The 115,698-nt window shown below is 39.6% G+C and overlaps 2 protein-coding genes and 1 long non-coding RNA gene across 7 annotated transcripts; 1 reads left to right on the top strand and 2 right to left on the bottom strand.

The window, feature by feature from the left end:
- Window positions 1-9,805: 9,805 nt before the first annotated feature.
- EPRS1 (glutamyl-prolyl-tRNA synthetase 1) lies at window positions 9,806-71,100 on the bottom strand. Of its 2 annotated transcripts, XM_070474498.1 has the most exons (33): window positions 70,920-71,100; window positions 66,861-66,945; window positions 63,549-63,648; window positions 62,556-62,712; window positions 60,453-60,592; window positions 59,117-59,211; window positions 55,344-55,470; window positions 54,433-54,625; window positions 52,836-53,007; window positions 52,206-52,439; window positions 51,228-51,312; window positions 50,763-50,822; window positions 50,442-50,462; window positions 45,953-46,063; window positions 42,656-42,792; window positions 41,451-41,658; window positions 40,882-40,994; window positions 39,706-39,823; window positions 38,315-38,671; window positions 31,623-31,856; window positions 27,016-27,278; window positions 25,052-25,103; window positions 24,371-24,580; window positions 23,854-23,926; window positions 22,539-22,618; window positions 22,176-22,277; window positions 20,982-21,137; window positions 20,261-20,458; window positions 19,620-19,793; window positions 16,968-17,128; window positions 14,271-14,349; window positions 10,959-11,023; window positions 9,806-10,168 (listed from the first exon to the last, which is right to left on the bottom strand). In XM_070474498.1, the coding sequence occupies exons 1-33, from the start codon at window positions 70,963-70,965 to the stop codon at window positions 10,018-10,020; spliced, it is 4,557 nt and encodes a 1,518-aa protein (XP_070330599.1). In that variant the 5' UTR covers window positions 70,966-71,100; the 3' UTR covers window positions 9,806-10,017. The 2 variants fall into 2 exon arrangements, with proteins under 2 accessions (XP_070330599.1, XP_020768270.2); XM_020912611.2 differs by lacking the exon at window positions 50,442-50,462.
- A 50-nt stretch (window positions 71,101-71,150) lies between these two features.
- On the top strand, window positions 71,151-72,027 carry LOC110149898 (uncharacterized). The gene is made up of 2 exons (XR_002317566.2): window positions 71,151-71,494; window positions 71,787-72,027. It is a non-coding gene; the product is annotated as an uncharacterized lncRNA (long non-coding RNA).
- A 20,067-nt stretch (window positions 72,028-92,094) lies between these two features.
- Window positions 92,095-115,309, bottom strand: BPNT1 (3'(2'), 5'-bisphosphate nucleotidase 1). 4 transcript variants are annotated; one of them, XM_070474497.1, is made up of 11 exons: window positions 115,150-115,309; window positions 110,994-111,084; window positions 109,263-109,390; window positions 105,976-106,080; window positions 105,167-105,274; window positions 103,712-103,760; window positions 102,087-102,178; window positions 101,042-101,086; window positions 97,609-97,806; window positions 94,785-94,890; window positions 92,095-92,986 (listed from the first exon to the last, which is right to left on the bottom strand). In XM_070474497.1, the coding sequence occupies exons 3-11, from the start codon at window positions 109,380-109,382 to the stop codon at window positions 92,838-92,840; spliced, it is 972 nt and encodes a 323-aa protein (XP_070330598.1). In that variant the 5' UTR covers window positions 109,383-109,390; window positions 110,994-111,084; window positions 115,150-115,309; the 3' UTR covers window positions 92,095-92,837. The 4 variants fall into 4 exon arrangements, with proteins under 4 accessions (XP_070330598.1, XP_020762506.1, XP_070330597.1 ...); XM_020906847.2 differs by lacking the exon at window positions 110,994-111,084 and having other exon boundaries at window positions 115,150-115,308; XM_070474496.1 differs by lacking the exons at window positions 110,994-111,084; window positions 115,150-115,309 and adding an exon at window positions 112,602-112,700.
- Between the last annotated feature and the right edge of the window lie 389 nt (window positions 115,310-115,698).

The following is a 115,698-nucleotide window of genomic DNA, read 5'->3' as shown; positions in this document are numbered from 1 at the left end:
TCAAATTACAATGTCTTGATTTAACTGAGGTAAGAAGACATTTTTTACTTTTAATCTTATCTTCTGTCACTTATAAGCCTTAAAGGTTTACCAGTTCCCAAATATCTAAAAGAACAGTAGCTGCTATTGTTTTGAGTAAACTGCCTGCAGTCAATCCTTTAAAGAAATACAGGTTGAAATGACTATACCCAATCCTAACTGAATTTTAAGTCTGACTGTGATGGCTAATTTTATGTGTCAACTTGACTGGGTTTGCAGGTGCCCACACATTTGTTCAGACGTTATTGTGAGTGTTTCCATGAAGGTGTTTTGGGGTGGGACTAGCAGTTGAATCAGTAGACAAAGTAAAACAAATTGTCATCCTTAATGAGGGTGGGCCTCATCCAATCAGTTGAAGGCTTGAAAAGACCAAATTGGCTGACTCTCCTGCAAGTAAGGGAAGATCCCTCTGACTGACTGCCTTCAAATTGGGGCACTGGATTTTTTCCAGCTTTCAGGTTCAGACTGAAAGTTTGACTCTTCCTGGGTCTAGAGCCTGTGGGCCTTTAGGCTGAAACTACACCATAATTCTCCTGGGTCTCCGCTTGCCATGTTGACATTGGGACTTTCTCAGCATTCATAATGGCAGGAAACAATTCCTTTAGTAAGTCTCTATGTATATACATATCCTACTGGTTCTATTTATCTGGAGAACTTAAGACTAATACACTGATTTTGACTAAAACATGACTACTTAAAAGTAGCCCTAATAATTTCCTTGGCCTCTCATAAATCTTTGCCAATTCAGTTGCTATTCTAACAGTGAGACTTCTAGACAACCAGATTGTGATAATTACTGCAGTCAAGGTGACATTAAGGTTTTTGGCCCAAAAGAATGACGCTGCAAAGTGAGATGAAGGTAAAACAAAGATGACAGCTCTAGAAACAGTGTGGGAGCAAGAGGTGGAAATGTTGTCATTTGGTGAATCTATTAGACGTCCAAGGTGAAACGCTAAGTAGAGAACTGAATAAGGGAGTCTGGAGTTCAGAGGAGATGGGGATAGCCTGGGAATACATGAACTTGAGAGTTGACAATACGGATTTAGAAGTCAAAAGACGCCCAGAGATAACCAAGGAAATGAGAGGAAATACAAAATGAAGATACAAGTAGATAAGAGAGAAGGGCCAGAAGGATGAAAGGGAAGCCAGGAGAGTACAGTATTCAGGACTACTGTATTCAAGAAAGAATGTGTATCAAAAAGGAGAGAACTAGCTGAGTCAAATGTTGAGAGGACTGGAAATGATGACTGGATTGAGTTTTATGGAGGCCCCTGGTGACCTCAGCTAGAGAGCAAACATGAAGTGGAAACAGTGACAGATTTTATTTTCCTGGGCTCCAAAATCACTGCAGATGATGACTGCAACAGTGGAATTAAAAGATGCTTCTTGAAAGAAAAGCTATGACAAAAAAAAAAAAAAGAAAAGCTATGACAAACAAACAGTGTGTTAAAATGCAGAGACATTACTTTGCCAACAAAGGTCCATCTAGTCAAAGCCATGGCTTTTCCAGTAGTGATGTACAGATATGAGAGTTGGATCATAAAGAACACTGAGCCCCAAAGAGTTGATGCTCTTGAATTGTGGTGCTGGAGAGGAGTCTTGAGAGTCCCTTGGACTACCAGATCAAACCAGTCAATCCTAAAGGAAATCAACCCAGAATTGGAAGGGCTGATGCTGAAGCTGAAGCTCCAACACTTTGGCCACCTGATGCAAAAAGCAGACTCATTGGGAAAGACCCTGATGCTGGGAAAGATTGAAAAGGAGAAGGAGCAGCAGAGGCTGAGATGGTTAGATAGCATCACTGAACTCAATGGATGTGAATTTGAGCAAACTCTGAGAGATAGTGAAGGACAGGGGAACCTGGCGTGCTGCAGTCCATGGGGTCGCAAAGAGTTGGACATGACTTGGTGACTGAACAACAGCATGAGAAGAAACAACAGAGAGAAGAAACTGGAGATGGCAAGTACAGATCATCCTTTCGAGGAGTTTTATTTCAAAGCAAAAGGAATATGGAGACAAGAAAGGGTATTTTTAGGTTGGGGAAGGTAACAGCACATTTTTAAGCTGATGGAAAGATCCAGTAGAGAAAGAAGATGTGATGATACATGGACAGAGGTGCTGAAACATCACCATCAAGGCGGCCAGAGGGGAGGGGTTTTAGGGCACATGCGGAGGGGCTGCCCCCTGCTATGAGAAGAATGTTCATCTGCCTAAATAGACATTTAACCAAAGACATCCAGATGGCCAACAGGCACATGAAAAGATGCTCAATATTGCTAATTATTAGAGAAATGTAAATCAAAACTACAATGAGATACCACCTCATACTAGTTCAGAATGGCCATCATTTAAAAAACTATAAATAATAAATGCTGAAGGGGGTGTAACTATTGGTGGGAATATAATCTGTTTGCAGCCACTATGGAACAGAGTGTGGAGGTTCCTCAAAAAGCTAAAAATAGAATTGCCATATGATCTAGCAATCCCATTCCTGGGCATATATCTGGACAAAACTATAATTCAAAAAGATACATATACCCCTATGTTCACAGCAGCATTATTTACTATAGCCAAGACATAGAAACATCCTAAATGTCCACTGACAGATGAATGGATAAAGAAAATGTAGTATATATTATACATACCATGGAATATTAGCCATAAAAAGGATGAAATGCCATTTGCACCAACATAGATGGATGTAGAGATTATCATATTAAGTGAAGTAAGTCAGAAAGAGAAAACCAGATACCAGGTATCACTTATATGTAGAATATAAGAAAATGACACAAATAAACTTATTTACAAAACAGAAACAGACTCACAGACATAGAGAACAGACTTGTGGTGCCAAGGTGGAGAGAGGAGGGGAAGGAAGGATTGGGAGTTTGGGATGAGCAGATGTAAAAACACATAGGATGGATAAAAACAAGGTCCTACCGCATAGCACTGTATGGGCTACCCTGGTAACTCAGCTGGTGAAGAATCTTCCTGCAATGCAGGAGACCCCAGTTCAATTCCTGGGTTGGGAAGATCCCCTGGAGAAGGGCTAGACTAGGCTACCCACTCCAGTATTCTTGGGCTTCCTTGGTGGCTCACAGTAAAGAATCTGCCTGCAATGTGGGAGACCTAGGTTTGATCCCTGGGTTGGGAAGATCCCCTAGAAGAGGGCATGACAACCCGCTCCAGTATCCTTGCCACAGAGAATCCCCACTGACTGAGGAGCCTGGCAGGCTACAGTCCATGAGGTCACAAAGAGTCAGACCTGACTGACTATGCACAGCATTTTATAGCACAAGGAACTATATTCCATATCCTGTAATAAACCATAATGGAAAAGAATATGAAGAAATATATATAACTGTCACTTTGCTATTAACATATAGTAGATATTAATGCAATGTGCATGTTAGTCGCTCAGTCATGTCCAACTCTTTGTGATCCCATGGACTGTATGTAACCCGCTACGCTCCTCTGTCCATGGAATTCTCCAGGAAGAATACTGAAGTGGGTTGCCATTTCCTTCTCCAACATAATATTATAAATCAACTATACTTTAATAAAACAAATGATAAAATAAATTTTTTAAAAAGACAATGGTTCATCTGAAATAGCAGAGAAGGTGGAAATGTGGACACTTGAGTGGGGAAGATATGGTGGAGGTTCTTGTGGGTCTCTTTGTATTATCTCTATCTTCTTAGTGAAACAGACAACATGATCAATCAAAAGTCAGAAAGGGGAAGTACTGAAAATCCAAAGGGAAAAAAGCTCTGAAATAATTGTTCAGAAGAGTGAGAAAATGAATGAAGGAAGGCAACACAGTACAGTTACATATTTGTGTGCATGCAAGGTCGTCCAACTCTTTGTGACCCCATGGACTATAGCTCACCAGGCTCCTCTATCCATGAAAATTTCCAGGCAAGAATACTTGAATACATTGCCATTTTCTACTCCAGGGGATCTTCTTGACCCAAGGATCGAAACTGCATCTCCCCTGTCTCCTGAACTGGCAGGTGGATTTTTTACTATTCTGCCACCTGAGAAGCCAGTTACATATTTAGCACACGTAAAGTAACGTCAGTGTTAACATTGTCACCAGTCTGTTAAACCCCAAGCTCCTCACTCATTCAACAGGTGTTTCTTCACCACAGAATTTGGTTTTGGTGACCCTATTACGTGAGACTGTGTTGTTGTTCAGTTGCTAAGTTGTGTCCAACTCTTTGCAACCCCGTGGGCTGCAGCATGCCAGGTTTCCTTGTCCTTCACTATATCCTAGAGTTTGCTCAAACCCATGTCCATTGAGTCAGTGATGCCATCCAACCATCTCATCCTCTGTCATCCCCTTCTCCTGCCCTCAGTCTTTCCCAGCATCAGGGTCTTTTCCAATGAGCTTGCTCTTTGCATCAGGTGGCTGAAGTATTAGAGCTTCAGCAGCATCAGTCCTTTCAATGAATATTCAGGGTTGACTTCCTTTACGATTGACTGGTTTGATCTTTGCTGACCAAAGGATCTCAAGTCTTCTTCAGCACCACAATTCGAAAGCATCAACTCTTTGGTGCTCAGCCTTCTTTATGGTCCAACTCTCAAATCCGTACGTGACTACTGGAAAAACCACAGCTTTGACTATACAGACCTTTATCAGCAAAATGATGTCTTACACTGTCTAGGTTTATCATAGCTTTTCTTTCAAGGAGCATCTTTTAATTCCATGGCTGTAGTCACCGTCTGCAGTGATTTTGGAGCCCAAGAAAATAAAATCTGTCACTGTTTCCACTTGTTCCCCATCTATTTCCCATGAAGTGACGGGACCAGATGCCATCGTCTCAGTTTTTTGCATATAGAGTTTTAAGTCAGCTTTCTCACTCTCTTTTTTCACCCTGATTAAGAGGCTGTTCAGTTCCTCTTTACTTTCTGCCAAAAGAGTTGTATCATCTGAGACTTCTTTAATAGAATCTTTTTATATCATTTCAGTACTATTGATGTTCCAAGCTCTTCAATTTTTCAGTCAGGTTGAACAAAGCCACTTTTTAGCATCACCGACTGAGCCCCAGACATGTGTTTGTGCCTGTTACTCTAAGCCCGATGGGATGGCACAATGGGATGGACTTCATTCTCCAGCTGTTGTCATCTCAACGACAGGGTTGTTCTCTGTGCTACTGTTGGCAGGGATCATCTCATGACGTGTCTGTGTCACTGTCAGTAGGCGGTGGCCTCCCACCGTCAGTCCATCTCCTTGTCCACTTGATAGCCTGATTTTCCATCTAAAATAGAACAGTTTTGAGATGAAGCCAAGAAGAGGAGAAGGCATGTTTTATTTCACTCTCCACTGTCTGCTCTAACACTTTGTACATTGCAGGCACTCAATTTATTAAAGAAATAAATGGCTAGCGCTTTGTAGACATAGTAAAAGTGACAAAGAGCCAAAGGTATGTTTGAAAGTAACAGGGTAGGGGTAGCTGTCTCCCCAAATTCTTGCTGCTCCTGACAGCCTCTGAACACGACAGTTACATGTTTTGGTTGTTTAGTTGCTCCGTCGAGTCTGACTCTTTGGCAACCCCATGGACTGCAGACCTCCAGCGGATCTTCCCGACACAGGGATCGAACCTACATCTTCTGCATTGACAACCAGATTCTTTACCACTGAGCCACCAGGGAAGCCCTTCAGTGTAGGGAGAAAAAGATTTCTCCTTTTATTTACAGGGCAGCAATGGAGACAGACATAGAGAATACACTTATGGACATGGGGAGAGGGGAGGAGAGGGTGAGACGTATGGAAAGAGTAACATGGGAACTTACATCGAGTAACATGGAAACTTACATTACCATATGTAAAATAGAAAGCTGTGTGGCTCAGCAAACTCAAACAGGAGCTCTGTATCAACCTAGAGGGGTGGAAACGGGGTGGGGGAGATGGGAGGGAGGTTCAAAAGGGAGGGGATGTATGTATACCTATGGCTGATTCATGTTGAGGTTTGACAGAAAACAGCAAAAATCTGTAAAGCAATTATCCTTCAATAAAAAATGTTTTTGCTTTCCGCAAACATAGAAGACAATGACTGCAACTTAAATACAAAAGAACTCTACAGTTAAAATCCACAGCTTTATACATTTATCTCATTCATGTATCAGTGAAAAATCACCAACTATCAAAAAAATAGGAGAAGTTATATAGTTATATAACAGATGACTAATATTTATAACGAAAACCAGATATAAGTAGGGTGGTATATCTGGACTCTCAAATCATAATGCCTCTTTGCTTGTCTTACAGAGTGTTCCAATGCTGCTGACCTCGCCACTAACAGCCAAATGAGTTGCTGTTATTGTCCAATTTTCATGAAGGCTTCATGTGATTTACTGACATAATTAGGAACTATTCTAAACACACTATCATGGATGAACTAGAGTTTACTAATATGGGATCTACACCAGAAATCACAGCGAGCAGTGCCTGCAGTAAATATACCTTGACCTCTTTATTTTCTTTTTGAAAACCATGAATATTAGCCACATGATCACTTTCCTGTGTCATGTATCTAGCTAGTGACTGCAGTCTGCCAGTAAAAAATAGTGATCGTTTCTAAAAGGATATTGTTTGTAGACAGGTTGACACATCTTCTTGAAAAGCACCACTGAGCTTAAGATACTTGGATGAGTTTTGATATTTTAGCTGAGCCTCAATTTAAGAAAACAGCCAATTTATCACACATAGATTTGGGGTTAAGGATTCCTTTCCTAACATAACTGCTTACTGGAGAGTTCCTTTAAATAGAAAGAATTTCTTTTAAAACAGCAAAGGTCAAGCTTTTCTGTGATTGGTTTTGTGCATCTGAAGCTTGAAACAATAGCATGGGATCTATCTGTCTGTGTGTCAGAGATGCCCACCGCCTCCAAAATAGCCAGGGGCCACAGAAGAAAATGTGGTTCCAGTCTTTGATCTACTTTTCAGGCTTTTGTCAGGGACTGGCAAAAACAAACAAAAAAAGTACCTTGCCCTTCAAAGCAAGGGTCCCCAGCCTCCCAGATCTAATGCTTGGTGATTTGAGATGGAGCTGATGATGCAATAACGAAAAGTGCACAATAAGTATAATGCGCTTGAATCATCCAGAAACCATCCCCCATTCCCTGGTCCATGGAAGAATTGTCTTCCATCAGTCTCTGGTGCCAAAAAGGTTGAGGACTGCTGCTTTAAAGCATTTATTAATTTGCAGACAAAAAACAAACTCCTAGGCACCAAGGTAATTACTGTTAACCAAAGTTATATATCCCAGGAGCAACTTCCAAGTGACGCTGCCTCACTGTCGTAACTAACACTAGCTATTATTATGTGCCCAGTGTTGTTCTGAGCACTTTATGAGGTAGAGTAACTCTGATATAAAGATTTCTCTCCTTCATCTGAAGGAATAGAAAGTTTACACAGCTACTAACAGTAGAAAACCAAGATAAAACATCCTGAACTGCCATATATCAATAATAATTCTGAGTACAAAAGTATGGCTCAGACACCTATCTCAGTAAGCAAGGCATCTGAAAGCATGTTCTATGTAATCTGCTTTTCTCTGGTAATTTCTTACTTCAGGATAGCTTTGCTGTGTTCTCATGCACAGTAGATACTTTGAAAGGACTGGCATATGTTTTTCCTTCTGCCTAGCATGTCCTTCCTCTTCTGCTTATTAAAATTCTACTCACCCTTCAAAGCACAGCTCAAACTTCAAGTACTTTTTGGAAACTTTTCCCTTTACATTTATCACCACTAAGTGGGATAACATATTGGGTGGAGCAAGGCTCTGAAATAAGGAGATAAACCAAGAAGACGAGAAATGGGGAATGAAAGGCATTGCAGGCAAAGGGACAGAAGAGAGAAATAGCGTGGTTTATAGGGAATCCCAAATGGTTAGGTTGCAAAGGACTCTACTAGACTGGTTGAAAAGGAGACTAGACAGGTGGGCTGAACAGAAAGAGACTACATTTTATTATCCTGTTAGTGATGGTGAGCTACGGAAGGATTTTAAGGGGAAAAAAATGTCTCAACATACTGTAGTTTAGGGGGAAAAAAAAACACCTGTGGGAATGTGGAAGTCTGGCCTGGAGGTAAAACTGGAGGCCAGCAGAGTGATCAGTGTTAAGAGGTAACAGGTAAAAAGGTGACCTTGATCTGCTAAAAGAGGGACCCAAGAGACATCAGAGGTAACAGGAGTAGGTTTCACAGCCAACTGAGTGTGGCTGATGGGGTGCTGGAGAAGCCAACTAGGGGGACTCTGGGGTTCTAGTTTAAGTGACTAGGTCCATTTTCGTGATGCTAATCTTTCAGGCAGGAAATACTGTATGTAGGAGGAACAGGTCTGGGAGTAGAGTGAAATGAGGTTTTTGCGACAGGTTGACCTGAAATGTTGATCCAACACTCAATAACACCCAACATGCAGTTGGGATGGAGGGCTAAAGTTCAGTCTGGGAGAGAAAACTATTGGGAGTCATTATCCTATTAATGCTATTTGAAACCACAGGATGAGATGAGGCTGATTAAGGAACAGGTTAGTACCCAGGGACTTCCCTGGCAATCCAGTGGTTAAGACTCCACCTTCCAATGCAGGGGATACAAGACAGATCCCTGGTAGGGGGGTGAAGATCCTGCATGCCTCTCAGCCAAAAAAAATCAAAACACAAAACCGAAACAATATTGCAATAAGTTCAGTAAAGACTAAAAATGGTCCACATTAAAAAAAAAAATTCTTAAAAGAAAAAAAGGGCCAAGTATGGACACAGCACACTGATGTCTTAACAAGCAGGCCAAGGAAAGGAAGCCAGTGGAAGACACATGACTGAGAAAAAGACGGACTTTCCTGGTGGCAGTGGATAGGAATCCGCCTGCCAATGCAGGGGACACGGGTTCTATCCCTGGTCCGGGAGGCTCCCACGTGCTGCAGGGCAGCTAAGCCAGTGCACCACAACTTCTGAGCCAGTGTTCTACAGCCCACGAGCCGCGACTACTGAGCCTGTGTGCCCCAACTGCTGAAGCCTGCACACCGCAGAGCCACACACCACAACTACTAAAGCCCACGCCCCACAACAAGAATAGCCTCCGCAGCGAGAAGCCTGAGCAAGGCAACCAAGATCAGCCTCCGCTCACTGCATCGAGAGAAGGCGTGAGCACAGCAACGAAGACCCAGCACAACCAAAAAATAATAACATACATTTTTAAAAGAAAAGAAAGAAAGAAGAGCCAAAAGCAAGAGGGCAAATCGTGAGAGTGATTTTAGTGCGGAAAAAAGAAAAGAGCAACGCTTTCTAACAGCAGAGCTAAAGCAGTGAGCCTGGCAAGACAAGGAACTAAGAAGTCAGCTTCGGGCAGAGGCGGCAGTGTGACCTCTCTGAGAAGAGAAGCGTGTGGGGGCGGTGCGCAGGCGCAGAAGCAGGGTGAGCGAGTAAAAGCCCAAAGCTGGAAGTAAGAGGTCAGGAGGCCTTATCACTATTAAGTCACGACTGGTGTTTTAAAGACCCCACAGTAACCAGGAAGAACAAGAGGAGACAGAAGTTCATGAGAAATCTCTTTTGGGACATCTGTGATTGTAGTTTACTTTTTAAACAGAAAGATTAAGGGTAATTTTACATTCCAAGGAGTTACGAAAAGGAAGCACTCCAACATGGAAGAAACGGAAAATCGGCGCTGCAAGGTGTGAAACAAGAGGGCTACATGGAGCAGAACAGTTAGAATAACTGTGGCACAGAATTAAGGTATTTTAGAAACAAATGAATACATGAAACAATATTAGTTCGTGATATTTATTACTGGGGCTGGTTACAGAAAAATCTTTTTTCCACTGTTGATTTAGGCATAAGAATAGGTATTTGTCTCGTGTGGCTTCCTTTTAGAACTTCTATTTTTAAAAAACTCATAAAACTGTCTCTATCTGGGAAGATTAGTATCAATTCTTTTTTTAAAAAGTGAGGAGGGTAGGAGCTGGGGTTTTGTTTTATGCCTCAGTAACTACGACCAAACAAGGTGTAGTACTTGGCAAGGTTCTTTCCACACAAGCACTTGGCTCCCGGCGGCAGCTCACAGAGTGGTTTGAAGGGGATGCACAAGCTTTTAGCTCCCATCGACGGAGCACCAGGCTCAAGATCTTGATCCCTGAATTAAAAACAGATAAAAAATCCATTCGTTTATGCCATACATTTCTTTTTGTTTTCCATTTATTTTTATTAGTTGGAGGCTAATTACTTTACAATATTGTAGTGGTTTTTGTCATACACTGACATGAATCAGTCATGGATTTACATGTATTCCCCATCCCGATCCCCCCTCCCACCTCCCTCCCCACCCCATCCCTCTGGGTCTTCCCAGTGCACCAGCCCCAAGCACTTGTCTCATGCATCCAACCTGGGCTGGTGATCTGTTTCACCCTTGATAATATACATGTTTCGATGCTGTTCTCTCAAAACATCCCACCCTCGCCTTCTCCCACAGAGTCCAAAAGTCTGTTCATCTGTGTCTCTTTTTCTGTTTTGCATATAGGGTTATCATTACCATCTTTCTAAATTCCATATATATGCATTAGTATACTGTATTGGTCTTTATCTTTCTGGCTTACTTCACTCTGTATAATGGGCTCCAGGTTCATCCATCTCATTAGAACTGATTCAAATGAATTCTTTTTAATGGCTGAGTAATATTCCATGGTGTATATGTACCATAGCTTTCTTATCCATTCGTCTGCTGATGGGCATCTAGGTTGCTTCCATGTCCTGGCTATGATAAACAGTGCTGCGATGAACATTGGGGTGCACGTGTCTCTTTCAGATCTGGCTTCCTCGGTGTGTATGCCCAGAAGTGGGATTGCTGGGTCATATATGCCATACATTTCTATTCTTTTTCATTGCAATACCTTATAGGTTTTATCTGTTAAACATAATTATCTTACCTAGCAGTGGTCTTTTTGATCCAATCTTCACAGTCCATTTCCCCACAGAATGGAATCTGAACAATCTAATAAGAAAAAAAGGTTCAGTATTTACAACTCCTTCTATTCTATAAAAGGAACATTTGAGCTCTGTATTAAACCTGCAAGCAAAAAGGACAGGCCTCCCAGGCCTTTTCAGGCCATGACACCTTGCAAACCTGCTAAGAACTTTGCTCAGAGATGCCGGAGATAGGAAAGAAATGTTTTCCACTATCCCAAATCCACACTTCATGTAACATCTGCACATAACAAAGACATCTTTGTAATATACTTAAATGACCAAATAAACTGGCTGCAATATAGTGCTAAAGAGAAGGAACAAAAAGTGAATTTCAAATCATCCTCATCTCAAATCTGCACTGCCGCCTGCTCTACCTGGCTCCATGGTTATCAGAAGGATGGAGAGGACAAAAAGTAAACTGATTTTCAGAGAAAGAAAGCGTCAGTCACTCAGTCCTATCCGACTCTTTGTGACCCCATAGACTGCAGCCCACCAAGCTCCTCTGTCTATGGGATTCTCCAGGCAAGACTACAGGAGTGGGTTGCCATTTTCTCCATGGGATCTTCCTGACCCAGGGACGGAAAGCCAGGTCTTCTGCATTGCAGGCAGATTCTTTACTGTCTGAGCCACCAAGAGAGTTCACATAATTAAGTATATAATTTTAATTTTATATACAAATAATTTAAACGAATTAATCATGTAAAATCTAAATGTAGAAACTGTGCAATGAAAACAGAAGAAAAAACAAACCTACAGATATAAGAGCTGAACTAACAAAGTGAATTCCCTGTATTGAAACTTACTAAATCATTAGCATTTACACAGACGTAAAGCATGGAAAAACCGTACATTCTTAAAAGTATTATTTAAAATTTATTCTAAAAGACAGAATGGGGGAGAACTTTAATCAGTCTCTATGCAATGATATAAATAATAACCCAATTACAAAGACTGCAATAATAAATTTAAATTTAGTTTCTTAGAAATTTTACTTTTGTTAATGTACAACACAAAGCTATATTTTTTATAATATTAACAAATTTTACAGTAGTCTTATTTCTTTGTACCAAGGGAAAAAAAAAATCACCAAGACTTGAAAAGGTATTTCTAAAAAAAATTTTTTTAATTTAAAATGGTTAAGCATGTAAACAAATTCAACCAAAGTTGTCATTAGATGTATTTGGACTCATCAATGATAATTTTGTGAAAAACCAAAAGATTCAATTCTTTTTATGCTCAAAGCTTTTGATAAGATCTGAAATTTCTTATTATTTATGCACATAATTCATTAATGTGAAAGGAGAATACACATTTTTAGGCGATTTATTCAGCCATAGAAAGGTTTCTACCTTTTTATCTTTCATTTTTTTCTACATCTATATTTTAAAAAGACAAAATCTTTTGCAATATATAGTGTCTGGAACTCTTCAGCAGAAATGTTACTGATGAGAAATAGTAATGTAATAAAAGAAATAATGATCAACAGATTAATGATATATTTATGTCAACAGTAACAAGTATATGTTACATATAAATGACATCTATTTTTCATTCAATTCAGATCACCTCCTTGGAAAAATTTACTAAAATCAAATCCTACAAATCAGATATATTAGAAAAAATTTTTTTCATTTATACCAACAAGGAAGGGTAGAAAATCAAACTCTCACTTACATTCAAGTTCCAAAGATCCCCTCCTCCTTCTCCCCTCCCAGTAAATCCAATTTGATTTACCACATCATCAAAGCTTGCTTGACAGTCAGTCAGCATAGCTAAGCTGACCAACAAGAGGTGAGATGGGAGATGAAACTGACTACTGAATACCAGAAACAACAGTTGTTTTGGTCTCTGTGTGATCTTTGGACACACAACCAAAATACTGTATTCTGGTTCAGGACAGATGTTGAAATCTCTCCAACAGCTTATCTAATATTAGAATATGATTCCACTAATATCTGCTGAGATTCATTTCTTTGAAAACAACGGATTAACTGATAAGTTACTCTATTGATTTATTAACTCTTACGCAATGTCTTTAATAGACTTTACTGTAAGAATACCATATTTCTATAATAAAGGAAATCATAAAATTCAATACTTTATGGAACAAAAAAATTATGAAAAAGTAAATAAATCACAGTGGAAGAAAAAACATACACAGTGTCCATTCTTAGGCAAAAAGTCTAGAAGAAATAGAAATCTGAAATATGTAGTTTGAAGTGAAGTGACAAATGATGGAAATGAGAATGGTGGAAGATTACCAAGGCAATAAACCAAGAATAACAGAAGGCTAAATACTGCAGAATTACAGATCAGAAGGGGATTTTGATACTATTTTGTACTTATTTTTCAGAGTAGTAAACTGACAGACATATTAAGAGGACAATGATCACAACCAAAATCCTGTCTTAAACCCTCAGGATGAATTTTTTTAAAAGATACAGAGAAAAAGTACATTAAGCTGAATCAGAAGAGAGACCCAAATTCTAATACTAGGCCTGCTGTTGTATGGCTTGGGGTAATTCATTTAGACTCTGGCCCGTGACTTTCTCATTTATAATCTGGGGACACAGAACAGGCTGTATAAGTAAACATGTATACCAGAATACTAAAGTTCATAAGTGATTCATTCCAGTAATTAATAATTTTACAAACTGAAACTTCTTCTTTATGAAAACTAAGTTTTGGCTGGGAACATCTGCATATACAGAGCACACAAAACTGATAAAATCTTCAAGAGTCATTAGGAAAACCCATTCAGTTTTATGGAATCCAGTAGTACCCACTCATTCTCAAAAACAGGCTTAGAAATGAGTAATATTTTTTCACTTATTATTCAGAAAGATCAATCAATTAAGATCTGGGTAAGTATATAGGGTGAGAGATCAGAAACAGGCATTCCTTATTTTAGGAATCTGGCCATTACATTTCTGAAACTAAAACAATGCTTACTTTAGGAACTTAAGCTGAGAACACAAAATGAAATTTTTCAAAAATGAAAATATTAGGGGTCATACAGAATGAAACTCATTCAATGAGCCTAATGAACATGAGAGAAAGCTTTTATAAAATCAGTTCACAGTGTTGTCCAAAAATGACAGAATATTTTTTTGCTGCAGGAAAGTCAATGGAAAACAGAGGCTGAATAATATATAAACCTTTTGTGTGACAGGCTTTGAAAAAGGGATTAACATGATACATAAATTCAATGAGTCTTAAAATACCACTCACTGAAATATATTTATATTAAAAAATTTTCAGAATTCTCTTACCTTCCCAGAATCAAGCTCTTTCTGGAAGTCCTCCATTGTATTGGCCACAACCATGTGAGTCTTAAGGTCTTCAGAAGCCCTATCAAGTAATTAGAATACACATTTTTTCTTACTAATAAATTCAAGCACGCATTAGTTCAGCTGTGTCCCACTCTCTGCAACCCCATGGATGGTAGCCCACCAGGCTCCTCTGTCCATGGGATTTCCCAGGCAAGATACTGGAGTGGGTTGCCATTTCTTCCCCCAGGGGATCTTCCCGACCCAGGAATCAAACCCGCATCTCCTGCGTCTCCTGCACTGTCAGGCAGATTCTTCACCACTGAGCCACAGGCTACCCAGAATTAGAAGTGAACACGTATTTTTTCTTGCTAATATGACAAAGTTTTTTTTAATGACCTAATTTAATGTAAGAATAACAACTTGGAATTGAGAAGAATTCAACATGAACCTCAACTTTGTCTCCAGCAGTGACATTCAGTGAACTTCATCACTAGTTATTAGTTAGCTCATCACTGCATTATTGGAAGCATTAACAAATTTGCCAAGCACACACAGGTAACAATTACTTTTGTCATAGTCATTAAATATCTACTGATCAATATTGTAACTCCTGGCTTTACCACTTATTACCTACCAGAGTCTAGGTTATCATTTAAACTTCTCTGGTCTTAGTTTTCCCTTCTACAAAACTGGAAAAATACTCATCTAACTACCATATCAAATTGTTGTGAGAATCAAGCACAAAGGCATGAAAATGTTTAAAAAAGGAAAAAACAAATAAATATACATTATTCAAGCTATTTTCACATACTCGGTAAGTCTTTTGTAAGAACCTCAGGTTCCAGAAATGAAATAAATATTATTCTCTTCCACACTCAAAGTCACACATCACATGAGGAGCACTCACAGGTGGGGACCAATGAAGAGAAGGCATATTTTTCTTTTCTGAACCTCAGGGTTAGACTGTGGGAACCCTGACCATGACTGTTCACTGTCCACCAAATCTGTTTCCCTTTCTTCTGACTTTTTTGCAGTGAGGTGGGTGGGCCCAAGTGACTAAGCTACAGCCAATGAGATACAGAAAGGAGCATGCCACTTCCAAGGCTGAAGCCTTAAGGAGGGGAAAAATGCACTATTAATGCAAGCAACTTGCATTAATAAATTTACTGAATTAAAATGTCAATACACAGATATAAAGAACAGACTGTTGGACTCTGTGGGAGAAGGCGAGGGTGGGATGACTTGAGAGAATAGCACTGAAATATGTACACTATCATATGTGAAACAGATCGCCCGTCCAGGCTGGATGCATGAGGCAGGGTGCTCAGGGCTGGTGCACTGACTGGGATGACCCTGAGGGATGGGATGGGGAGGGAGGGGGGTCAGGATGGGGAACACGTGTACACCCATGGCTGATTCATGTGAATGTACGGCAAAAATCACCACAATATTATAAAGTAATTAGCCTCCAATTAAAAATTTTTTTAAAGTCAATAAAGTCCTGTTTTTTGAGCCATTAAAGCAGTGTTTTTCCCTACCAGGGGTGTACATCTGGGTCACACAGAGCATTTTAACAACACAGGTGACCAGAATCTATCTGAAAACTAATGAATCAGAGTCCTCGAGTATAAGGCCCAGGTATTTTTCTGTTCCCAAAGCTCCCAGGCGACTCTGAAGAGACTCTCTGGAGAAGAGTCACTGTGCTGAGAGCACTATTCAGGCGACAGCAACGAGGACAGGCAGCTTTCTAATCTTGCATCTCTGACAGTATCTCCTGCTCTGAGTGCAGATGAACTTCACAAGAATTATGCATTTGTTGGCCAAAAAATCCATGAAAGTCATCCTCAAGAGACGTATTATCATTCGCATTTTAAGGCAAGCCAGCCAACAAAAGCAAGTTCATTTGCCTACTAGCATCACATAAAAGCACCAAAGTCAAGGCTAAAACTAGTTCACTCCTTATGTGCAATATTTACTGAAGATGAACATAAATCAGACACAGGTATTAGAAGATAAATGAGGAAGGTGCAGGCATGATCCCCCCCACCCCCAACAAACTGAGCCTCTATCCCCAGTGGCCACAGGTCCACCTTCAGGTGGACAGAAAAGAAAATAAGGTGCCACCCAGAGGCTACCCATCTTCTAGTGCCTCTGCCTTGAGATCTGTGATTCTAAAAGTCCCCTCTCCAGAGGTCAGGGCAGCCTTAAGCCTTCCCATCACCCCCAACCCCCTTCAGGAGGTTCTAAGCCTTGGTGACATATCACCACCACCAGGGGGTGTTTACTACTCAAGGTGCCAGGCGCCCTAGGCCAGTTAAATTAACACCACTCCAGCAGGGTCCCAGGCACAGGTAGTTTGAAAAGCTCCCCAGGTGCTGCTAATGTGTACCCAACAAGTGAGAATCAGTGCCTCTGTCCCTCAAATCTGATGTATCATAAAAGCCTGGGTCTAAAATGAACCCAAATCAGTCAAAGGGACAGACAGTCCATCACTCCAAACCCAACAGGGAGCAGAATGCATACATAAAATAATCACAATACAAGTCAAAAAACCAAAGAGAAAGGCCAATTAAGAACCACGGGAGTTCGGAGGGGAAGATGACTTCCCATGGGGGCAATCAAGGATTCCGTGGTAGAGATCGCAAAGGCTGAGCACAATGAGAAGACAAGAGACACAAGCAACTTTAAGGAACTGACCGGGTAAAGAGGTTAACGTGGATGTCTTCCAAAATAGCATGAAGCTTCGTCTCAGCCTCATTTTCAGCAATTGTCAGCTTTTCTCCAGTGTCTCGTCTGACAGCTACAAACTGACAGTTCTTCATATCACGTGGCCCAACCTCAAGTCTAATCGGGACTCCCTAGAAAACAAAAAAGCAGTGAAAATGACACATGCACATCTCCAATTGAATAAACAGACTGATATCATGGCTTTACCTACTTTAGATCATAAATACCTGAAACACAAAGACAGATGCAAGCCATTTTAAAGAGAAGGTAATATTCCTGATATATTTCAGAAACCTATTCCAATGAGAAGGCATAAACCTAACGAAAGAAGGTACTGCCCAAGTGGCTCTGAGCTGGGAAAGAGTTTAACGGGGAAACACGTGGGCAGCTGTCCAGCTCGCGGTTCCTACCTTCTTTCACATAACAGCGCACATGGAAAACCACACTTGCATGGCACACGGGGGTAACACAGTAGGCTCCCTGGAACACCCTCGACTCATTCATGGCACACGGCATGCTCTGGGGGGCAGACCCTGGCTCTGGCTGCTCTACCTTGAGCACCAGAATTACTGAAGGACTTGTCAAAGCACACACTGCTGGGCTCCGCCACCCGAGTTTCTGATCACCATAGGTCCAGCAATGGGGCCCAAGAATTTGTAATCCTATCAAGTTCTAAGATGGTAAAGAATCCATCTACAATGCGGGAGACGTGGGTTCTATCCCTGGGTTGGGAAGACCCCCTGGAGAAGGGAATTGGCTACCCACTTCAGTATTCTTGCCTGGAGAATTCTATGGACAGAGGCGCAAACATGGGATCACTGACAGGCTACAGTACACGGATCACAGAGTCGGACATGACTAAGTGACTTTTCACTTCACTTTCACCAAGTTCTCCCATGATGCTGAGCTGCTGGTCCTGGGACTGCACTCTGAGAACCAATCCCCAGGAGCCCAGGGTTTTTACAAAGAAGCTTAAGGAGCATATGCAAGTTTAAGCCTTGTGGATGTTCAATCCTTGTGAATCCACATAATAAGTTTGCTCTGAGTGGATTAAGGCTTAAGAGAGATTCCACTTTTAGGGGCTAGAAACTTCCTGACAAAACTTTAACACACTTTTCTTTTTTGAGTGAAGGATCCTCTATAATAGTTTTGAATTTAAGTTAGGAGCCTCTCTACACAGTTCGACTGATCAGTCATCCCCCAAACCAAAGCCAAAGGAAAAAATGTAAATGTTACTCTAGAAAAAAATGATTTACCCCCTAGAGAAGACTTACTTTATAAAATAACAGCACTCTGGAACAAAATACTGTATCCTTTCACATTATTTTATTGTTTCCCTTTCACCCAATGTATACATGTGTTAAGAAACAGTGCTAAATGCAATGAGATTTAAAAAGATGAATAGGAGAGATCCTATCCTCAAGAAGCTTCATGTTTTGCAGGGTAACTAAGAATTGCACACAAATAATAAAAATCAGTGCAGAAAACCAGAAAATCAAAAGGGGGAGCCTACCCTCAGCAGGAAGAGAGAAGAAAAGTCACTGGAGAAGGCAAAAATTAATGAGTAATCATCAAAACAGAAGAACATTCTAAATGTAAATACCATGGATGACAATGAAAAGCTGAGGAACTACTCCTGATTAAAAGAAACTAAAAACATATGAAAATAAAAATGCACTAGGACTACATCCTATCCTGAGCAAGGGAGAGCCGGGACAGCTCAGAGGAATGCAGAGGAGAGGCCCACAAGTGTGGACGACTATTTTTTACCTTTCAGTCCAGTTAGTAGCAAGGGATAGGTTTCTTTTTGGTACCATGGGCAAGTACAAATGGGTTTAAACAAGCTATTACTGCAATCACACACTTGCTATTTCCAAGTAAATAAAAAAGACTGCAATTAAAGGGAAATTTACACAACTTTAAAGTCTTTATTAAAGGCAGGAGAGTATGTAAAGGAAAAAATATATCACAAAAGGAAAGCAACATCAATATAACTACTATCTTTCAGCACAGATTTATCTGAGGGGCCATTTAAAACAAAGAACTAAAAGATGAGCAACTCTGAGGACATGCATTGTTAATACTGAATAATCCCAGCATGGCTAAACTTGCATATTTGAAAACTTGAACCTGCAACCTCACTACCTCTTCCCATCCACTGCCTGTAATGAGAGTTTATAAATTCTTGACTCCTAACTGCTAGTTCTAACAAGATTTCCTGTTTCATCATTAAGAAAAAAATCCCAGAAGTTTGAAAAATGGAATAAAGAATACAGATCACCTATTAATCACTGTGCAATAAATAAAAGTTAAATAAAAAACATTAAATCAGAATTTATACTAGACTTGAATATACAAAGTAAAAATTAACAAACCACTGTGAAACAACGTGGTGTGAAACTACTCTCTGATTAGCTGCACCAATGACAGCTGTTAACAGCTGACGTCCATGCACCACGATTCTGATAGTCTTACTATTGAAATAATTCTTGATATAAATGTTTTAGTAACAACTATAGGGGGGTTGTTAACCATAAACAAGGTCTTCAAGATCATTTTTATTCAAAACACAAAAATGCAAATTGGGAGAGTGGGAGTAAAATATGCTACTTAGGACTTTACCTTGAGTTCCCAGTGATTGAATTTCCAACCTGGTGAGTAATTATCTCGCAAATCAACTCGAACTCGAATACTGACACTGAGTAACCGCCTTCGATAATCATTGCATTTTGCAATTAGAGCATCTCTGTCTTCTTCAGAAAGTGCATTTGTGATGCCACAGGGAATAACCATCACCTAGAATCCAGCACATCACAAATTTATACAAAGCAGCATCATACAGAAGTAATGAAGTCACAATCACTACTTAGTACTCACAAATCAAAACCTCCTAGTGACTATCAATCTTCACAGAAATCAACTTCTGCGGTTTCTAATCTACACAGAATATCTAGCAACGAGCTGCATATTATTTGTCCATAATAAATGTGTTTTTGTTTCTCATTTAACCTATTATAAATCATTTCAAAAAATAATTTCTAGAAGTTTTATAAAGTAGGTAGAAAATTTTAAAGGGTAGAAAACAATAACATGAATAATACACATAGTTGAACAACACCGAAATCTAGATTGTATTCTGTGTTGTTTCAGTATTAGCAAAACCTACCTGAATGACATTCAGAAAAGCACACTTTAAAATTTTTTTTTACTAAATAAGGCTTGAATTTTATGAAAGAAATAATGAACAGGAATACTTCCCTTACCTGAACACAGGCTACACGGGGTGGTAACACTAACCCCACGTTGTCCCCATGAACCATGGTCATCACACCGATAGTTCGTGTGGTCAGGCCCCAGGAGTTCTGATAGGCAAACTGCTTCTCTCCTGCTGTCTTTGGATCTTCAAAAACGATTTCAAACATTTTAGAGAAATTCTGTCCTAAATGATGTGATGTTGCTGCCTAAAATAGAGAAATATATCTTTTAACAACCTATTTCGCCTTTGAAAATTACTATTAAGACCACACACCTTAGCCTGGCACTAGATCTGTTTCATCTTCCCTGATCTTTTATGTTAAATGAGTTTTTAAAGCATAACTGATACAAAAAAAAACTAAGATTAGTAAAAAAAAAAAAAAAAAAAGAAAAAAGAAAAGAAAGAATTCTACAGAAATAATGCAGAAGACAACTATTATACCTCTTCTGCTGTGGGCAGACCCTTTCATAGGAATAACTTTAATTACAAAGGTTTAAAAAAATATATCCATGCTCTGGTAATTCAGGATACAAGCTTGACTTAACCGACATCGGAGATTCGGGGGAATGGGACAGATTGGCCTGAAATTATAATACGATCTAGAAGCACGTGATATACTGATTTTTTTTTTTTTAAGAGTCTACTTCTCTGATGGCAGAAGAAACTCATCAGATCGGCCCACGGCTATGCTTTCAGTCACCTAGGAGTCCTTTGTGGCAGTCTGATACCTGGATAGCTCTTCCACTGGCAGATATAAATGCTTCCAAGGTAGTGGTGTAATCTCCTCCTGCAAATTTCTCCTTTTCTGTCTTTCTTCCCTTTACAACAGGAATTGCCAGGAGTTCTTCATATACCTGAGCATATAAGTCAAGTATCTGCAAAACCTGTAACATGTTAAATGTAAAAATGTTTAAATTTATGCTAGTTTATTGGTTATAGATCAATAAAAACTGTACTATTTAAAACTAACTGTGGTGGGGAAAGCACTTCACACAACAAAAATCTTTTTTCTTGGAAGGGTTAAAGCAGCCAGTGTGAATTCATTAAGAGAGACAAAGCAGAACTCAGAGAAACGGAGGATTTTTCTAAATTAATTTTTATTGCAGTATAACTGCTTTTCAATGTTGCATTAGCTTCTACTGTAGAGCAAAGAGGATCAGCTGTACTAGTCCCTCTTTCTCCTTCCCATTTAGAGCACCACAGAGCACTGAATGAGGTCCCCTGAGATATACAGTAGGTTCTCACTAGCTATCTGTTTTAGAGTAATTTTTAATGTACATAAACTTAGAATATAAGAGAAAAATGAATGCTTATGGAAGATACACAGTAACCTGGGTGAAGACATCCTGAAGAATATTTAACTTCACCCATGATATTATAATAATTTCTTCTATACACTGAAGTCCAAAACTGTTTTCATCTGAAAATTTAAAGCAGTACATTTTCTAATAAAATTTCAATAAGCAGTTCCTTAAGTTCATGCTCAGACAGTAAAGAATCTGCCTGCAGTGCAGAAGATCCAGGTTCAGTCCCTAGATTGGGAAGATTCCTCTGGACAAGGGAACGGCAACCCACTCCAATATTCTTGCCACGAGAATACCATGGACAGAAAAGCCTGGTGAGCTAGTCCAAGGGGTCGCATAGAGTCAGACGTGACTGAGCAACTAATATTAACACATCTGAATTAACCTGTTTTTAATTTTAAGAGGTGATATGTAAATCTTAAGGAACAAAACAATTTATACCAGAAAGCTGTCTTACAATGTCACTTTGAGATCAGACCAAATTTCAACTTCGTTATTTACTGAATGATTACTACTATGTAGATAGCACTGCATTACTTACAGCTGGGGTGGGGGTAGGAATGTATAGTCTGGACAAAAAAATCAGAACAGAATTAATATGGAACACAACTTTTCTACCTCTTCTGCTGCCTCTTCAAATGTAGCAAAGGCACTGTGCCCTTCCTGCCAGAGGAATTCACGAGTACGTAAGAAAGGCTGAGGGTGCTTGAACTCCCAACGCTGGAAAAGGCAAGAACACAGTTTGATAGTTAGAGCTTTTCAATTTTTAGTGAAAACTTTATGTGGTAAGTCATGAGAAATCCCAATTGTGATCCAAAATATCAGTATTTCAAAAATGCTTTCATATTCCCAATCCTTTGAATATAAAAGTAAGAAAAAAAAATGTGTGTGTGTGTGTGTGTGTTTCGGCTAAGAAAAAGAATGACTAAGAAGAATGGCTAAGAAGAAAAATGACGAATTGCAAGATGGGTGTGCACCTACCACCACGCTGCACCACTGGTTGAGCTTTATGGGCAGGTCTCTGTGGGACTGCACCCACTTCGCATACGCAGGATACATTACTGAAAAGACACAGGGAAGCATGAGCAGTTAGTCATTCCCCTTGAAGGCTGGTACTATTAAACCAGCAACATAACAGGAACTAAAGCACTGTATCTGTGCAGGTGAGTGAATGGTACTGTATTTCATAAAATGGATTAGTCAAGGAAAAACTTGACTGTATTTTATGTTCTTCACAATGAGATTTACATTTAATTTGACAACTTCTCAGTGTTTTGTTTCTAAAGACTAAGGGAAGATCTTACAGTATATACTATCTTCTATATTAAGTTCTTTGCATTCATCACCCTGTTCAATCCTCACATTCAACCCACAAAATAAATATCATCTCAATACTGAAAATGTGAGCTTAGAGAAGTTAAATAACCTGCTAAATGCAGCAGCTACCAGACTTTACATTAAATCTATCTGATGTGCCTACCCAGAGTCTGAAAGCTCTTGCCATCAACTGCTAATTTAAGTGAAGACACTTGTCTTATCATAGCCTATTAAGGATTATCTACAATTAGTAAAACAAAAAGAAAACTTTGCCAATCTGCCATGTGAAAAAAAAAAGTTGCTGTCATAATTTTAATAATGCATCATAATTAAGAGCATCACTAAAGTATCAAATAAAGAGCAAACAATCCCTAGCTCTAAAGATGGATAACCACTTTGGAAGACACTGACAGGCCAAAAGGCTTGAACTTTCCAAGTGGTATTCCCATTTGTTGCGTGTAGTTTTAGGAAAAACATTTAACCCATCAGAGAGCTTTTTTCTTTAATCTGCAAAATGGAGATAACAGTAGCTGTCTCTACTTTCCTAACTACACCATTGTGAGAATAATACAAAGTATAAATGAAATCACTTATTAACCTATAAAAACCCTATATAAAAGTAACACGAAAATGACTAAGTTAAGTCAATACGGCATAAAACACTAGTGTCTGCAATTTTATAATCAATTCCAAGAATAAAACTCCATGGGAAGTCCTAAAAAATTATAGCATGAAATTAAAAATGATACAAGTGGTTTAAAAAAAAAAAATGTATCTGGATGATAAAGAGCTCCACAAAGCATACTGTCAGAGAACAAAATTCTATGCCACTCAAATCTGCACTCATCTTTATCAACATTCATTAAACTTTGTATCATCAACAGGAATTATAAATATCACAAAATAAAAGGTGAAACTCAACTCTAATGTCTCTAATGTTCAATGAGCTTTTCTCCTGTGTTCCAAGGCCCACCCTCACCTGTTTCACTGGTAGGACGAATGGCAATTGGTTCTGCCAACTCTGTTTTGCCAGATCTTGTCACCCAAGCAACCTAGCAACATAAAATCATTTTTCATACATTTTTTAAAACAGCACTTTAGAAAAAGAACCCACAGATGTAGGCAAATTTCTATTTCAAGTTTTGCTATATCAATTAAGCAAGTTAAAATAACCACTTCTATTCACTGTGAGAAAAGGTAGATATTTACTGTCTTTATAATTTTTTATATTTATAAGATAATATTTTATATCTATAAAATATAATTTATACTGTATTTATAATTTTTACTGAAAGGTAAAAGCCAGTTAATTAATGTAACAAAAAGAATCATGATTTACACTGATGAAAGAAATATAATTTTTAAAAATGGTTTTACATTTCTCTAAGTTGACTGCTATAACCTGTCTTTTAAATTACTATTCAAGTGTGAATTGAAAATATACTTCTGACTTTATAAGAGAAAGATGCAAAAATAGAGAAAGTGGGCTAATTTACCTCAGGGGCAAAGTCAGCAATATGATTCTTCTCTGTCTCTAATGCACCTTGAGACACAAACATGGGGAAATAGCAGTTTTCAACACCGAGTTTCTTGATCTCAGCATCAAAAAAGTCCTTGATGGATTCCCAAATGGAATGTGCCCAGGGACGAAGGATATAGCAGCCACTTACATCATAGTATTCAATCATTTCTGACTTTGTGATGACCTTTTTAAAAGAAAAATACAGTCTATGAAGCCTAAACTGAACTAAAATTACAGTGTAAGTGCCACAAGTATGACAGGCAAGCTTCAAGTCTGGAGGGTTTCCCTGCTGGTGCATCCTCTTCATGTACATGTAAGATGGATCTTTCTAGATCCTTCTAAGAAACACGAGTGCTCTAAATTCGTAAGACTTGAATTCTAATCTTGCTTCTGCTGTTTTACTGTTTTGTTACTTTGGACTAATACTTTCACCTCACCAAAAAACAAAACAAAAATAAAGTAATGACTATCTCATAGATCCACTTCTCGGTTCAATACTTTCTGTGGGCATGCTTTGAAAACTGACATGTTTCATGACTATACTATGGATTACTAAAGGCATTATACATTATGACTCTGTATCTGGATTTCAGAATCTAAATGTAAGTAGCCTTTGAGAAATTTAAAAGAAGTAACCAACTGAGCCCATACTCACTTGAGAATACCAATCTGCAAGATTGTCTTCTTTTCTGGCCTCAAGACCCAACCTGTAGATATAAAAAATAAAATATAAATCTCTTCATCCAGCAACTGCTTTGAGGCTGAATAGAAATAAACCCCAAAACTTCAAAATGGCTTGTTTTTCTTCAGTATGAGTTATTTCTATGTTTGTATCTCTTCTGTATTCATCCCTGTATTTTTATCCTAGAAAACAGTTCAGAGTAGTGTGATACTGTCCACAAAAATTAGGAAAGCTAAGCCTAACAAAAAGCTATGATTTTAATGCAGACGCTCCTTTTACAAAGTTCTTTATAAGTTACCTTATAAGTTCTTTATAAATTACTACTAATTTGTAGTAAAGACGGGACTTATTCTCACTAAAAAATAAAAAGAAATTTTTGCCAATCTCAATGCAGATAAATTAGAGTAACATCAGTGTCTCACTGTAAATAACCTGTAAATAGTAAAAAACAATGGCTACATGTATATACCTATGTCAATACGTAAATGTGTATATGTGTGTGTGTGTGTGTCCTTACATGTGCTATAAGTTTTTCTTTTAACATCAGTCAATAAAAGTCACAGAGATAGATGCTTCCAAAATAAATTAAGTCTACAATAAAAAACTATTCTAGGCAATAATCTTTTTATTGAAACACTGACAACTATTCAGCAAACTGCAGTCTTAAAATTCACACAGAAAGTCTACCCAGGAGTTATGTCTTATAAAAGGTCCACCTTTTTAGAGTTTGTTGGCTTACTGGCTTAAAAGCTGAATGTATTTACATTTGAATTCTCCATTTTTCACTTTGACACATTCAGCAAAATGTCTACATGAAGTCTGGCCCTTTCACAAGCAGTCAGAAGGTAAAAGGTGAAATATTCTGTTCTCGCCTCTACTATTCTATAATTCTGATCACCCAGTCGATGGGCAAGAAAAGTCACAGTTGTATTCTCTTGTTTAAAGAGACCTTTTGTGTATGCCATGAGAGACGAGAGGCAGGAATTGAAATTCAGCTAAAAAAATCTTACCACCAAAGTATCTCTAAGTAGTAGCTGCTAACACCAGCTTAGCTCAGGTTTAGCTTCGAGAGAACCTCACATAGAGTTCACTCTAATTTGGGGATGGGGATAATGGAGGAATCTTACTGTTCACACAGATTGGAAATATAGAAACACCGTCTATTCCCCAGTGGGTGTCATCTTTAAACCAGGTTTGTTTCATATTTAACCAACCATTTTAAAACCTATTTCAAATGAAGTTCTCATTTAGTCCTCACAAAAGATTTTCATTTGAAAAATCTGCTGAAATACAAAACAGTATGTATAGTTAGGTTAACAATTGTGTTAAAGGGAGGAAAAAGAGGAAAAAATAACATGTTTGCTGTTCAGTCGCTGAGTTACGGATAGGCAACTCTGCAATTCCGTAGACCACAGTATACCAGGCTTCCCTGTCCTCCACTGTCTCCCGGAGCTTGCTCAAACTCATATTCATTGAGTCTGCGACGTTACCCAACCATCTCATCTGTCGCCCCCTTCTCCTTTGGCCTTCAATCTTTCCCAGCATCAGGGTCTTTTCCCAAAATACATACATATATATGTATTTGTTTTCACTTGTGTAAGCAAATGAAAATCTCTTGATGGATAGAGAAGAAACTAGTGACAGTGGTGACCAGTTCATTATGGTGGTAGGAGGAACTGGGAAAAAGGAAAAAGCACAGGAGTGAGACTTCACTGAACTTTTTATACTCTAAGATTCTTGAACCAAGCAAATGAATGTGTTACCATTTAAACACACAGAAAATGATCAGAAGCTCTCTGCTGACATTATACATTTAGCATTCTCCAGTTTAAGGAGATAGTCAAACTAACCAAAAAAGAAGTTTTTTTCAATAATTAATAAGAGTTGAATCTGTCTAAAACCCTGCTTCCCTTCAACTGAAGCTTCCGTTTCATTACCTGGTCTGCTTCTTCGGCCCCTGTCCTTCACCTGCTCCATCTGGTGACTGCCCGCTTGCCTGGTTTTTAGAGGGGTCTTTCTTTTGGCTGTCATTTTGCTTCTGGGGCTTATTCTGCTTTTCAGATTTATTTTCTTTTTCTTTCTTTTTCTTATCTTTCTCCTCAGTCCCAGTGGCAGAGACAGGCTTATAGTCTACTCCTGTCAGAGACCTGTACTGTGCTTTCAGCTGAAGGAGTTCTTGTACGGCTGTATCTACGTGATCCTTTAACAGAAGAGGAAACAGAGAAGAGAGCATTTAATTCCGATCGCTATCTAAGCACCGATGTGCAACGCTTTACAAGCAGATCTGAAAACACAAAGGCAGAGGGGTATGGGCTGGAGGTGGAGGATGTTAAATATACTAACTACTGAAATGAGTAAGAGAACATGATAAGAAGGGACAGAACTGGAAAACAGTTACTAAAAAACTGTACTATAATTGCTCTGTTTAAAGAATATATAGTCGCTAGCCACATGCAGCTACTTAAATTTAAATTTAAGCAAATAAAACTTAAAATTCAGTCCCTCAGTCACAACAGCCCCATTTCAACTGCTCAACAGTTGCAGAGGCTAGTGACTAGGGTACTGGACAGAATTGTTAGAGGACATTTCTATCATCTCAGAAAGTTCTACTGGAAAGCACTAGGTATAAAATGTATTCTGCAATTTAATAAGAGTTTTTAAATGACATAAGTTGAACATTTCACAATTATAAAAATGATAGTAATCAAGCTTCTATATTACTGGTTAAACTTTAAAACCTGTAACAACTGTTTTCCACTCATGTGAATTTGTACCAAGAAATCCTCCTCCTATAGTATAATACGACGAGCACAAACTACACCAGAAGTTCAAAGTAAAAGTTGCCATCTGAGACTGACAGAGCTTTAGGAGCGTGAGTCACACACAAAGTGCCCATCAAGGGTCTCCACTGCGCCAGGCACTGATAGATACAGGTCTCTAGTCTTACAGCCAAGAGAGACAATAATTAAAATATAGAGTATTTAAGTTGTGGATGTGATGGGTGATGAAAGTGAAGTCCAATACTGCAAAGGAACCTGGAATGTTAGGTCCGTGAATCAAGGTAAATTGGAAGTGGTCAAACAGGAGATGGGAAGAGTGAACATGGACACTTTAGGAATCAGTGAACTAAGATGGACTGGAATGGGTGAATTTAACTCGGGTGACAATTATATATACTACTGTGGGCGAGAATCTCTTAAAGAAATGGAGTAGCCATCATAGTCAACAAAAGGGTACAAAATGCAGTACTTGGATACAATCTCAAAAATGACAGAAGGATCTCTGTTCATTTCCAAGGCAAACCAATCAATATCAAAGAAATCCAAGTCTACGCCTCGACCAGTAATGCTGAAGTAGCTGAGGATGAACAGTTCTATGAAGACCTATAAGACTTTCTAGAACTAACACCCAAAAAAGATGTCCTCTTCATTATAAGGGACTGGAATGCAAAAGTAGGAAGTCAAGAGGTACCTGGAATAACAGGCTAATGTGGCCTGGGAACAAAATGAAGCAGGTCAAGGGCTAACACAGTTTTGCCAAGAGAACACACTGGTCATGGCAAGTACCCTCTTCCAACAACACAAGAGAAAACTCTACACATGGACATCACCAGATGATCAATACTGAAATCAGACTGATTATTTTCTTTGCAGCCAAAGATGGAGAGAGTCTATACAGTCAGCAAAAGCAAGACCAGGAAATGACTGTGGCTCAGATCACGAACTCCTTAGAGCCAAATTCGGACTTAAATTGAAGAAAGTAGGGGAAACCACTAGACCATTCAGGTATGACCTAAATCAAATCCCTTACGATTATACAGTGGAAGTGACAAATAGATTCAAGGGATTAGATCTGAGAGAGTGCCTGAAGACTATGGATGGAGGTTCGTGACACTGTACAGAAGGCAGTGATCAAGATCATTCCCAAGAAAAAGAAATGCAAAAAGGCAAAATGGTTGTCTGACAAGGCCTTACAAATAGCTGAGAAAAGAAGAGAAGCTAAAGACAAAGGAGAAAAGGAAAAATATACCCATTTGAATGCAGAGTTCCAAAGAATAGCCAGGAGAGATAAGAAAGGCTTCCTCAGCAATCAATGCAAAGAAATAGAGGAAAACAATAGAATGGGAAAGACTAGAGATCTCTTCAAGAAAATTAGAGATACCAAGGGATCATTTCACGCAAAGATGGGTTCGATAAAGGAGAGAAATGGTATGGACCTAACAGAAGCAGAAGATATTAAGAAGAGGTGGCAAGAATACACAGAAGAACTATACAAAAAAGATCTTCATGACCCAGATAATCACAATGGTACGATCACTCACCTAGAGCCAGATATCCTGGAATGCGAAGTCAAGTGGACCTTAGGAAGCATCGCTCTGAACAAAGCTAGTGGAGGTGATGGAATTCCAGTTGAGCTATTTCAAATCCTAAAAGATGATGCTGTGGAAGTGCTGCACTCAATACGCCAGCAAATCTGGAAAACTGAGCAGTGGCCACAGGACTGGAAAAGATCAGTTTTCATTCTAATCCCAAAGAATGTTCAAACTACCGTACAACTGCATTCATCTCAGACACTAGCAAAGTAATGCTCAAAATTCTCCAAATCAGGCTTCAACAGTATGTGAACCATGAAGTTCCAGATGTTCAAGCTGGATTTTGAAAAGGCAGAGGAACCAGAGATCAAATTGTCAACATCCACTGGATCATCAAAAAAACAAAAAAGTTCCAGAAAAACATCTACTTTTGCTTTATTGACAATGACAAAGCCTTTGACTGTGTGGATCATAACAAACTATGGAAAATTCTTAAAGAGATGGGAATACCAAACCACCTGACCTGCCTCCTGAGAAACCTGTATGCAGGTCAAGAAGCAAAAGTTAGAAATGGAAATGGAACAACATACTTCTTCCAAATCGGGAAAGGAGGACATCAAGGCTGCACATTGTCACCCTGCTTATTTAACTTCTATGCAGAGTACATCATGCGAAATGCCCGACTGGATGAAGTACAAGCTGGAATCAAGATTGCCGGGAGAAACAGCAATAACGTCAGATATGCAGATGACACGACCCTTATGGCAGAAAGTGAAGAGGAACTAAAGAGCCTCCTGATGAAAGTGAAAGAGGAGAGGAAAAAGTTGGCTTAAAGCTCAACATTCAGAAAACTAAGATCATGGCATCTAGTCCCATCACTTCATGGCAAATAGATGGGGAAACAGTGGAAACAGTGAGAGAGTTTATTTGGGGGGGCTCCAAAGTCACTGCAAATGGTGACTGCAGCCATGAAATTAAAAAACGCTTGCTCCTTGGAAGAAAAGCTATGACCAACCTAGACAGCATTTTAAGAAGAGACGCAACTTTGTCAACAAAGGTCCCTCTAGTCAAGGCTATGGTTTTTCCAGTACTCGTGTATGGATGTGAGAGTTGGACTATAAAGAAAGCTGAGGGCCGAAGAATTGATGCTTTTGAACTGTGGTGTTAGAGAAGACTCTTGAGAGTCCCTTGGATGGCAAGGAGATCCAACTAGTCTATTCTAAAGGAGATCAGTCCTGGTGTTCATTGGAAGGACCGATGCTGAAGCTGAAACTCCAATATTTTGGCCAACTGATGTGAAGAGCTGACTCACTGGAAAAGACCCTGATGCTGGGAAAGATTGAGGGTAGAAGGAGAAGGGGACGACAGAGGATGAGATGGTTGGATGCCATCACCGACTCAATGGATATGAGTTTGGGTCAACTCCAGGAGTTGGTGATGGACAGGGAGGCCTGGTGTGCTGCAGTCCATGGAGTCTTAAAGAGTTGGACACGACTGAGAGACTGAACTGAACCTAGACAGCATATTAGAAAGCAGAGGCAGTACTTTACCAACAAAGTTCCATTTAGTCAAAGCTAGACCGTTTTTCCAGTAGTCATTGTATGGATGTGAGAGTTGGATTATAAAGAAAGTTGAGTGCCGAAGAACTGATGCTTTTGAACTATGGTGTTGGAGAAGACTCTTGAGAGTCCCTTCGAATGCAAGGAGATCAAACCAGTCCATCCTAAAGGAAATCAGTCCTGAATATTCACTGGAAGGACTGATGCTGAAGCTGAAACTCCAATCCTTTAGCCACCTGATGCAAAGAACTGACTCACTGATGTTAGGAAAGATTGAAGGTGGGAAAAGAAGGGGACGACGGAAGATGAGATATTGGATGGCATCACCGACACGATGGACATGAGTTTGAGCAGGCTCCGGGAGTTAGTGATGGACAGGGAAGCCTGGTGTGCTGTAGTCAATGGGGTCACAAAGAATCAAGACACTACTGAGCGACTGAACTGAACTGAAGTGTTATGTCAGAGAACAGCAGAGTTCCACGAGCACGTCCAGTCAACCCTAGTTGGTGGGAAAAGGATCAACAAACGACTCCCTAAAAGGTAAGATAAAAAAGTTGAAAACTGACATTAAGAGTAGAGGTTAACCGAATTTGATGAGCAGAAAGCATTCTAGACAAAGAAAGTAGCCTGTAATGAACAAAACAAAACACACAAACGTTAATACCACACCAACCTTAGAAGCTTTGTCAGCTTTAAGTTTTCGAACTACTTCTCCTTGAGAAGCTACTTTGTCAAAAAGTAGTTTGGCTTCTGGTGTTTCTGGACCACTAGGCTCAGAGCTTCTGGGTGGACTTGAATCTGAACTTTGAGATGATGGGGGCTGACCAGGCACGTACTCCTTCCCAGTTTTTTCTTTATACTGAGCTTTTAGGGACAGTAAGCATTCTACAGCTTCATTTACTTTAGCCTGTGAGAAAAGAGGAAAAAAAGATAAATATTTAATGCTTTCTGAAATTTCTGAAAATTTCAAATAGTATTAAAAATCATTAATTACTGCCAAAATATCCCTGTAAATAGTCATCATGAAGAAACTCAAGCACAAAGGAGTCAAATAAATCAGCCTAAAATAACATATCAAAGCTAAACAAAAGTTAAAAATATAAGTAACATAAATCTATATACAAATCATAAAAATAAGCATAAACGTACATACACAGATAATACTGTAACTTTTTACTTCATATATGTAAATAGACAAAGTATAGAACATCCAAGCAAACTGTCAGTTTCCAAGTCCTGGGACTGTAAATAGTGGAGTCAGAATTTACAAAATCAGAATTTACCTGTACAAATTCTTATTTTCTTCAGCCCATTAAACAGACACAAAATATACCATTAGAAAAAACCCACAGTATGAGCTCACCTAAAGAATAACTACATCACTCTTACAAATGTACAATGAAATGAGAGTGTATGTTGAGGTTTTAGATATTCACTTCATATATATATCGGCCTCTGATACTTCAACTTAATTATGATGAAAAAGAATGAAACACTCAGCCAAAATGAAGATTCCTGTGACTTCAGCAGAGGACACCAACACGGGCCAAGCTGGACACCTCACTTGAGCAGAGACACCATCTAACCACGGACTACACCTCACACTTACGCTGTATGCTCTACGCTGGAAAGCCGAAGCGTCAATCACAACAGAGGAAAAGTGCCTCCCAATAAGCTTATGCAAGTTTTACTGCTGCATTCTAACAATGCTCCAAATGGCTAAGGAGAACCCTAGAGAAACAGAAAGAATGCTAAGATGGGGTCAAAGGGATGCAGGAAGAACCCATATATCTTCAAAGAATTTGCATCAGCAAAATAGCAAATGACATTTCCTTGTCCAGCTATTTATAATAAAATTTTGCTGCCTGTTACAGCACCAGGCATCACAGAGGAGGATAAAAGGAGAAAATGCAAAGAGCAGGTTGTCTGATTTGTATTTCTGACCTGTCTCTTGTTTATACTGTCCTTAGAACTGAAAGTGTTTTCAAAGCAAAGTCTACCTGTCCTAAGAAAAAAGACAGAGTTAACAAGACACACAAGAATCGAGAAAAAAAAAGAATCTTCCATCAGCTAAATGAAAGAATATAGACAAAAAGTTAAGGGACTTCCGTGCAACCATTTCTACAAAAACGCCTATTTGAAAGAAGTTCCATTTTACACTATACGCAGCTGTTGACTACAGTTTGAAGTCAGATGGCACACATTTCACAAAGGAAAAAACCCTTGTGTGGCAAAGGAGAAAATCAGTATGGGTAAACCACTTCATTACTGAAGGAAATATTCTATAAGAGCAAAATTATATATACCTAGATCCTCTCTAATTGGGAAACAGAACATTCTAGATATCTAAATAATCTATTCAGGTTATTTTTCAAAACAGGGTGAAATCATACTACTTGCTATGCAGTCTTTTCTGATGATTTAGAAGATAACCAAAGATTCTTAAGAGAAATAGAATTAGTAGCATAAAACATAAGTCACCATCATTTTATGGCCTATTTACTCTGTGCCAGATAATGATGCTAAGCACTTTTCATGGACCATCTTATTAATTCTCCAAATAATCCTTATCCATTTTATGGAAAAAAAAAAAGCTTATTAGAAAGATGAGGGACCATACCCAAAGTTACACAATAAATGGTAGAGTGAGAATTTTAATCTAGGGTTTATTCTAGACACAGGGATCCCGAAACTCCAGAATCTAATACCTGATGTTTTGAGGTGGAACTGATGTAATAAAGTGCACAATAAATGTAATGTGCTTGAATCATCCTGAAACCATCCCCTCCACCCCCTAGTTCAAGGAAAAACTGTCTTCCATGAAACCAATCCCGGGTGCCAAAAAGGTTGGGGACGGCTGTTCCAGAGTCTTGACCTTAAGCACTATAGTACACATCACATTACAGAAAATATGAGACAGTGATCTAAATTTAAAAGGCAATTTTAATCCTGCTAACATGCCACAAAAACTGCTTTTCTAAAAGAGATCCATGATTGTTACTTGAATATGTCTCACAGAATGAGAAAAAAATAATTTCTTTTAATATTTTAGTTTTCTGCATTAAAAGACATTTATAAAGCAAACTTGGATGATACTACTCAGTACACGACTACACAACAGCAGAATGTAATAAGCACTTGTTAATAGATTTTAAGTCTTTAATGAACAAAGACTGTTCTAAACTTACCTAATGTGCCAATACAGACAAAAAAAAGTTTTCAATAAACAACTGCTGGTGGGAATAAATGAGAATGAAAACAGCATACTGAAAAACCTTCAGTAAAGGTTTAAGATGGGAATTTGAGGAAGTAAAAATGACCCTGAGAGTAGGATATTAAAATATGACTGAAAATGGACAAAGTGGATGAGAACACAGCTGGCTGGAACATATGAGAAATAGACAAACTGATTTTGCAGCAACCACTAGATGGAAACATACCCCCATGGGAAAAGGGGGGAACTTTAATGAAAAGCTAACCAATTTTAAAATAGTAAGAACAACAAAAATTAGCAAGAACAGAACCTTTCAAAATGGCCTTAGCACCTCAATGATCAGTGGGAAAAAAGGTTTAAAAAATACTTTTTAAATACAAGGTACTAAAAAAAATAAATAAATACAAGATACTGTGAATCAAAATGCTGCAACTGCAGAAGTGAAAGGTGGCCAGCACCTCCACCACACAGGCGAGGTTTGACAAGACTGGACAACTATGAATTACTTTTAAGAATTCTTTTTTATGAGAACCATTTTTTAGGTCTGTATTGAATCTGTTACAATTTGCTTCTGTTTTTTATGCTCTGTTTTTTTGACCCCGAAGCATATGAGATCTCAGTTCCCTGACTGGGGATCAAACCCACAAACTCTGCACTAGAAGGTCAAGTCTTCTAACCACTGGACTGTCACAGAAGTCCTGTGAATCATCATTTATATTTAATGTAGTAATCATCTGATTTTGCTGCATTTATTACTCCCGTTTTAAAAATCCTCAACTATAAAGGTTCTGAAAACTTCTAAGGCATAGATCAGAAAACTTTTTCAGTAAAGGGCATGGGCCAGACAGTAAATATTTTAGGCTCTGCAAACCTGTTGCAACTCTTCAAATCTGGAATTATAGCACAAAAACGGCCGAAGACAAAATATGTAAACTAGTAAGTGTGGTTGTGTTCCAGTGACATTTCACTCACAAAACACAGGTGTAGGTCAGTGTGGCAAGCCCTGTCCTCAAGTGTCACAAGCATTCCATAAAAACTTTGATTTACCAGTTCATGACTCCCATTTCAAAAAATATTGGGTTGGCCAAAAGATTTGTTCAAAATTTTCCATAAGATGTTGTTTAATGTTCAAAACATTTCACTCAGATTTCAGACCAGAGATATCTGTTCAAAATCAAAACTTTATTTTTTGGACCTGCAGCTTTAAAACATTTAAAAGTTAATATGTAAAATGTGAAAAGTGACCTAACTATTAAAGGAACTCAGCAGTCAGAGCTATGAAATCTTGGGTGTATTCGTGAATTTCACTTCACACGCTATCTGCTTGACCCACCACTTTAACACAGACGCCTACTGGGCAGGAAGAAGAGCAAAGAGGAGCACAGGGTGGACTGGAAGGGGCACCGAGGGTGAACGTGAAGGTGTCTATTCTTCCCCCGCGTTATGCTAATATTCTGCCTCCATGCCTAAAGGTTCTTCTACAGAATCACCAATCTGGTCGTGAAGCAGAAAGGGGGGTGGGAGAAACAGAGAAACTCTCATGGAAACCTGTAACTGTAAAACCTCAGCCGACCACATTCCTTACTTTGGTGGTAACATGACACGGTTAAAAAACTACTTCTGCAGGAAGTGGAATGACTAAGAGGCTTAGGCTAATCAATGTAAGACCAGCACAGACTTGTTTAATGAATAGTAACAAACTAGTAAAACCATGATCCCCCTCCCATGTGTAGAAGCCTCTAACTAGAAATAACTTGGAATCTAGGCTTTGCCAACTTCACAAAGTTACTTTAAGGTTCACAGTCACCGCAGGAAGCAGTTTCTCATTGGCTACTAAAACCAACAAATAAAAAAAAAGAGTATTATTTGAATATTATTGGACAAAGTTGTTGTGAGGATTAAACGCAAAAATAGCATCGACACAGAGTGCACTGTGCCAGATGGAGTCTATACAACATTTCCATTCCCAGTAACTGAACTAGTTCTCTAGGAAAAAGAGCAATTTACTACTTCCAGCATTTAGCAAAAAATATATACATATATAAGTAACATTTTGAAACAGATATGGTACACCATCAGCATTCAATAAATGCAGACTAAACTACAGTGAAGGAAGATGCAGTACCATACTTACCATTATCGAAAAACATGTAGTCAAAGTACCGCCCCAATTTCCAAAGAGATTTAGGTGTTTCTTTGCCCCAAAGGCTGACTGTTCATAAAGAGCTGTTCAATGGATGTAGTCCACTAACCCAACAAGACGGGAGACACAGTTGGCTGTGACGCTAAGTATTGAGTTGGCCAAAAAGTTCGTTCGATGGTATGGCCCACCTCGAATGAACTTTTTGGCCAACCCAATATACTTGCTGCTGTTGTTACCACCCCACACACAAGCAGCTGACTAAAAATCACCCGGGATATCAATGTGTTCTACTAAGAATGAAAGAGTTTAAAGATCAAAGCCCTTTCCCTCAACTTACATCTAGAAAGGGTAATGCTTTAGTAAATAAGATATACAAAGAGAACAAAATGCTCCTAATCTCACCACAGGACAGGAAACAGCAAGGACTTATATCCCCAACCATACACCTAGCAGCCTTTACTCCTTGAAGCAAAGCTGTTTTAGAGCACCACAGCTCTGCAGAGCTTCAACAGGCTAATTAAAGAGAAAAGCTATCTCACACGTCACAGTGAGAGAGACAGGAAAATATCAATAATAACTGCTGGAGCAAAGCCCCAAGGTCTCCCCAAAGCATCTTCTCTCCTCTCCAGAAGGCAAAGGTCCACAGATAAGACTCCTAAGGTACAGGGTCTCCACTCAGAGGCAGAAAACCTTGTTAATGAGGTGAGGAATTTTAACCTCAAATCACTCAATCATTCTCCAACCCAAGCCCAGGATGCTGATGAGACAACAGATCCCCAGGAACACTTTAGAACAAATCTCCTTCAGTCATTTAAGTCAGGCGCAGTAGTTCATCACAACTCTCCATGCTCATGCCACAGCCCAGATTCTACAGTTTTTGGTAGCTTATCCAGTTACAGCACTATTAATTTGATCACATTTTAGATCTCATTACTTTCTGAGTATAGAACTACATATCCCGATTATTAAACATGATTTTTCTCTATCACAGATGCCATTCCTTAGTCTCTTATACTGAGCAAGCAATCCTGTTCCAAAATCAGTGCTATCACCCACTTGGCTAAACGTCCTGCCTAAAGATATCATTGAAATAAAATGAAATGTATTGCTATTGTTTAGTCACTCAGTGGTGTCCAACTCTTTTCCAAGTGCAGACTGTAGCCTGCCAGGTCCCTCTGTCCATGGGATTCTCCAGGCAAGAATACTGGAGTGGGTTGCCATTTTCTTTTCCAGGGGATCTTCCTGACCTAGGGATCGAACTCATGTCTCCTGCATTGGCAGGTGGATTCTTAACTACTAAGCCACCATGGAAGCCCAATGAAATGCATACTTCAGTCAAAATGTGGTATCACTTGAGGGCTCCCTTACAAAAAATCTGAAATAGTCACTGACAATTCCTTATTCCCTGCATGCACCCTGAACTTTTGCTTGTGCTATCTTCTACATCCAGTCCCAGGACAGCAGCATCAATGTCACTTGGACAACTTTTTACAAATGCATAACCTCTGCACACTGGACTTACTGGAGCTGACACTCAAGAGGCAGAGCCCAGCAACAGCAACCTGTGTTTGGGTGAGCTTCCAGTCATTCTGACGTACAATAAAGCTTGAGAACCACAGACCTAGACTTAGGAGTACTTCCTCTGAAAGTCATTCATCTTAAAGGGCTGCTTCTACTTCAGGACTGGTTTCAATATTCTTTCTATTTCTTCCTTCCCTGCCACTTACAGCCACAGACTCTTCTGAGAGCAATTTAGACATACCACCCAGGATCACAGTCTGTGTACAGTTCTTCGTCAGCCCCGCTCCCCCTCTAGATGGTCAGCTGTGTCTCATTAATACTTCCAGAGCCTGGCACAGGCATGCATCAGTAAACGTTGACCGTTACATCAAAAGACTGAATCGGACAGTCTATACACAATAAGTCTTATGAGAAAATGGGTCTGGCCAGATTGCTGGACCGCATAAGGTTACCAACAACGTGTCTAAACTCCTTCCAGCATACTGACCTTAGGGGCTTTCTCGGCTTTCAGTTTACGAACCACTTCTCCTTGCGCAGCAACTTCATCATACAGAGATTTACTTTCCAGAATATTTGATGATGATTTAGAAGAAACATTCTGTCCTACTGCAGCGGGAGGATTTCCAGGCTTATATTCCTGGCCAGTTTTCTCCTTATATTCAGCCTTCAAAGCCAAAAGCTGTTTTACAGCTGCATCTATATCTTCCTTTGTGGCTTTCTTGGCTTTTAATTCACGAACCACATCCCCTTGGGCAGCGACTCTGCTGTAAAGAACCAAGGAATCCTCAGACGTAGCACAAGTACTCAAAGAAGGAGCCGATCTTGTCTTAAGAGGTGTAGATGCCTACAGACACAGAAAACCAAAAATAAAATTATTAATTTGTGTTAAATATCTTTACACAAAATTTTATCAAACTATTTTATAATATTTTAAGCTAAACACAAAATTTTTAAATGCTAATCTCTTTAAAAAGTTTAGGGAATTCCCTGGTGGTCCAGTGGTTAGGGCTCTTGTGCTTCCACTGCAGGGGACCTGAACTCAATCCCTGATCAGGGAACTTAGATCCTGCAAGCCACGTGATGCAGTCAAAAATTTTTTTCTTAAAGTTCAAATGAACAATCACATTCCTTAAAAAAAAAAAAAGTATCCTAATAAAAAGTAACAATAATAAACAAAAGCAGAGGTACGCAGACATTCATGAGGCGCTTTTCTCAGAGTAAAAACCTGAACCTGAATTGTTACCATTAGGAGACTATTTAAAGAAATGAGAAAGTGAAAGCGAAAGTCGCCCAGTCCTGTCTGAGTATTTGTAACCCCAGTGTCTGAGTATTTGCAACCCCATGGACTACACAGCCCATGGAATTCTCCAGGCCAGAATACTGGAGTGGGTAGCCATTCCCTTCTCCAAGGGGTCCTCCCAACCCAGGGATTGAACCCAAGTCTCCTGCATTGTAGGCGGATTCTTTACCAGCTGAGCCACAAGGGAAGCCCAAGAATACTGGAGTGGGTAGCCCATTCCTTCTCCAGGGGACCTGCTCAACCCAGGAATCAAACTGGGGTCTCCTGCATTGCAGGCAGATTCTTTACCAACTGAGGTATCAGGGAAGCCCAAGAAACTATAACACACCTACCAAATCTGAGAATAAACCACTGCTAGTACCAACATACTAGCAGTATAACCCTGAAGTAGTTATTAACACTTAAGGCTTTTACTTCTTTAAAAGGTTAACATTTACAATTTGCATACTTTTCTATATTTATATTATATACATATATAAACACTTTATTTAAAAGCAAAGAAAAAGAAAAAGAAAGTCTAAATCCCAGGACAGAAAGATCACTGATTAGAGACATATCCACAGAAGTCAATTACTTGCCTCATTCTTTGTTGTTTCTACTTTGGTCTTTTCCTTTGACCCAGATGTTGGCATTTCCTTCGTATGTCCATCAGGAATGTATATCAGAATGCACGGGGCTTCTATGCAACTATATGGACTAAAAAGAAAATGAAGGGACAAAAAACTTTATCTTAACAGCAACTGCATTCCCGGATTAATTCAATGGCACTGTTAATGCTTTTCAAAGTGTAAGTAAACAGTCTATTCTCTTATTCACATCAGAGTTTCTTCAGAGTAGTTTAAAAACAAATATATAAATAAAAATTGACAGTGCTAATCATAAAATATCAATTTATGAACTTTCATGGATATAAAGTCCAGGACAAAGGTATATCTACTTTGGCCATCAGAAATGGCACTAGTGGATATTTATGTCTCACTCTTGATTTAAAGGAAATGCACCCACATACCACAACTAATGTGCTTATAAACAGAAGAATTTCTATAAAACATTTATTTTATTAGAATTTTTCAATTCTAAAGGGTACAGTAATTAGCAGAATCCACCACTCCTAGGACTATTCATATACAAAAAAAAAAAAAATTCAAATTTTGTAGTAAAGGCCACAGAGTAAAAATAAGAGAATCTGGTAACAATAGAATCCTAAATATCTCTTCAGTGTATTTTAATATGGCCTTACTGAGACATAATTCACATACCAAAAAATCCACCCTTTGAAAATATACAATTCAATGGCTACATATGTGCAACCATCACTGCTATCTAATTTTAAAACATTTACATCACCCTAAAAAGAAACTTTGTACTCTTAATCATTTTCCAGTTTCCCACTCCTCTGGGCCCTGTTGCACTATTTATATTCTACAATATACCTAATCAAAACATACAATAAAGAAAAGATAGTTGTTATAATTTAATCCAAAGATAACACTAAAAATTTTTTTTACTTGGACCACACAAAGATGTATTATAAGACGGTTTAGTTTTAGAAGTAAAAGTTGTTAATATTACACTATTTCAATGTCAACACTTGTTACAATAAAGTCTGAAAAAATAAATACAGAGTAACAAATGAAACAGGAACAGAGAATACTGTCCCTTATATTATTTTAGTGGCATTTAAACTTCTGAAATATTATTTACTCAAAGAACTTAAAGCATTTTCATTTAAATGTCTGGTTACATTGATTTACCTAACGGGTTCATAAGGTTGATCACATATGAAGAAGCCTCTTCTCTGGAGTTGTATAATGTCTCCTTTTTTCAAATCCTTAAGGCAGGGATCCCCCAGCATTAGTTCTTCATGCTGTAAAGATGATAATAAGCCAAAATACACTGTCTTAAAATTATGAGAGCACTGGGCTTTTTCCTGGTGGTACAGTGGGTAAGAACCTGCTGCCCATGCTGGAGACACAAGAGCAATTCTTGGTCCAGCAGATTACACATGCCCTGGAGCAACTAAGCCCAGGTACCCAACTACTGAGTCGAGAGCCTGGGAGCCGCAGCTGCTGAGGCCACGTGGCACAACTACTGAAGCCTGTGGGTCCCAGGGCCCGGGCGCCACAACAAGAGAAGCCACCACGGTGAGAAGGCCATGCTCCGCGGCTAGAGTAGCCGCGGCTCACACTCACTGCAACTAGAGATAAGCCCTCACAGCAATGAAGACCAAGAACGGCCAAAAATAAATAATTTTTTTTTCTTTTTTTAATTCTAAAGAAAAGTTAACACGGAGTGAGATAAAATAGGGTTTCTTTTAGGCTACCTTACTGTTTTTGTTGACATACTGCTTAAAGTCCTCATCTTTTCCCAGCACGGGCTTCGTGATCAAGTGCTCATAAGTAACACAGATTGCTGGGACAGGAAGAGCATGTTCCGTCTCTGCAAGCCAAGTGATCTTAGTGGTTTTCTTGTAGTCTTTGTTCTCTAAATTCAATTTTGCATCAAGAGATACAATTTTGCCTTCTGCATTTCTAAAAATAAGATTTAAAAGCAGTTTCAGAAAACAAATCTTCACTGTCATAAGTGCATTATTTTGTTCTATGCCTGTATTAAATAAGGAATTTTCTTTGGAAAAATTTCAATCAAACACTTTTTGAGTTTCTGGTAGGTGCCAGACATGAACTAGTTAAGAGATGAATAAAGTATAACCCCTGCTATCAAGACAGTAGTATATGCCAGACCCACGTACATCCAATAAAGAACATGAACATGTTTATGAATCTTAAAGTCACCTGAAGTAAAGCATTAAAAAAGCCAAAATATTGTTTTCAAAACATTTAGTAATTACTCGAAATATATGTAATGATGGGACAACTGAGATTTCAGAGTCTACTAAATTAACATACTATGTCCCACTATAATAACTGGCACGCTAGTTAAATTTAAAGTAGATTTTAGGATAAAGAATGCTATATATACAAATTCTGTCCCAAGCATCTCTCCTATCATGCAGTTGTATACTGAGAATTAGATAATAGAAGGAGGGCCCTAAATAGTAGAACTCTTTTTTATTTCTACATGCAGTCATTTTCAGGCTTCCCTCGTGGCTCAGATGGTAAAGAATCTGTCTGCAATGCGGGAGACCTGGGTTTGATCCCTGGGTTGGAAAGATCCCCTGGAGGAGGGCATGGCAACCCACTCCAGTATCCTTGCCTGGAGAATCCCCATGGACAGAGAAGCCTGGCGGGCTACAGTCTACAGGGTTGCAAAGAACTGGACACGACTGAGTGACTAAGCACAGTAGTCATTTCCAACATCACAAGCAAAAGATACCCTGATACTCTATAAATATATTGAAACATATACGGGGAAAACAATTTAATGTGTCCAGAATTTGCAGCATCCATGCATGGGGAGATTTAATAGCCAGCTTCATGAATGGGCCTGAATTAGGTAATTTTCAATAAATTGATAAACATCACAGACTTCTCTCCCATATTTATTTGAAAGCAAACAAAAAGTTCTTACTTGTGTATTTTAGTAATGTTGATGTTGCCCCAGTTTATAAATGTAACCATCTCACCCTCTGACAATGTCTCTGCATCAGCACCTTCAATGAAAACTTTAGAACTATACCACACAGGCTTCAAGCCAACATCAGGATTCTGATTAATAAAAAAAAAAGAGAGAGTGTTGGTTGAAACATTTAACTATTGAACTCAGTATGCAAATTTATATTCATTCATTTTATTTCTTCACACAAACAGAGGTCCTCTGTATCAATCTGAGTCCCAGTTAAATGACCCTGGGGCAGATGCCTGCGCAATAAAGTAATTGAGTCAGATGAGGTGGTCTGCCCCAAGATTATTTCCAGCCTAAAACACTCGTTCTTTGTTTTCAGGGCTGAAGCAGTACTTTTCTGTGTCCCTCCAACCAGAATCTGCTTGGCTAGACTCAAAAATCTCACTGCTTTTGCAGCAAAGGGGAAAATAAAGTCATTTCTCATCAGTGGCTGCAGAACTATGGAACAGATGTCATCCTAGCAGGAAACAACAGATGTTTCACATTTTAGGAGACAAATTTTAAGGACAGCAGTATACACGTTAAGAAAGATAAACTTTCTGCCATTTCAGTATGTATTATATGAAGAAAAGAGACATGGGGAATAAAAAGAATGCTACAGTGGTTAAATTTCAGATTCTTGTTTGAGCAAAATCAAAAGAAAAAAGTATAAGAAGATCCTTCAAATAAATCTTAAATAACCAGTGTTTAATGACTTTTCATTGAATGAACCAATGCCCTTCAGGAAAATCAGTATGCTGTAACAACTTATGCTATTCTGGGCTCTGAACAGAATACTGATAGGCTAAATGTAGAACATTTTGTGAGGAAAATGATAATGAAAATTCCACAGGTCAAACAGGGTGGTACACTCGTCAATGCTTCCTAATCAATTATTTAACTATTACCTATTCTTTATTATTACTACTTCTGTAACTATTAACTAAGCTATCTGACTATAACTATCATTTTAACAAACAAGCACCCTTAAAAGCTTTATTATCACCATTTTGATTTTAAAACATTTAGTTAGCTCCACATTTAAGCTAACTGTAGTGGGCAATATGACATATCAGGAACCACCATTCACCTGGTTGAACCAATCAGATAAAAAAGGCAAAGGTAAAGCCAAATCAATCAGTCACACACAGAGAGACACACATTCCCAAGTCTTATTAGGTGTATCATTAAACAAAGTCTTCAAAATTAAAAGCTAATGTTATACAAAGAAAGGCAATCGTAAAGCTACAACTTAGAACATTTATAGCTTTTCAGGAAGCATATTCCCTGGAGAAGGAAATGGCAACACACTCCAATATTCTCGACTGGGAAATCCCATGGACAGAGGAGGCTGGCGGCCACAGCCCAGGAGGTCCCAGAGAATTGGACGCAACGGAGTGACTAAACAGCAACAACAAAGCATATTATCTTGTATGTGAGTTCGTCTATGAGCATAACATAGTTATGAGTAGATTAGTATATGACTGAGCTAGTCTACGGGCATAAGCTTCATTATATAACAAGGATATTTATAGACAAAACTGGAACAAAAGTATGTATTTTTGCTTCAAGATTATCAACCGAGCAGTCATGACCATGTGAGACAACAACCATGGCTCAACTAGGAGAGGCTGTCTGCTACTTGTATTTAAGGTTTACAGTCACAATTTAGACAAACAGGTACCATTTTCACTTCACTGATATTTTCAAAATCAGAGCCAATGGTTGTGTGATAGACTCTGGACACAGCTGTGATTCAATACTACTAGGTCAAATGTTTTGGCTTAAAGGCAAAGGTAATAGTGAGCAACCCAGTTAATTAAAAACTGTATCTCAGCCTTCACACAGAGATAAGAGCAGGGATTATGTAACATCTCCAGGAAGAAATAAATTTTTGTTATACGCTAATGTGCTATCTCTACAACATAAAAAATAGGCACCAACTGAGTGTAACGGTTCTGCGTGATGTGCTGTGGACAGGATTAACACTACTACTAGAATAAACTTCCTTAGTGAGAAATCCACAAAATCATTTACTTTTCAATTAGTGTCAAATTCTTAAACAGCCCATACAGTCCAACATCAAGAAAACAAAAACACCAATTTAAAAATGGACAGAAGAAGCAAACAGATGTTGTACCAAAGAGAAAACGCAAATGGCCAACGGGTATATGAAAAGATTGAGGCTCAGTATCACTAATCATCAGGGAAATACAAATCAAAACCACAATGAGATATCACCTTACATCTTTGAGAATGGCCATCATCAAAAAAAGAACACAGATAGCAAACTTTGGGGAATGTGTGGAAAAAAGAAAACCCCTGCACACTGTTGACGGGAATGTGTATGGCCACTGTGGAAAACAGTATGGAGGGTTTTCAAAAACTAAACACAGAACTACCATATGACTCAGCAATTCCACTCCTGGGTATATCCAAAAAACCCCAAAACACTAACTTGAAAAGATACACGCACCCCAATGTGCATAGCAGCATTACTTACAATTGCAGAGATATGGAAGCAACCTAAATGCCATCAACAGATGAATGGATAAGAAATGTGGTGTGTACATGTGTACACACACACACACACACACACACACAGAGGAATACCATTCAGTCATAAAAAAGAAAAGATTTTGTCATCTGCAGCAACATGGATGGACATGAGGGGCATCATGCTAAGCAAAATAAGTCAGATAAACAGGTCTGGGGCAGGACAACACAGGGGTGAGGGAGTGAAAGGCACAAACTAACAGGTGTTAGAGAAGCTCAGGGATGTACAACATGGGGAATACAGCCAATATTCTCTAGTAACTGTAAACAAAAAAATGTTAGTCACTCAGTTGTGTTGACTCTTTGCGACCCTATGGATAATAGCCCACCGGGCTCCTCTGTCCATGGGGATTCTCCAGACAAGAATACTGGAGTGGGTAACCATTCCCTTCTCCAGGGGACCTTTCCAACCCAAAGATCAAACTCAGGTCTCCTGCACTGTAGGCAAATTTTCTTTACCATCTGAGACACCAGGGAAGCCCATAAATAGAAAGCAACCTTTAAAAATTGAATAAAAAATTTAAAAAAACTTAAGAATTAGTGTGAAATCCTGACAAATGATGCTGGATAGAAATTATCCCCAAGTCACACTATTGCCACCTCAGCACATCTTCCCTGTGATTATCCTGCTCCTTTGCACATTTTCCCTGTGATTATCCTGCTCCTTTTTTAACAGACAGGACATCACTGGTGAAACTGTAGGGAGACCTTCGGGTGTTTGGCGACTTCCTTCATCTCCTCCTGGGCCTCGGGGATGTTCACTGGGACCACCTCTTTCTTCAGTAATGCAACGTATCGTGGAGCCACTGGGTCAATAACCTGCAACAGAGGCATCCTTGTGTTAAAACAGTCACACATTTTTTTAAAACTTAATTAATAAAATAAGAAATAGCACAGGACTACTAACTGGTATTCTTTGTTACTGCATTTACTAATTTTTGGTTTACCTGCTAACTGTTATCTAATGTTTAAGCTGTCAAGTAGGGGAAAAAAAAAATCATAAGCAAAGACTACCTGAAGGATTTAGAGTTCCTCTCCAAGAAAAACTACCAACAAGTGAAAAAAAAAACGAAAGTTAAAGCATAATATGAGAAGAAAAGTTCTGAATATAACTTTTAAACTCTGGTATTAGAAAGCAAAATTATCCTGTGGGATGATATAGCAATACTACAGGTAAATGTAATACTCCATTTTGTATTGTTAGAGAAGACTGTTGTGAAGGAATAGAGATATTTTCTATATGCAGTGTTAGGCGACACACCACCATCAAAAGCAAATTGCATTAGGTCACTATAATAAGGCAATTATATAGATTAAAAGTAAACACAATATTTCTCCTGGTCTGCATGCTATATACATATATATATATACACACACACACATATATATATGTATATATACACACACACATATATAGGGACTGCTGTGTTCCCAGTACCTAGCAAGGGCCTGAACATATAAGAAATGGATACGTATTTACAGATGAAATGAATGAATGGTGGTAACCACTACATTCTAACTTCCTCTACCATCAAAACAGTAGCAGCATCCCCTTCTGGATCTGATGCATTTTTCTCACTTCCCTATTCAATTTAAAATTATCCATGATGACCAATCACAACAGCAGTACTTAGATAAAGCATTTGCAAGAAAAATGTAGACAGAAGCACACGACAAGTCAAATAGCTAAATAAAGTAATAGAAGTCGCTTTTTTCCCATTAAAAGGAGGCAGGAAATAGTGGTATGGCTAATTAAACCTGGTTCTGTTTGGGTTTATATTGGGTTTTTTGTTGTTGCTCTTGTTTGGCTGGCATTGTGCTATTGTTGATTGCTTTAAGAGCATTTTTCTGCTTCTCTGTAAAACTCTGATGTACTTAGAGAAAAAAACCATGTGCAGAGGGTCAGAAAGAAAAGTTCGAAAAGCCATCTAACTTCACCTTGATTGCTACTCTTTACCTGCTTATATTAACATTTCATGCCAGTACTACATCAGCATCAGCCTCCTTCTAAACTTACTGTTTCATTCTATCCTTCCCTGAGGTTTTAAAGTTATCCTTGTGGGTTAAGGGGTTCCTTCCTTCAGCATCTACTGGGTTAGAATAATCACAGATTTAATTTGTGACTACTCAATTTAGTATTTAAGCCAGTAAGATACAATTTCTCCTTTTAAAGATGTTAAATCTAGCTGACCCAACCTGAGAAGCTCACATCAGTTCAGTGCAGTTCAGTTCCTTCAACTGACAAGAGAGCAGAAGACTGTTTCTCACACTTGACGCTGGCACAGATGTTTTTATTTATTTATTTATTTACTGGCTGTGCTGGTCTTGGTTGCCGCAGACTTTTTCTCTACTTGCAGCAAGCGGGGGCTACTCTCTAGCTGTGGTGCATGGGCTTCTCACTGTAGCAGCTTCCCTTCTTGCTGGGCACGGGCTCCAGGGCATGCAGGCTTCAGTGGTTGCGGATCTCAGCCTCTAGAGCAGGGCCTCAATAGTTGTGACACAGGGTCTTGGCTCCTCCACACATGTGGGATCTTCCCAGGCCAGGGATCAAACCCGTGTCTCCTGCATTGGCAGGCAGATTCTTTACCACTGAGCAACCAAGGAAGCCTGCTGGCACAGATTTTTAAGCCACTTAACCCCGAAGGACTATGATTCTAATGATCTGAAGTAAAGTCTAGAAATCTGTTTTTAAACAAGCATTCCACAGGATGGTTAGGATCAGACAAGTCTGAGAAGTCTTGACTAGCAAATTTTAAAGTCTTAGGATTTCCCTGGCAGTACGGTGGTTATGCTGGACTCTATGCTCCCAATGCAGGGCATACAGGTTCCATCCCTGGGTGGGAGACTAAGATCTTATATGTCACACAGCATGGCCAAAAATCAAAAATAAAAAAATTTTAAGTCTTTTTTAGTCTAAAATTGTACACAATTCTCAAAATCTCTGGATCAGTGGTTTCAAATTACTCCAAAGAGTCGAGTCTCTTCCTCTGAAGGTGAGGGTTCTGCACTAAGACCAGGGTATTAAGAAAAGGTGTGATATTAGGTATCAAGGCCCCAGAGTTTTCCCCCGGTCAGCTCCAAAACCCTGGCAGTCAGGCCTTCACACTTCTGGCAGCTTAACTGAAAAGAAATTCTTCTGGAAAAACTGCCTAGTCCAAGAGATAAGATAGAAAGTTACTGAAATGGAGACTTTTCAACTAACTGGCCCCACCAGACTAGCTTACAGCGAGGTACAGCTGACAAGCCTAGTCTTCTCTTAGGGCTTCCAAACCCTCTCTCAGTCAATGTGTTAAAGATGAGCAGATAACCAAGCCTCACCAGGTATCTGAGAAACGCCTTTAATATCAAAGAAAAAACAAAATAAACAACCTGGAGAAAGAGATGTTACATGGGGAAAAAATGCCATTTGATAATATTACAACCATGAAATAGGAACAGGAAGTAGTTATTCTGAAAATTCAGAGCACAAAAGAGAAATCTTGGAAATAGGAGAGCATGAATGAAAACCTCAACAGAAGGCTAAGACAGGGCTGAGTACAACTACCAGAAAGGAGAGCCAAAAGATGAGATGGAAAATAAGAGAGAAAAGAAACTAGAGAAATAGTCCAAGAGGCCCAACATGCGCTCAAGAAACATTTCAGAGAGAAAACAGACAAAACAGTAGAGAAAAAAAAAACAGACTTCAAGAAAATTTCCCTGAACTGAAAGAATGAGTTTTCAGTCTGGAAGCCAGATGTTCTTCCAATGCATATGAATGAAAACAGACCCAGTCCAAGGCACATCACTGTGAAATTTCCAAGTGAAGAGGCTGATCCTGTACACTGCCTCAACAATCCTCATCCCAGGCTCCCCTTCCCAGGGAACCACGGAGGATATAGTACAGCAAAGCAAAGAGTCAATCAAAAGAAAAGGAAGACCCATGAACCAGGTGACCCAGCTTAGAACAAAACCCCAGGGAATTTCCAGGGTGAGGAGGAAGAAGGACCTGTGAAGACAACAGGGCTTCAGAAGTTAGCAGTTCTCTCATCTGGGTCAGATGTGCACAGCCCTGAAGGCCCTGGCAGAGAAGTCTCCAGGGTGAAAAAATACCTGAGGCGTGTGAACATTCTGGCAGAAAATTTAGACAGCTTGTGGAGAGTCGAAGACAGGATGAGAAAATGAAATAAATGATGGAAACAAAACAAAACAATTAGCCACAAGAAAGCCAACAAGTTATGAGAAAAAGCAGACCACTTAAATTCTCATCTTCCATTGTGATGATGCCTAAAACGACAAACAAACAAAAATCAAGAAGGAGCAACACACACATCATTTAGAGATACGGGCAATCAATACCAAAAAAAATTGTCTGAAAGAGCTGAATGTGATTTATCTTAGGAAAGAAAATAGAAGGAAATATAGGGGAATATGGTGTTCACTTAACAGACCCTACAGAATTATTGGCCTGCAGTGAAATGTATTTCTTATACTTGAACCCAAGTGGACATGGGTTATTAATGTAACGAATACCAATGTTAACTTTGCCTGTTAATTTTGAGTGTATTTATTAGTAACTGCAGCAACAGAGAGAACCAATTAATAATTCCCTTATGTATCCAAAAACTGACTAAACACAAAAGACTAAATAAAATAAATTCAAGACACATGCGAGACAAGCATCTATTTTTTGAAGCAAGGCATCAGCACAATCAAGCAGCAATACAAATTTAAAAAAAAAAAAAAAAGAATTTACAGAACACAATCACAGAAACCATAGTTTAAAACATGGCACTTTAATGATTTGCCTTATTATAGTGTCTAAGCATCTGCTTCCAATTAACAATGTCAATATGCAGTATTCCTCATTTGACTTTAATTCAAGACAGTTTTTTTTCTTAAAGCTAGATTCAATGATACACAGGAATTATAATTAACAAACCTTTGATATAATTCAACGAAACATGTAACTTTAAAACTATGTCCTCTAAGCACACAAGGGAACAGAATAGAGTTAGCCAAGTCTTCCCTTTGCCACTAAGAAAACTAGAGGACATGTTTTTTCACTAGGAATAATGCATTTTCAGTGGGTTTGTACAAGCAAGTCCCTTATATAAATGTGATTGTGCTTCAAAGCTGTATAACATCTCAAGTTATAACATGTAATATGCTAAAAGCTATGTGCTAAATAAGTAAGGCAAATAAAAGCATTAAGTAATACCTTCTTACAGAGAGCTCGCAGCTTGAAAGCAGAAAAATGAAATGCAAAGTGTTCAAAAAAGATTCAAGGAAAAAACTACTACCATTCCCTAATACTCCAAGTTTGTTCGTTTTGATCATTGTTACTTGTTTGGTATAGTTTATAAGCTTAATGCACATAACATATAAAAAAGTAAAACATTCCATTTTCCTGAAAATCTACAAAATTACAATACTGTTCACAAAGTTTTCACTAATATAAGCACACTAATGAATTCTACATGTATTCTATTATTTAGCAGTTAGACAAGAGAAAAAGAGGACCAAGAGTCAAAACATGTACCTTTTTGTTAAATGCCCAAATTTTGTCCCATTCCATGTTCACAACTGAACGTGAAGAACCCTAGAAAAACAATTTTAAAAATGGCTTGAAGGGCAAGAGGTATTAACTAGAATATTTTAAGGTAAGCAAGCTAGAAAATAAACCCAATCAATAATTACAAGTTTACTTCCACTGGAACATAAAACTTAAGGGTGTACAAACCAACCCAGTTACAGTTAAGCGTCAACAGTCACATACTTCACTGGATAGAAACACCACAGCTGCCTCTGTCCAACTTTAGCATAGGAGTTTAGGACATTATCAGTTTTCCACTATTATTGGTGTTTATTTTTTTCAAAAACACTCTGCTCTTGCATTGTAAGGAACAAGCAAGGAATAGACAGAACAACAGGAATAAAGACCAAAAGGCTAGTAAACCCTTTAGGAAATCCAAGCAGAGAGGCTGGAAAGGAAACCCTAACTCACCTGGGCAGCAATGAACTGTTTCAGCCCTTCGACCGTCATCCCTCTCCTCAGCACACCACGAACCGTAGGAAACCGGGGGTCATCCCTGGGAAACAGGCACGTTTTAAGAGCTCAGGAGGTTTTCAACATGTCGGTGCAGAGAGTATAAAATACCTTTCTGAATATTATATTCAGTTTGTTAAACATCTGAACTAAGAGCTGGTTATAATAATTAGGCAGAACACTAATTACTAGTCAATTATTACTAAGTAAAATAAATGGTACTGCTGGAAACAGTAAAAGCACATTTGAAAAAAGACACATAGGTGACATCTTCAAATACAGAAAACCCAAGCATTACAACATTCTTATTTGCTTTTCATTTAGCAAACATTCAAGGTCTCTATTCTACATATGACCGTGAGACACAGATAAGAGAGGGTTATTTTGGCATTCATGTCCAAATGCAATTTATAAAGTCTTCTGGGCTGTAAAAAATATACATGTTGGTTAATTAATATTCTGTAGAGATTTGCAATTTTCAGTAAGTTTGCAATATCACCCTTTGTATGGGGCCAAAGGTAAACTTGCCCTTTAACAAATTCTGCTCCAGAGTAATTATCTAAAATTATACATTATTCAATATATACTTAATATGTGTCACTATTACATGATGCTAATAAAAACACACACATTCTAGCTGATTCGGGTTAAAAAAATATTCTTAGGCTTGTTAAGTATGTTGACTCAACTGAACAGACTTCATTCAGAGATTTTAAAACTTTTTCTAGTCCCAAACATGGGCACTCCATGTTTGCAGCATTAAAACAAAAGGGAAGAGCACCTGAGAAACTGGATAAAAGAAGGAAAAGGACCAGAACCCAACAGGTATACCCATTTCAACCTTCCCATTCATCCTCCCCAAACCTCCATACAGTTTAAAATGAGTGAACCACCACGTCCTTACTTCCTCTCAATTCTAGGTAACAGCAAACATACCATCCATCTACTAGTCCTTCATTGACAAACCACGTGAGTTTTCTTTTGGACAGTACTGTGTTGTTGAGATTCAGCCGACTGTATTCCCAAATAAATGGTTTTCTTATGCCTAAAGCTTCAATAATCCAATAAAACTGTTCATCTCTGTCATGGTATTCTGTTGTTCTCAGGGCATGTGTAACACCTTCAATGCTGTCAACTATGGGGCAGGCAAAATCATATGTCGGATAAACACTAGAAAAAAGAGTATTTTTGAAAATCAGTAAAGAATTTTACCCTTTTCATCTTAGACATTATAAGAAACAATACTAAAACATAATTCTATACAAAATAAGAATTTCTTAAAACAACAGGTGTTATGAGTCATAATACTCAAAGTACATCAAAACTTTTTATCAGACTTTGAAGAATCAGTTACTCAACATTCAAACAAACAAACAAGCAAAAAGCTAACCTGCAATTTAAAAAGCAATTGGATATTGGTGCAGTGAATTCTATAATCATATTTCTGTAATAGCAAATGTATACCATGGAAGGAACGTAATGTTTACATTACATCTCCGTGTTTACAGAGAGCCTCAAAGCAAAAGCACAGGCAGCCACTGAGCATAATGAAAGCAATACACCTACTTGTATTTATTTCCAGTTCTTGGGTGTGGCTGAATCTTGCAGCGATAAAGTGTCGGGTCCCTCATGCACCCATTGTTACTACTCATGTCAATTTTTGCTCGCAAACAACAGGACTGACCAAACTGGCTTCCTTTTTTCATTTCTTCCCACATTTGCAGATTCTTCTCCACAGCTATAAAATGACAGTTTACCTAATTAGCATCGCTAATCTGGTTGAAAACAAATTATTTTAACAGTCTTCTAATTTGATACAAAATTTTCACATTCTGATTTTATAAGCACACCCCACTAGTTTAAAAGTACTTAATGGTTCCAGTATCTGATACCAAGTGAAAACATTTTTTTTTTTTTTTTTAGTAAAGGTCCCACAAAACACATGAATACGCTCTATTTCAGAAGCCAACACATTCCACTAATATAGTACTGGTGAAGGCTAAGAGCGGATGGCTGACAGCTGCAGGTTTCTCTTATCCAGTTCTCCCACGTCCCCATCATGGCGCAGCTGGCCAGCCCCTCCTCAAATTGAACACTGGGTGTTTGAAGCAGAAGCATTCTGTTCCTTTGCCACCTCATGCCCGGCGGACACACTGGTCTGACCCAGGCCAGGTGCTGGTGCTGCAGCCTATGGCCATCTAGGGAACACAATTTGGGCCAAGAGCCTGAGCTAGTGGGCTTCCCAAAAGCACCTTTGGCCATTCCACTGGAAAGCAGGCTACTCTAAGATTTGGGGAAAAAAAAAGAGAGATGACAGAAAACAGAGAGTAACAGAAGTTTATCCTGGGGGGAAAAAATCTCTACATATCCCCAGTGACTACAGTCTTATCTATATTAGGACTCACATGCCTCACATGAGTAAGAAAAAACTGTTATACAATGGTTCTTCTGTGGAAACTACTGAAGATACAAGGGACACATTATCAGCTCTCAAAGAATAAAGTTAGGTCTAAAAGTCCAGTTGCTAATTATTTTTGAAAATGTAAAGAAACGTAAAATGGGGAGGTGGGAGAAAAAGACAGACTTCCGTAACAATTTGAATTTACTACTATACTTCCTAAACGTAACACTCAAGATGTTCTGCAACATAATTACACAATAAAAATAACCAGACTCAGCAGCTCAGGAATAAGTAATAACAAACTTTTTTTGTCAAGTGGTATTTCAGACACAGGGAAGCATGAGGCTTACATAGAATCTTCACACTTACAGGCTGACAGGAAGATTTGGGAATGGCTAACATTACCATCAAACATTCTAATTAGAAAGACTAAATATTTAAATTGAGAGAACCACAAAAAGTTGCAGAAGAAATCATTCACATGGACTGAACAGCAATGCAAAAGACTACAAAAAAAAAAAAAAGATACAGGTAACAAGCGAGACCCTGAGACCACACACACTTCACATGCACTTGTGATGCTAATAAGTAACAATGTAAAGATGGCAGAGAAAGGGAAAAGATTTCTAAGAGATGAATTAATGTATGAAACATATTCCCAAATGTGTTTCAAAATCTTTCATTAGAAAAAAAATTTTGTACTGATGAGGCGGAATACAAGAAGAATATCAATTAAAACACAGAACACTAAATGTGCCTTACAGTTTTTTCTATGTTTGGATTCTATCCTCTGCTCACGCTCTGCTTTCATCTGCTCAGCAGGAGTATCATCGACATAAGCCTTCCCTTCCTGAATTAGCTTCTCTGCATATTTCATTATAGTTTCAAAATGATCCGAGGTGTAAGTAAATTGATCTGGTTTGATATGCAACATTGCAACATCCTCCAATATAACCTGCAGTAGAATCCAAAATAATCATCAGTTTATCTTTTGTTATTTTCTTGTGTATTTTCAATCCTTGATACTGCATTTGGACAAATGTAATAATACACCATCAGTCTTACAGAGCCTGAAAATGGTTGTGGAAGTTGTATGATATTAGACCAGAAAAGAAAAAGAAAAGAAAAAAAAAAGAGAGAGAGAGAGGGAGAGAGAAATTCGTTATACTAGCCTCCAAGTTCTCAGCTGAGAAAGCTGATCTCATGGTGCTTTCCATTTATTCTGGAAAAGCTGATTATCATTGGCAGTGCTGACAATTATTCGCCCTCTCTTTGAATATAATACAGTGCTTCTAAATAGATGATATAAGAGGCTAGGAAACCATCACATTTTCCAATACCTACTTAGTGTTTGCTTCATTTATAAAACTATATGACAAAAAGGAAATCTGACTCTAGAAACCAATTCATTTAAGAAAGTGATACTTGTAAGAAAATGTAGCACTTAAATAAACTTTATAACAGTTGAAGAGAAAAAAGATAAATTGAAGTCTGAAGTTTTTCATATGGGAACTGAACAATTCTTGGTTTAAATCTCAAATATATATTTAAACAGAAGAGCAAAAGAAGAAGTTATGAGAACAAAATTTATTTTCACACCATGAAGGTATCAGGTCACCCTCTAATTTTAATTAACTTTACTGACAAAGGGTCATCACTACACCTTTAATTACCTTCTCAAAATCTTCCTTTTCTTTTTCAGGATTTGTGTCATCAAATCTCATGATCAGTTTCCCTTTAAAGTTAACCTGGTAGTGCTGGTTCAGAAGAGCAGCTTTTGCATGCCCAATGTGTAAGTAACTAAAACAAAAACATTTTACAAAGAAACTCATTAACATGTTTTAACTAAATACTTAAAACTTAACCTTTTCGAGGAGATGAGAGCTAAACAAAAATCCTTCTAGTTGGTATTCCAGTCTTAAGTTAGTTGCTAACAAGAAATACTGTAATAGAAAATCTGACCCTGAGGAAGGGAAAAAAAAAACTACAACATTTAGTAAATTACTGTAAGAAACAACTTCATATGTAAAAAATCACAAAGGAGCAAGTTATTTACAAACATTAAACCTTAAGGCTAATCTCCATTTTCCTTTTTTACTGAGGAACGAAAGGTAACTGAGTTACAGGAAAACTGCTTCCAAAAGTACTGCAGCGCTACCCTGCAGTATGTCTCTTTAATAAGACCAGATGCGGTTGAAAACTGGACATGTGCTCTCCACAGAGAAGACAGAGGCCCCTCTGAGGATGCCACCATTGCTGTGATAATTAAATTAAAAAGCACATGAGAATTAGGAAGCCTCAGGAAAGCCAATTCACTTTTTTCTAGGCTTCTGTTTTCTCAGAAGCAAAAACAAAAAGATTTTAACTAAATGATCTCAAAGGTTTCATCCAGTACCAACATTCCACGGATCACAATCTATGAAAACAGTATTCTGTTCTATGGGCAGTTGACCATCACATAGAATAAAACAAATTAGAGGCATGGTTAATAATATCACATATCAACAACCTCCTCTATCAGTCAAGTGGGCAATAGCAACATTCTATACCACAACTTTTGAAAATACTTTTCATCGGTAACAACAGCCACAACTGCACCATTCCAAGTCACCTGATTTCCTGCACACCTCTGATCTCAGCTGATGTCAAGAGAGGAGGGAAAAGTACAACTCCTTGTATGTCTTTATATCATTTCTAAAATCAGTCATTTTTAAAGATACTCATGCAGCATTCTAGATCAATGATTCAATGTTAAAGGGTTTATAGGCATAGGTTAATGCAGACAAGGACAATGAAATGCATTTAGGATTATTCAAAACTTTCTGCATAAAATAAAGCACCAAAAGTGGCAGCCCAGATAAGACCCTAGAAGAGAAAAAAGGACATTAGGGAAAAACTAATGAAATCCAACAAAGTATGGAGTTTAGGTTAACAATATATCAAAACTGGTTCATTAATTTTGACAAAGGTAATGAGAGATGTTAACATTAGAGAAACTCAGTACAGATACAAGGGAACTTTTTAAAAAAACTATTTCTGTAATATTTCTATAAATCTAAAATTATTCCAAAATTTAAAGTTTATTTAAAAGCAAAACAAAGGAACATGAGTTCTGAAAATGAAACAAATTCTTTGTGCAGTTTTCATTGAAAGTGTTACACCCCATAACATGTTATAAAGAGGAAAAAAAAAAGACTAATAATTACATATAATCTTAAGAGGAATAATGAAATCAAACTATTTTCTTAAAGATATTGTTTCTGAATCTGAAATGTGTATAATTCTAACCTGCAAAAAAGCAAACAGGACTATGAAATATTCATAAGACAACTAACTGGCTCAACAAACAACCTGAGACCTAAAGAAAATAAGTTCCACGCTGCATTTAGTGAGTACTGATGCTATTTTGGGCTTTTCCCACATATAACAGACATAGGCATATAATTTTAGTCATATGGACTCTAGAGTCAGACAGCGTAGGTTTGGATTTGGCAAGTTGCTAAAATGTCGTATGAATCAGTTTCTTAAACCATTTGTAAAACTGGAGATAATAACTGCCTCTCTCACAGGGCTGATATGATTAAATAAGTTACTACATGTAAAGTGTTTGCTAAGTATCTGCACATAACAGGTGCTATCTATCTATGTGTTAGATAGGAATACAAATAAAAGGCAAAATTTAAGCCTTCTGGCCTTTCATGAATGACACAGGAAAAAAAAAGATGAAAAAATTAAAGACAATCTGTTTTGCAGTATGAGGATAATCAAGATTTTGAGTGTTTCTAAGCCTGAACACTGACTTGTATTCCAAATCCCCAAACTGTATTCAGCCAAGAACATGGACTCTAAAGCTGATGTAATTCAGAATAAACATATTTTATACAGTAAATGACAAAATGCAGAGCTCACTATTCCAAGAAGTGACAGTGACAGAAAATATTAAAAAACTCAAAAGGTAGAAATGTTCAAATAGTGTAACTATGGCTAAAAAACTAACTTTTATCAAACTGTTTAAGTCACCACCCAACAGGACAACCATGACTTCTCACATCAAGAACACAAGGGCAGGATACTGCATGGTAGGGACCCAGGACGTCTGCGGGAATTAAACAATGTAAAATAAGGACTATTTATGACTGACTCCATTGGTCAGTCATTTTAATGATCCAGTCTGTGTATTTTCCAGAACCATTATTTGCCTTTCACCTCCTTCTGACTTATCCTTTATTCACCACCTAAATCAGCAAAGAGAAACTGTGGAATTCTAAAACTGGTTTTGCTATTAATGACACTTATGAAATAGTTTGGGAAGAACTACAGTAAGAACAGATAGAATAGTACTGTTTCCTTATCTGCTACTTCCTTTTGTCTACATACTCCATTTAGCACAGATGGGTAAGAATTAGGCTACAGAACGCAAAATCTCAAATACAACAAAATGTGGGGGAAAAAACCCCATCTGATTTATAAAATACGGCACAATACTTTCTCAGGGGCTAAGCTTCTGAGGCTAACTGCTTCGGTTGTGTGTGTGCGCTGAGTCACTCAGTTGTGTCCGACTCTTTGCAACCCTTTGGGCTGCAGCCCACCAGGCTCCTCTGTCCATGGGGTTTTCCAGGCAAGAACACTGGAGTGGGTTGTCATTTCCTTCTCCAGGGGACCTTCCCGACCCAGGGATAGAACCCAGGTCTCCTGAGTCTCCTGCACTGCAGGCAGATTCTTCTTCACCGCTGAGCCACTGGAGACCCCCAACTGCTTTAATAAAAGGCATTTTAGTATAGCAGCATCACTGGCGATGTTCTTTTGTCCAGCATGATTCACAGGGGCTGACGCACGTGCAAAGGCAGACACCCTTCAGCCGTAGGGGGTGCTGGGCAAGGACCCAGGCAGACCCACACCAGAGGCTCCAGCCAGAACAGCCCTTTGCCCTAACCAGCTAGCCGTATATTATTTTCTATGACTGCCAAGAGTGAAAAGGGTTTTGCCTACTAACAGTAGAAAGAAATGAGTAAGACTGGGCTTTTCAGGACTCTACCTGCTTTATTTGGGAAAAAAATAACTTAAATCTACCATAACATCTGATAACTGAAAGGAATGCTGAGAGTACAAATACAAACCCTTGTTAAAGGATACCCCAAAAAAATCTCAAAATGTAAATAAAACTTCCCTTTTATTAACAGATATTTTTCTACCTAAAATTAAAACTCTGCCTGGAATGAAATTAAAATGCTATCTTTCTTACTAATTTAATAAGCTAAAACTACAAATTTTTATAAATTAAGTATCAATAATTGAACAACTATGAACATACTTAGAATTTTAACTCTGAAAATTAAAATCTTACTAATTTTCTTCTATATATTAACCTATTGATTTATAAAATATTTGGTAATTGTCTTAAAGCTTTTCTACTAGATGAATCCAATTGTAACTTGTATTTGCTTACCCACTAGCCTCTGGAGGAAATCTGACTGTAACCTTCCCCATCTCAGCACCTGGAAGCTCAACAAATTTCCCAACATCTTGCTTTTTCTCAGGAACCTGAAAAGCAAAACAACAACAAAAATAGTTACATGGTTACATGTTTAAGAATAAGTTCACTGAATAAATACTCAGTACCCACTATGCACCAAGCACAGTTACGAGGAAAAACTGACTAGATTATTGTCCCTGCACTTGGAGACTCAAAATCAGTTGAAGTCAACCAACAGCATTTAAAGTCATCAGGAAAATGCTTAAAAGGAGGCACGAACCAAGCTGGACCTCAAAAAAATAAGTGGAAGTGTATCAGATGGAGAATGTACAGGGAGGTCATGCTAAGGGAAGGAGTAACAGCACAGCTAAGACTCGAAGGCGGGGAGAGCTGTGCCATGTTAGAACGCGTGCTGGGTGGGTCGGCAAGACCCCAGAGTTGACTAAGTCCAAACATGAAGGTCCTTATAAGGCTGACTTTTATGTTTTGGGCAATGGGGAATCCTCAGGGCTATGTATTTTCTAAAACGGTACCTGGGACAGTGCAAAGGCTCAACTAGAAAAAAGAGGCCAAAGAAAGAAGCTCAGTGATGAGCCTACGGTCTTAAAACAAGCAGGGGGCAATGAGGTGTCAATAAAAACAACAGCAGTGGAGAGAGAAAATAAATCTCTAGATACGAGAATAACAGAACTGGTTGACTAGAGGTGGACAGTGGTGAAAGCAGAGTGAGGATTTTTAGCAGAACAACTGACATGACTCTAGTGTCTTTATACAAGCAGACAGTAGTTTTCAAATTTTAAAGCATCAGAAAACCTTGAAAAATTAACTACACACATGCGTAGTATGTAAAACAGATCAAACCAGAGCAACTCTAGCTGGAGAAGAGGACCTTTTTCTACTGTTCTCTATGTTACATCTTCCTACAGAATCAACAAGAAGGCTCTACAGAAGCCCAGGACTCAATGGTCACAATGGTTCAAAAACCAGAGAACAGAAGATCTGCGAGGGAGAAAAGATGGTATGGCTATAAAATAGTGAGATTTTAGTAACATGGACTTTGGATTTCCTAAGGGATTTCCTAGGGGACACACACTGGATGATCACAATCTTGTAGAAATTTAATTATGAAGATTAAGGCTTAATACAGTCAAGCAGGTGAAGACAAGGCAAGATTCAACAACAGCAGATTCTTCCAAGAAGATCCTTTTTAACTGATGGGGGGGAAAAACTATGAACATAATTTTCTTCTCAGATTTAGGATCTCAGGCAGACAAGATGTCAGCATTAGAAAAAAATTTTTAAGGCTTACCACTTTAGCTTTGGTTGCTGAAACATTCCACTTGGTACCTACTGACTGGAAGGCCTGCTGGGCTTCAAGAAAGCCAAACCAGCGTTTTACATGAACTGGAGCTTTGTTCTGTCCCAACTGTTCCCGCCACACAGCATTTCCTATTAGCAAACATAATTTTAAAAGCACTCAATATATCAGAAAAATCAAAAGCAAAGATCTAGTCATGGTTAATTTAAGTAAATGAGGTGGCTTAAAGCTGTGCTTCTATAATGAAATTTTAAAAATATGGGTCTAACGTGCACCCCAATGTTCATCACAGCACTGTTTATAATAGCCAGGACATGGAAGCAACCTAGATGCCCATCAGCAGACGAATGGATGAGGAAGCTGTGGTACATATACACCATGGAATATTACTCAGCCATTAAAAAGAATTCATTTGAATCAGTTCTAATGAGATGGATGAAACTGGAGCCCATTATACAGAGCGAAGTAAGCCAGAAAGATAGAGACCATTACAGTATACTAACACATATATATGGAATTTAGAAAGATGGTAACGATAACCCTATATGCAAAGCAGAAAAAGAGACTCAGATGTATAGAACAGACTTGTGGACTCTGGGAGAAGGCGAGGGTGGGATGTTTCAAGAGAACAGCATCGAAACATGTATATTATCTAGGGTGAAACAGATCACCAGCCCAGGTTGGGTGCATGAGACAAGTGCTCGGGCCTGGTGCACGGGGAAGACCCAGAGGGATCGGGTGGAGAGGGAGGTGGGAGGGGGGATCAGGATGGGGAATACATGTAAATCCATGGCTAATTCATTTCAATGTATGACAAAAACCACTGCAATGATGTAAAGTAATTAGCCTCCAACTAATAAAAATAAATGGAAAAAAATAAATAAGTAAATAAATAAAAATAAAAATAAAAATCTGGGTCTATATGGCAATGATTTCTAACACTTGACATAGTTTAAGAATTCACAAAAATTAATTTAAAATATTTTTTCATTTTAATTCCCTAGGATGAATCCTAAATCTTGCCTTCACCACCACCACACAAACTAGGCCCACATTACATTCCATAATTAAGAGAAGCTTGAAGTGTATCAACTACAGAAACAAAAATAAAAATCAAGATCAAGAAGTAGCTCTTTTCTTCAGATGTAATATCAAAAATGGTACTGAAGGAGTTTATGCAACTCTTTAGCATCACAAAGCTACCTCCATAAGATACTACCTTCTGTTTATGAGTATTAATTCAAAAAGCAAAGTAGATAAAAATTTCATAAACCTACAGATGAAAAGTTGTAACTAAAACAGTCCTTCTTTTTAAGTTGGTTGTTATTGTAACAGTTTAATTTAGAGAAAAGTTGAAGCCACCAAAATAGTCCAGAGAAGGAGTTACCTGGCAGGCTGCACATTTACTGCCAAGGGCACAGGTTCAGTACCCCTGGTCGGGGAACTGAGACCCCACAAGTAACATGGCACAGTCAATAACACTTAGGGAATATTAAAAAAAAAAAAAATCCTCATATAACCCAAATTTGAAAAGTGAAACTGAAAGTGAAGTCGCTCAGTCACGTCCGACTTGTTAAAGAGAAACATTCTAGCATATTTGTTGCAGGGTTTTTTTTTCTCTTTTAAATAAACTAACAAAATTCAAGCCCTCTTTCTATCTCTCAATCAACCCCATATTCTGATCTGTTGCAAACTACTCATAGAGGATGGAAAAAGTGACCTCTCAGAAAGACAATTCCAGCTCACCCCCCTCACCCACATACTGAGCAACCAGAGATAAAGTAATTGGAGTCAAGCAATGGCTGAGGCAGGAGAGATGCTGCCCTGAACGATGAGGAACAAGGACAGTTCCAAAGGCAAGAGAGGAGCTGCGGGCAGCTGGACAGGGTCAGCCTCCACGGACAGCAGAGGATGGGGAATTCTTGCAACTGGCTAGGAAGAAGGAGCCAGGGAGGTCACTTCTTCATCAGAAAATCCTAAGTGACTGCCACCAGGTAGACAGACGTGTTCATATACACAGAAATATGTGTACTCCTGACCCAGCAAAATGTTAAATAATTAAAATAGACAGTCTTCAAGAAGAATTACTGATACCTTTTAGGGTGGCCCAAACACACAAATCTGCTAAGCTCAAGGAGTTTCCAACTAAGTATGTTCTCAGAGACAGACAATGATTGAGCTCGTTGACTGCAGAAGTAAACAAATCACATGAAGACAATTTTGTGGCACTGAACTCCAACCAGTGATCAATCTGTGAAAAGAAATGCATCCCAGGGTTTAGACTTAAACAAACAAGCAAACAAACAACTTTAGCGAGAACCGTGCCTATCTTATATCAATCAAAGAATATACCATTACGTGGATTTGATTATGATTGTCTGGAGGCATCTAAACTGGCACTTAAATACATATTGCGCTATTTTTCTATGTTTTCTCTTTTTTCCCCCAGGAGTGTGAAGAGGCACTTCAGGGAAGAGAAAGGAAAATATGAGAACTGGAAGCAGGAAGGAATAACAAGCCTGACTGAACCCAACAACTGGTGGTACCCAGCCAAACACATTTATCCACTTGCAGAATTTAAAAGTAAATACTAGGAAACAATTCCCTGTATTTTGAATTCTACAAGATTCAGGAAAGTTAGAGCTGAACGCAAACAGGAAAAAAAAAAGGCATCTCAAGTGCCATATTGAAAGATAATCTACTATTGCTATAGTTAATTAAATAAGGCATATACTTAAAAAGGAAACTGTGTATGACCCTGGGCCCATGTAACTTTTCAAGGCCTGCTGCCCCATTTGTAAAGTAAGAAAGCTGCATAAGATAACCTATGCAGTCACATCCAGCTATGAAATTCTAGGACTCCAGGAAGAGGAATACAGAACTAAATGACCCAGAAGGACAGTTGGTATGGGTGTGAAAGTAGAAACTTAGGAGCAAAGACTTTCTTTCTGAAAATAAAGTCAGATGAGAATGCCTAACGTGAATACTCTGTTACTATCCTATACCCTTAAGTAGAGTAATAGTCCAAGAGTGAAAGCCTAAACCAAACCAAACCAAAACACACCCAAGAAGATGTCCCTTCCTCACCTCGGTGTGTTCCAACAAGTTGGAGCCGTAGAGCCCTGCTGTAGTTGCAATTCTAGCCAAGTAGCGAAGTATGGAGTTTATGTCCGTGAACACCACATTTCTGGAATACAAGCATGAGACAAAATATCACCGTGGCTCCAGCAAATCCGTAAGTCATGAGACACGTGAAAAGTGTAAAAACAGAAATCTTATATATATAACAAGTATTTTCTACTACAGTGAAAAAAATAGATTTAGTTGGTTCTAAATTCTATCAAACACTAATTCGTTTTGAGATGTTCAGCTAAATCCAATAATTCACTTCAGTGAATTCACTCTCTATATGGTGTTTTGTTGGGCTTTTTAATTAATCATTTATTCTATTTTTGGTTACACTGGGTCTTCGTTGCTGTGGGCAGACTTTCTCTAGCTGCTGTGCGCAGGGACTGCTCTTCGTTGCGGTGTGGTCTTCCCACCGTGGCGGCCTCTCTTGCAGAGCACAGGTCCCAGGCATGCGGGCTTCAGTACTTGTCACATTCAGACTCAGCAGTTGTGGAGCACCGGCTTACCTGCTCCTCAGCATGTGGAATCTTCCCAGGCCAGAGACTGAACCCAAGTCTCCTGCATTGGCAGGCAGATTCTTGTCCATTATACCACCAGGGAAGTCCTCTAAATGATGTTTGATCCTTCTCACTATTAGTTTCTACATGTCTATTCAGTGGTGAAAATATAAAAATATAATTGGGCTATCAAGAACAAAGTGATTTAAAATAAATAAAGGCAATGAAGCCAAGGATATGTTGTCATAAGGAAGCTAGTTTTATCAAATTCCAGCTAAACACAGCAGATCAAACCTCACCAAAACTGTGTGTAAAATGTTTAAAAAGACACAAACCCCCCAAAAAAAGAAAAGAGACTACAGAGAAGAGACAACAGCAATAAATTTTCAGAAGCCAGAAAGCAGATGGAGTTAACAGGCCTGAAAAAACGGAATCTTAACTGGACAATGGACAAAGCTGAAAACCAATCCAATTTAAATTTCAGAATCTTCAAAAGACTTACAAATTAATAAAACCAGGGACTAAAGTAAGGAGGCTTGGTTAAAAGTCTATTTAAAAGTTAGCCAGAAATACAGATAGCTCCAACCCCTATTCTCTACAGCTGGGCTACTCTTCTTGCCCAGCCCTGGCAAAAACTGGAGCTTTATTCTCTCAAGACGAAAACAGAGGGTCTCTCGACTTGGGGGCAATGTGGCACGGTGGCAAGCTGGGCGACAGAGGTGACAAGAGAATAAACGTACACTGGATGCTGAGATTCTCAGCCTTCGTGCCACCCTCAGCTTCCAAAATATGCTGGCCCCAGCCCGTCCTCACCTTCCAAACAGGACACTGGAAGTCTTCTCTGGACAATCTGATCTACCCAGGAGGAAAAGAACCAAGGATACTAACACCAGAAGCTCCTCCAAATGAATAGTTGTTCAGTCAGATTACCCAGAGTGAAGCTCACAAATGACCAGCCCACCTTAGAGTTCAGAACTTAGAGTCTGAAACTCCCAGTCAAAATCTTGGAAAACCATCAAGAGTTACCAAATATTTAAAGAAGCTTGTAACTCAAAAGATAGCGACCAAAATAAACACACAGATGTAAAGCGAACAAATCAAGGAAAAGAAAAGTTTAAACGTGGAATACATAAATTTCCTCTGAACAGTGAAAAAAACATATGATTATGTTTGTAATCATAAAACAAGAACAGGATACTTTACCTAGATAGTAACAGTACTCTCAGATATGAAAAATACAACAGCAAAAAAGGAAAACTCAATAGAAAAATGGGTCAATAAAGTTGAAGCCCTCTCTAGAAAGTGAAGAAAAATGGGGGGAAAAAAATGGAAAATGAAGGTGACCCTTAAAGAAAATAAGACAACTAATCCCAACATACACATAAAGAACAGAAAATAGAAAGTTATAAAAAAAAATTTTTTTCTAATCCCCAAAAGAGGATTTCTAAGTTTCCATATGAGAGGGAGTAGCCAAGCACCCCATAGAACAGATGAAAAATGGACTCAGACTAAAGCATACTATCGTGAGATTTCTGAATACTGGATCCTAAGGGAAGATGCCCACAAGCTTCCTAGGCCCCACAGAAAACACAGGGATCAGAAAGATTTCAGAAGAGAACAAAGCAAATAACTCTTCCATGGAAAAGTAAAAATCGTACACGAAAAGCAACCATGCTATGCAGCTCAGCAGTGACTCCAAATTACAGGATCCTCACAGTGTAAACACCACGAAGTGACCTAATCAAGGTTCTGATGCAACCACAATGGGAGGAAGGAGGGCGGGGGGAAGGAGGGTGTGTGAGTGAGTGTCTTCTGTATGCTGCCTCTTCTCCAACACAAGTCTTCCTGTCAGTTTATTACAGACCATTTAAACCATTTCCATGTGCACCCTGCTTGAGAATACCCTTGAAGCCTGCTTACAACCTGGTTCAAGTTCTACAAACTGGCAAAGATTCCTTACAAGAATCAAACCTGGTTGTGTCTATGCCTCAGTTTTGCTAAACAAAAGAATTTTTTCCCTTCCTTTTCAATTTTTTTCAGTGAGTTCCAAAAGAAAGAGGTAAATCCAAGGGCATGTCATCTTCCATATACCTGAGATGCAAATAATCCATCTTCATCAAGAATATACAATATTTTTAAAAAAACAGAATATACAGTATACCTTCATTATAGAAAATTTTGAAAACACAGAGAAGTGAAAAGGAAAAAACACCCCACAACTCCAAAACTCAGAAATACTATTCAAGGTGTTGTATACTTTTCAGTTTTTTTCTTTGGAGATATGCACTTTCACATTTATTTCTTGCTTTTTTTTAACATTAGATTATGAACATATCCACATTAGAAATTCTTTGTAAGTCTTTTTTCACAGAAGTCTAATACTCTATGCTGTGGACTTACCCAATTTATTTCCCCTTATTATTAATTTTATTAAACTTCCAATTTTCCACAAGAATTACAAAAGAATTAAAACACATGTGCATAAATCTTTCTGTACATTTCCAGTTTCTTTTGGACAGATTATACATGTGATCAGATACTTTGCTGACAAATATAAGTCTCTGGATATTAATTTTTTTTTTAAATTTATTTAATTGGAGGATAACTGCTTTACAATGCTGTGCTGGCTGGATATAATTCTTTTAGAATAAGAAAGAAAAGTATATTTCTTTTTAGGGATGTTCTACCCGTTACCAAGTAAAACAAGTATACAACATTTAACTCTAAATATTTAAAAAATGCTGCTGAGTACCGAAAGCAAAGATACACTTACTCAGATACATGAAGAATATTCTCTTTCCCTTCTTCAACAGAAATGCTGACGTTGTCTTTCACATGTTCCACTGCCAACAAAGCTCCTAAAAATAATGAGATGAAAAGACTTCTCTCTTTATAAACAATGCAGTATTTAAAACCTGAATCATAAAGCAATAAGGATGAGTCAACAAAACAATGTTAAGTACTGTGAAGAGTAAATTTTTTTCCCGGTAGTCTGCAGATGCAAACTGCATTCTTGTCTTAGAGAAGTAATAAACCAGAAACCATTCCCTGGCATAATCCAACTGCTTTTGAAAATGCTCAGTGTCCAGCTGGGGATACTGAAATGAATCTTTCCCTCTCTCAGGAGAAAAGGATAAATTAGAATAGTATCTTGTATAAAAGCTATCATTGACAGCATTAGAGGTTACTATGTGGCAAGGACTGTACTACATGCCTTACCTTCATTAACATTTTTAATCTTTGGAGTAACCTTAAGAGGTAGGCGCCTTTCTCCCTGTTTTATAGACAAGGAAACTGAGGTGCGGAGGGGTTAAATAACTAGCTCAAAGCCCTTGAGTAAATATGTAGCTGTCAGGCTTTGAATGCAGGTCTAACGCAGGCCAGAACTCAAATTTAAGAACAGTGTCATCTGTCTCTCAACATATCATAAAGTTTACTAAATATTCATTAATCCTTTGTCCTTAATTTATCGAAGACAGACAACTAGTACCCAGATACTAGTTTCTAAATACCATGGTCCAGCGGGGACAGGGCTGTGCTAGAGAAGGTATAAAACAAAGCTGGAAAATTTCACCGTGCTGGAAACCAAGAAGTACTCAAAGAATGCTAAGAGATACACCAAAAGGACCCACTGGCCAGCTCGGAGGGGCTCCCACTGGCAAACAGGGCCAATTTAACCACTAAAGTAAGTAATCTAAGTTTTAGAATATCCATAGCAAAGAATCCTACACAGTAGACTTTTAAAATGAACTCCTATTACAAGCAACAAGATAGATGAATCTCAAAAACTTATCCTATGTACAAAATAATTTGACATGACCCAATGTATATGAACTCTGGAGAAGGGAATGACACCCACTCCAGTATTCTTGCCTGGAGAATCCCACGGACAGAGGAGCCTGGCGGGCTACAGTCCATGGGGTCGCAAAGAGTCGGAGACAACTGAGTGACTAACACACACACAACGTATGTGAAGTTCTATGAGGAAATTTTCTGAAGTGAGGGAAATATTTTACTTCATAACTGTGGTGGTAACACATTATACATATCTGTCAATTTATAACTTAAAACTGGTGAACTTTAGGCATGTTCACCCAAAAATAAAAAAATAACTCAATGAAACTAATTTGAAAATAAACATGCTTAATTTTAAGAACAGAAAATGACGCAAAGCTAGCCAATTGTACAAAGATAATTTTGAGACAGCCAGGGGAAACTGAAAAAGAGCTAAATGTTACATAATAAAAAGAAATTATTTTAAAAAATTGCTAATGTGAAAAAACTGAAAATGAAAAATAATACAGAGTATAACCGATTGAGCATATTTTCCTATAAATTTTTTTAAATGAGAAAAAGATCTTCTCACAAAAAAAAAAAATTTCCAAGTAATACGTGAAGGAGTGGCAGATTGGATGGTCACCATCCGGCATCATCTTACTAATAATCAAGTTGGGCAGGAAGCACCAGTGGATGCTGAAACCAGTGGGTGAAGGTTTGATGCCGAGTGGAATGCTTACATGGTCCCAGAGCATCTCCCCACAAAAAGCTTGTTAACTGCACAAGGGAAGACGCTATAGTGAGGAAAGCAGTCAGAAACCACCTTAAGTACTCAAGATTAGATCACCAGTAATGGGAAAAAACTCGGGCACCAATCACTGGGCTGCAGTGAAGAACAACAAATCATTTTTGTGCTACTTCTGCCAAAGACATGGAGCCTGAATCTAGTCATGAGGTGCCACGAGAAACAACCGTGACATTCTTCAAGTAAGTAATCTCCATGGAGGTCAAACCTGTGAAAGCAAGACTAGAAAACCATTCCAGATTGAAAGAAACTGGGCAGACGTGACAAGTAGGCACGAACCATGAGTCTAGATTTTGATCCTTGAGCTACAGAGGTAACGTAGGAACAATCAGTGCAGGATTCTGAACGGGATCTGGGCATTAGATGGGAGAATTGTATCGATGAGTATTTCCTGATTTGTATGCTCTTGTGAGGTCGTATAGAGTTTTCTTACTTGAGAGAGATGTACATTGGTGTATTCTGGGGTGTTGAAGCATTATTATCTGCAGTATGTTCTTCAAAGGCATTGGAGGAAAAAAAGGTTCCTTGTTCTATTCTTGTACTTTTTTAAGTCTAAAATTATATTAACATTTAAAAAAATGGTTAAATGTATATAAAATGGGGAAATTCTCACAATGCAATGTTTTTCTAAATGTTTCATCTAATGTTATTGACTGAAGACAGAATGTATTCAAATTAAACTAGGAACAATAAAATCAAAAACAAGAAAAAAGGAAGGAAAGCAAATAGAACTATATATCTTATAACTGGTTTATAATTCATAAGGACAACAAAAATTTTTAAGACCCTCCTTTCAGAATACTGAAGATATGGTTCTCAATTTCATAGTTTACTAAGGAAAAAGGTCTATCATCTTCATACTGCTTTTCTAAGTAACATTAGAAAAAACTAGCTAATTCTTGAAAATCTACAGTGGGTCAGGAACTTGACCTACAGTTATCATTGATTCTGGCCATCAACGGTATGTAGAAGATATTATTCCTTGTTTCTTAAACAAGGAATCTGTGAAGATGCCAAACAAAGAACTTGCCAAGGTTCCACAACTAGTAAATGGCAGGCAGGATGGACCCAGATCTCCAGGAACCAAATGTCTTTGCTCTTAACCATGAGGTCACATTGTCTAGCGCTTTCCAACTGCAGAATCAAACCCATTTCTTTTATTAGAGTTTATTGATTTTTGTGTAAGATTAGCCCATAACTATTGGATGGGCTAACAATATGGTAAAACAGCATCATTTTAAAAATATTTTAAACAGCATTCAATTGTGCTTTTTGTTCCAAAAGGCTCAAAACACCCTGTAATGAGAATGTACTGAGTAATTTCATCAGCACGATGTGGCCAACTACATCTGGGCCTTTCAAATATTAGAAAAGTACTTCCGTGTCTATATTAAGAAATGCATTAACAATAAGAGCTCAATAAATTGATCAAATTATTTTGCGTAATTTCTCAAAGCAATAAAAATGAAGAAACAGCTGAAAGTCTAAGCTATCTATCCACAGTAACCTTGGCCACGTTGAATAAGCAATTCCAAATCCAATTTAAGATGTGTCAGGAAGATGACAAGTCCCACCTTTACTCTGACATTTACTACATCCATCAGATGTGTAGTAAAGAACCCCATCAGTCCGCAGTGTACTTGGGTGTTCCAGCAATTACCCTGCCACCTTTAATTAACATAAGCGCAACCTCGGTTAAAATTTTAAATGCTTCTATGATCATCTTCTTCGTTTCCTTTGAACCCAATGAAACGTGAAGAAAACTTGAGTCAAGGGAACTGACAAGCTTTTCTGAGCAGGAAGGAAGGGAGATAAATAAAGATAAGTAGAGTTGGAGGAAAGCGCTAAAAGAGGGGGAACGAAGTACTGGGGTTTTAAGTTTTAAAAATGTTATTTCTACGTCCAGCTCCTGGTCTCCAGGGGACATCATTGCTTAAAGGGAGAGAAGAGTAAGCTAGGAGTCATCTTTCTGGGGGAGAAGGTCCAAAGCTGAGCCTCATGCCGCTCTGCCAGAGCTCACACCGCGCCCACCTCCACGCCCAGAAGAGTCTTCAGGAGCAAATCCACCTGCCAGGGACCGAGAGCGAGGGGCACGGAGCCCACCGCGTGTACATTTCCGGGGAGAGAAGCAGGCCTAACCTCCCAGACCAGGACCGCCACTGCGCCAAGCCCGGGCGCGGCGACCTTCCCCGCCCCGCTTCCTCCCCCGGCTGATGCAACCCACACAGGTCTGCGGCCGCGGCCCCTTACCCAGCGGAGGGTCTCCCGAATTCACAGTCAGACAGAGTGTCGCCATCTGAGCTGGTCCGCCGGTCTACCTGTCTGCGCGCCTGCCGGGCCGCCTGAAACACAACCGACTGGCCCAAAGCGAGAAGCTGCAACGTGGTACGCGCCGGCTTGACGCTGCCGCAACCCTCGCCCCTCCCCCGTGCCGCGGCCGGCGTCTTGCCGCACAGCGCAGTGCGTCATCACCGCGCGCCCCTCCCTCCGGCAGGGGAAGCTGGGGGCCTTCTAGGGTCAGGAGGGCCAACGTGGCCAACATGCTCCAAGCCGGTGACCGAGGAGAGACACTGCAGCGGACGACATTTTACGACACTTCGTAAAGTGATAAAGTGAAGTCGCTCTGTCGTGTCTGACTCGTTGCTAACCTGTCTAGTGTAGCCCGCCAGGCTCCCCCTGTCCATGGGATTTTCCAGGCAAGAATACTGGAGCGGATTGCCATTTTCTTCTCCAGGGGATCTTCCTGACCTAGGGATCGAACTCAGGTCTCCCGCATTGCGGGCAGGCTACCGTCTGAGTCACCAAGAAATCCCAAAGTGAGAAAAGTAAGTGGTGAGATGGTTTCTGCAGTGTGATGGGTGGTCACCAGAAGCCAGAATTGAAACAAACGGGCTCCTATAGTTGAGGCAGGAGGTAGCTGACCCCGCCCCCCCCCCCCCCCCCCTACCCTCTCCACAGACACTCCAAGATGTCAATAGCAGGATGACTGAGAGAGGAGGCTGGGCCCTGATCAGATAAAAGCCTAGGGACCACGTATTTATCATGCTCAAAATCGGGGAGACCTTCCCCTGTAGCTCCTTGGAGGTTAGAAGGAGAGTGATGTCAAGCTACCTACAGGCCTCTTGACTGGAATCCATCTTTGCTGAGAGATGCACTTGCACTCGTGGGAGGACCCTGAGTTAAACCGAACACAGGCTCAGGACCAGACGAATGGAAATGATTAGCCAAAGGAAACCTGGAAGAAATGCCCCACATGAATGATTCAAACTACCAAGCGGGTGCAACTCTCTGAGTCCACCCGTGTATCCACTCATACTGTATGCTTTTCCTGCTAATAAACGTATTCTTTGTTTCATTACTTTCTGTCTTCATGGGAATCTCATTTCTGCAGAGCTGAAGGGCCAGGGCCTTGTCACTAACCATTGGTCTAGTGGCTAGGATTCAGTACTCTTAGCGCGGAGACCCGGCCTCAATCTCTGGCTGGGAAAGGAAGCCCCACTTCAAGCCGCTGCAGGTCAAAGCCACACAAGATCATATTTGGTGCTGAAACCCAGGAATTCAAGGTAAACCTTGGGCTTCACCCAGCTGCGGCTTGAGGCCACTGACTTTCGCTCCTGCTTTCTTTTTCTCACTCTCCATTTCACTTTCTTTTCAAGACCCACAGGGCATAATTTCTGCCTGTTCAACATTGAGGATGGCAGAAGAGTCCCCCAGGCCATGCAGATTCAAATAACACTTGGGTGACAGTTGACTCTGTCCTATGGGACATGGTGGAAATGTGATTTCCAAACGTGCAGGAGCTCAAGGGGTCTCTCTCACCCACTCTCCCTCTGGCATGGTCCAGTATGGAAACTTCCACTATGCTTTTCCTTCCCACCTTACTTGCACAACAGGGTCTCCTTCTCACTTCGTATCTCCGCAACCTTTTAGGGAAGGATTTCCTGGATATTAATCCTAATCTGTGTCCCCGCTGCTGCCAAACCCAGTGCTGCTTATGTGAGACAAAATCATCAGCCGAAGCCCAGTTCTTTTACACTTGCCAGGATGAAAGGGCGAAGGATTTGGGGTTTTTCTGCTGTCTAGTGTCTCACCTCACTCAAATTTACTGTGAGAATTTCTCTGCCTCCCAGCCCTTGAGCCTTCAACCCTGTGCCATCTTCCATAGCGCCCAACTCCAGTTCCTTCAAGGGTTCTATTTTGCAACTGATGGACCCCCTTCACTCCAGGCCTTGGCAGCATACACATTGCTACAGACAGCTTATCAGGCTGGCCACTTCCCAGAAGCCCGAATTATAAACTTTGCAGATGATCAGTCACGAGGAATACACCCCAGCATAGGAAGACTTATCACAGGGCATAAGCTGTATAGACGAGGGATCCCTCCTAAGGAAAGTCCTAGCAGCCAGTCGGCAGAGGTTCAAATGTCCTCACCTGGCCATCTGGGGAGGACACCTAAAGGTACTAAGGGAGACCAGAGGTGTCAGAAATCTATGGGATGGTAGAGGTCTGGAAACTCCCATCAGGTTTGGAAGGAATTTGGGGGGCATCCTGAACCCCTTCAGGTCAAAGTCTCCTAGCAAATGTTTTTTGGAACAACAGATTCCATTTTCAGGAGCTTTCTTGGTTGCAGGTTAACAGAAAGGCTAGGAAAGGGAAAACTTAAGTTCTACTGTAACAGTGCCTGGCCTTCATATAAGTTGGGGAATGGAGAAAAACTACCTGAAGACGGGTCTCTATAATACCATCCTGCAATTACATATTTATTGCCACTGGATGGGAGAGTGGATTGAGGGTCCCTCTAGTCAGGCTTTCATGGTCCATTACCAAAATTCCACCTTATATGGCTCTTCTAATTCAAATCCTGGGGAACCAGAAAAAAAAAAAAAAACATCATTTTAGATGATCCCCTTTGAAGCTCACCCATCTCTCAGGGGGGTACCTAGCTCCCCCCTGCTCCTGACAATATCCCTACTTTTCCAGATCCATCTTACTGAACCCAAACTCCACCTCCCCATGTCCCTCCATCCCCTCAGTTACCCCAGGAAAGAGAGATTAGTCCCTCTGTCCTCTCACCGTTGGAGCTTCCTATCACCCAGGATCAGGGAAATTACACTCTCTAACAGAAGTGGCAAAGGTGAAGGGACAGTCAGAGTCCCCTTTTTTAACCAACTTAGCCCAAAGCAAATAGAAACAATTTTATGAAGACCCAAGTAGAGTTCATGAAGAGTTTCATGCTCTAATTCTGGTTATGACTTAGCTTGGAAGGATGTTCAAAGAGTCCTATCGGGTTGGCCAAAATGTCCATTGGGGTTTTTCCATAAGATAGTATGGAAAAACCTGAATGAACATTTTGGCCAAGCTAATACTTATTGTACTTCTGAGGAAAAACAGAATCTGGACAGCAGCCCAGAGGCTTGCTGACTAACTTGCCGGAGACCAACCTGAATATGCTCTGGGTGGAGATGCAGTCCCAGGTATAATTCCTTGGAATTATACTTCCTGGACAGGAACAGAAGCCAGGAAACTCATGATCTAATGTGTATTAGAAGGGATGAGAAAGTGTATCAAGATGTTATTTAACTGAGAAGGTTAAAGTAGTGACCCAGGAAAAGAAAGAAAATCCAGCCCCCTCTTTCACAGACAGCTTGTGGAGGCTTTTAGGAGGTATACCAACATAGATCCCTCCACTTTCAAAGGTCAGTCCCTGCTGGGACAACACTTTTTATCAGCCAGCCCGCCCCTGATGCTGTTAATATGTGGAAACTTCAAAAGTTAGAATTTGGCCCACAGACTTCCATGCCTCAACTCCTGGATGTGGCCCTTGGAGTATTCAATAATCAAGACCAAGCTCCAGAGGGAAAGCTGGAGAAAAGACAGGCCACCATTGCTGTCAGCCATGTCTTGTGACCTCAGGACAACCCAAGGGGGCCAAGAAAGCCCAACTATCCATCTGGGGGTAAGACCAACAAGGAGGAATGCTACAAATGCAAGTCAACTGGCCACTGGGCAAGAGAGTGCCAGAAAAAACCCCACTCCCCTCCCCCAGGCCATGCCTAGCCTGCAAACAAGCAGGTCGTTGGAAGAGGGACTGCCCTCAGTCCCAAAGGGGGAGAGGGGCTCCCCCTCCTGAAATGGCCATGCTGGATGACTGAGGTGGCCCAGAGATTCTAGCTTCTTACAGTTCCCCCTACCAAGAGGTCTATCTCCATCGAGGAGCCCCGGGTAGTCCTGACATGGCAGGTAAGAAAACCCATTTCTTAGTTGACATGGGAGCCACTTACTCTGTCTTAATTTCTCACACTGACCTCCCTCTTCCAAAAGCGGTACTGTAACTGGTGTCAATGGAAAGCCTCACAGCCATTATTTCCCTGGGCCTCTCACTTGTCAATGTGAGCCACAGTTGATTTCACGTGCCTTTTTAGTTGTGCCTCAGTGTCCCACCCCACTACTGGAAAGAGATCTTCTGAGCTCTGTCAGGGCCATACTCCGGTTAGGAGGCTGCAGCACTTTGCCTTGACCCTGACTAAAACAGACCAGCCAGAAGAGCAAGGTCCTATTCCCAGCCGTAATGGACAAGAAGTGGATCCTTCAATGTGGAACAAAGAAATCCCTAGAATGGCCATACATGCCCAACCTGTAAGAATTCATCTTAGGCCTGAAGCTGCCTGTCCTAACAAGAAACAAGTTGGAAGGAAAAAGGAATCACATTAAAGGAACAGATACCAGGACAAACATGGATGGAAGGCATTGAGTGTATGGTTAGAGTACATTTCTGAAACAATAGAATTGGATGGCTAGATCATAAAACCTCAAGCTTGTTAGTCTATTGTACCCCACCAGGATACACTTTCATATGCCAGGTAGATAAGAAATGATGACCACTAATTGCCTGCACAGTAACTCCATGTCCACACAGTATATGCTGGCAACCTTGGTTACTCCTTCCTCAATCCACTCCTTAAATGAATTTAAGTTTATTAAACCTGTTTATTCGATTAACTCTAGATTTACCTGGTGGCATCCTAGATGGAGACACCTATTTCTTTGGGTACACCTTGATACCATGGTGGGGGGTAGCCGCCCATCAACATGTCCTTCAAAACTTATCTGTAACTCTTACCACCATAGCTAACAATACCACTTACTCTCTTACTAATTTACAGAAGTCTCTAGATTCACTGGCCAAGGTGGTATTTGACAACCATCTGGCCCTGGTTTATCAGTTGGCAGGACAAGGAGGGCTTTGGCAGCTGCCAACATTTCTTGTTGCACATACATTAACACCTCTTCCCAGGTACAGACCGATATTGAGAAAATGCAACAGCAGAACACCTGGCTTCAACAGACGATTAACCGCCGATCCTCACTATTCAGTATGGGTGGGGAAATTGAAAGCTGGTTCTCTAACTTGTTCTTCTGGATCCCGCAAGGTATTAGAAACTTTCTGATGAGATGTTTCCATTTTCTATAACCTTCTTCATGGTTTCAGCCATACTGATTTATGTTAAACGTTTAGTATTTCTCTCTTCTTAAGAAGGAAGGCCTCAACCTGTTGGTCCTAGGCCTGCTTCTTGGACTGAAATGCCCTAGTTTCAGATTTGCAACAGTAGAGAAGACAGCAGGGCACTAGGAAAAATATAAATCAGTATGGCCAATATGCTGACCGTATTCCTAAACATGCTTGAGCCTCTGATTTTAACAGTCTTTTACTAATTGTTAGCCCCTGCTTCTCTAATTATTTAGTTTGTTTTCTCTAGGGCATCACAGGACAGTGGTGATGCAGGGACTTCAGCCACTTCCCACAGCTGATCCTGCCAAAATAACAACAGAAGCCACCTTGGGGCCCCTGTAATGAGATAGGGTGAGAGCTCCGTGACCCCAGCTGGGTAGGGCCTACAAGCCCCTTGCCAGCCTGAAGAAGCTACAGAAGACAGACCTTCGCCCTTCATCTTCCCAGTAAAGTTTTCTTGGGGTGTACGTCTCTCAGGGAGGATTTGAGGCAGGAGGTAGATGGGCCCCCCACCAGGGTAAGCAGTTGGAGTTCATTCCCTGTGGACAGAAACTCCAAAATATCAATAGCAGTTCAATCGAGAGAGGAGGCCAGGCCCTGCCCAGATAAAAGATAAGAGACTACACATTTCTCATTCTTGAAGTCAAGGAGACTTTCCTGATTGGAAAGCTTGGAGGCCAAAACGGGAGTGATGTCAAACTACCCATAGTCCTCTTTGCTGGAAGAGACTGAGAGATCAATTTTGGCTGAGAGATACCCATGCACACATGGGAGGATTCTGATATAAATACAGACTCAGATTCATATCCTGATATGAATACAGACTCAGAACCAGGTAAAGCAAGATGATCGGCCAAAGGAAACCTAGAAGAAACGCCCCATATAAGTGATTTAAACTGCCAGAAGGGAGCAACTTTCTGAGTCCACCTGTGTGTCTATCCATATGTACTGTTCTCTTTTCCTCCTAATAAACACTTTGTTTCCCTACTTTCCGTCTTTGTGGGAATTCATTTCTGTAGAGCTGAAGGGCCAGGGCCTTGTCACTGACCACTGGTCTGGTGGCTAGGATTCGGCGCCTCTCACTGCACGACCCAACCTCAGTCTCTGTCTGGGAGCTGGAAACTCTGCTTCAGGCCGCTGCAGCTGAGGCCACCTGAGATCATACTGTCTGGGGCACTGTATATAAACACCCACAAAAAAAGTCCTGGAAGCATGTACACCAACAGCCATGGTTACACCAGAGATAAGGGAGGGTTTTTATAATGTTTCCTGTGTTTTCCAAAGAAGAATGCATTTTCAAGAGTTACTTTTGAACTTGAAAAATGAAAGATTTATTTATAAAAAGACATTGCTTACAGGCATTGCCCCAGTTTGTCTTGGCTCTATTTGCCTGGGCTGTGCAAGCGTACCTTTCAGAGGTCGTCTGTCCTCTTAAACCTCGTGACATGTGTGCCGGCGAGTGCCCTGCAAGCGTACTCCAGGGGCTGGTATTATAGCTCAAGGGGCCAAGAACTGATTACAAAAATACATCTCAGCCTCCTAAAGACATCTCTGTTTTCACTAAGGAGTGCTGCTTAAATTAAATATGAGCCTTGAGTGCGTAGTGCAGCCATAGAGGCGCTATCTGTGCCTGTCCCAGCCCATCACCAGATGGCTACATCTTACTTGTGGCCAGCCTCCAACGGCTAAGACGCCTGCATCAGAACAGGACTGTTCCCCTCACCCTACCTTCCTATTAGACTCTGTGAGGATGGGATCCCTAATCTCATTTTGTCAAGTTTCCCAGGTAATTATATGGACACCACACTGTGCCTTTCTGCCTGTCTTTGTTGAAATTGATTTCTCTTCTGCACACTTCTAGCTCTCTACATTCTTGTTTGCTGAAACCTTATTTTAGGCATTCTTGGATTCCCCACAGTGCCTGGCAGGTACTGGGGGTCCCTCCTGCTCTATCATAATTGGTATGGGAAAGAGGATGCAAAGTCATTGATTGCCCAGGGAGTGGGAGTGATGCAAAATTTACTTGGAAAAATACAATGGGAAAGAGGATGCAAAGTCATTGCCCAGGGATGGGAGTGATACAAAATTTACTTGGAAAAATACAATTATGAATTGGGAAAGAAAATAAATTTGCATCTATTATCTTAACAAAATTTAGGTATTCTTGCAACTATGTGTTAATTCTTCTTCTTAGAGCAAAGAATATATTAAATATTGAATGTCTCTTTTTATTGTTTGGCTTTTGCTGAGCAAAGAGGATGAGGCAAGAGCTCTGGGCCTGGAGCTAAAGAGCTGTCCTTGTGGAAAGCACTGCCTAGAAGGACTTAAGAACAAAACCTCACATGTGTTTGCCTATTAGTAATTTGCTAACAAACTAGAATTGGTTTCATTTATTCCATTTGGGGGCAAGTACAGAAATGTGGGCTTGTTTCAAGACCAACTAGTTTGAGTGCTATCAGGAAACCAGATCTATGAGACTTGCAAAATGGAAAACAGTCACCTGGGATCTTAACCAAGTTTAAAGCATACTTATTTATTTATATTGCCTCATCTTATTCTGAGGAGTAAGTCCTTCAATTCCTCATTGAGAAACATGATAAAGACATTATTTTAATTGAGGAAAACAGATAATAAGAATGTAAAAGGTGATACCAAGAGAGAAGCTACTTGTGTTTTCAGTTGCTAAGTCCTGTCTCACTGCAGCCCCACAGACTGTAGCCCACCAGGCTCCTCAGTCCATGGAATTTTCCGGGAAAGAATACCAGGGTGGGTTGCCTTGCTCTCCTCCAGAGGACCTTCCTGACCTAGGGATCGAACCTGAGCCTCTTATGTGTCCTGCATTGGCAGGCAGGTTCTTTAGCACTGGTGCCACCTGGGATGAGCTAAAAAATTAGAATCAAAGCCAAGAGGAAAAATATTTACTGTATGGTGAAGAAAACATAGCTGTGCTAATAGACCAGAATTAAATACAGAGACATTCTCAAACTGTCTTATAGAGAGGGCACCATAAAATGTTTTAACACATACTACAGTAACTTTGCATATAGGTTTCTCAAGAGGCAGGTCAGGTGGTCTGGTATTCCCATCTCTTTCAGAATTTTTCCACAGTTTATTGTGATCTACACAGTCGAAGGCTTTGGCATAGTCAATAAAGCAGAAATAGATGTTTTTCTGGAACTCTCTTGCTTTTTTGATGATCCAGCAGATGTTGGCAATTTGATCTCTGGTTCCTCTGCCTTTCTAAAACCAGCTTGAACATCTGGAAGTTCACGGTTCACATATTGCTAAAGTCTGGCTTGGAGAATTTTGAGCGTTACTTTACTAGCATGTGAGATGTGCCTCTTGAGAAACCTATATGCAGGTCAGGAAGCAACAGTTAGAACTGGACATGGAACAACAGACTGGTTCCAAATAGGAAAAAGAGTATGTCAAGGCTGTATATTGTCACCCTTCTTATTTAACTTATATGCAGAGTACATCATGAGAAATCCTGGGCTGGAGGAAGCACAAGCTGGAATCAAGATTGCCGGGAGAGATACCAATAACCTCAGATATGCAGATGACACCACCTTTATGGCAGAAAGTGAAGAGGAACTAAAAAGCCTCTTGGTGAAAGTGAAAGAGGAGAGTGAAAAAGTTGGCTTAAAGCTCAACATTCAGAAAACTAAGATCATGGCATCTGGTCCCATCACTTCATGGAAAATAGGTGGGGAAACAGTGTCAGACTTTATTTTGGGGGGGCTCCCAAATCACTGCAGATTGTGATTTCAGCCATGAAATTAAAAGATGCTTACTCCTTGGAAGGAAAGTTATGACCAACCTAGATAGCATATTATAAAGCAGACATTACTTTGCCAACAAAGGTCCGTCTGGTCAAGGCTATGGTTTTTCCAGTGGTCATGTATGGATGTGAGAGTTGGACTGTGAAGAAAGCTGAGGACCGAAGAAATGATGCTTTTGAACTGTGGTGTTGGAGAAGACTCTTGAGAGTCCCTTGGACTGCAAGGAGATCCAACCAGTTCATCCTAAAGGAGATCAGTCCTGGGTGTTCATTGGAAGGACTGATGCTGAAGCTGAAACTCCAATACTTTGGCCACCTCATGCGAAGTGTTGACTCATTGGAAAAGACCCTGATGCTGGGAGGGATTGGGGGCAGGAAGAGAAGTGGCAACAGATGATGAGATGGTTGGATGGCATCACCGACTCAGTGGACATGAGTTTGAGTAAACTCCGGGAATTGGTGATGGACAGGGAGGCCTGGCGTGCTGCAATTCATGGGGTTGCAGAGAGTCGGACATGACTGAGTGACTGAACTGAACAGTAACTTTGATACACTGTTTATTCAACATTTTTTTAAGTTTGAAATGAATGAACGAGTGGATAAATGTGTGTAAAGCAATCTATAATACCCCGTGCTTGCTCAAGAACCCACCTAATAACACACATGAAGACTTACAAACTAAAAACATGAGTTAAATGCAAAGTGCATATATGGTTTTGTAAGAACTGGAAGAGGAATAATTTAAACTAGTTCTTTACCTAACAGGATTCTTGATGCTTTATTTAGAAGCTGGTTCTTTATAATTAAATTTATGTAACTTATTGCTCTCCTTATTTTAATATGTGATTTATTTATTTTCAATAGAAAAAAAAAGAAATTCAAAGTATGTTTTTCTGTTTATCTCTTGCTATTAACAAACCACCATAATATTTAGTGGCTTAAAGCAATACCACCATTTTATTATATCGCCTATTGATGTGGGTTAGGAATTTGGGTCGGAGTAGGCAATGGCAACCCACTCCAGTAGTCTTGCCTGGAGAATCCCAGGGACAGAGGAGCCTGTTGGGCTGCCATCTATGGGGTCACACAGAGTTGGACACGACTGATGTGACTTAGCAGCAGCAGCTGCAGGAATTTGGGTAGGGTCATTTGGTGCTATTTAATTGAAGATTGTTTGCAGTTGTGCTAAGTTGCTTCAGTCGTGTCTGACTCTGTGACCCTGTGGACTGGGGCCTGCCAGGCCCCTCTGTACGTGGGATTCTCCAGGCAAGAATACTGGAGTGGTTTGCCATGCCCCTCCTCCGGGGGATCTTTCTGACCCAGGGATGGAACCCGTGTCTCTTAGGTCTCCTGCATTGGTAGACAGGTTCTTTACCCCTAGCGCCATCTGTGAAATTGCAGTAGAACTCCCACTTGGTGCTTGGAATGGGAAGTCTGGAAGCCTAAGCTCTGCTTACTCTCCACATTTTCTCAGATCCTTCCCATGCAACACCTCAAGCAGGACAGTTAAGACTTTATATATAAGTAGTGGCTAGCTGCCCCAAGAGTGGAGGTTCAAAAAGACCAAGATGGGAGGTTTTTGTTGACTCAATGGAAAAGAATCCACCTGCCAGTGCAGGGGACACGGGTTTGATCCCTGATCCAGGAAGACTCCACATGCTGTGGAACGACTAAGCCTGGGTGCCACAGCTATTCAGCCTGTGCTCTAGATCCTGGGAGCCACAACTACTGAAGCCTGTGTGCCCTAGAGCTCATGCTCTGCAATAAGAGAAATCACCCCAACGAGAAGCCCATGCTTGCCCAACTAGAGAAAAGACTGTCAGCAATGGAGAACCAGCACAGCCAAAAATAAGAATAAATAATTTTTAAAAAAAATGACCAAGGTGAAAAATGCAAGTCTTCTGATCTATCTTTGGGAGTCACACAGCATCACTTCTGTGGCACTAGTTTTGGTGACCAATGAGTCACAGGGCCCTCACAGATTCAAAAGAGGGGACAGACTATGTAGAAAGCATGAGTGCCAGGAGGTGTGGTTCACAGGGGACTGTAGTGGGTGGACTTGTGTTCCCTGGAAAGGATATGTCCAAGTTTCCAGTACCTGTAAATGTGACTATTTGAAAATAGAGCCTTTTCATGTGCAATAAAGTTAAGAATCTCATGATGACATCCTCCTAGAAAGGAGAGGGAGATGACTCATGGGGGGAAAGACAGATGCAGACATCAGAGTGATGCAGCTACAAGCTAAGAGATGCTAAGGATTACCGGAAATGTCCAGCAGTGAAGAGAGAGGTGTGGAATGGTCTCCTTCAGAACTTTCAAAAGGAATCAACTCTGTCAACACCGTGATTTTTGACTTCTGACCTCCAGAACTGTGAGAGAATAAATTTCAGTTGCTTTAAGCCACCTGGTGTGTGGTCATGTCTGACAGCAGCGCTAGGAAATTAATAAATGGGCAATCTTTGGAGACTAGCTGTTACAAAGTGTAAACTGCGAATTGGTACCTGCCATGGGCACTTGCCATCTATCTCTACAGGGATTAAATTCTGTGCAGCTGCTGACCTTCAACACCCCCTGATAGGAGTTCAGGGTGGAGAGCAGAAACAAGGCACTTTGTGCTCTGGGAAAAGCGGGTAGCACAGGTCTTCAGATAGTTAGATATTTTCAGGAGCCAATTCTATGAACCCAATTCTTGTATCTCCTCATATATAGAAAAGCACTAATATCCGTCCTGGTGATGGCTGTTCCTTATAACTAGCAGTAACCTTCTACAAAAATTGTGTGCTCGACTACATGTATTCTTCCTTCACCAAAATCACATATATACTGACCTTCCCTCCTGCCTCTTTGGAGCAGTTTCTCAGAGCTATCTGAGGCACTGTCTTCTGGGTTGCAGTCTTCGTTTTGCCCCAGATAAAACTTCACTCACAGCTCTCATGTTGTGCACTTTTTTAAGTCAACAAAAGTTTTCAAATTCTTCACTGTCTTACTGTATAAAGATTTTTAAAATCATGCACATGATTGTGTTGCTAACAGTATTGCAGCAAAAACAGAGGTGAAACTTTTCTTAAATGAAAATGAGACTGGTTTTCTGATACACAAAGAAAGTAAGGAAACAATGAACAGGCTGAGGAAACAACATAAACAGGCCTGAAAGAGTTAAGTAATCTTGGCTATTCTTTAGCTGTTGCTACTGACAAACACTTGAGGCTGGATTTGTCCTTCACAAGGCTAAACAAAGCTGATTACTTTCTGACTCCATATGAGTTGTACTTTGCACCTGGCTTTCTTCTCCCCCTATACTCTCTGGGAGCATTCTGCAATTTTAGAAAGAAGTCAAGTCTGATAACTTCGGGGACACCAGACCCGGTTACTGACTTGCCTGATGCCCACTGTGGCCATTTTGAAATTTCGCCAAAGGAAAAAAAATGCAAGACTTTCATTGGGATATAAAAGCTCCCCCTTACTCCCCAGAGAAGGGGGCACAGTTCTTGAGGCCCTTGCCTGCTGTGTATTCCCCCTTGCCAGGCAAAGATAGAATCCATTTTTCTCATTCCTCCAAAATTCTGTCTCCATATTTCTTTTCAGCATTGGTGCACAGAGAGTTAAGATTTTTGGCATCGATAGCAGTTCTCTCCTCTTGGCTGTGCCTCTTACAGAAGGCAGTGCAGAGAAAACTGTAATTATAAAAGTTGTCTACAAAAGTTGTCATTTATATGTGCCATATTTAGCAGATACTAAAAAAGAAAATGGTGATTATGGATAACTTATTTTTCTTCACAACTGCTATGAAAGTGCTACTAGAAAGCTTATGTGGACTGTGAAAATATCCTTAGTGAATATATGTTGTTTTCAAGTTTAAAAGGAATATTTTATTTTAAAATATAAGTAAAAATACTGCAGTTCAATAATTCATGGAAAAGGAAAGTTTGATGTGAAGAAAATATAGATAAAATTATAAGCATAATGTCTTCAGTTTGAAAATGCTAGCACATGACTCAGTAAAGCAAACGCCCAATTTGCATTTGATCTGTTTCATAAGTTCAAAAAGTCAAAAGAGGACAATGTTTTCTTTTCCCCATCAGTATCTCATCAGCCTAAGGCCAGCTCATCAGCTTGAGGCCAGCTTTGTGTAGAGGCTTCAGAAAACACTGCATTCAAAATGAAGTACTTTAACGAACACAAGACTCAGAGCTACAATAGATCATGCCAAAAAGTCAGAAAATGTACATCTCCGATTTCAAAAGCCTCTGACTGAAATTAAAGAAACCCAGTTCATGTTTAACTGAACATCACCAACAGACTCTATGGAGAAATGATGTATCAGTTTCTTCAGGAGTACTTGGATACTGTTAAGAAATTTTACCTAGTCAGCATGGAATCGGCTATTGTAAATACTGTAGAAGAAAGTAATAAGATTAATTCCTGGGTGGAAAACAAACAAATGAAAAAATATCAGGGACCCATTTTCAAAGGCTTCACTTTGCTATCCTGGCTCTGTTGGGACACAGTCTATTTCAAAGGGCAGTGCAACCAGGACCTTGATAAAGAAAACATGGAAGAGGGAGAATCTTAGCTGAACAAGGATGTGAGCAAATCCATGAAGAGGCTAAAACAAAGCAAGTCCTTTAATTTCACCTTTCTAAAGGATGTGCAAGCCAAGATCCCGGAAATACCATACAAAGCAAGCATCATTTTGCTGATCCAAGCTTCATTGATCGTGCTGAGCCAAGCATGACTTTGCTGCTGCCAAATGGAGTAAACTGTCTGCAGAAGCTTGAGGATAGACTCACCACTGAGAAAGTAATAGTCTGGGCAAGCTCACAGAATATGGACAAGAGTGATGTGGATTTGTACTTAAACTCAGTTGAAACTGGAAAAGAACTGGGGCCTCAAGGCCTTTCTGGGAGGCTTGAATATGGTGGACCCCTTCAGTCAGTAGGACACCAACTCCTCAGGCACCATGGTATCTAAAATCCTGTACGAATTCTATCTGGAGGTGATTGAGAAGGGCATAAAGGCTGCAGCTACCATTGGCATGGAAATTGTCCCAGCATCATTACCAATTGATGAAAATTACTATTGTGATCACCCTTTCTCTTTATCAAGCATTAATAAAACCAACAGCGTCATGTTCTTTGGCAGATGCTTCTTCCCTTTAGATGCTGTTAGGCTGTCGTACTTTTGGGAAAAGTTCACAAAGTGGTTCCAGTAAATTGATTGCTAGAAATGATGGGTTCTCTTTGCTTCATTTCCCTTTCCAATATAGTCATCACTAAGAATTTAATACTTGAGTAGAATGCCCATCAATCTCTCTCCACACACATGAGAAATACACTTTTTTTCCCATTAAAATTCCCTTTGGACAAAATCTTTAAGATAAGGTAAAGGAGTATTTCAATACTATTATCTTCTAAACTTGAAATGTCTATACCTTCTAGTAGTCACTCTCATTTCACTTCAACCCTTAAAATTTAAAAAAAAAAAGAGAGAGAGAGAGCTTTTATTTGTTTTTTTGGCTGTGCCATTTAGTTTCCAGAATTTTAGTTTCCTGACCAGGGATTGAATCCAGGCCCTCCACAGTATTCTAACTAACTGGAGTCCTAACCAACTGAACCACCACAGAATTCCCACACCCCTGCCCCCCACCCCCACCCCCCGCCCAAAAAAGCTTTTTTTTTTGGCTTTTAATGACGTGGCCCCTGCCTACGTCACCAACCTCACTTTTAACACTCTTCCTTTCGTTCACCATACTTCAGCCTACTCTAGCTTTCTTTACATTTTTGTTTTTTTCTTTCTCTTCTCAGAGACAATTATTCACACTAGTAAACCCAGCTCTCGATATTGTTAACCTCTTTGCATCCAGTTTTCAGCTCAGACATCACTCCTTGGAGAAGACATCCCCACTTTTATCTACAGGGTATCTTCTTCCTGGCCCCCCTCCCAGCCCCAGTTGCTTCCCAGCTCTTCTTCCTCCTTGGTTTCCTGTCTAGCCATTTTCCACAATCTAAAATAATTTCATTTCCTTATTATCTGTATCATATTATATATAATATTATCTCTGTCACTGCTTTACAAGACCATGAGCTCAACAAAGAAACAGACTTACATCCACTGTTGAAATGTTCAATACCAAGAGCCGGCTCTCTCTTTCCGGACCTGGCTAAGGAGGAGGCACCATCATGACCAGAAACTATAAAACTCCTAGAGGAGAACATAGGCAAAACACTCTCCGACATAAATCACAGCAGGATCCTCTATGACCCACCTCCCAGAATATTGGAAACAAAAGCAAAAATAAACAAATGGGACCTAATGAAACTTAAAAGCTTTTGCACAACAAAGGAAACTATAAGTAAGGTGAAAAGACAGCCCTCAGACTGGGAGAAAATAATAGCAAATGAAGCAACAGACAAAGGATTAATCTCAAAAATATACAAGCAACTCCTCCAGCTCAACTCCAGAAAAATAAGTGACCCAATAAAAAAATGGGCCAAAGAACTAAACAGACATTTCTCCAAAGAAGACGTACAGATGGCTAACAAACACATGAAAAGATGCTCAACATCACTCATTATCAGAGAAATGCAAATCAAAACCACAATGAGGTACCATTACACGCCAGTCAGGATGGCTGCTATCCAAAAGTCTACAAGCAATAAATGCTGGAGAGGGTGTGGAGAAAAGGGAACCCTCTTACACTGTTGGTGGGAATGCAAACTAGTACAGCCTCTATGGAAAACAGTGTGGAGATTTCTTAAAAAACTGGAAATAGAACTGCCATATGACCCAGCAATCCCACTTCTGGGCATACACACTGAGGAAACCAGATCTGAAAGAGACACGTGCACCCCAATGTTCATCGCAGCACTGTTTATAATAGCCAGGACATGGAAGCAACCTAGATGCCCATCAGCAGACGAATGGATGAGGAAGCTGTGGTACATATACACCATGGAATATTACTCAGCCGTTAAAAAGGATTCATTTGAATCAGTTCTAATGAGATGGATGAAACTGGAGCCCATTATACAGAGTGAAGTAAGTCAGAAAGATAAAGAACATTACAGCATACTGACACATATATATGGAATTTAGAAAGATGGTAACGATAACCCTATATGCAAAACAGAAAAAGAGACACAGACAGAACAGACTTCTGGACTCTGTGGGAGAAGGCGAGGGTGGGATGTTTCGAGAGAACAGCATGTATATTATCTATAGTGAAACAGATCACCAGCCCAGGTTGGATGCATGAGACAAGTGCTCAGGCCTGGTGCACTGGGAAGACCCAGAGGAATCGGGTGGAGAGGGAGGTGGGAGGGGGGATTGGGATGGGGAATACATGTAACTCCATGGCTGATTCATGTCAATGTATGACAAAACCCACTGCAATGTTGTGAAGTAATTAGCCTCCAACTAATAAAAATAAATGAAAAAAGAAATACCAAGGGGCATGTCTGACATACAGCAGATGCTCAAATCTGCTGCCTGCATTTGGAAGAGCAGAGTCTTAACCACTGGACCACCAGGGAAGTCTCTCAAAAAATATTTGCTGACTAAATGAACAAATAGAGGCCAAGGTGAGAGAAAATATGCGGGAACTTTGAATGGTTGAGTATGGCTGCAGTGTTAAGTTGGTAATCAGAGGTGATTCCAGAGAAGGAAAAAGCTGTAACATCAAGAGGCTGATATGTCAGGATTTCTCTGGTGGACCCGTGGTTAAGACTCCATGCTTCCAATGCAGCAGATGCCTGGTTTGATCCCTGTTCAGGAAACTAAGATCCCACATGCTGCACGCCCAAAAAGGGGGATTCATGTCATTATAATTAACTTGTATTTTATCCTAAAGGCAATAGCAAGCCATAAAAGATTTCTGAGGAAGTGAGTGGCATTAATGGATTTGATTTTTTGAAAAAGTCAACCTGGGGCCAGGGACAGATGGGTTGGAGAGGAATAACAGTGCAGGAAGGAAGACTAGTCAGGAAGACACTGCAGTGATTCAAGGAAGAAATAAAGGGGTAGGAGTGCGTAAATTAATATAGAAGCAATGGGAGTGAAGAGAGGATGCAAACTTCCAAATATGCCACCTGGATGACTCAAGTTTTTATATAGGAGCCTATAGAAAATCCCTTCAGAGTTATTCTCACATTGAATTTATTTATTTTTTCCATTTATTTTTATTAGTTGGAGGCTAATTACTTTACATCATTACAGTAGTTTTTGTCATACATTGAAATGAATTAGCCATGGATTTACATGTATTCCCCATCCCAGTCCCCCCTCCCACCTCCCTCTCCACCCGATCCCTCTGGGTCTTCCCAGTCCACCAGGCCCGAGCACTTGTCTCATGCACCCAACCTGGGCTGGTGATCTGTTTCACCCTAGATAATATACATGTTTCAATGCTGTTCTCTTGAAACATCCCACCCTTGCCTTCTCCCAGAGTCCACAAGTCTGTTCTATACATCTGAGTCTCTTTTTCTGTTTTGTATATAGGGTTCTCGTTACCATCTTTCTAAAGTCCATATATATGTGTTAGTATACTGTAATGGTCTTTATCTTTCTGGCTTACTTCGCTCTGTATAATGGGCTCCAGTTTCATCCATCTCATTAGAACTGATTCAAATGAATTCTTTTTAATGGCTGAGTAATATTCCATGGTGTATATGTACCACAGCTTCCTCATCCATTCGTCTGCTGATGGGCATCTGGGTTGCTTCCATGTCCTGGCTATGATAAACAGTGCTGCGATGAACATTGGGGTGCATGTGTCTCTTTCAGATCTGGTTTCCTTGGTGTGTATGCCCAGAAGTGGGATTGCTGGGTCATATGGCAGTTCTATTTCCAGCTTTTTAAGAAATCTCCACACTGTAGTGCGGCTGTACTAATTTGCATTCCCACCAACAGTGTAAGAGGGTTCCCTTTTCTCCACACCCTCTCCAGCATTTATTGCTTGTAGACTTTTGGATAGCAGCCATCCTGACTGGCGTATAATGGTACCTCATTGTGGTTTTGATTTGCATTTCTCTGATAATGAGTGATGTTGAGCATCTTTTCATGTGTTTGTTAGCCATCTGTATGTCTTCCTTAGAGAAATGTCTGTTGAATTCTTTGGCCCATTTTTTGATTGGGTCATTTATTTTTCTGGAGTTGAGCTGGAGGAGTTGCTTGTATATTTTTGAGATTAACCCTTTGTCTGTTGCTTCGTTTGCTATTATTTTCTCCCAATCTGAGGGCTGTCTTTTCACCTTGCTTATAGTTTCCTTTGTTGTGCAAAAGCTTTTAAGTTTCATTAGGTCCCATTTGTTTATTTTTGCTTTTATTTCTAAAATTCTGGGAGGTGGGTCATAGAGGATCCTGCTGTGATTTATGTCGGAGAGTGTTTTGCCTATGTTCTCCTCTAGGAGTTTGATAGTTTCTGGTCTTACATTTAGATCTTTAATCCATTTTGAGTTTATTTTTGTGAATGGTGTTAGAAAGTGTTCTAGTTTCATTCTTTTACAGTCTCACATTGAATTTAGATTTTTTTTTAAAAATTAGGTTTAGTTCACTGTTTTTAGATAGAGAACTCTGTTCTTAGAAACAGGTAATTGCCAAACATGGCCAGTTATCGGGATCAACTTGGGCATTTGTAAAATAAAGAGGAGTAGGCAAGAATCTGCCTGTAGTGCGGGAGACCTGAGTTTGTTCCCTGGGTTGGGAAGATCCCCTGGAGGAAGGCATGGCAACCCACTCCAGTACTCTTGCCTGGAAAATCCCATAGACAGAGAAGCCTGGCGGGCTTCAGTCCACGGGGTCGCAAAGAGTCAGTCATGACTGAGTGACTAAGCACAGCACAGTACACACAGGCAAGAATTAAAGAGTTTTTACACATGAAATTCAGAGACACCTGCGAAACATCAAAGTAGGATTTTGGGTATAGAAATCTAGAGTTTGATTATTCAAAATTAGATACAGATATTGGAATTCTAGGTAAAAGACCCATCAATGAAGTCATTGCTTGTGGATTAGACTATCTAGCGAGAACCTAGGACAGAATCATGGTGAATACTGACAATCATGCAAAGGGAGACAAAGAGAAACCAAGCAAGGAGACAGAATAGGAGTGGCCAGTAGGGAGAAGAGGAAAAGCAGCACAGTGAGAAGAGTTCGTTGTAAGGGGCAGCGGCCAGTGGTGTCAAAGCCACTAAGACCTCTTCCTGCTGGACTGTGGCTGTCCTGGGAAACAGCACTCCATCATCTTCTCTAGTGAGTGCTATCTGCAAGTGACTACTGAGTCCCCATCTTAAAATACACAGAATCACAAACTCATTCCAGAAAAACGTCTACTTCTGCTTCATTGACTACACTAAAGCCTTTGGCTGTGTGGATCACAACAAACTGTGGAAAATTTTTAGAGATGGGACTACCAGACCACCTTAACTGACTCCTGCAAAACCTGTATGCAGGACAAGTAACAGAACTGGACATGGAAAAACAGACTGGTTCCAAATTGGGAAAGGAGTATGGATGTCAAGGCTGTATATTGTCACCCTGCTTAAACTTATATGCAGAGTACCTCATGCAAAATGCTGGGCTGGATGAAGCACAAGCTGGACTCAAGATTGACGGGAGAAATATCAATCACCCTCAGATATGAAGATGACACCACCCTTATGGCAGAAAGTGAAGAGGAAGTAAAGAGCCTCTTGATGAAAGTGAAAGAGGAGAGGGAAAAAGCTGGCTTAAAACTCAACATTAAAAAAACTTAAGATCATGGCATCTGGTCCCAACACTTCATGGCAAATAGATGGGGAAACAATGGAAACAGTGAGAGACTTTATTTTCTTGGTCTCCAAAATCACTGCAAATGGTGACTGCAGCCATGAAATTAAAAGACACTTGCTTCTTGGAAGAAAAGCTATGACCAACCTAGGCGGCACATTAAAAAGCAGAGACATTACTTTGCCAACAAAGGTCCGACTAGTCAAACCTATGGTTTTTCTAGTAGTCATGTATGGATGTGAGAGCTGGACTATAAAGAAAGCTGAGCACTGAAGAATTGATGCTTTTGAACTGTGGTGTTGGAGAAGACTCTTGAGAGTCCCTTGGACTGCAAGGAGATCAAACCAGTTAATCCTAAAGAAAATCAGTCCTGAATATTCATTGGAAAGACTAATGCTGAAGCTTAAGCTCCAATACTTTGGCCACCTGATGCAAAGAACTGACTCACTGGAAAAGATCCTGATGCTGGGAAAGATTGAAGGCAGGAGAAGAGGGCAACAGAGGATGAGATGGTTGGATGGCATCACCAACTCGACAGATATTCAGTTCAGTTTGACTGAACTGAACTGAACATGATTACCAAAGGGGAAACATGGGGTGGGAGGGATATTACAAATTAGGATCTTGGAATTAACAGACATACAGTACTATATATATGATAGATAACTAACAAGGACCTACTCCATAGCGCAGGGAACTCTGCTCTATGCCCTGTAATAACCTATACGGGAAAAGAATCTATGTATGTATGTGTGTGCATGTTAGTCTCTCAGTCTTGCCCGACTCTGGGACCCCAAGGACTGTAGCTTGCCAAGCTCCTCTGTCCATGGAATTCTCTAGGCAAGAATACTGGAGTGGGTTGCCATTCCCTCCTCCAGGGGATCTTCCCAACCCACAGATCGAGGTCTCCTGCATTGCAGACAGATTTTTTTACCGTCTGAGACACCAAAGAAGTCCAATGCATGTATATGTATAGTTGAATGGGTTTGTGGCACACCTGAAATTAATACAATGTTGTAAATCAACTATACTCCAGTGAAATATAAAATGAAAATACAGTGAATAAAAATTTAGTTTCTGTAAGAAATACTGGAAATATGCAGTTAAAACTGTTAGGGTAAGCCAAATATCATTATCGTCATATGGACATACCCTGTTCAAAGGTGTTAATGATCTTATTTTGGAAATACAGAGTTAAGTGTAAAACTTTCACTCGTATTAAAGTAATATGCAGGATGACAACAAAGAATCAAAATCACTGGGCTGTGAATTCATATTTTCTGGAAAGCTTCCCAGGTAATTTTGACATTACCTGGATTAGGGGATTAGGGGATTAGTGGATTAGGGGATGATTAATTTAAACCAATTGCTTAATCCAATAACAGAAAAATTTATTTAAAAGCATGGGACAGAGACTTAAAAAATAAAAACGTAGGCAGAATGTCCAAATAATTTTTAGAGCTTATATTATATCTCCCTTTGGAAGGAATAGGGTCAATTACCTAATTTTCCACAGTTAGGCTGCATTATGATGTCATAAGATTAAAGTAATGCCCACAGTAGAAAATATATCATTTTCAAATACTCGAGACAAAAAAAGCTGGTGAATAACAGAAAGAGCTAAAAGTAAATAATTTATTATAAAGAAACATTTCTCTAAAATCTGTTTCTTCAACACATACAATGACATTTTAATGTAGTCAGGATGGGAGTAGGGAAACTTTTTACATTACACTGAAAGACAAGAATGAGATTCAGGTAACAACTGGTTCTGTGCCCTAGAGATATCTGGTTTACAAAATAGGAATGTTGATTCAACAATGGATCAGGACAGCCAATTGGAAATGAACTTTTCTTTCAATGCTCCAAATAAAAGGAGGAAAAGAAATGTGACACAGAGTGACCTTGCAAATTTTCCAGATGTCAAAATTGGTCTGGGTGATTGATTTACCAGGACATTTAAAAATTCTATTTTATACTTCTAAGTAATCAAATGTAAACTGGTGATCAACAATGAAGTAAAAGTGGAGCTCAAATTCCATTCAATTAGTTTTAAAATGTATTATTTTTGAGAACCAAGTCCTTCTCCTGGCTGAGTTGAAGAGATTTCCCTTTAAGGAACAAGTGCATTTTTAATTGACTGGGGAACTCGACTTGCATAATAGTCGTAATTCCTCAGTGTGGCCAGAACTCCGGCTGAGTTCATGTGCTTCACCTCCTTGTTATACTGAAGGGCATTTCCATGGATATCGGTTAACTTGCCTGCGGAAAAAACATCAATACAACGTCAGTGACTGATCAGATCATCTAAGTGTTTCTTGCCTCCCTATGTAATAATATACAATGAATGCTGGATAAAATAAGGAAGATGAGGAAGGACTGCAAAGGTTAAGTGTTAATTTCACTTGCAATTTAAGACTAACTAAAGGCTGTCATTATTTTTTCCTCCTTGATTAAAATAATTTAGTTTTTTTTTTTTTTTGCCTTACTGTGCAGCATGCGGGATCTTATTTCCCCAACCAGGGATTGAACCCATGACCCCTGCATTGGAAGTGCAGAGTTTTAACCACAGGACCATCCAGGATGCCCAATGGGAAGAGGGAAACTTTTTACATTCCTCTGAAAGACAAGAATGAGATTCAGGTAATAACCGGTACTGTGCCCTAGAGAAATCTGGTTTACAAAACAGGAATTTTTCAATTTATATTTCTTGGTATCAATTAATTTCTCTTTTTCTGGAGTGATTATTTTCTTATTGATTATATTCCATCACTCACATTTCCTGCTTTCTAAAGTATTTTCTTCATTTTACCATTTATCAGTAACACTTTATTTGGTAAGAGTTTAAGTGAAGTATGCTCATAAAATATAACTGTGTCATATTACAGTTTCATATAACATTTTTTTTGTTTTTTGAATTTTCTCCTGCCAGCCCCTCCCCCCTTTTAAAATGTATTTTTAGCTGCACTGGGTCTTCACTGCAGCTCACCGGCTTCCCCAGTAGTCAGGCATGGGCTCGGTAATTGCAGTGGGCAGGCTCGGTTGCAGGACGTGTAAGCAGAGTTTTCCAACCAGGGACTGAACTTGCATTCCCTGCATTGGCAGTGCAGAGTCTTAACCACTGGACCACCAGGGAAGTCTGAATGAGAATGAAAATGGATTGGGACTGTTTAACTTCCCTGTCACGTAATGTGCTAGTGAGGCATTGATGCAATAAAGTACCAGGAGAAATGACAGACCGAAAATCAAGCGTTTAAGAGTTGATGTGATCACAGGAGTTCCCTGGCAATCCAGTGGTTAGAATTCTGTGCTTCCACTGCTGTGAAAGTTGCTCATTTGTGTCCAACTCTTTGTGACCCCATGGACTATACAGTCCATGGAATTCTCCAGGCCAGAATCCTGGAGTCAGTAGCCTTTCCTTTCTCCAGGAGATCTTCCCGACCCAGGGATCGAACCCAGGTCTCCCTCACTGCAGGTGGATTCTTTACCAGCTGAGCCACAAGGGAAGCCTGTGGCTTCAATTCCTGGCTGGGGAACTAATATCCCATAAGCCACGAGTTGTGGCACCCCCTTCCCCAATACAGATGTGATCTGAAGTCTATCTGAATGTGAAAAATCATCTTGCTATGTATGTATCTGTCGTGTTTTTGGAGTCAGTCAGAAAAAAAATTCCAAGTCTATGATTTTCAGCATTAGCCCTGAGACATTTACCAATACTGGCTTAGAAGAAACTAACTGAGGTGAGGATAATCACAATAAATAATTCTATTTGTCAAGGGAAAAAACCCTAAAAGCATTAAAGCCATAAATTAATAAGGGTTTCATTACGTTAACTATGTGCAGATCAAGGTCCAAAGGAGAAACTAACTAAAGAATGAATTTTCTGGAAATCTACTCTCTTACATATAAAATGCAGGGGTTGGACTGTATAATCTCTAACTTTCCTTCTATCATTTACATTTTAAGAGTCCAGGTCAAGTAATACTACTGAAATATTATGTCCGAGCATAACATGAAAACTGTATAAAACCTGTAATTCCCCCAAATAAAATGGACTAACCTCCGACAGCATGTAAAATGACTTCTGGAGCACAGGTGTCCCACTTCTTGCATCCAGGACTTGCAAATACATAAGCAGAGGCTTTGCCTTCAATCAGCTGAATTATCTGTAAGGTTAAGAGCATAATGATCCCTTGACCATGAAATGACTGAGGCACCATTAAAGAGAAACTGCCAGTTTTTTTTTCTCAAGCATTTCGATCCCTCAGTCAGACTCAACTTAGGTTAAAGCCTTCAGCAGGTATAAATGACACGAGTATTATGAAGAAACATACAGAGTACATGCGTAACTATACAGTGATCTGGGGGCGGGGGGGAAGTAGTCAAATAAGGAGGATATCTGAAGCGTCTTCATATTCCAAGTCAGGAAAATAAAGTTTTCCGTTTTTTATGTTGTTTGTTTTTCTTCTTATTGTGAAAGCAATATAAATTTTGTTGTAGAAAAAGTAAAGTTTTTAATCTTGTAAAAATTTGACCATTATTGTGTAAAGATTAAGACAGAAATATCAACCAGCACAGTAATGTATAAGTTGTGATAAGTTCTAATAGATGTGTGATGCTGACTAATCCAACAAGCAGTTTCATAAGTCTTTGTTTAGGATTCACGTGTATGTGTATGCTCAGTCATGTCTGACTCTTTTTGACTCCATGGACTGCAGCCCACCGGGCTCCTCTGAACATGAAATTCTCCAGGCAAGAATACTGGAGTGGGTTGCCATTTCTTTCTCCAGGGAATCTTTCCAACCCAAGAATCGGATCTGCACCTCCTGCGTCTCCTGCATTGCAGGTGGATTCTTTACCACTGAGCCTCCTGGGAAGCCATGTTTTAGAATCATATCTGTTACTATTTCAAAGTGTGAATTTTAAAAGACTCGTATTACTAATACCTGTAATATTCATACAAAAATAAGGTTGCCAATAGAAACTGTGTGACTCTAAACAGAAGCTTCCTATCAGACCCTCATTAGCCACTTGGCTTATTTTTTGGTTACACTGTGAAATAACTAGTACTGTAAAATTCAGACTGCAAATATTGAGATGAAAAGACCAGTTCAGGAGAATGAGGAGAACCTCAGTGAACACAAGGTAACCAGCTATTCTTTTTAGGATTACTGTATTCAAGAACACCTTCAAACCATTAAACCTTGCTGTAGACTTCTGAGTAAAAGCTTTCTCTTCCTTTGAAGATATCTGTGTCAAGTCTTTATTATGTGCCAAGAACTATGCCAGGAATATTTTTTGAGAGAAGAGGAGCTAGCTGTAACTTTCATTAGATTTTCAAAGAAGTCCTTGATGAAAAAAAGTTAAGAACGGCCCAACAAGGTCTTTTCACAGAAGAAAAAGAGGTGGGAGGTTGAGCAGGATGGGGACTTTGCTCCAACGGGGAATGGTACCCTTTGGGAATAAAAGAGGTAATGGGTTTTGTAGTTACAAAAGTAGAAGTAAAGAGAAATCATATTTCAGGGAATACCAGGAATATATTTTTACTTTGAGATGTTTAAAAATTTTTTTCAAAATACTGTTACTTCCAATTTTCACCCTCTTAGAAGCAAATGCTTTTGGAAAATCTAGAAATAGCTGATTGTTGCTTCCAAAGGGTGTGTGTGCCCAGTCGCTCACAAAGTCGCTCACGCTGTGTCCGACTCTTTGCAACTCCATGGACTGTAGTCCACCACGCTCCTCTGTCTATGGGGATTCTCCAGGCAAGAATACTGGAAGGGGTTGCCATGCCCTCCTCCAGGGGATCTTCCCAACCCAGGGACTGAACCCAGGTCTCCCGCATTGCAGATTCTTTACCATCTCAGCCACGAGGGAAGCCCACTTCCAAAGGGTAGGGGAGGAAAAATGAATTCCATTCAGTTCAATAAATATTTATCATGTTTCCCCAGACACACAAGTGGGAAATACACATCCTTGGGGGCATTTGGGTGTCAGGATATAGAAGAATTTACATCCCATTCTCAACTGCTGTGAAGTGGAATCACCCAGGGATGTGGTGCAGGGGAGTGCCATGATAAGCTGTGAGTTTTCATCGCTCTAGTGGCACTATGAGGACATGGCCTTGAACAGGGAACCACTCTGGAAGCTGCTGGAAAGTCTGGATGTGGGATGATGATAGGTTTCAACTAGGGCACTGGCAGTTGAGATGGACGAGACTTTAGGGGAGAATTAAAAAGATCTATAAGTAGGATCAGATTGATAGGATGTGAGGAAGGGAGGAGGACATGATGACTTTCAGGTGTCTGGCTAGAACACTTAGGAAAATGGCAATGCCATTAAGCAGACAGTAAGTAGAGAGTGGAACACATCTGGGTGCAGGCAGAGAGAGAGGATGCGCTCCAACTGGGGAAGCTGAATTTGAGGCACCTGAAGGATGTCATCATGATGATAACCAAGGGGCAATCAGATGAGAGGAGATCAGGGATGGAGATCAAACTGTTTCACTTCACCATGTTCTCAGGATGTGGGCCTAGATGAATGAATGGGGGAGGCATCCAGGGAGGGGCAGGCAGGCCCATCCTTAGAGTCTATAGACGACCTAGGAAGTAATCCAAGAAGGTCCTTGAGAAAATAAGGACCAGCAACAGGCATGGGGTCTTATGCAAATGACCTATATTATCACTGAACTCTTTTAGATTAAAAAAGACTTGAACCACAACATTAAAAAAAAAAAAAATCAAATGTTGCTGAAATGTGTCTTTAATGTCAAATAATGATCTTTCTTCTCTTCTCCCAAACTCTGATTTCACATTTTGTAAAAGCTCAGTTATTTCTTTCAATGATTCAGTTGCATTTCAGAGGAGATGATGGACAGATTTTCATACCTTATTTCCTGCTCCTCCCACTCTCAGCACATCATCAGGGTTCATAGCAGTGACACAGTCCGTAACCAACTGGCTGTTATGGGACCGGGTAGTTGTGATGATGTGTTTGCCGGCGGGCACTTCTTTCAGCTGAAATCCGAAGGCACCTAAACCCAAAACTCCCCAGATAGTTCTTCCCAGCACAGCATCTGGTCCTGCCTGTGTAAATGGATGAAACAACAGCAAAGCTTGTTTATCATCACTTAGAGAAAAAGGTTCATTGTAAATAAAACATTTAGTTATATTAGCAGCATGATTTTAAAAAAATGGTAATGTTATAAAGTACAAAACAGTATCATTGACGAAGAAATTTTCTTCAGAAGATCAACTGATTATTCTCATTGTTGTTTTGGTTAATAATTGGGAGTTCCCTTGTGGCTTAGTAGCTAGGATCTGGGTTTCACTGCTGTGGTCGTTTCTGTACCTGATTGTGGAACTGAGATCCTGCAAGACATGCAGCCCAGCCAAAAAAAAAAAAAATAATAATAATAATAATAATAACTGGACTTCAAAAGTATGGAAAGAAACTTCTGGTTATTGCCTGGAGTCTTCAGGAAAGGCAATATCACATACTGATTCCTGGTCCTCTTAAGAGTTATCCAACAGCCTCATTATTGTATTTGCAAAGAGCTGTTTTGCAAAAGGTACATAAATTCCCAGGAAATGAAATACCATGTATTGATTACTTTTCATTGTCCAAGGAACAACAGGGATCACATTACTATGGGAACAGGAAATGGTGATAATATATTTGGCTGCTATAGAGACAAAGTGACTGAAGAGGCTAATACTGAAAAGCGGCCATGGATAATGGGGTCAGGGTTAAAAAGCTTTACTGACAATTATGGTGGTAAAATGACAATGACAATGCAATCCCAGAATCTGTATTTTCCTTTGCAGAGCTCAAAGAATTTTCAACCATATTATTATAATGATAGACTTTGCATAGAAAAACATAACCTGTATTTCAAGGAAACTAAACCTGATGCCCAATGGTTAACACAAAGTCATAGAAATATCATTATAGCAATACAGTGGATATACAGACATGTATTTTTTACTGAATACCTAAACATGTACCAGGCACCATACTAAGAGCTTTACATGTATTATCTCATTTAATCCTCGGAACAGTCCCATGTAGCAGGTATTATCATCCTTATTTTACAGATGAGGAAAAGGAGTTTTGGAATCATTCGGTAACCTGACCAAGGACTCTACAGTATACAGTATAGTGAAGTCGCTCAGTCATGTCTGACTCTTTGCGACCCCATGGACTGTAGCCTACCAGGCTTCTCTGTCCATGGGATTTTCCAGGCAAGAATACTGGAGTGGGTTGTCGTTTACTTCTCCAAGGACTCTAGGGAGATGATAATCAAACTGAGGCTCGTCTGTGTTCAAAGCCAATTATCTGTCATCACTGAACTAGACTATCTGCCGCAGCGCGCTTGTCAAAACGCTTTCACACACACCATCTTATTTACCCTACGGTAGTACTCTGGGTGCTGTTATAGTGAAAGACGCTTGGGTTGCAGAGCTGGATTCCCCGGGAAGCGGGCTCTGAGTTAAGACGGGTGTTTATGAAGGAGTGCCCCTGGGATCCACGCTGTGCAAAGGCGGGGAGGTGGTGTCAGTGGGCAGAGGGAGAAACAGCTGTGATGCACATCCGACCGCAGCTGCAGCCGACCCCAGGGGGCGCTCTGGAGCCCGAACGGCTCCTCAGGGTTGTACCACACTGGGGAGAACATATCCCAGACCGGGATGAAATGCCAGGCCTTTACATCGGTCCAATCATCAGTCACTGGAAATGGACTGACTGCCTGCGGGAGGGGCGTGTCACTGGCGAGGTGGTTCTTTACAGGCGAGGAGGCTGGCCTCCAAAGTGCTGAGAGCACTCTGCAAATGGGCAACAGAGGAACAACCAAAGAACAGGCGCTGGGGCTCAGCGCATGCTCGCCTGCTTCTCCTGTTTGCTCTCGCGTCTACGGTGAGGCTGGGCTTTTCAGAGTACTGATGGGCTCCGGGTGCTCATTACACTTCAGCTCAACTGCAGCGACCAACTTCATACTCTCAAGAAACCTATTAATGGGGCCCTCCCTGGCGGTCCAGTGGTCAAGGTCCATGCTTCCAATGCAGGGGGCATGGGTGAGATCCCTGGTTGGGGAACTAAGATCCCACATGTTGTGGGGCCAAAAAATTAAAAATATTTAAAAAATAATAAATAAAAATATTTTTTTAAACCCTACTTATTAATTTAGCTCTCTAGTCATTCTGAAAAAGAAAGGAAAGCATACTTAAAAGGGGACATACGTGAGTATTCTGGGCCCTAGAAAACTCACATGCCCTGTGTAAATAAACATGAAGGCAAAGAGAATGGGACCCTGGACTCTTGGCGCCCTGGCAAGGTAAGTGCAAACCCCACGAGGCAGCCGGCTAGCCTCCCTCTGAGCTCCTGATCTCTCAGCCTCTCTCACTGTCTCTCCCATTCAAGGTCCCCACACCAACTGTCTGGATATCATAAAGGCTAGCACATCCATCTTACTGATGAGATAAGTAAGATTCATCATGGTTAACGAGCTAGCTCTGATGTTCAGACAGACTGGGTTTCTTTGCACGATGCCATGCTCTTTTTTTAAAAATTTTATTTCCTGTTCAGAATTCTCTTTTTAAAAGTTTTTATCAGAGGATAGCTGCTTTACAACGTTGTGTTAGTTTCTGCGATACAGCAAAGGGAATCAGCTCTACATACACGTGTCCCCGATCTTTTGGATTTCCTTCCCATTTAGGTCGCTGCAGAGCACCGAGAAGAGTTCCCTGAGCTCGACAGCAGGTTCTGCCACGCTCTTTTAGTTTGAGTGCTTCCCAGCTTCAGTATCTGTTAGAAGCAATAGTACAGTCTGTTGTGAAAAGTCCTTTATGTGACTAAGAGAACAGTATAGAGTGTGGACTGTGGTTTAGACCCCAGATCTGCCAGTGACCAACCAGGGCAAGTGATTTGTCTCAGTGTCCTCATCTTTTGAATGGGGATGAAGGTGTCCTTAAAGAATGATGGAGCATGTTAGAATGAGATAATGCATGTAGGTCCTTGAGTCTGGCAGTACACAGGAAGCTCCTGATAAATGATGAAGGTTTTAAGTTGAACATTCAGCCTTGAAAACTACCAACAAAGATGAGCGACTTTTCTCCTTGTTGCAACAAATTTTAAGGCATAAGCAAGAGAGAAGGAAGAGGCAAAGAGAAAGAGAGTGTACAGAAGGAGAGGTGGTAAAGGACAGGTAACAAAGGAGAAAAGAAGAACAAGGGAAAATGAGCTGGGAAATGGCATAGACACTGGCTGCCTGGGGTACCACTTTCTACCTACCAGTGGAGCCAGAAGCCTAGCTATTTTTCTCACCTTTGTGTCATTCCTGGGTTCCCTTAACTTCTGATTTTCATTGTTCTGTGGAAAGTGAATACAAGTATTCTAATCTCAGAAAGAAATTATGGAAATTTTTAGTAACTCCAAAGCACTAAACCTTTTTCTTGAAAAATGGTGCCATGCATTGCAATATTATCTATGAATTAAATGCCACTCTTTTAAGTAACAGTATTAGCTCACTTTAAAGTTTACATGACACTCTTAAGAAGCACATTATTATAACTAAAAAAGTTATATACACAGTAGGAAAAACCCAAAGTTATCTGAGAAGTAGAAATCCTGCTCTTAACTCAATTTGGAGATTCAGAAGTAATAGTCCCCATTCTGGTTACTTTTTTCTCTAAAGATCGATCAAGGTTACACTAATGTTAATACCTTAAGTATTTTATTTCAACAATTTCATTTAACATTTCGTGTGATCTAATGGTAATATTCCTGATTTGGAAGTACATTAGCCTCTTATTCTAGAAGAACAACAATTCTAGAAAAAGACAATTTCTTGAGAGTATAGTAGAAAGTCAAAGCAGATTAGAGAGACAAAATAAGAGGAAACAGTGCAAGAGCATATTTATTTAATGCTGGCCATAATTTAGGCATTATGTGGAATTACCTGCAAAACAACATGGCTAGCCTCTTTTCCTGGTTGAAATGGTTCATTTCTTCAATGTGCTTCAAGCACCACCTGTAAATCAGGTGTCTCAATGACCAAGCTAATCAAGAACCATATCAGTAATTCCCAAACTTTTGCTTATGATTGGAATCATAGGCATATGTAAAAAAATATATGCAACACATACAGTGTGTCTGTATATATAAATACATACACATTCCTGGTATCATCACCCCCAGAGGTTCTGACTCAGTACATCCGGGGTGTGATCTGGGAATCCTTCCTTTGAAAAGTTCCCCCAGACTGCAGGTGCAACCAAGCTAGAAACCACTAGATTAGATAGCATTAAGAATCATAGAACACCATAATTATCTATCTGAAAAAATATTTGGGATCATTTAAGAGTAATACCTGGTAGTTATAATATGGCTGGTTAATAACTCCTGCTATGGCTTTTCCTTCATAAGCAATTCCAATAAGAACTGTTACATTGTCAAGAAGACCTAAAAAGAAGAAAACTCATATCAATTACATAATTCATATTATGACTCATCAGCAGCACATCAATGGCTCCCAAGTTATTTTTGCAATAACAGGTAAGGAATTTACAGTGATTCATCCTTGATTAAACCTACTTCTGGCAAAATACACAAATTATAAGAGAGTGCTGACCAGGGACAGGAGTAGGAACTATGTCCACTTAATTGAATTGATTGATACACACAGTCTCATTAGTAATAATCCATAAACCAATTAAGTAAATCAGCCATAACTCCACAGCCATCATTAGATTCCTCTGCATTGCCCTCTATCACCATCTGACTCACTTCTGCCTGCTAGATCACTCTCGATTCCAGGATCACCATCTAGATTTGCATTTCAAGCCTCTAAATTAAGATTTCTCACAGTGGGGACGATGAACTAACAAGCAGGATCAGAATGAAAGTGAAACAAAGTGCTAGTCACTCAATCGTGTCCAATTCTGAGACACCATGGATTGTAGCCCACCAGGCTCCTCTGTCCATGGAGTCATCCAGGCAAGAATACTAGAGTGGTTTGCTATTCTCTTCTCCAGGGGATCTTCCTGACTCAGAGATCAAACCCAGGTCTCCTGTATTGCAGGTAGATTCTTTACCATGTGAGCCACCAGGAAAGATGGCATTAGAATAACGAACTGGCTCAATTTTTCAATACAGATTCTTAGGCTCCTTTGCAGAACTAGTAAATCAAAATTTCTGGACGTGGGGGCTGAGATCTGAACCAGTTGTTTAGGTGCTCTTATACTCACTGCTGTTGCTAAGTCACTTCAGTCGTGTTCGACTCTGTACAACCCCATAGATGGCAACCCACCAGGCTCCCCCGTCCCTGGGATTCTGTCTAGAGCTCTCCTATTTCTCAATGGATCATACAGACCTTTCCTGGACATACACACTACGGAATTCACTTGTAGATGTGTCTCATCCAAGGACAGAGAAAGTTTTTTCTAGGGATTATGAGACATGTTCTTTTTTTAAGCCATGAAGCTGAGAACCAATACAAGAAAACCTACGCTAATTTTTCTTTCAAAAATAAGGATCTAAGCTTATGCTGTGCTCCTAAAATCTACCACTCTGGCTCTGAGCCTGGTCCGTTTCACTTCAATGTTGCCAACTTTAATTTGCTGCTTTCTAAGTCTGCTTATTTTAGATAATTTCAGGAGGGAGAAATATTGCACTATGTTTCAAAACCCATCTTTAGAGGCGATGCTGTGAACAGACAGCAGTTCTCAGAGGAGGGGAGTGAGGCATGCGCACCATGGGATGATGGCAGAGCAAGGTGGTATAGCAATGCTCTTGTTTTTCTACCTAATAAAGTTGGGGGTTCAGTACAGTCTCTTTGGTTACACTGGTTTAATGTCAGTTATTCTTGTGTATGGGACCTTCGGGTTGTGGGACTGGTGGAGTATTGGGGGGATTGGTATTTGAGCTGGACATCATATACTAGTCCTATTGCTGCCAAATACAGATATAAAAGACAAATGTAAAAGAGATACTAACCTTCGGTATATTCCTTGGTACCATCCAGAGGATCAACCCAGACCACAAGCTAAAAAAGAGAATGTGTCCAAATTAAGCATATAAAATTTAAAAAGTGGAAATTCCCTGATGGTCCAGTGGTTAGGACTCCTCACTTCCAATGCCATGGGTCCAGGTTCGATTGCTGGTTGGGGAACTAAGATCCTGCTAGCCTCACAGAGCAGCTAAAAAAAAACAGAAATTAAAAAAAAATTTGATGTAAATAGATGAACTAAAAATTATCTTTTTCATTTCCAAAATTATGGGAGGCTTAAGCCAATGTCATCAGTTTTGTAATAATCAAAGAAAAATAGTAAAAAAGTATTTTGTAATAAAAGATACACAACACTATAAATCAACTGTATTTCAATAAAATTTTTTAAAATATAAAATGCTGAACTGGTAAAAGTTTATTGTCACCTAAACAACTACAACACATTGCCATGAACATCCTGAGCTCCAGATCGTGATACAAGGAAAACTTTAAAGTGGCACCAAAAATGTGCTGTGTGGATGCTACTCATTTTTATATATAAATGCTGATTTAGGAAAAATAATGACAGTTTGACTATCTTAAGGACACACTGTATATATGGCCAAGAAAAATGAATCGTTTATAAGACTGAAATAGAATAGACAAGAAATCCTCTCTTCTTAGGACTTTTAATATGATTCAGGGTACGCAGTCATGAACCACTAGAATTAACAACACTTGATGTGAATTTATGAGGGCATACATATGATGGAAGACACCATGAATTTTCTTTCTATACTCCATATCACAGAACAAAGCACCTACTCATAGTATATGCTCAACGAATGTGTGTTAAATAAACTAAAACGTGAAAATTAAAGAAGTATAATAGCTATTTGAAGTCACAGATTTAATTTAAGCAACTATAAAAAGCAAGGGGGATAATTTTTACGGCCTTCCAAAAATATAAGGCAGTGATCCATTTCAGTTCCAGTGATCACTTTCCAGTTCCAATTACCCATGAAAAGTGTCACTATCAAATCTACTAAATAACAAGTTAGATTTTCTCCCTAAAAGTATTATCATCATCATTATTATCATTGGCCATACCATGCAGCCTGTGGTATCTTAGTTCCCCAACCAGGGATTAAACCTGGGCCCCGGCAGTGAAAGCACAGAGCCCCTAACCACTGTACTACCAGGGAATTCCCCCAAACCTATTTTTAGTAACAGTTTTAGAGTGAAGAGGAAATCAACAGAATGAGACAATAAACTCAAAATTAACAGGTGAGGCATCCCATGTGGTTGCCAGACATTTCTACGTTGGCTCTAAAAGATTTCAGGTTCCTGGTTGCCCTGTTTTTTATAACTACCAACTTTTTATTATGATGGCAGATTTTATTGCCTTTACTACAAAAAAAACAGAAAATTAATAGAGAGGTAAGTAATAGTATGGGTCATACATCTTCCTCCTTGATAGCACTGTACTGTGATGGGCACGGCTGCTTCAGTATCTCCTCCCACTGACCATCTTCAATCAGCTCTTGATCCACGTCTTCAGGAGGCAGATCCTAAAGCAGGGAATACTGGTGATGACCGAAGCTATTTCCTGTTTACAGAATACCCTCTGTCTCAGTAACCAGTAATGCAGCATCATAGGTTTCACTAGTTCTTTCTGTTTACCATTTCTATTTGGAGCTTTTAGAGCTAACTGAATAAAATTGCAAACACAAATCACATATGGCTCATCAAAGTTGATTACAAAGGGTCCTAATTTCATTATCCTGAACAAGGATTAAAAACAAAAGAATGTTTAAGTATTATACACTTATCTATACAAGTGGCTCTGATACCAGCTATGTCTTACTCTTAAATATATGAGATGTCAATTCCTTCACCTTCACAGTGTTAGTCTTTGAATAAATAGGCAAATAAGTGTTAAATAAAAAAAAAAAACAGGGACAACAAAACTCATTTTATTTCAAAGCTGGAGAATTCTGTTCATCTTATACTTTGTATGCTGAATGTCACAAGCGTAACCATATTGTCTGTGGTCAAGAACTGAGACATCTGGTCTAGAAATAGACCAAAATATTAAAAGCAGACATCTCCTGAAAGTCCAAGGAACATCACAGTTATTTTTATGTTAAAACACAAAAATATAATGCTTGCAATCATAAAAGTAGTGTATAAAAAGTGACAAGTACAAATCCATATGGTGAACAGGGATAAAAAAAAAAAAACCACAGTATGTATCCCTGACAAGTCTTACCTCTTCCCCTATAATTGTTAGTTTGGGGAACTTCCGTGCCAATGAAGAACATATGCTTGCTTGAACTAATCGGTCAGCCTTGGTCTGCAGGTCTGTTGCACAGGTCTGCAACAAAGAAAGTACATTTTAGCAGAACTAGTAAAAAAATAAGTTGTTCTTTGATGTCTCATGTGATTATCTATATCCATTTAAATTACAGTCTGTTTTAAGACTGACAGAGCTTAACATCATATGAGTCAGCTAGTTTCTTGGCTTGGTTTTCCTCATGGGACTTCTAGTGGCTAAAGTTGGGAAACAAGCTTTTAAATTATTTAGAACATTTTCTGCCCCAGCTCACAAATTCCTTTTATCAGATCTCTACATTAATCTTTTGCTCAAGTAGGTTGACAGACAGGAAATTTATACATTTTTCAAGGCAGTTAACAGTATTTCTGATATGGATTCTTCTATAAATTTCACTCACTAATCCTAATTCTAATAATTCAAGAGGTCCTCAGAATGATTATTTCTTAATTCAAAATTTTTATTTTTAAACTATAAAAAATATGAAAGTGAACAGCAGTAATATTCACTACCTAATTCACCTATGGCATGCAACTCAATCCACATGTTATAAAACCACACTTATGAAACACAGTGACCACTTTGTTATCTTGTTTTCAACCAGTTAGGATATGTCACAATTTATACATGCCCGTTTAGGTGGATTTACAGGTTATCTTCAACAGGAGGAACGTTTGTAATACTTTGTAATGAGATAAGGAATGACTGTGAAAATCAAATTTTTTTCTGCCGCAGTGAAGTTTGCTGCTTATCTCAATGCAAAGAACAATTCTGCTAGAATGCAAAGCTGCAAAGGCAGAGAACTTTGTTCTATTTCCTAAAGAACTGTGCCTGGCACATAGTAGGTGCTCTGTAAACAACTGTGGAATGAAACTACTAGAAATGTTTGTTGAAATTGAAGATTACTCACTTAGCAGTCAAGTTTAGAAACCATTACTTCAGAGGAAAAGACACAATGACAGTCATTCAACCCTATGAGGAAAGCTATCCCAAATACTTGCTAGGTAAGACATTTCCTGCTCTTTCTACTGACACAGTGCCAGACCTCACCATTCTGGATATTTTGTGTGACAAATCTGATTTTGTCCTGTCTCTTTTAAAATGAGGTATCAACAAGTGGATATAAAGTACTAAGAGTATCTGACCAGTAGAGAGGACAGTGAAGTGATTATCTTTTTTCTTTTCTTTCTTTTTTAAAAAATACGTTTTTATTTATTTGGCTGTGTCAGGTCTTAGCTGCAGCACATAGGATCTTTGATTTTTGTTGCAGCATGTAAATTCTTTTAGCTATGGCAAGCTAACCCTTAGCTGCAGCATATGGTAACTAGTTCCTCGACCAAGGATCAAACCTGTGCTCCCTGCATTGGAAGTGCAGAGTCTTGGCCTCTGTATCACCAAGGAAATCCCTATTATCTCTTTTTCTAACTTGAACACTGTATTTCTACTACTCTTTAGCTATACACTACAAAGTGGCCCATCTAATATAATCACAACGGAAAATCAATTTAAACAAAGTAAGTGATACTAAGGGAAAAATATGCAAAGATATGATCCAAAATATTGGCAGTAGTGACCTGATAGATGATTTTGTACGTTTTGCAAGTTTTTTCCACTTCCTATGTTTCATAATAGAGAAAACGATAACAAAGAAAAGATAGCAAGATCAGTAGTCTTTTTTTTTTTTTTTATCAGTAGCCTTTTAAAGTAGCTGTTTTACACTGTCATTGTTTTAATGTTTTAATCTGTCATTGAGCATGTATGTGATCAACTAAAACCTCTTTTTCAAACAAATTTGAATCAGACTCACTCCTAAGTACTTGAACACAGAATATGGGACTCTATAATTTTTCTATTGTAACATCTTGTTGAATTTGGCCCGTCTTTCTCAGAGCTGGCAACTATTTTGAATACTTATTCTGTGATCCAATACATTAACTAGCCCTCCCAGCTTCATTTTTATTGACAAATTTGATCAGCATCCTTTTTTTTAGCCTCCTCTTCAACACCACTTCGGGAAAGATGCATTCAATAAATTTTTTATACTATATTTAAGTTAATGGCTAAAGAGAGAAAGACAGTTAAGAGCAGAATCCTCTGATCTGTCACCAGTGACCCTTATCCAGGTTGAAAGTGAATAATGAAAAAAATTGGGGGGTAACATTGACATTGTTCAGAGTTATGAGTACATCAACCAAGGTTCAGGATAAGGGATGGAAGATGTCATTTATATATTATAAAAAACTTGAGTACTTTCTGAAAACGGAAAATGAGGGACTATAACATTTTTTTAAAAGGTTGATTCAAAATCAATTTTGACTTCAAGATCAAAATACCCTCTATATCTCTTTCCTATACTATTAAGCCCATAAATCTATCAAAAAAAGAAATGAGATTTACTTCATTTGTTCTTGTGATTTTTAGTCTTAATTTTTAAAAGCAGTTATGCTAAAAATCTTATAATTAGTTCACAGGAACTTATTTCTAAGTTTTTTTTTTTTACTTGTATATAAGGTCCTTGTTTTTTTATACAAGTAGCCTTAAGTAGATGCTTGACTTATCATAAAGGAATGTTTAAACTACATCTCTATTTCAAACCATCAAAATGTTTATAATATCCTAAAATTTTCCCACTTTGGTAAAAATTAATGATTATGACGAAAAGTCAAATTTGTCATGTGAAATAACAAGTCCTGTGGAAGAAATTATGTTTTAAACTAGAACACATGCAGGGTGAGACTTCTTTTAAGAATCAACTACCACTCTAAACTATCTTTCTGATAATTTACCCAAGTTTTTAGTTATCATACTGGAAAGAAAAACTTTGCTTTAGGTTTCTTTTTCATGAAGAAAAAAAAAAATCTAAATCTTTGATTATAAGGGATATTTGTTTAAATGCCAGATTTGACCAAACACGTCAAGTACACTAAGGACAGCATGACTCTGCCTGAAGTAGATTATTTCAGGATATGAAGTTTGGTTCCAGCACTCTGGTGCTAGACAGTGGTCAGAAGACCCAGTCATGCAAATAAAAGCTTTGGATGTAGGAAGTCTGGAGTCTTTTTCAGAGCAGAAATGGAACCCATTTGAACTAAGGGTCTTGCAATCTCCATAAGGAAGCCACTGACTACTTCAACTATTAGTGTGTCTAGATTAGTACATCCTTTTACCTAAACCTCAGTGAACAATAATGAAGTTCGTATGAAATGAGATGGGACTTTCAGTACCTTCTCAATGATGCCCAGGTCTCCTTCAGCGATAACACGCCTGACTATCGTTCCTGCCTTTTGAGCAATAGAATATGCTGAAGCCACCAACCGCATCAACACAGTGGGACTGGATGCCATGATGGGCCCTGAAGGGAAATCAAGAGAAATGTTCTGTTACTTTCAAAACCAGCTGCTGGTTTCATTTACCTGAATTCAATTCAACACACAGATATTGAGCTCTTCCTTGGGACTGCTTCAGTTAACTGTGTAGATTCTCTAATAAACACCTACTGAAAGAGACTTGGGAAAAGGCTCCATTTTAGCATCAGCTCTCCCAATAAATCCAGCAGGATTCTTTTTCTCAGCAGGTGGGACATTTCTGAGGCATAGAGGTAACTGGTTCAGGCCTATGAGCATGTGAAATGTCTGATGTATGATGTGTGTAATGTGCAAATGCTGTATATTAAAAGGTGGTTTAGGGGCTAAAAATATACTATGTGCCCTAATGAGAGCTAATATTTTGTTGGGCTGTGGGTGAAATACTGTAACCTAATGTCTATAAAACAGGTAATGCCAAGAGAGGGATGAATAGCATAAGGGATGTGTGTGTACATGGGAAGTGTGTGTGTGTGTGTGTGTGTGTGTGTGTGAAATGTGTGTGTGTGTGTTTAGTCGTATCCAACTCTTTGCGACCCCCTGGACTGTAGCCCGTCAGGCTTCTCTGTTCATGAAATTTTCCAAGCAAGAATACTGGAGTGGGTTGCCTCTTTTCAATGCAGGAACAGAACTCAAGTCTCCTGCATTGACAGGCGGATTCTTTACTACTTTGCCACCTGGGAAGCCTTTATATGGGAAGTATTAATAGTTAAAGAGGGGAGGGATTGCATGTGATTACATTTAGTTTCTGAAACCCAATGACTATTCCTTTAGACATTAAATAAAATTTCACCTGCTGGTAATTTACTATCATTCTCACCAGGGGCTTCCCTGGTGACTAGGATGGTAAAGAATCTGCCCGCAATGCGGGAGACCTGGGTTCAATCCCTGGGTAGGGAAAATCCCCTGGAGAAGGGAATGGCAATCCACTCCAGTATCCTTGCCTGGAAAATTCCATGGACAGAGGAACTTCGTGGGCTACAGTCCATGGGATCGAAAAGAGTCAGACATGACTGAGCAACTAACACTTCACCAGCAGACAAACAGAATAAACAGCAAGGTCATCGGAGTGAAGACCAATCATTTGGGAAAGTGAGGAGTGTCATGTAGCCCCTGGCCCAACAAAAAATATGGAAAAACAGTCTTTAGGATCAAGCATGGGACTTCCCTTGTAGCTCAGTCGGTAAAGAATCTGCCTGCCTGCAATGCAGGAGATCAGGGTTCTATCCCTGGGTCGAGAAGATCCTCTGGAGAAAGAAATGGCAACCCATTCCAGTATTCTTGCCTGGAGATTCCCATGGACAGAGGAGCCTGACAGGCTATAGTCCATGGGGTCACAAGAGTCGGACACAACTTAGCGACTAAAACACCACCACCAGGATCAAATATATTCCTCTTTGAAAATACCAATTCAAATCCTGCAATCTTACTGACTTTTAAAAATTAAAGTATAGCTGATTGACAACGTTGTATTAATTTCTGCTGTAGAGCAAAGTGATTCAGTTATACATACACATTCTTCTGTACATCCTTACTGATGGCTTTGATGCTGAAATACACCGCTCACGTCCCCTTTGAGGTTAAATCACTTACTTCTCCATTTGCTGAAAGGGCTGTCAACAGATGGCCTTTAGCTGCCACCTTTCTTCGGGAATTTATCTGAGAAGGGTCATTTCACCTGAAACTGGTCAACAGGCAGACGTAAAGGCCACTGCTCACTGCAACTGGGCTGCTGCCCCAATTCCAATGGGCCACCCTAGCTTCTAAATGCCCACTGGGCGGGCTGAGCCTTAGCCGGGGCTGCATCATGGCCCAACTTCCCACCCCACTGCCCACCGGCTCATTCCGAGCTCCTTCACACTTCCCATTACGAATCCTGAGAACACTCCCTAATAAACCTCTTGTGCTCAATCCTTGTGTTTTGTCTTGTATTTTGGGCCTAGAGGGAACCAATCTGTGACAAAAAACTCTCCCACTTCTGACCAAATCAAGTCACCATGATTTCAATGCAACAAGGGAACACAACACAGAATAGAAAGGACATTAATAACCTCAATTCAGCAATAGCCATCATTTTTTCCACCAATTTCTGACTGCACATTTAACTTGATGCACTTTTTAACCTCTTGACATCTTTTTTTCTATCATTCACATTCTGTTCACAGGGATTATGAACATAATGGAGACAGTAAACACGTGAAACAGTTGAAATGCCTCAGGAGGAAGACAACTGAAATTGATGTAATGAATATCATACTGGGATCAGTATGGAACTAAGATAAAAATAAAATGGGTTTCTATGTATCTAAATCTTGTTTACCTTATTACATTATAATCAGGTTAGATTCATTTTCTTGGCATACTGAGCACTCATGTGGAAAAACTCTTTACAATGATTACTATTAATACTTCAGCAATAATTCAGGAAGAAAACAGGAGAAATAATTTAGCAAAGACTTTGTTGATCTATCTCTGCTCCCTTATATCCACGACCAGCCATGGAACTGATTTTTTCTGTGCTGGAAAAAGTAGTCTTCAGGTAGCTGATCTCTACTCCCCAGGTGTCTTAACCACTGAGGATATTTTAATGTGCTGGTGAGCTCTTTCAGTCCCCATGTTTTACAATGCCACCTGTGAAAGGCAGATCATTTTCCCACACTGTATAGTGTTCTAACTTTTCACAGATATCATTTACCTTTGAACCAGTTCAGTAACCATCCCAGCCTTGGCAAACTTCATATATGACTAAAACCACTTCCTTTTCTGCTTGCTAAGGCCACAGTATTTTCTTTCTAAAGAACAGCTTTAGGCTTTGTCTTCTTACTACATTCCTCAGAAAATATGCACCATACTTATGAATCACCCTTTAAAACAAATACCAGTTTTATAAGAATGTAAAAAATCAGGATGCAAAGCACCATGATTTATAAAGAGATTTTGCAAATCACTTTCAGTTAGCAAAGGAGAGAATATTTCTACTATTTTCTCTGAAGTACTTCTTTGATCCAAACTGAACTACTGATAAAATATTAGGCTATCCCCAAGCCCCAGTAATTTTCTTAAGTATTTTTTAAATAAATGAACAGAGTTTTGGCTCTTTGTGTAATGAAAATAAAGCTAATCATATTATTGCAAAATGTGTAAAAGACCTTCCTATTATAGATAGGATAAGTCCCCTCCCACACCCCAAGTGAAAATTACCTGTTGATGGCAAAGGTGAAGGCAAAGCAAGGCAAAAAGCTCCTTCTGCAAGTTCTTTACTTCCTTACTGCAGTTCAGATTACATCCACTGCACTTCCTTCTCTACCAGTTTTGCACCTTCTGGGTCCTAAAACACTATCTTTTGTGAGCATGTCTCTCTGAAAGCTCATTCAAAAACAGTACAGGGATTAGAGGCCCTGATACAGGGAAAGATTGAGAGCAGGAGAAGAAGAGGGTGACAGAGGATGAGATGGCTGGATGGCATCACTGACTCAACAGATATGAGTTTAAACAAGCTCCGGGAGTTGGTGATGGACAGGGAAGCCTGGCATGCTGCGGTCCATGGGGGTCACAAAGAGTCAAAGAAGGCTTAGTGACTAAACAACACAACAGCAAGGGTTAAAGACACAGGCACTGGAGCCTGCCTGCTGTGTTCAAGTCCCAGCTCTGGCACACATCGGCTTTGTGACCTTGGGAAAGCCACTTCAAATTCTCTGTGCCTCAAGCGGTAATATGGAACTAACAATAAGGTTGTAACATAGAGTCGTTATAAATATTAAATCAGTCTAGGCCCAAGATGAACACTAAGTGGTGCTGGCTAACCATTATTACAATGACTGTTCTCATCACTGACTGTCCTGCAGGGACATTAGGACAGCATTAAGGGCAAAAAATACCTATAGCTTCTGCGACATTATTTTGCCTGAGGGTATAGTGATAACCAGTATGACCATGAATCACACACAGTTCAGGCTGTTTTTTACCATATTCTGGGCTTGAGGCTTAGCGCAGGGAAAAAAACTGTATGACATTTAAGGCAATCAACCTAACCTCCTATCATTTAAGAAGTCTTTATAATTGTCAACGGGCTCGTTCAGAAGGACAAAGATAACAGAAATCAAATGATCCATTTCTTCCCATAGCCTGGGAGAGGCATCTTGAATTCAATATAAATGTGGTGGACATATGAGGATTAGGAACTTAAAACACATGATGAATTCCCAATCAAATCAAAATACTAAGATTATTTCTCTTTTGGAACCTGACTGTAACTGAGCAAATTCTTAAAAAAAGAAAAAAAAAGCGGAAAAAAAAGCAATGGGCAGAGATACTCTCCTCACGAGTTATCAAAATAGGATATGATATAAAATTATAGTAATTATAAGTTTAGTCCTGGGCAGAATTTGAGAGACAAATTAATGACATCAAATTCCAGAGCTAGATCCAAATACACTAAAGGTTGTAATTTAAATCATGGAGGAAAGTTAATTGTGCAAAACATAGTTAATTACTAATCTAAAAAAAAAGTTGGAATCTTTTTGTACTCTTTATAACACTGTATATTCCAGACCAAAGCATGATTTTGAGTAAACAATGAAAACATAAAAGCATAAGAATAAAACATGAGTGAAATGTTTTATAAATTTGGAAAAGGACTTTTAAACATGACTAAAACCAAGAATCCATTATAGAATAAATTGATGAATCTGCATAAAAATTAAAATGTTTATATAACCAAAATACCATAAACAAACAGATGAGTGACAGGGTGAGAAAAAATTTTGTATTACATACTAGACAAATGAGCTAATTTTTGTTAAAGGGCTTACATATATCAATATGCAAAAGATGAATAATCCAATAAAATTGAGTAAATGACACCAATAATAGGCAATTCTTAGAAAAATAAAAGTAAAAGCCATTAAATAGTGACATGTTCAAGTGTTAGTCACTCAGTCGTGTTCAACTCTGTGACCCCATGGGCTGTAACCCACCAGTCTCCTCTGTCCATGGGATTTCCCAGGCAAGAATACTGGAGTGGGTTGCCATTTCCTCCTCCAGGGGATCTTCCCCACTCAGGGACAAACCCAAGTCTCTTGCACTGCAGGCAGATTCTTCACCATCTGAGCCACTAGGGAACCCACAACTTCACTAATTATGAAAGAAATGCAATCTAAACCAACGAGAAATGATTGTTCATTTGTAGGACAAGCATAGGTAAGAAAATTTGGCCAGTGTTGGCTCCAGTGTGAGGGAAAATCCTCCTGATCATTATTACCAACAATATAAAGTGGTGAAACCTCTTTTTTTGAAAATCTTATGAGCAGTAAAATATACACACCTTTTAAACTAACAACTACATTTTCAGGGAATCCAAACATATTAAGGAAGTCTACAACCAGAAAAGACAGTAGGAAAAACGTCTGCTAATTTAACGAATTTTAATTTTAGGCGTAAGACAGTCTCTCCATTTGAGTGTACTAAACACCGTCCAGGTTTGCCTTGTTATTTCAACAATATAGAGCCATAAAAAGACCCAGGGACATGGATAATAGCATGGATAAAAAAAATCAAAATAGTGACACTCAAGAATCTAGGTCCGAAGTTGAAGTATCTGGAGAGGCACCCTGGCTGACGTAATTTTTATTATTATTATTTTACATAAATCCCTTGAATCTCTTCGTATTTGTGGAGTTGAGAGGACGAATAAACTACCCAGATCTGCCTAAGGCTCTTGTGCTGACCCGAAGGGGAGAAAATTACTTACGGTGACAAGACTGGGACCAAGTCAGACGAAACACCTCAGGGGTAACCAAAAAGGCTTTATGAGGCACCGGGTCCCGGGCAGCGCCCCGAACAGCGCTCACCGTCCTGGGATAGGTCACCAGCAGATGCAGGGCAAGCCTACCTCAGCTACTGAGCATGCGGGTAATTCGGCGCAGGCGCAGAACAGCTACTCGGCCGTCGCCGGCTCTGACTCCGACCTGCGGGAAAACTCCACTTGCCGGGTTTTCTTCAAGCTCTACGTAGGGGCCAGTCTCCTGAAGTCAAAACGAAAGGTGTATTAACTACTATTCAGGAATCATTCTGGCTTCAAGTGTCCTCCAGTCCACTTTGTGCGCACGGTTCATCCTTAAGATATTCCTCGGGTTATTGATACCGCCCTGCGGCGGCGGGCCAGCTGCCAACCCTTGGGGGTCCTGGACACCCCCCACCTTTGCTCCCCTAAACAAAATTTTATGCAGAAGTGTGTTATTAGCGCTTACTTTTTTTAAGCACTTACCAGATTCATAAAAGTGCCTGTGACTCTTTCATT

Source organism: Odocoileus virginianus, chromosome 11 (assembly GCF_023699985.2).
Source record: "Odocoileus virginianus isolate 20LAN1187 ecotype Illinois chromosome 11, Ovbor_1.2, whole genome shotgun sequence".
NCBI lineage: Eukaryota > Metazoa > Chordata > Mammalia > Artiodactyla > Cervidae > Odocoileus > Odocoileus virginianus.
The sequence above is the reverse complement of the archived record's forward strand: the minus strand, read 5'-3'. Positions and strand labels throughout refer to the sequence as shown.

Bases quoted from the DNA above. Each gene is read 5' to 3' on its own strand.
- EPRS1 (XM_070474498.1), bottom strand. From the start codon at position 70,965: ATGGCGACACTCTGTCTGACTGTGAATTCGGGAGACCCTCCGCTGG. The intron at 63,649-66,860 runs GTAAGTGTATCT...CTTGTATTCCAG, and splicing joins AATATTCTTCATGTATCTGA to AAATGTGGTGTTCACGGACA. The intron at 60,593-62,555 runs GTATCAGTAATT...GTTTGCTAATAG, and splicing joins TGTTTGGGCCACCCTAAAAG to GAAATGCTGTGTGGCGGGAA.
- BPNT1 (XM_070474497.1), bottom strand. From the start codon at position 109,382: ATGGCATCCAGTCCCACTGTGTTGATGCGGTTGGTGGCTTCAGCATAT. The intron at 103,761-105,166 runs GTATGACCCATA...TCTCTTTTTTAG, and splicing joins GTGCTATCAAGGAGGAAGAT to CTTGTGGTCTGGGTTGATCC. The intron at 94,891-97,608 runs GTATGAAAATCT...TTAACCTTACAG, and splicing joins TGGGAGGAGCAGGAAATAAG to ATAATTCAGCTGATTGAAGG.